Source organism: Alnus glutinosa, chromosome 2 (genome assembly GCF_958979055.1).
Source record: "Alnus glutinosa chromosome 2, dhAlnGlut1.1, whole genome shotgun sequence".
Taxonomy (NCBI): domain Eukaryota; kingdom Viridiplantae; phylum Streptophyta; class Magnoliopsida; order Fagales; family Betulaceae; genus Alnus; species Alnus glutinosa.
The window spans coordinates 18,760,930-18,905,108 of NC_084887.1; the positions used below are offsets into that span (position 1 = coordinate 18,760,930).

A 144,179-nucleotide genomic window follows, 5' to 3' on the forward strand; every position below is an offset into this window, starting at 1 on the left:
GGCATGCATCGCTCTGGACTCGTTGGGTATTGGTTTAATATTATACGAGTTAGGAGATTCAACAACATTAGGTACTCTATTAGGTACATGAACCCTAATCTTCTCTCCATGCCAAATCCATTAAGTATAATTTGGCAACATTCCCCTTCCAACGGTCAAGTGGTCATATACTTGTTCTGGCTGGAGACTCCTCTTCAATCCACACTTCTTGCACGGGCACACAATTGAATTTTTATTTCTAGAGTTCGTAACTACATACTTCACAAACGCTTCGGCCCCTTCCATATACTCTCTCGAGGCTCTAAACTTCGTCATTCAACTCTTATCTATATTTAGAGTGACTACATTATAATACATAAAATGAACACAATCTCAAATATGATACACCAGACAAGTTTAAAGGCACTTGTCAGCTATAAACTAATGTTTAACTTTGAAATCTGGAAGGTCATATGCTGCCATTCAAGGACTCTATATAGATGCAAAGTGGTACTAATAAAACCATTAAAATGGGCAAAAGACTCAGATTTCATTAAACAACAAACAAACATAACTAGCATTTTGTCTTAGTGGGAGGTGGTCTCTTTTTTAAACTCGCCACATGTCAACCACTGAGGTTGACATATGGCACTATATAAACAAAATTAAAAAAATATATATTTAAAAAATAATTAAAATATATATATATAAGAGAGAAAGAAGAGGCCTTGGCCGGTTTAGGGTGGCCAAACCACCCCATGGGGGGTGGTTCGGCCACCCCATGGCAAAAAAAAAAAAAAGGTTTTGGCCCATGGGGATAGTTCGGCCACCCATGGCCAAACACTCAATTTTTTTTTTTTAAGGGTTTTGGCCCATGTCCATTGTTCATAGCATACATTATTTTATTCTTGAAACTTAGTTGGTCTCCAGCGTTATCGAAAAGAGAAAGAGTTGGTCTCTAGCTTTAACAATCTAAATTATACTTGGACTTATTTTTTCTGAATTTTGCTTTTTTGCTAGCTATGATGATTGTGCTAGGTGCGCGAGCAAAAGCTGTGTATTTGTGATGACTAATGGAATGTACTTTCTATTAACATATTTATGAGCATAAAAACATAAGATTTTTTTTTTTCCACTTTGTTTTTCTTCGTATTAATAAGAAGCAAGTGGTTGTGTAAGGAAGAATGCACAAGAAACGGCTGCAATGATTTGGAAGGAGAATGGAAAACACGTAATTTGAGAAAAGTTAGCGATCCTGAAGGAATTAAGTACCTATAAAAGGCCATATGAAGACAGGTTTAAATGAAGGTACCTGAGGGTCCAGGATAGTTCTAGATATATCTGTATAGCATATGATATTCTTAAATTTGTCTACCATTCCTGATTCTCTCCTTGATGCATAGCATATGATATCAGGGTCTAATGCCTTGTATGTGATTAGGAACTAATTCATAATAAAGCATTAACTTGCAATATCTTCCTAGAGAGTTCCATGAATTGAATCTGAGAACCAAATTTCTCTAACAGCAGGGAAACAATCCAAGCTTCAACTTTACTAGGGAGTTTGATCTCCACAACTAACCTGATCGTCCATTTCCTTAAACCCTATAAGAATGTTGAGGCAGCAGATAGTTTTTGCACATAATATCAAGATAACCCTAAATTTTTCAATATAACAGTATCCAATTTCATGAGATAAAATGATTGAAAACAAAGTAACAAAAGTTTTAGACAATGACACAGTAAAACAATCACGATACTAAAGACATTGCATTTCCATCAAGAACTAAAAGATCATGACTTTGTGACCGTGATCCATGTTTACATAGAAAGGTAGTGAATTAACAAATGGAACCATTCATATATACAAGCAAGGCCAGTGTTTATGACAAATTCAAAGAAAATCCTTGAAGATCATTTTTTGATATGAGATTCTTACTCTGTCAAAAAAAATTACTGATTTGATATCTACTCTTAATAGCTATAGAATAATACAGGGAACAACTACGGAACCAGGACACAAGCTTTGTGAGACTTCCTTATGGGCAGGCTTGCCACAACTGCCCAACTAAAAAAGCACCACAGGATAAAATACCATTTCTTTCTCCCCAAATTTTTTAAAAATTCCCCAGCAATTGAGGGTTGCTCCCTACAGTCATCGACTGTAACCGCTGTGCCATCTTGCTTATTCCTAAATGGGTTAGCTGAAAAACATTTTGTACATGGCCAAGTCCTCAAATTTCCCAATTCAAAGGGTTACCCATGTGCCAGAAAGCTAAAATTTCTTAATATCAGAGCTCAAGCTTTAGGTCTATGGTTAATTCTTCTACATTCCATCAAACATGTGAGATGGGGTTGTTTTAATTTATCTTATAATTTTACACCTCTGTTTTGGGTCCCTTTTTCTTTTTTCTTTTCATTTTATATAGCTTTGATTTTGTATCTCCCTCTGTAACAGGTATTATTGAATAAGTTTTTTTTAGATGAATTAAATCTTTATAACCAAACACCAAAATAATAAATCTTTATTGAATAATTTTTCATTGTAAAAGAGTAGTGATATTGGGCATCATGTTTACTTATTTCACCCATTGCATTAGTTGCCTGTGTGTTGCACTCCATCTATAAAATTGTTTCCATGTTATCCAGTAATCCAATTATTTCCATGTTCAGAGTTAAGATCGAACCTTAAAAGAGGAGGGAATTAATCCATTCAAGCGCAGGAAAGAATTCCTTAAGGGCTTGCAGTTCATTACACCAAAGGCAAGTGCTAACTATTGATGCTAAAACTAAAGAAAATCATAATGCAAGGGGAAAGCAAACTAGGAAGCTAAATCTGCTACATCAAGGAAAAAATTGAGAAAGGGGAGATGAAACTGGATGACACATTACCCACACTACTTCTAGGCAAGACTCGTAGATATGCCATCAACCTATCAATTACATACCAACACAGTCATGGCAGAAAGACAAACTCCAACAAAAATCACAACCCAAGCATCAGATTTAAAAATCAACAATTTTTGAGTGTTCGTGTGTGAGAGATAGAGAGAGAGAGAGAGATAGAGAGAGAGGACGTACCGGTGGGGGTATCTGTGAGAGCAAGCGACAGAGACTGGCAGTAACGAGAGAGAGATTGTAAACAAGAAGGAACTTGCAGCTTCTATAAAGGCAAAAAAAAAAAAATGAAATTTTTGTGATTTGGCCTTTGGTCGGGGAGTGTGCGCGGGACAATTTCCAGTCCCGCGCGCATGCCTAAATCGATTACAACTGTTTTTTTGAAGAGTTGGAGTCGTTTTCTCTAAAACGGCTCCAAATGGATTCATTTTTCAAATAACGGTTACAGAATTCCAATAACTTATTTTTATTTTTTAATCAGCTTTTTTGATATATATATATATATATATATATATATATATATATATATATATATATATATATATATATATAACGAGTTGCTTTCAAATTCGGCCTTGAACTTAACAAATTTAATAACCTAGTTCAAGCTCTAGTTGAGTTGAGCTTGTCGAGTAACCTGGATCGACTCGAATGGGGCATTCTCAACGAGCTTGAACACACATTTCATAGATCGGCTCTAATTTGAGATCAATTATTCAATTAAGCTCAACTCATAAACAAATCAGTCTTGAAATCTTAAATCCTAGGGTTAGGGTTATTATAAATGGAGTTCTTTTTATTTTAAAAACGACTTCACTTTCAAAACAGCTCCAAGTGGAGTCATTTAAAAAAAAGAAGAAGACTTGAATTAGAGGTGTTTTAACAAAAACAGCTCCAATTACATGCATTTAACAATAAGGGCCTCAATTGGAGGCTTTTTAATTTGGCTCCAATTGGAGCCGGTTTAAGCCGCTGTAAATCGGCTCCAATTGAAGCTGCTTTATACAAATGACTCTAATAGGAGCCGTTTTAACAATGCAACTCCAATTGGAGTCGTTTTTAATAAAGCGGCTCAAATTTAGAGTCGTTTCTTATAAAGCGACTCTAATTGGAGCCGTTTTAAAACATCACAAATTAAAGCTGCCTTAGAAAAACGGCTCCAATTGGAGCCGTTTTATTCAATGTGGCTCCAAATTGAGTCGTCTCGTTAGAACGACTCAAATTAAATCCGTTTATCATAAAGCGGCTCAAATTGAAGCCGTTTAAAAATGGCTCTAATTCAAGACGCCTTAGACAAACAGCTTCAATTGGAGCCGTTTTAGTTAATGTGGCTCCAAATGGAGCCGTTTTGTTTAAGCGGCTCCATGTTGAGCCGTTTTAGTTAAAACGGCTTCAATTTGAGCCGTTTGTATAAAGCGGCTCCAATTAGAATCGGTTTGAACTAAATCGGCTCTAATTCGAGCCATTTTAGTTCAAGTCTACTCCAATTGGAGCCTTTTTGTTAAAATAGCTCCAACAAAAACGGCTCTAAAAGCCAGTTTTTTTTGCAGTGTAATAGTAACCTATGACAAGTCATGAGATGACAAGTGTCACAAGCCTATTGGAACTAGTAAATGTTTTTCCCCTTTTGTCACTCTTCAACCTGATATAATTTGACCATGATAACATGCTTTTATTTATTTGTTTGGGTCATGTTTTATTTTAAAATATGAATCACTGTAAGACATTGGTTTGAGCTTGTGTAAGACACAATCTTGAAGAAGATATTAGTGATTGGACTTGAGATAAAATCCAAGCCCATAAGAGCACATGGGGCACATGGGCTAGGGTTTTGCCCTAGCACTATGCGCCATATAAATGGGACCTTAGCCTCCACCCTTGGTTGTCCCCAGTAGTGTAGGACTAGGAGTAGGAAATTTGTTTCTTATTCTACTTAGTAATTCTACCTCTCCAAGTAAACCAAACTCTATAAATAAAGGAGCCTATGAGATAGTTATTTCTTTGGCCCAAAATGTAACCCGTAACAAGTTAATTGTCAAAATTGAAAATCCCATGAATAATTTTTTTTTTTGATAAGTAGTAAGCCAATCTTATTAAAAGCGTGAGGCGCCACTTAGTACACTGGGGGTATACAAAAGGAAACACATAACTAGAGAAGTGAGTAAGAAAACCAAGAAAGCTAAAAGATAAGGGGAACGCATAAGCCGTATTCCAAATATACAAAGTGTGATAAAATGAGGATAAAAGCTCCTCAGAGGTCTTCTCCATGTCCTCAAAGCTCTAGTTATTTATTTTCCTCCATAAGCACCAAAAAAGGCAAGTGGACGCCATTTCCCACACCGTAGCACTCATCGACCGGCCCGAAGACCACCAACAAGCAAGCAGATCAATAACCTATCGAGACATAACCCAAGACAACCCAAAGCGATTGAAAAGAGAATATCACATCACAATGGAGAAGAAGATGGTCCATGGACTCCTCTGTCTTTTTACTCATGTTACATCTGTTTATCACAATAACATGACACTTTTTGAGATTGTCCAAGGTGAGGATCTTTCCAAACCGACCACGAAAAGAAGGTCGCCCTTGAAGGGATCCCATGAATAAATTGAACAAAATATTAGATACTAGTTTTGTTTTGATTTTTTTTTTCTTCTTAATTTTTAAATTGGAATGAGATAAAACGTAAGAGGTTTCAGAGATATATATAAATTAATTACATCATGATGGCCCTCACAAAACCCCACGTATCCCTTAAAGTAGGAAATATGATCCTCTCTATTTCATTGTCAGGATTTAGCTTTAATTTTTGTTTGAGGAGAACAAATCCGGCGGCACTGTTTGGGTAGCCGAGTTAGGGAGTACTGCTCGTGTTTGGTGAGATGTACCCTAGTTGGCCTAGGCGGAAATTTCTCACCCTGATCTTTCTTGATACAGAGCTGGTGATGGCGATGGCGATGGCGATGGCGATTACAGGGGAGCGTACCCAGTTCTGTTTGGCTAATCGAGTTAGGGAGCACCATTCGTGCCTAGTGGGATGTAATATTGCATATGAAGATAATGCTAACACATCTTTTAAAAAAATAAAAAAATAATATAGAATCATGTACTCTTTTAAAATGTACTAACTTCAAATATTGACCGTAAAATAATTATTATTAATTTCAATTAAAATAAAGAGGATCCTTGCCCGCTAAACCAAGACCAAAAGTAAACCCTTTAGCCCAAACCCACTAGTTGAACCGAGTAGGAGTGGAAGTCCAACTTCCACTTTAACAAAGCCCAACTTCTTTTTCTAGTCACTGAAACGACCTATTAGACACTTGAGCTCTCAATTCTAATGCCGCCACTTTGAATGAAGAAAGCGAGGGATTTGGTCCAAACCTCGGGTAGACGCTTCCTCAGGCTCCCAAACTCTAGGACACCCAAGGTCTCATCTCCCTCTCTCCCCCCCCCTCTCTCTCTCTCTCTCTATATATATATATATATATACTTTTTGTACGTTAGTAGCTAAGCTTCAATATGTTACAGATGGAGGATATGTCGGAGCGATACGGGTACAAGCCGATTCTGCGATGGAACCCTCAGGTGGAGGAGTACTTCGTCAAAGCCTACGGAGCCGACCATTTCTCGCGTATTTCCAGTGCCCTAACGTACTCCCACTTTACTACATTGCTTTCTCCTTTCATATTATTACTTTTATATGTTTCTCAATTCATTTTTCTGAAAACCAGTTCTTTATGCTGCCTTCATCGTTTTCTCAAGCTGTTTGGTTACTGAGAAATAAATTCAACTTTCTGAATCTAGTATAATTACTTTGAAGATAACTTTTCTCAATGAGCCTAGTATAATATTTCAATTGTCTGAGCCGAGTGATTCACCTTTTAAATTTAAAAAATTGAACATTTACGAGTTAGTATACTGTCATCGAGAAATATTGTTGCTAAGGAAGTGTAGGGGAAGAATTATTTTTTGCATTTTTTTTTCCTGAATGAAAGAGGAAAAGATAAGTTTCAGAGGTGTTTGATTTTGTGCATTGAATAGTTTTCATGTTTATGACATCAAAGTGTTGTTCTGATCCTTGCATCAATTAATAACTTGAGTAATGCCTTACATACTAATGAACTTTACAAATGGTTCATACAAAATGATATGCCGGTGCTGCTATGCATCAAATGCATGGTGTTAAGGGCTGTGTTCCATACTGCTTTTGCTTAATCACATCGTATATTGTGCAAATTTTGTAAAGTCATTCACAATAAAATCGTTTCCGACCAGTTTTATATATTTCATATGTGAGATGAGTTTTGTGCACTGAAAGTATCTATCATGTAAACTCAGTCCTATTAGTTTGGTTTCTTGAATTTACTAATTTTTCCTGTAATTGTTATCTAATTGAGTATTTGTATGCTTCGATCAGGTGTCCGTCTTGCTACTCTTGTGTACGTGTGAATACACTCAAGTCAACAAGTGATGCCATTATTCAGAAGCTAGTGGCAATTCTGAAAGAAACAGAGCGTGGCGATGCTAATGATAACTTAAGCGAATGTGATGCCAATGTCAATGCTGATACAGGCGTGAAGCAAAAAGGCTGTTTGAAAGAAACTAGTATTTCCCTGAATTTGAGTGACTGTAGTAAGGAGACAAATGCTCTGAAAGAAAACTTCCAAACTGGTCCCATTTCTAAGTGTCAGTTCCCTGGGTTAGACTATGTGGTGTTTGTCGGGGGTTCAGGACCGCATGTGATTGATTATGGTTATATACATGACAAACCTCCTAAGGAGGTCATTGTGAGCCGGAAATGTGCTGAGGCAGTTCTTCGAGGTGCTCAGGTTAGCATACTCTTTCATTTCTAAAGTATGAAGATTATGTCTTTACTGCCAAGTTTGCATCGTCTGCTGATATAATGTTAATCTGACTACGAAACACAACAATTGTTTCCATTTTGCTTAAAATTTTCTTTTTTACCCTTCTTTCCATGCCTTTTTGCTCTCTACTTTTTTTTTTTAAATGTTTTTTCCCGATTGTATTTTAAAGTCCTAATCATTTTCCCTTGTGCTTTTTTGAAGAAATTACTATGGGTTCCTGTAAGTCTTAAATTTTCAAAATGAATTTGTAGAGCTGTTGCAGGGCAATCAAGATGAACCCTATACACTTATTATAACTTGATTGCAGTGCTGACATATTATTAAGATAATCTCATTCTAAAGTTTTTACCTTTATTTTCTCTCTCTCTCTCTCTCTCTCTCTCTCTCTCTCTCTCTCTCTCTCTCATTTTAGTTTTTTTTTTTTTTTTTTTTTTGGGGGGGGGGGGGGGGGGGGGGAGGGGAGCACATTTTAGATTAGTGATTAGTATTTTTCGTTGATCAGGGACCTAATTGTAGTTTACCTTTAGGTCTATGTTCCTGGTGTAATGGCGTGCAGTGCTCACGTTGAGAAAGGGGATAAAATTGCAGTTTCGGTTGCTGTGGAGCAGCCTGGTCTTGATGGTGGATGGGGTCTCGGTATAACACGTGGGACTGTTCTGCAGGGGTTGGAGACAGGTAAGTGCGTTCATTCCCTGCTGGACTAACATATAATTTTAGTATAGTGTTTGCCTTAGAAGTATTGATTGGATTCAGAGTTTTTGTTGAGTCAAGAGTGACTTGGTAAATGTCAGCTAAAAGTAATAATTTTTTGGTGAACTAGAAGACATGTTTTTCCCATGCTAAATGCATGTAGTTATCAGATAAACACTTATAAATTACAAGCAGGCATAATTGGTAATGGATGAATACAGAAGAAGGTGTTGAACTAGTGTATTTAATCATTTGCACAATCTACTGCATGCATTTAGTGAAGATTGTTTTTTGGGAAAAGTACACATACTCCTCTCAAATTACCACCCCATTGTCATTGTCCCTCCCAAACTATCAATTGTGTCAATGTCTCCCCTAAACTACCAAGAAATGTCGATGTCCTCTAAAGGCCAGCAAAAAGATAAAAATGACTTTAATTTTAATTTTAATTTAATTTAATTTAATTTTTTTAAAATGTGGCTTACTTTGTTTTGAAGCTGTTTCTGGCTTAAAAATTAATCTGGCCAAATATGCTTTGGTTCCTGAAGTATCTTTGTATGCCCCTAGGGCCTTCTTAGAAGGCCAAGTCTATTTGGGATGGCATTGTGGAAAAAGATGGAGTGCTGGTTGGCTAGCTGGAAAATGTTGTATTTGTTGAAAGGCGGCAGGGTCACCCTTATTAAAAGCACTCTTTCCAATCTGCCTACGCACTTCTTGTCTCTCTTCCCATTCCTGCTTGTGTGGCCAATCGTATTGTTCACCGAGACTTTTTATGGGGAGGGATAGGCGAAGAATTTAAATATCATTTGGTTAATTGGGCCAAGGTTTGTTTTTTGATCTCAGAGGGTGGGTTGGGGATAAGAAATTTGCGAATGTTTAACCGCGCTCTCCTAGGTAAATGGTTGTGACGGTATGGGATTGAAAGAGATGCATAGTGGAGAGTTGTGGTGGACTCCTAATATGGCAGTTATTGAGGTGAGTGGTGTTCTTTTGAGCTGACAGGAGCCTTTGGGGTGGGGTTGTGGAAGTTCATCAGAAAAGGTTGGGATTCCTTCTCTAGCTTTACTAGATTTGTTGTGGGGGATGGTTCCAGGATCAACTTTTGGCATGATTGGATCTACAAGCTGGTTGCATGGTTTTAATGTGGTTACAAGCTGGAAGCAGCATTGGTTAAGTTTCCTTTTGAAACCAAACCTCTTTTTCTTTTTGAAATAGGTTCGGAAACAACTTCTAGAAAATAGGAAGGAGTTGGCATACAATTAGGGCTTGTTTTAACAAAGAAAACTTTCCTTTTTTGAAAACAATAAAGCTGGCCAGATTCTGCTCGATTTTAGACTAAAAAATTATACCTTTTTGTCCTTTATAAGTCTTTTTTCAGCCCTCTAACCTAACCCACCCACCCATAATTAAACCCAAGAAATTAAAAGAGATAATTAAGCAAAAACACCTACAACACAACAAATTAAAAAATTACCCTAGGGGGTCTAGGGTGTTACAAATGGCTCTCTGCGTTGCATTTTATGAATCATTTTTTGGTAGGATGACTGTAGGTGGACGTCCTTTTATTTTTTATTTTCTTTCTAAAGGACTGGAAAAATTAGATGGAAATGGCTCTCTGCCTTACTTGCATTTTATGATGCACATCATTTATTATAAATGATCTGACATATTATCCCTTAATATAAAAAATTAAGATGTCTAGATTTTGATGGGGAACATGATTGTTATTTTTGGGCAGAGATTAGTTCAAATCAACACAAGCAGCAGATTTTTTCATCACATGTGTAACACCTGCTTCCCGTAGGAAGATGATATTACACATCGCTCGAACCAGAAACATAAGGATACAAGAATTCCATAAACTGAATGTCATAGCAAACAAACTCAATGTCTCATAACAATTAAAACTTCAATCATCGTATCACTGTTATTACAACTCATCCTTTTAAAACTTAGTAGCTAAACCTTAGTCTTAATATAAGAAAGTGTACTGAAACAAAACGAACTATTGTGCCACATGCACTTATTTAATCCTCTTCTAGGTGAAGGTTTCCGACTCTAGTTTTCCTGGGTTGTGACAGCATGTACATGCATTCATATTATACTACTTGCAAAATTTGCATAGAAGTAATGTGTATGTTCTTTTCTCTTTATTTATGTTATGGCGTGTTCACCAACTATGTATATATAATACTTATATAGTGAGTTGAACGCCCAGTGTAGGACTTCTAGTTAACCTTTTGTAAATAAAACTAACATACTGAATAGAACAAGTAAAAATGTATGTGTTGTTGAAAAAAGAAATTAGCCAGCAACTAATTTATCTTTAATGTTACCAAATGTTTTACTTTTTATTTTTATTTTGATAGGTCTCTTTAGAGAATACGTTGTAATGCATATACCATCCCCACCTTGAGCTTTAAATAACTAAATCAAGTTTGTAGTTCCAAATTTACATGTTTTTCAGATTGGTATAACCTTTTCAACCCATAAACAAAATAACTTCTACTTTTGCAGTGGATGTAATACTTGTGGTTAAAAGATATTTCCCTTCACACACACAGATATATGTTGTTGTTGAACCTAAAATAATGGGTTATTTGATATTGCTGGTTGATACATGTCACTATCATCAATATAGATCCATATTATTTTGAACGAAATGGTCTGTATATTGGCCAAGGAAGAGCGATGATGTCAAGGGCTGGGATGTTCCGTGTTTCAGAAGGAATCGCCGTGGATATGAGCAATAGAGTATTTAAACTGCCTTCCTTTCATGGTATATTTTATTTCTTGCACTAAATTGGGTACTTATTTTTCTCAAACAATAATTGATTGTTAGCTTGGATAATATGATATGGCATTCCTTTTCTTTTTTCGTAGTTGTCATATCTTCCAAGGTGTTGACTTATCAAAAAAAATATCTTCCAAGGTGTTGCCCTTGCACATTCTTTAATGGCATATTTTGAAAGTTTTACTGATTTTGTTTTTGTTTTTTTTTTGCTTTTTTCCTTGTTGGATATGATATATTATTAATAGTTCATACTGGTTTATGGTCTGTTTTTTATCACATGCTTCTATCTGTAAGCTGAAATATGCTAGTGGATTAGAAAGCTTGATTTTTGTTATTTTGTGGTCTGGATTGTTTCTCAGAATGTTTATATTGAGTTATGACTTATTTATTTATTTTTGATAAGTAACGTAAAACTTCAATGAAAAAGTGTAAAGTGCCCCTAAGTACATGTTGTATACACTTGGAGGTCCCACAAGCCCAAAACCCAAGCAATAGCAAAAACACCCACAACCCAATCAACCCATCAAGCCCACAACCCCAAAACCCACGAGACAACAAAGCTCAAAACCCGCAACTGCTAATAGCCTTCCCTTTCCCCCACCTAGATGATGCTCCTTTCGCATCATAGTTAATGGAGCATTCCAAATTAAGAACCTCCCTTCTACCCTTAGAGCATTTGTAATGAGCTCCTCAAATAAGCTTTTTCCTCAAATTCTGCTGAGTTTCCTCAAAATTACCTCCGCAGCAAACTCCTCAGTGCTACAGTAGATTTGGTGATTGTCAGATCTGCTCATCTGGTCTGGGGAGCCAAGCTTCGCTCGTCTCTTCATATTTTCTATTTCTTTATTCACTCTTCCCGCGTTCTTGATCTCCTGAACGCATCTCTTCCTTCTCCTTTTCCTCTTTATTTCCAGTTCTTCCTCCTCCTTTTCTTATTCTTCTTTCCTCTTCTTTTGTTCTTCTCGCCGAGTCTAGATACACAGAGAGAGTTGAGAGACCGAGAGTGAAAGATGAGATCGAGAGAGAGATCAGAGATGAGAAGAGAGATTGAAGAGAGAGAGATCGAGAGACTGAGGAGATCGGGAGAGAGGGAGAGTTAGAGATCGGGAGAGGGAGTTGCAGATGGAGTCGGACCCGGAACCTAGGGGACCTGATCCTCTATAGGCTGTGGCTAGAACCGAAATTCAGCGAGGCATGGAGAGGTTTGGCGAGCCGTGAAACCAAAGGAGGCCGATCCTCCATGGGTCACCAGAGGCGCGATTTTCCGGTAGTTCTAGTGGCAATTCTGGCGAACCCGTGACCCAGTGACCCGTTGACCCGAGACCCAGCAACTTTCAATGGCAAATTTCCTGTGAGCCAACAGCTGAACCTGATTCACCCGAGACCCGTTCATCACTATTTTTCGGTAGATTTTTCGTGAAAAATCCTCAAGGTGAATAACCCTATGATTTAGTTTAATTTGTCAGTTTATTATTGCTGTGGGTTACTCTTGATTGGATTATTGTGGGTTGATGTTGATGGATTTTTGGGTTGTTTGGATGTTGTTGGCTAAATGAGTGTTTGGATTATTGTTGATTTTTAGTTGATAAATTGTGTTCTTGTTCGGCCATGTACTGTGATTTGGTTTGTTGATGATTCTTGGCTGAATTGTTGTTAGAAGCCCTCCATTTCTCTGTTGAAACGATTTCCTATGTTTTGGGTTGTCCCCTGTTTTGGTGTTGGTTGTGTACCCGGTTGTGTTTCCTATTTTAGTAGTATCCCTGTTTCGGTTGTTTTGGAATTGGGTGGATTCAATTGATGGTGTGTATTGTTATGGGTAATTACCATGGATGCGGTTCAAGGATTGAAACTGCAAATTTGACATTGGCATTGGTCCATCTCACATTGAATAATGTTGGAAGGTTGGTGAGTGCCTCCATTCAATTCCATTTAAGGTGTTGGTCCATCTGATATTGAATAACGTTGGAAGGTCTTGGTTTTTACGCCTCAATGCTCATTAAGAGCAAAATGTTGTTGCAGCATCCAACTACTTCCATTAAAGGGTTGGTTTACATCTGATATTGAACAAAAATTCTGCAGTATCGGTTTTGTACGCATCAATGCCCTTATAGATGATGTTCATTAATTGGTGGCTTCCATTATCATTCATTCACAAGCTAGATGGGCGTTGGAGTTGTATGAGCATGAGATTTCTAATAAATTTTGGTTTCATGTGTAAGTTAAAAGTAGTTGAAGGTGGTTGTTTTAAAACTAATAAAAAATAGTATTTATTTGAAGTAGAGAATATTTAGGGAGTTTGATATTTGATGCCTTTAAAAAGTGGATCTCCAAAATAACAAAAGAGTATTTTTTCCCCAAAATTTGAGGAAACTTTGAGTAGCTCATTACAAATGCTCTTAACCTTCCGAGGGGTATGCTCTATTAAGTCTTCAATCCCCTCGTCCCCAAACAAAGCCCAATCTAAAATTGTGGCATGGGGAAAATCACTCAAAGGGCATGGAAACTCTCCATCCTCCTCACCCCAAAAATCTCCATCCTCCTCATTACTAACCACCATCTCTGAAGACTGACCAACCTTGCTATGTTGGCAAACAGGGGTACGACATTGCTGGCATAGTAAGTTGATGGTGAGCCAAGGCTCAACAAATAAAAGGGGTTTAAACTTTGGAAAGTGATATTTTAGGATTGAAAGATTAGAAAACAAAGTTTTTTTTTTCTTTTTTTTCTTAATGATTTGAAAGCTAGTATAGCATTCTAGGAAATAAAATTAAAGAAGATAACAATAAGAAATTTTCTAGGACTCTTACACTAGAGTCCCTTAGACATCACACTTAGGTGTTAAGGTTGCATCACAAGATGATTTAAGAGCTTGTTCAATCCTAATTTTAGGGAAATGTAATTTATGTTTTGTTATTTATCACCACCATAAAATATTGAACATTTCCCCATTGGTCATGAAGTATTATATCTTATTTATTTATTTATTTTTATTTATAGCTGAATGCCTATATGACTAGTAGGTTGCTTTTTTTAAGGTTTAATTTCCGTTTTCCTGTTTTTGTTATGTTCATAGTTTTGGACCTGCTGTATATAAATAGTTCTCATGTCATTTGGTTGGATTCCCAGATGTGCTTGAGGGTGAAATTTTTCTTCAAAACCTGCCAAGCATCGTCACTGCTCATGCCTTAGGTACCTATTACTGTTTCAGATTTATCATTGAGTTATTTGCCATTTTCTGATCCTTTGTTTAGGACTTTTTGGTCTTCATTTAATTTGTTCATATCATAAATATATGAGGTCTGTTAGCACAAAACTTCTCTTTTAATGGCATAAGTACTATGATAATTGCTCCATATATGAATCAGAAATTAGTTGCTGAAGAAACATTTTGATAACTGGCTTAGTTAGAAGAATTTAGATCTAAGATAAACTGATCTGACGTAGCAAAAAGGCACCACCTTTTTAACCAATCGACACAAAATAGAGGCGATAACAGTAATTTCCAGCAATAACACTAGAGATCATAGTAAAGAAAGAACTAGATTGCAGTGGCAACAATAAAGAAAGAATCTCTAGGTTCAAAAGATTCAATAAAAATTTCAGATCTGGATTTCCATACATTAGATAAGTGAAGGCTGCATAAAATGACTCTTAAGAGGCTATAGCAACCTAAGGCTCACTGAACATGTCACCAACTAATCTTAGCCATCCAAGCTCAGTCCATCACTATACATAAAACAAACTAATCTAAACTGTCAACTAGTGTCCCTTGCATGATTTAGCTATTGTTTACTTCTTACACTTTGGATTTAATGGACTCTTTGTCTGCATGAAAATTTTCTTTTTATGTCCTAGATCCCCGAAAGGGTGAGCGAATACTAGACATGTGTGCGGCACCAGGAGGGAAAACAACTGCAATTGCAATCCTCATGAAGGATGAAGGAGAGGTTGTTGCAGTTGATAGATCTCACAATAAGGTACAACTTCTGAACTAGAAATGTGATAGTAAAATGTCATACATTCCTTCCTTTTCATATGATTCTTGGATCATATATTCACCAAGCATGCCAAATTAAATTGCTGTAAATATGATAACTTAGCAACTGAACCTGTTTATTCGACCCCAAAGAGTTGTGATTAGGTTTTATGCTTTGTGGAGATGAGTTTAGTTGGTATGTACGGGCTAATTGTATGTGCTAAACAAAACAACCGCACTTTCCACGACTAACCAAATGAACAACAACTGTTCTATTTGCTTGTGCAACCTCTAGAAAATGGATTTTTCTACCGAGGTGCTAAGTTGTTTTTCCCCATATTTTGATATTCAAAGTTGGTTTCATAGTATCTTTGATTATTGTACCCTGTGTATGATTGTAGCATGTCATTTTTAGTTGTTAGATAAAGCTGTGGTTAAATTAAGAGCCCCACACCAGAGTCTTACTTTTTGTTTAACTTTGAATTGTATATATATTTTTTCCAATTCCCTATATTATACTACTATGTGGCTACAAATGCTTTTTCTTGAGAAATATGTTTTGGTTAAAGCTATTTGATGCATTTGTTTATTGTTTGGTAGATAGGATCTTTTCATTTGTATGAAGACTTATTTTAAATTCTATTTGTTTGCCTTTTACGCTTAGATTATCATAGAATAATTCATTTGTTAATGAAACTTTTTTTGAGTTTATTATTCATATTTCCTTTTTTGCGTTGGTTTTGTGGGTGTGATTAGTGGAGTGCGACTAAAAAACTCTCGCTTTCGCTCTCATGGGTAGCGCAAGTTTAGTGTTAGCGCGTGAGGACTGTTGTGGAGGTCTACCATCAAAATTCTGTTCGCCAAGTACTTCTTGTGGTCGAGAGATGGGGCATTTGGGATTTTTCTTTTTAATGTGAAAGCAAAATCTTTTGAGTTTCAGTCTGAGGTCAGTGGGGGTGTTCGATTGGCAGAGAGGAGCAGAGGAGTCTTCCGGGCGGTGGTCCCGGGCTGGCCGAGCATGTTCTGTTTGTTGAAATCGCTGGAAGTGTTGATCAAAGGAGACGACTTACGTGAGAATTGGAGGACCTTTTGCTTAGGGAACATAGCGTACGTGCTGCAGCGACGGGGCAATAAATGCGGCAGATTCATTGAGTTGTCAGAAATAGATGTGGAGGGCGACGAAGCTGTGTTATCATACCGGAGGGTACAGACGGAAGGGGATGGGGTGAATGCTTTGTTTAGATGCAGTGGTTGAAACTTTATTATGAGAAACGAATAGAAGGTGTGAAAAAAATAGGGGCCCAGACTGAGGAGTTATTGGTGGCGACGTAGGTGGTCCAAGGAGGGTGCTCGTATGTGGCAGCGGTTGAAGGAAAAAGGTTCGGAGAAGAAAGGAAGTCTCTGAACAGGGGCATTCTGGGTAGTTCTGGTATTCAAACGGGAAGCCGAAATGGGAAATCCACATTCATTGGTTGGAGATCACACAAAAGGTGATGGGTTTTCAAAGCTTGGTTTGGAAGGAACGAAAAATATGCAACCGTTGAAGAATTTCTTAATTTTACCGAAGACCGAAGCGGGGAGATGGTTGGGCATTTTGGAGATGGGCTTTGAGGGCAAAGAGGAGGGGAAGCTAGAAGGGCTAGTTGTTAAGATGTTAGAGAAAAGGAATGGTAAAGCAGTGGTCTCGGCCGAAGAAATAGAAGACTCAGTCAAGGGACTTAAGGCAAGAGGGCCCATTTAGACAAAAGAAGTTGGCTGGAGTCATGTTAGTTGTGGGAAGGAAATAGCTCAGGCAGGGAAGTGTCAAAAAATAGTTTGAAAGTGTTGGAGAATGACAGGATCTTGGGTTATGCTCAGAGATGGCCAACAAGCAATATAAGAGTAAATTTGAGAGTGGTGGAGTGGTGGTGCAGGGGAGGAGCTCGGGTGTGGAATTGTTAGCAAGTGTTGGAGGAGGATAGTGAGCTTGGGCCACGCTCAGAGAAGGCCGAAAAGTAGCATAAAGTGGATTTGAGAGTGATCCAACAAGTGGGAACAATTCTACCACGAGATTGGATATTATATCACACTCACAAGAGGCGGAGAAAAGATGACCTGGTTTAAGGGTGGTTCCTGTTCAGTTATAGCAGATGGGGGAGACTCAAAACATGGCTTTGGATTTGTTGCCTGTTATAGTTGAGGAGTTGATGGATATAGAACCATTGGACGTTAGTCCAGTGGCAGTTTTAGATGGACAGCCTGACACAGTTTTGTGTGATTGGGTAGTTCGAATGGTGAATTTTTTTTTTGTCATATTGTGGGCTTGTCATATGAGGGGTATGAGGAGTAGACGTGGGCTCTGTTTACAGTTACATAAACAAATCGGAATACAAGTAGTATGGCTAGCACATCTGAACTTTCCGCTAATTCCAATACCGAAGGAAAAAAGGGAATTAAAGCGATTGGCATGTTCTATCAACTATGAAGTGAAGGGAGGGCAGTCTAACAGAGATAAATGAAAGGGAGGGCAATCCGTATGATTAATGAAGCCTAAGATCTTATCTTAGAACGTGAGAGGACTGAATGAGGAGGAGAAGAAAATGAAGATTGAGGGTCTTATTAAGGAGTAGAAGGCATATATTGTTTGTCTGCAGGAATCCAAACTAAAGTTCATTAATAGGGAGGTGGTGCGAAGTTTGTGGGGTTGTGTTTATCTGGATTGGTATTAATTGGGGTCGAGGAGGGCTTCTGGACGAATTTTACTTATTTTGGGGTAGAAGGTGGTAGAAAAGGTGGAATATGTGGGGAGTTTTATTGTTGTGTGTTCTTTTAGGTGTGTTAGTGATAATTTTGAATGGGCATTTGAGGGAGTGTATGGCCCAAATAATGACTATGACAGGAAACTACTTTGGGATGAACTGGGTGGACTTATGAGTTGGTGGGAAAAGCCATGGTGCATTGGAAGAGATTTTAATGCCATCTCACTAAAGAATGCGCCATCTTCATTGTTACTGTACCCGTAGTTAAAATTAGGTTTGACTGTCTAGGACTAGATATGCGTATTAGTCCATAACGATCAAAGTCGAATCCGAGTGAGAGATCAGGAGATACCAATTATTCTTCAGCTTTGAGGGTGTTTTCAGATTTCATATTTGGACAGGTGCTCATGGACATTCCTCTTGTGGGTGGTAAGTTCACTTGGTCCAATAATAATAAATGTTGGTCAAGAATTGATAGATTTTTGTTCTCTTCTGATTGGGAGAAACAGTTTCCTCATGTAGTTCAAATGAGACTCCCTCGAGTCTTGTCGGATCATTATCCTTTATTGCTAGATTGCGGGGTCTCAAATAGAAGTGGAAGATATTTCAAATTCGAAAACATGTGGCTGAAGTCTGTGGGATTTGTGGATCAAGTGAAATCATGGTGGCTGAATTATCAGTTTGAGGGCTGTCCTAGTTATGTATTGGCATGCAAATTGAAAGCTTTGAAATGTGATTTACGAAAATCAAATGAATAAATCTTTGGGGAAGTAGGGAAGCAGAAAAAGGCGTAATTGGAGGGTATTCAAGAGCTAGATGTTGCTGGGGAAGGGAGAGCGTTGGTTGAGGAGGAGAAGATGAGGAAAGTGGAGTTTGTTAGGGAGTTGGAGAGGTTGCTTCTCTGTGAAGAAGTGATCTGGAGACAGAAATCTCGGGCTCTGTGGTTGAGAGAGGGAGATAAGAACACAATTTTTTCACAGGGTGGCGAATTCAGATACAAAAAATAAATTTGGGAACACGCATCATACTAAATAAATGGCACAAACAACACAGATATAGCGTCTTTTTTTTTTTTTTTTGCTCATAAAACAACCTTTCAATTAGGCCAACTTACCTATTGTTGGCCTTGATGCTATACAACTCGCTTTCACCCCGTGTATTAAACTGCATGTCCTTTTATGCATACTACCGCTTGTTGTTTTACTATCTAGCACATTGTCTGTTATTTTAGAATACCACATGATCAGTCGTTTAGCGCTTGACAGAGCTGTCATAACTAGCTTACCAACACTGTCACTACCGCCACTAGAACTTCAAATTTGTTCAAAACTTAAAGAAAAACCTTGGGAAAATGATGAGAATACGGAATCACATTTTTTTTTAAATAATAATTTATTAGAAGGAAAATCTCACGCACACAAAGTATAAAAGAGAAGCAACCACTCTATTGGGGTTGAAAATCTAGAAAATGAACAAGATCTACAAGATCAGAGGAAGAGAAATTAGGAACAAAAGTTACAGCCCAATCTAAGAGAGCATTCAAGAATGATGATTTTAGTTGAATCACATTAGATTCGTGGTCCTCAAAAAAAGGTCGATTTCTTTCTCTCAAAATGATCTACATTAGCAAAGTGGGGATGACTTTCTGTATGGCCTCTTTGGATTGTCCTCGCCCTTGCCTCTTCCAACATTGAAGTAACTCAATGATATTGCTAGGCATGACCCATGAGACTCCAAATAAGATAAGAATCAAATGCCATATCTTGCTAGTAAACTTACAATGGATGAGAAGGTGGTTTACGGTCTTCTCGCTCTTCTTGCAAAGACAACACTGATTGACAAGGGTAAGACCCTGCCTCCTAAGGTTGTCAATCATAATTTTTTTACCCAAAGCCGCCACCCAAGTAAAGAAAGCGATACGAGGAGAAGCCTTCACCTTCCAAATGCTCTTCCAAAGAGACAGGGAAGACTCACCAGGTTGTAAAGTAAACACACAATAACGAACTAATTTTGTGCAAAACCAAGATCAAATCTAAAAAAATATGATCAACACCTCTCTCTGTGGCTCTAGTTTGAAAGACCTACGCGGAAGAAAAACATAACATATTATCTTTGACAATCTTTGAAAACCACGGGTGAGAAGCCCATGAGGTTCTGATCGAAACTCTAGCCCTCTTCTCCTATGCTGATGCCAACATCCATACAACTGACATCAGCTGGGTCATGGATCAACACTATTGTGGGTTTTTTCTAATATTTTTCTAAGATTTGATTGCTCTGATACCAAGAAGAAGAGAGGGAAAAGAGTGGGTGGTGCTCGAAAGAGGTGTCGGGTTCTTTTGGAGTGGGTGTATGAAAACATATTAGGAGGGGGTGGGAGAAGTTTCGCAATTTTGTTCGTTTTGAAGTGGGGAATGGATCAAATATTAGTTTTTGGCATGATTGGTGGCGTGGGGATAGATCATTGAAGCAATGCTTTCCTGCTCTTTTTAGTATAGTGAGGAACAAAGATGCGATGGTGGGGGATAATTTAGCTGTTCATAATGGTGTAATTCAGTGGAATGTTCTTTTTACGTGACAAATCCAGGATTGTGAGATGGATATGGTCCTTTCTTTCTTCGATCGACTATACTCCATTTCGGCTCGACATGGAGAGGGTGACAGGTTAGTGTGGAATCCCTCTAAAAAAGGTTTATTTGAGGTGAGATTCTTCTATGAAGAGCTTATTAGGAAAGATGGCCCACCTTTCCCTTCTTTTCCTCGGAAGAATATATGGCGTGTTAAGGCTCCAACAAGGGTGGCATTCTTCGTTTGGTCAGCTGCTTTGGGAAAAATATTGACGCATGATAACTTGCGTAAGAGGAATGTTATAGTGATTGAGTGGTGTTGTTTGTGTAAGAAGAGTGGGGAGTCTATTGATCATTTGTTGCTTCACTGCGATATCGCTCGGGATCTTTGGAGCTACATTCTTATTTTATTTGGGGTACAGTGGGTTATGCCACGAACGGTGTTGGAGTTGTTGAATAGTTGGGGGACGGCGATTGGGCGTGGTCGTGCTAAAGAAGCTTGGCGGTTAGCTCCTTTGTGCTTATTGTGGTGTATTTGGAGGGAGCGGAATGCGTGGCTCTTTGAAGATGTAGAGACATCTATGGTGGAGCTACGGAAGTGGTTGTTCAATACGTTATATATTTGGATAGCGTCCCATTATAGCTTGAATGTCTTTACTTATGTAGACTTTTTAAAATTTTTCTCTGTTTGTCCCTTTTAGGGGCTCTCTTGTATATTTCCCGTGTATAAGGGTTGCGCCCCTCTGCGCTATTTTTATAAATTGCAATTACTTATTAAAAAAAAAAGGAGAGGGAAAAGAGTGGCTATCAAAAATAGAAGACCCAGAAATTAGGGTTCCTACTGTACTAGAGTATTATTTATATTGGTGTCAAATACTTATAAAAAAAATTTATATTGGCTTAAATGCACCAATCCAATAAGAACAATAATATTAAAATAAGCGTAATACATCAACAAAGATCAAATTAACTTGCCAGCAATATTACCTTAATTTCAAAAATATTAATAGTTTATGATGGGGACTGCATGGTGAAACTGATTTTGTCCTCTTACAATGAGAAATTTAAATTAACTGTAAAAATTAAATTGTCTTTCCTTATATGTAGCATAAAACAAAAAATTATTAGTAGCTATATATAGGGCTGGGACTTTTAATCTGAGGAATAGTACTGGAAAAGAGTATTGGAATCACTTTGTTTCATATCATTCCTCAAATAAGGTGAGATGCCGTCTTCTGTGAGGTGCAATAAAACCTCACACCAAGCAATGGTTTACCCTTGGATTGGGCTTTGGATGGTTCTTTTGAGGAGGAGGCCTTGGTTATTCGGGACGCCTTGGAGGAAGATTTTATGCGAGGGAAGATAATAGCACGTCAAAAGTCAAAAGGAAAGAGGGAGCTACTGAATCTGCAAAGCTCCATAAATTATGGCGACGCCTCAGTCTCCTCTAGGTGTAGTAAAGGAAAGGCTCGCATGTTGTAGGGTTGTGTGCTTTGGTGGGTTGTGGGTATTTCTCTCGGGTTTGTGGGTTTTTTCTCGTGTCTGGTTGGGCTCTTTTGTGGGTTGTTTTGGGCTTTCTTTCTTAGGTCCTGGGGTTCTTTTTTCGTTTTTTGTTAGTTGTTGCGGGTTAGCTTTTGGTGTTTCTTGTGTATACTTCCTGTGTACCAAGGGGCGCTTTTACGCTTTTTTAATAAATCTTTTCTTACCTATCAAAAAAAATTTTTGTTCTAAGTGAGGTGTGGTGCCTCAAATTTAATTTTTCCTTCTGCTTCCTACTTGTTGCTGGTACCTACTTGCTGGTTAATTGCGTGGATCCACCCTAAATTTGTGATACCCCATTACCAATCTCACGGCCTGCGGCCAGCCCTACTTGGAAGAATATAACCAGCTGCTTGCTTTGATTCCAGTCTTGGTGCTTACCACACCAAACCAATTTGAAATTCTAGGCTTTCCTAAACCTTTGTGCTTTATAAAAGGCTTAATACTGGTCCTTTGTGGTAAAATTTAATGTGACCAATATGAACCAGCAAAAGGAGTGTGTACGTTGTGTTTGCTACCATTGTGATATCATAGCAAGCTACTTCATCAGGGCACTTGCATTTGATTGTATTCAGGGTTTCATGGCTCTGGTAGAATATATAATAGAATAAATACATGGGTCCTTGAACTAGGACTAGAAACACGATTTTCATTATAACTGGGTTGCATGCTTTCCAAAAAGTAAATTGGTTTCTTTGCAATTCTTGCTGATAGATAAACTTAGCTTGCTCCTTTGTATTAGCAGTGTCAAAATGATATTCAGTCCATTTAAGGAAAGGAGTTTCACCTTTCTTTTATTTGTATCCTTTTCAGTTTCATTGTTTTATGAATTTTAATTACTTGCTTCTTTTCTGGTCAACTTAAAAGGTGCTGGATATTCAGAAATTGGCTGCTGAAATGGGTTTGAATTGTATAACCACATATAAGCTAGATGCTCTTAAAGCTGTTTGTCAAAGGAATGATTCCTGTAGTACAACCGATCTCTGTTGCAGTAAGGAGGATGATGGTGTAACTAATCTAAGTTCTGACATGCTGAGTTTACATGTGGAGAGAGAATCATCCATCACTACAGAAGGGATGAATGGCGAGAGTCACAAGGAAAATGGTAGGTAAATTTGCATATACTTTGATTTACTGAAGTTATTGACATGCAAAAAAGCATTGAAGAACATTTAGCACTAGCTTTTGTTAAATATCTGAATTGGTTATCATTTTGTTGCTTCTTTGACTTGTAAACCTTGATTTCTTGAGTTCATGTTCTTGAACCTTTTGAAGTATAGCACATAGTACTTTTGAGTTGATTTGTTACAATTAACATGATCACTATTATTATTTGCTGGATTAGGTTGTCACATATCATTTCAACTACTAATAAAGAAACAATGTCTGTGTTGTTTTCTTTTTGGTATGATACAATGAGTCTTTCTAGATGGCTATTTGTAGAATCTAAATTGTTCGAGTTTGCAATGGAAGGAGTCTTTGTTTTACTTGTTTTTGAAAGGAGTAGGGGCTGTATGCGTTTTGTTTCCTTGGGTAATGAGACTATGCATTGGTTGGTGGCAATCGTGGTGTAGTTGCTTAATGCAGAGGCGACGAAGGAGTTTTTGAAGTCCTCCAGAGTGGGCCCTAAAGCATTTGTTGCTCAAAGGCGTGTGAATAGATTTGGTCGTGGGGGAATATGGCAGTGGTGGGCGGCGCGACTCCATCATTATACTAGAGAGCCGAGAAGGTAAAAGTAGGTATTGTTGGGTGATTGAATTGCGAAAGACCGCAACTCCCTTCGGTGTATCAGACGACAGGGTGGAACAGGCAGGTCCTCCTAGCCATCATTCAACATAGGTAATGGAGTGAGCACCTCGTTAAGGGATAGCTTTTCGTGGGAACGTACTGACAAATATGGAGGCGCGTCCTTCAGCTACCAGAAAGCTTGAGCTGGGGAAAGAGGTGGCACAATGGTCGTACAAGGATCCTTGCGACAAGTATTTACGAGGCAGGGATGATGGTACGTACCACTAGTTGTCAGGGTTGTATGGGTGATGTTAGCGCCAAGAATTGCATTGATGATGTCTGTCACATTGGATTTTGCGGGTGTAGGTTCATGCTTTGATGGGGTTGAAGGCAACCCGAATGCCTCATTGGTGGGTTCTGGAGTAGATGTCGTGGAGTTATGCGATGAGGGGAAAGGGTTTTTGGAGATCGATGGTGTTAGCTCGGATGATGGCGGTGCTCTGTCTAAGGTCTCGCTGGGGGACACCTAGGCGCAGCACCATGTGCTATTTTCAAAAACAGATTTTGTCGGTGGTCATGTACAGACAATAACTCTTAGTTCTAAGCCACTGTTTGTGGATTCTGTCAATGGTTTTGCTTGTTCTAGAAGTTCATCAGATTTGGCCATGACTTTAGCACCCGTAGATGAACCACTTTCTGAGGGCAACTTATTGGGTTTGGGGGGCTTTGAGACAGATAAGGAGTTAACATGGTTGGGTAGCTCCGTTAATGATATGGGTCATTTTGAATAAAGGAAAAGAAAACGAGCTACAAGCTAGGGTGGGTCAAGCAAGCTGTGTGGGTGGCAAAGATCCTTCTAGTCTGGATGGGTTTGGTGTGTGTTGTGTAGAAAGGAATGGTCTGGTAGGTTCAGAATTGGCACTATGCGCTAAGGAGGATTCCTTTGTTTGTGAGCCTCTAAGTTGTTGTCCCTCTATGGCTTCTAGTTGGGTCTTGCAGAAGGTGGTGGACATCCGACATCTTGTTGGGCTATCTTGTGAGGGGTTTGAAGGCAATTTATTGCGTTGCTTACAGCCATTGAAGTGAGTCATAAATAGGAGGGGTGGGCTTCCAATTCCAAATCCAGCCGTTAGAAGTAATAGAGAGTTGAAACGATTATCTTGCTCGATCAATTATGACTCTATGTGTGGATGTTCAAGCTGTAGCAGAGTTCAGGGGAGGGGTATCACGGTTTATCCATGAAGCCTAAATAATGGAATGTAAGAGGATTAATAATGGGAAAGAAGTGCCTTAGAGTCAGGAATTTGTTTAGAGAGTGGAAGACATATGTTGATTCATGCCCTATAGTATTGTGTGTAGTTTATGGGGTGCAATCATGAAGATTCATTCTGATTAGACTCTAGGGGAGCTTCTGGTAGTATTTTGCTCATGTGGGATAGGAAGGTGGTGGAGAAAATCGAAGTGAGTTCTTGGTGTGAGTGAGTTCTTGGTTGTTGAGGATCAATTTGCTTGGGCGATTGTGGGTGTTTATGGTCCAAATGCTGATGGTGATAGAAGCTTTTTATGGGATTAATTGGCTAGTTTGCTAAGTTGGTGGGACTTTCAACCTAACTCGTTTTCTGAGTGAGAGATCAGGTGTAGCTCGTATTTATCTAGCTATGTTGGAATTTTCCAATTTCATTTCTGAGCAGGGGCTCATGGACATTCTTTTTGTGGGCGACTCTTTTACGTGGTCTAGCAATAGGGGGACCCTTCTTTCTGATCTAGAATTGATAGATTCATTGTTTCTCCAGAGTAGGAAACCTAGTTCCTTGATTTGCTCTAGAAGTTACCTAGATTGTGCTCGGATCATTTTCCTATTCTTCTCGATTGTGGAGGCCTTCCTAGAGCTAGAAGATATTTCAAGTTCGAGAACACGTGGCTAAAATCAGTGGGTTTTGTAGATAGGGTGAAATTGTGGTGGACCTCTTATCACTTTCATAGTTCTCCAAGTTATATCATAGCTCGCAAACTTTAGGCTCTTAAAGTTGATTTAACTCTTGGAGTGAGGTGGTGTATGACAATATAGAAAGAAATAAACAACTTCTTTTGGATGATTTACGGGTTCTTGAAGTTTGGACGAAGAGAGAGGCTTCAATGATGATGACATAATGAGGAAGGTTGTGGTGATCAATGATTTGGAGAGGAAACTCTTTTGGAGGAATGTGTTCTAGGAAAAATTGAGTGCGCTATGGTTAAGAGAGGATGGCAAGTGTACAAATTTCGTTCATCGTGTGATCAATTCGAATAGAAGGAATAATTCCATTGAACAACTGGTGGTTAATGGTGTAGTTTGTTTGGATTAGACTTGTTTATTGAGTAGTTCTATGACAACTTGTTTATTGAGCGGTATAGTTGGCAGCCCAGGTTGGAGATACGTTTCAAGGATAATGAGGTCTTTGAGGTGGTGAAAGCCCTTAACGATGACGAGGTTTCAGGCCTTGACGGTTTTATTATGGGTTTCTTCCAAGCTTGTTGGGAGGTGCTTAAAGTAGACATCATGGAATGTCTTCAAATATTTTCACTCTAGAGGTATGTTTGAAAAAAGCCTCATAGCTACCTTCATTTTCTTATTTTGAAGAAACCAAGGGCTGTTGTTATTAAGGTTTTTGACTTGTGAGCTTAATGAGTGGAGTGTGCAAATTTTTTGACAAAGTTTTAGCTAACACGTTGAAAAGGGTAGTGGAGAAGATCATTTCTAAGCCTCAAAAGACTTTCATCAAGGATAGCTAGATTCTAGACTCAATTATCATTTCCAATGATTACCTTGATAGTAGGATTAGATTTGCGGAACTTGGTGTGTTGTGCAAGTTGGATATTGAAAAGGCTTATGACTATGTCAAGTGAGACTTTCTCTTTTATATGTTAGGATATGTGGTTTTGGGGAAAGATGGCGTAAATGGATAGCATATTTTATTTCCTATGTGTGCTTTTCTGCCTTGGTGAATGGCACGCTAACGGGTTTCTTTAGTAGCTTTCGTGGCATGAGACAAGGAGATCCTTTGTCTCCCTTTTTGTTTGTTTTTGTTTTGGAGGCATTGAGTAAAATGATTTATGCTTTAGTCAATGGGGGTCTTTTATCGGGCTTCACGGTGGGGCCTAGAAGTGGTGGTGCTATCAACATTTCTCACCTTTTGTTTGTGGATGACACCTTGATATTCAGCGAGGCAAATCCAGATCATCTTTGCAACTTGCGTTGTTTGTTTTTATGTTTTGAAGCAGTTTCAGGTTTGAGGATTAATTTGGCAAAATCAGAGTTCGTCTTGGTTGGTAATGTTATCAATGTTGAAGGCCTGGCTAGTATTTTCGATTCTAGGGTGTCTTCTTTACCCATGAAGTACTTAGGTCATCCCTTGGGAGTCTTGTTTAAGGCCAAATCTATTTGGGATGGATTATTGAGAAGGTAGAGCGTCGTTTGACTCGATGAAAGAGAATGCATTTGTCAAAGGGTGGGAGAATTACACCGATTAAAAACACTATCTAATTTACATACTTTCATTCCCTTTCCCCCTTCCCAATTGGTGTGGCCAATCACATTGAGAAGTTGCAAAGGGAAAGGGAAATTTGATGTTAGATCTTTCTACAAGGTTCTTGCTTGCAAAGAGGATATTCATTTTCCATGGAAAAGTATATGGCGGACCAAGGTTCCCTTGAAAGTGGCTTTCTTCGCTTGGACGGCAGCGCAAGGGAAGATCCTCACCTTGGACAATCCCAGAAAGAAGCGTGTCATTGTGATTGATAGATGTTGCATGTGCAAAATGAATGGGGAGTATGTGGACCATCTTCTTCTCCATTGCAAGGTTGCACGTGCTCTATGGAACGCCATCTTCAGTCGCTTCAGTTTATCTTGGGTTATGCCTCTTCGGGTGGTAGATTTATTCGCTTGCTAGTGGACGGGTGGTCGCTCTCGGAGTGCGGTCGTGTGGAAGATGGTCCCTTGTTGCCTTTTGTGGTGCTTGTGGAGGGAACACAATGATAGACAGTTCGAGGACAAAGAAAGAACCATTGAGGAACTCATTTCATTTTTCTTTTATTCTTTGTACTCTTGGTCGGCTGCGTTCCTCGCACCTTTAGTGTTTAGTTTTAATGATTTCCTTGTTTTGTTTTCTTCTTCCTCTTAGATGTCTTTCTTGTATACTTCCTGTGTAAAACGCTTTTTAATGATATTTCTCTTATCAATTTTTTTTTTTTTGTTGGGTGGTGTGAGTGAAGAGTTCAAATTTCACTTGGTTTTGTAAGGCGTGTACTCCGATATCTGAAGGAAGATATAAACCTTATCTAGAGTTTGAACAGAATTCAAACTCTCTATTTTAAATATACAGAATCCTATCTAATAGTTAGGAGTCTGTTGAAGGAGTTGAACCGTGGTTAGTATTCTGCACTAGGGAGGAGTCTTCACATGAACCTGGACGGGATTCTGCGGATGCTGAGGTGGCAGCAGTGATACTGTTTACAGATTGGGGGTTTGGAATTTACTTTTGTTCAGCCAAACTCGTCTGGGGAAGTGGCTTTGGCGCATTTTTCATGAGAGAGAGGCCTTTTGGAGGGTGTTTATTGATTATAAATATGGTAATGCGTGGGGTGGGTGGTGTTCAAATGAGGTCTTTGGGTCGTATGAGATGGGGCTTTGGAAAAATATTAGGAAGGTTTGGGAGGAACTTTCTAGCCATACTAGTTTTGAGATGGGTGACGGTTGCAAAATTATATTCTTGCTTGATTTATGGCGTGAGGATCAAGTCCTCAAGATAGCTTTTTCAGACTTGTTTAGCATTATTACCCATTTAAGGAAGCTGTAGTGGCAGACCATTTGGAGCTTTCCAGTGCCTCTTGTCAGTTGAAAATTAATTTCCTCAGAGTGGCTCACGATTGAGAGGTAGATCTCTTTACCTCGTTCTTCACTTTGTTGTATTCCATTAGAGTGAGATGGGGTGGTGAAGACAGACATCGTTGGGTTCTTTTTAAGATAGGGTTGTTTGTTTGATGTTAGATCATACTACATTGTTCTTGTTCTCCATGGGAGAGTCAGCGGGTCATCTTCTACTCCATTGGGAGATTGCTAGTGCTCTTTGGAATACTATCTTCAGTAGTGAAGGGTTGACTTGGGTTATGCTTAGGCGGATGATAGACCTCTTTGCTTGTTGGAGAGCACTAGGTGGTAGGTTTTGGCTTGATGTTGTTTGGAAGATGATACTGCCCTACATTATGTGGTGTCTTTGGTGTGAAAGAAACGACTGGAGCTTTGAGGATTGTGAGAGGACTTTAGTGGATTTAAAAGCTTTATTCTTTAAAACTCTTTTTCATTGGAGGCGAGTTGCGGGTGAGCTTAGCAAGATGGTGGCGTTTCTAGAGTTAGCGTCTGGGTCAATGGTGATTGCAGTGGGTTCTTCGGATGGGAAGAAGTTGTAGATTTCTTCCGGTGGGCATTCTGTTGGGGTTAGCCCTGACGAGGGTGGGGTGAGTTCGTCTTATGCGGAGGTGGTGCCTGGGGCGGTTGGTTCTTCTGTTAAGATCTCGGCTACGCCGGTGTAGATGGTGGAGATGCACGAATTGGATTTGCTGCCAACGTTGCTGTTTTAGAGATGTAGAGGACTTGAGAGTGGTGGTGAACTGCTTTGACTTGGAGGAGAAGTCACCGTGGTTCATGGAGAAGAAGCAGAAGATTTAGAGTCATGATTGCGGCAAGTTTAGGTAGATGAAGCTGGAGTATCCTAGATTTTGGAAGAAGCTTCTCGGGCTCCTCAGGTCAGACTTGGATCGGGTTTCATTGACCGTGGACCAATTCTTTGGGCTGGGTCTGAAGCCCAAACTCTCTTTAGGTGTCAAGTGTGCTTGGGTTGGGTTTAAGCCCATTCTGAAAAAGGCTAGAGGGTCTGTTACTGCGGGGCGTGAGATCAATTCTACAGCGTTGGAGTCCGGTTTGGGTTTGGTTTGGTTTCGGATCCGGGTACGACTTCGAATCTGGGTTTAGGTCCAGACACGGTTTCGGACTGAGGTTCGGATCCGGGCACCGCTTCTCTTCCTTTTCATTTTTCGGTTACTTCTTTGGCATCCTCGGCGGCTGGTCAGGAGAAGACTCTCGCTAATCAAATGGCATTTAACCCCCAGGTTCATGGTCATGTGGATTTGGAGCGTGGGTCGGCGATGTCTAAGCATCTGAACCTCTACTTCCGCTAGTCCAAGGCTAAGAGAGTCAGTGCCGCTGCTGAAGAGTGGTTTTCAAATACTCTTGGCCTTACGGGTATGCCCCCTCCCGTAGCTCAGGAGGCTGTGACGTTGGAGAATGTTGATGCTTGGTGGTGGAAGAGGAAGGAAGCAGGGCTGGTTCTGCGTTGGGTTCTGCTGGTTTAGGGTTTTCTCTTCCTAAATCTTTGCCTGAGGTGGGTTCGCCAGAAGGTAGGGTTCTTCCAAAATTATTCTTGGAAGACTCCACGTCTAAGACTTTGATTCAGTACAAGCACAAATGCAAGGGCATGAGGAAGCCGAAGTTGGTTGTGGGTCTAGGAGAACACGATGATGTGGGCTTTCTCAGGTGGGGGTTTCTCAAGTCGAGCTTATCCTCTCCTGTCCTGGCAAATTGCGGTGATTTTGCGTCGTCCCACGTCTCTAGCTCGTTGCTTGTTTCTCCTTCGGTGGTTGAGTCTGTGGGTGGTATCCAGTCTTTCTCTCCTTTGGTGTGGTCTCTGTTATGCTCCACGATGGGGTTCAGGTCCAAGGGGCAAGAGGATAAGATTGTGACTTTTCTCTCTGCTTTGGATGAGGAGCATTTTCGTGAGGATATGCTTGTGGGTTGAGAGGTTTAGGGGTTGGTTTGTTTTGAGGGATGTTGTCTGGGGTGGGTCGGTGTTGAGGTGTTTGTCTCATATACTCCGTGTGTACTAGAGGCGCCTTACGCTGTTTTTATAAAATTTGCACTTATCAAAAAAAAATTCTCTACCTCTAGCTAGATGTGTCTCTTGTATACATCATGTGTACTTTGATTGCGTCTTTGCACTTTTTAAGAAATTCACGATTACGTCATGTGTACTATGCCCATCTCTGTCATGTATCTGTGGTCAGACTGTTGGTTGGTTACACAAGGCCATCCTTTATTCAACACCATAGTGGGGAGTAGGGCTGTGACCAGTTGGTTGGGGCAGATGTTTACTAGTTTATTCCTTTTGAGTTGTAAAAACTTGACATAATGAATTATTATGGATGGCCAAAAACATGTGGAAACATTGCAATCAAACACATAGTGCTATTTGTTGCTTTGAATTATGATGTTAGAGTTTGGATTCTGTATATTATTAGAATGCATGTCCTGTATTTGTTTTCCTTTTTTGTATTGTTGTCATGACTATTTCCTCTTTTATGTTTGTTATGAACATGTAAAGTGTAGTCAGTTACGAATTCATTTCTAATTAATTCGTATCCTAGTTAGCAATTGCACTGAAAAAGCGAATGAGAGAACTTATGTTAGCAAAGCTGACATCAGGAAGAATATACGAAGAATGCGGAATGGCCCAGGAAGAAATCAGTGCAGTGGAGGTAGGGTTCAGAATTCGAAAGGTTTTTCTCCTAACAGTTTTGATAGAGTGCTTCTCGATGCTCCATGCTCTGCCCTTGGTTTGAGACCTCGGCTGTTCTCTGGAGAGGTAGGAGAGTCCACGTCAGTCTTTGCTTTACTTATTGATTTTTTTTTTATAACTGTTCTGTATTTTGGATAATTTAGTTTAGGTTTATTTATTTATTTTTTGCCTTTTTTGATGCTGAATAATTATATCTTGTTTGCAAATCACAGGCAGATGGTATAATTAGCATTGGGGGAGTAGTTTTTATTTTTATTTTTGAGAAAGCATTGGGGGTGTAGTTGGGTCATGCATTTGGTCGGAGAGTACTTAGCCTTGGTTCAGCTGGTAAAATTGTGGGGTGGGTATGAGATAGGCATTGTGTTCAAATCTTACCAATCAAATGAAGAAAAAAAGAAGAAGGAAAAAGAGACGGAGATGTTTAAGTGTGGCAGGAACGTCTGTGAGAAATCATGCTGACATTAGGACTATTAAGCATACCTTGACTTGGCTTTCAGATAGAAACATTTCTGACCTGATCCTAATTTTCAGCTGTGAAGCATGGTGGCAGAGAAATATATTTCCCACCCTATTTTTTTTTTGTCTAAAAATTACTTACATTTTCACTTGAGAGCTATGAGATTATAGGTTCTTTTCTAGCTTTTTTCTTCTAAAATGCAATTTAGTCACACAATGTGTTCATAGCGAGATCAGAGAGGCTACTGTTCTTTATTACAAAAGGCTGGATTTGGAGTCCATCCTTCATTGCCTTTTCTGGATGATCTTTGCATACTTTTTATAAATGGAAGGCATAAGGTGACTTGAGAGGCTATCTGAAGGTGTGGGACGAGTAATTAAATAGGTATTACACTGTTTAGATTCCTTCACTATGGCAGTTTTCTAGGCATGCTGGTCTGCAATTAGAAAGGATGACTGAAATAGTTGTGGTGGCTATGAAGGGACAAGCTTTTGATATTATTGAATTCTGACTTATAAAATCTGTTCTAGGAAACTATTAGCTGAGATCTTTGAGGGTAAGGTTCTCTGGGATTCTCTCGAAGGGTGTAATTTGGGGCAGCAAGGCTGGCAGCTGAATTGGGCGAATTTGAGCCAGGGTTACAAAATAACGTAGGGTTTATTTTGGGCTATAAGCTCGTGGCAGAATTAGTTTTTTTTTTTCTTTTCCCTGAAATAGATTTGGAAACACCTAGAAAATACGAAGGAGTTGGCATACAAAAAAGAAAACTTTCCTCCTTTGCAAAAATAAAGCAGGTCAGATTCTGTTTTCTGGCTTAATATTTATGAACCTTTTAGTCCTTTGCAAGTTTTTTTCAGCCCTCTAACCTGACCCTCTAGCAAACCCACGATTTCTTTTTTTCAAATGACATCACAAAATTACCGTAGGATGGGTCTAGGGGGTTACCGACCCTCACGCCTCGTCATGCCAAAATCTAATTTTGAAGCCATTATCCACCTCAAATCTAGTGTGACTAGAAAACTCCCGCTAACACCCCATATGACCCATGAAATTTATTTGAACACCACTCATTTCACGAGCTGCCATATTTAGAATCCACTATCACCCTCCATAAGCCTCTGTCATGAACATAGCGCCAAAGCTACTTCCCCAAAAGAGTTCAGTTGAACAAAAGTAAATTTCGGACCCCCAACCTTCTTTCAAAGATCAGATAACAAACCTTAGATCAGCTAACAAGTAAAATTTGAATTCTTCACCAATGCCACACAACAAAAAGTCTGGCTGCAACTTTTCTATGTGATTGGCAACACCAACCAGGAGGGGGAAAAGAGACATGAAGTAAGTAGGTTGATTAGATAAAGTATTTTTTATCAAGTAACCCTCCAATTCTTTGCCAAATACATCCTCTTCCATTTAGCCGAACACCGCTCTATTTTCTCAACAATACCATCCACAATAGATTTGGGATTAAACAAAGCTTCGAGTGGAATGCTTAAGTATTAAATAGGCAAAGAAGAGACATCGCAATCCAAAATGCTAGCCAGAACTTCAACATTTTTAACATTGCCAATGGAGACCAACTTTGATTTAGCCAAATTAATCCTCAAGGGACCAACTCTGATTTAGGCAAATTAATCCCCAAATCCGAAACTTATTCTGGCATAAGAACATACAACACAAGTTACTAAGATGATCTGGATTTGCCCTCCAAAATACAAAAGTGTCGTCCCCAAACAAACAAAAGGTGGGAAATGTTGAAGGTACCTACATTCCTAGACCGGTGGAGCCCTCCAAGAAGCCTGATAAAAGACCCCCTTTCACTATTATAGAAATCGTTTTACTTAACGCCTTCGTAACAATAACAAACAGTAAGGGAGACAAAAAAAATCCGTTGGAGTACTGTTCATCAATATGGAAAAACGCTTTGAAGAATTACAATGTGCTATCCAATTACACCATTTCTCCTCAAAACCGCATCTCCTCGGCATGGACAACAAAAAATCCCAATTGACAGGATTGTAAGCCTTTTCAATATCCAACTTGCACAGCACACCTGGTTCCATTGATCTAATCCTGCTATCAAGGCGAGTTGGCTTTGAGAACAGAGTCTAGAATCTGCCTACCCTGATGAAAGCATTTTGAGGCTTGAAAATGATCTTCTCACTTTCATTTTCAACTTGTTAGCTAGAAATTTGGCATCAATTTTGTGAACTCCACCTACTAACCTAATAGGTCAAAAGTCCTTAATATCAACGGCCCTGATGTTTTGGAATAAGAGCAATGAAGGTGGCATTGACGCTTTTTTTAAAACATAACTCTAGGGTGAAGATCATGGAAGCTTGGAACATCTCGACAAGCTTGGAAGAATGCCATAGTAAAACCGTCAATGTCTGGGGCGTTGTCAATGTTTAGGGCTTTCACCACCTGAAATACCTATCTTCCTCAAAAGCACTCTCCATCCAAATGGACTCATCCTCCTGATCGAATCAAAAGTAAGGCTATCCAACATAGGCCGCCACCTGAACCGTTCAGTAAACAAGCAATTATAGAACTGCACAGTGTGTTCTCTAATCGAAAGAAACTGTATTATTCTTCTTAAAACTGCAAGCTCATTTTTGCAAATGGAATAAGCAGACTGATCGATTTTAACTCAAGATGAAGCAGGAAGAGTAGGACACAGTTATAACCTAGGAGTTTCAAAACAGCCAAACCATGATTTCCCAAGCTTTGGTCTTAGAGTCATGCATGTGTATGAGATGAAACGTGGTCATGATTACGTGTGACAAATCCAAGATTAGGTATACAGGGTGAATAAGAAAGGTTTACTTAAAAATTACAATGTAAATTTCGACAAATTAGAAAGGTCTAAATAATAAGAAATGGGAATACTGCTGAAGCAGTTGTTGATCAATGTTTTCATGCAAAGATCTCAAGAATGAAGTTTCGAGGGGACTTCCTAGAAAGTAGAAACGTCAACTTCAGTGAAGATCAAATATTTCTCTTGCTAGATGGTCCGGTCCGTGTAAGGCAAAATGGAACAATATTCTAATTAAAGCTACAATTATGGCTTCCAAACATCCTTTTCAAATAACACTCAAACCAATGACCACAACTCTCTTGCAATAGAAGAGTGGAGAAACAGATGATCCATTGACTCAGCACGAGGTTTGCACTTGCTGCACCACTTCAATATAGTAATGTTCCTTTTGATGAGATTATCCACATAATCTTACTCAGTGCAGCTGTTTATACAAAAAAGCAACTTTTCGTGGAAATACGCTTTCATGAAAAGTGCATACCTTTAGATCCTCTCAACGCAACATAAAGCGAGCGCACATCAAGTTTACCTTTATAGTTTGGCCACAATATCTTACTGGCACAGCAATTAATGGAAGATTAGAATATAACAAGTTAAAAAGCGATTCAACGAATTCTAATTCCCAATCATGGCCTGTGTGCACATTCGTAGGGCATAAAGAAGTTGTATAAGCATCCTCATTCTCAACTTTGAAAAATAAATTGGGAATCAAGTTTTCTTAGGCAGCCTTCCCCGTAATACATATGCCAAAAAACGAATCCTTCTACCATCTCCTATCATAAACTTCATAATGCCAACAAACAGCTGTCAACAACACCCTAGGCCTCTTATCATAGCTGTAGATGATGCAGAAATCGAAGTATTATTCAAACATTGTGTAGCTTTTTTGACTGCATGGAAATTATTGTGTTATTTATTATTTATTTTGTGTTAGTTTTGGCTTAATTGTGTAGTAGAGTTTGATTTTATTATAACTAGCTCATAACCCGCGCAATGCGCGGGATTATTAATTATAATTTATTTTTGAAACTTAAAAAAACATCTCCATTGCACATAGAACATTGCATGAATATATAAATCACGTAAAATTTTACTATTAAAAGAACCATAATTTTAGTTTTAATCCATATAAATTAAAACATATAAAATATTCCCAGATGTGTAGCTTAAAATGGAAAGAAGTGTGAAGAGAAAAAAGTAGCAAGAGAAAAATCCAAATTCTGATTATCAAAGCATTTATAGTAGGATTAATAGTAAGAATTTCTGATATTGTTAGTGTGATACGTATTACGTTTTTCAATTTTATTTTTTTTAGTGTGTACCACGTAGGACTTGTGTACAAAGTGTGTGCAAGAAACATTTCTCTAAATTAAAACATGTTAAAATCTTTGTTCTCATAGGTGTAGTTTAGAATGAAAATGAATATGAAGAAAAGTAGCAAGAAGAAAACCATGATTTTGATTACCAAAGCATAAAATAGAAAATTAGCAGGAATTTTTTATATTGTCGGTGTGATAATTCTCACCACTTAATGCTATAATGACACTTAATGTTATAATGCGAAAAATCTTTATTTTAGTCTCATGAAGATTCACACCCATGATCTTTTCATTAAAGCACAATAAATTTATTAAAATCATGACAAAACCGGTTTAACCTTTAAAATTCACCGGATTTTTACTTAAAAGACCGGTTTAATGTTTAAAAATGATGGGTTCATGACATGTTTCACAATTCTAGGCCAACTATAAGTTAGAACTCGGCTTATATATATATATATATATATATGATAAGGAAAAGTTTTTAATTTTAGATTTTTGAAAAATATTCTCACCACTTAATGCTATAATGGCACTTAATGCGAAAGAGTCTTTATTTTGGTCTCATGAAGATTTACACTCATGATCTTTTCATTAAAACATAGTAAATTTATTAAAATCATGACAAAACCGGTTCAACCTTTAAAATTCACTGGTTTTTTACTTAAAAGACCAGTTTAGTGTTTAAAAATGATAGGTTCACGCCACGTGTCACAATTCTAGGCCAACTCTAAGTTAGAACTCGGCTTTTATATATATATATATAAGGAAAAGTTTTTAATTTTATATATTTTTTTAAAATTCTCACCACTTAATGCTATAATGCGAAAGTCTTTATTTTGGTCTCATGAAGATTCACATTCATGATCTTTTCATTAAAGCACAATAAATTTATTAAAATCATGACAAAACCGGTTCAACCTTTAAAATTCACCGGTTTTTTACTTAAAAGACCGGTTCAATGTTTAAAAATGATGGGTTTACGCCACGTATCACAATTCTAGGTCAACTCTAAGTTAGAACTCGGCTTTTATATATATTAGTCTTTTAAGTAAAAAAATCCGTGAATTTTAAAGGTTGAACCAGTTCTGTCATGATTTTAATAAATTTATTGTGCTTAAATGAAAACATCATGGGTGTGAATCTTTATGAGACCAAAATAATAATTTTTTTTTTTTTTTTTTTTTCGCAATATATCATTAAGTGTCATTATAGCATTGAGTGGTGAGAATTTTTTTAAAAAATCTAAAATTAAAAACTTTTCCTTATCATCATACACACACACACACGAACATATATAAAGCCGAGTTCCAACTTAGAGTTGGCCTAAAATTGTGACACGTGGCGTGAACCCATCATTTATTTTATTTTATTTTCCGTTCATTTGTTTTTTCGAATGTTCAGAAATATAGGATTGAAATATAATAGGTATCACACCGATAATATAAAAAATTCTTGCTAATTTTCTATTTTATGCTTTGGTAATCAAAATCATGGTTTTCTTGATATTTTTCTTCATACTCATTTTTCTTCTAAACCACCTATGGGAACAAAGATTTTAACATGTTTTAATTTAGATAAATGTTTCTTGCATACACTTTAAACACAAAGTCTTACGTGGTATACACTAAAAAAAAGAAAATTAAAAAACGTAATACATATCACACTAATAATTTCAGAAATTCTTACTATTAATCTTTCTATTAATGCTCTGATAATCAGAATTCAGGTTTTTCTCTAGCTACTTTTTTCTCTTTACACTTTCCATTTTAAACTACACATTTGGGAATATTTTAAATATTTTAATTTATATGAATTAAAACTAAAATTATGGTTCTTTTGATAGTAGAATTTTATGTGATTTATATATTCATGCAATGTTCTATGTGCAATGGAAATGTTTTTTTTTTTTTTTAAAGTTTTAAAATTAAATTATAATTAATAATCTTGCGCATTGCGTGGGTTATGAGCTAGTATATATAAAAAGCTGAGTTTTTTCTTAGAATGACATAGAATGGTGACACATGGCATGAACCCATACTTTTTAGTGATTAAATTAGTCATTTAAGTATTGAACCGGTCTTTTAAATAAAATTGAACCGGTTTATTTAATATATATCTCTCTCTCTATTAATGATACAAGTAGTCTCTCTCTCTCTCTCTCCCAGTTAATGATACAAGTAGGACTCTTTTGTGGAGATAGGTGTTTCTTTAGTATTTTATATTTTTGGTTGAAATCTAAATATTTTTCCATTTTGTTTGTGAAATTTTTGGTTGAGCAATTCTTCATTTGAATTTTTTTTTTTTCCCAGAATTATATAGGATTGAAATATAATAGGTATAACATCAACAATATAAAAAATTCCTGCTAATTTTCTATTTTATGCTTCGATAATCAAAATCATGGTTTTCTTGCTATTTTTCTTCTTCATAGAAATGCTTTTTAAAAATTAAAGAGTTAATTAAGCATTAAATTTGAAATGTTTTTTTTTTTTTTTTTTTAATGTTCAGAATTATATGGATTTTATTTTTATTGAAACATAATAGGTACACAATATCATAGATTCCTGCTATATTAATGCTTTGATAATCAAAATCCAGGTTTTTTCTCTTGCTATTTTTTTTTCTTTATACTTTCCATTTTAAACTACACATATGAGAATATTTTAAATGTTTTAATTGATATGGATTAAAACTAAAATTATGGTTGTTTTGATAGTAAAATTTTATGTGATTTATATATTCATGCAATGTTCTTTATGCAATGGAAAATTATGACACGTGGTGTGAACCCATAATTTTTAAACATTGATTCGGTTTTTTAAGTAAAACAAACCGGTAAATTTTAAAGGTTGAACCGGTTTTGTCATGATTTTAATAAATTTATTGTGCTTTAATGAAAAAGATCATGGGTGTTGATCTTCATGAGACCAAAATAAAGATTTTTTCGCATTATATCATTAACTGTCATTTTAGCTTCATTAAGTTGTGAGATTTTTTTTTTTTAAAAATAAAATTAGAAACATGCATTAATTACAGAATTTAAATGCAATTTTTTTTTAAAAAATGATAGATTCACGCTACATGTCACAAGTTTAGGCCAACTCTAAGTTGGAACTCGGCTTTTTATATATTTATATATGTGTGTGTGTGAGTTGGAACTTGGCTTTTTATATATTTATATATGTGTGTGTGTGTGTGTGTGTGTGATGATAAGGAAAAGTTTTTAATTTTAGACTCTTAAAAACAATTCTCACCACTTAATGCTATAATGACATTGAATGCTATAATGCGAAAAAATCTTTATTTTGGTCTCATGAAGATTCTCACTCATGATGTTTTCATTTAAGCACAATAAATTTATTAAAATTATGACAAAATCGGTTCAACATTTAAAATTCACCGGTTTTTTACTTAAAAGACCGGTTTAGTGTTTAAAAATGATGGGTTCACGTCACGTATCACAATTCTAGGCCAACTCTAAGTTAGAACTCGGCTTTTATATATATATATATATATATAAATATTATTGATGGAGGAAATTTAATACACTATTTTGTTCTTGCCAGGAAACTATTCAATCCTTAAGAAACCATGCGAAGTATCAAAGAAGAATGTTTGACCAGGCTGTTCAATTAGCTCGCCCGGGTGGAGTAATTGTATATTCAACGTCAGTATGCATGCATTTTTTTATGGAAAAAGTTTTCCTTCAAGTTGGGACATTTTTAAAAATATTCTGACATATTTTGAACTCGTCAATTTAATAGGCTGGGTTGGAAGAAAACTGTCTTGTTTTTATTCATTGTGTTAGGGGACCATATATGTTGGCTTATTTTTAAAGTGAATTTTTGCCTTACAACGATAGTAATCACAGCTGTAATGTTCATAATTTCATAGTTGCATGTCATATTCATCTCCCTCTTTCCTCTCTTTATGCTCCTGCTTTTCTACAACCCCCCACCCCCCCAAACCCAAAAAAAGAAAAAGAAAAAAACATTTGTGGGTTGAACAGCAAGTTTGAGTCCAGATGCGGATTACAATATTAAATGTTTATATTTCAAATAAATAGCTGAGATGTAAGGGGCGAGTACTAAACATTGCTTAATTATTTTATAGTATTCCTCCATTATCAGCATGAATGTATTGGGGCAATTGTGTGCTATATCTTAGTATGGTACGTTAATACACACTGCAGTAGTGTGATGGTTAAAGACTGTACAGTTACTATGTTTATACTTGTGGTTCGCGTTTTCTGCCATAAATCCATTCTCAGTCCGCTGTTTAGGTACATGACTCTGTGCATGTGATTTACGTAGTGATTTATTAGTGTCAAATGCTTTGCTGTATGAACGACACTCAGTGTATTCTGTTATTATTGGAGTAATTATGTTTATTGTATGCATAACTCTTATCATGTCTGAAATGTTTACACTGTTTTGAATGGTTAGGTGTACGATTAATCCTGGTGAGAATGAAGCATTGGTACGATATGCTTTGGATACATATAAATTTCTCTCCTTGGTGCAACAGGTTAGATTCCAAATTCTTCTTTCTTTTGTAATGACTGGAGATGATGACTCGCATTTGAGCTGCTGGTTATAAAATTGACAAATATATTTCTGGGAGAAAGATGATACCGATTTTTCAATCCCTGGCAAAAGGGTTGGAGCTATGAGACTACACCAACATTCTTAGTACCATTGGTTTAAACTTGAAAAATATATTGCCCCCATTGCATTAGAATCTCTAGTTCAAACCATAATATTGTTGTTAGGTAGGTGAGAGGCATTTTCTAAAATTACAGCTTCTGTGTGTGATGTTTGTTTCTTGAACTTTTTCTTTTGAAATGTTGTTGTCTAGTTGTACATTGTTTTGAGTGTGATTTTGTGGTTCTTTCAGCAACCAAGCATTGGAGGACCTGGCCTTGTTGGCCATTGTGAATTTCCTGATGGATATATTGAGTAAGTACACTTGTCCACTCGTATTGCACTGTGTATGCACGGTAACAATTGGTATAACTAGTTGCAATGCTGGACTACAGGGAGTGGCTAAGACCGGGTGAGGAAAAACTCGTGCAGCGGTTTGATCCATCATCTCCGCTCGATACAATTGGGTTTTTCATTGCCAAGTTTGTTGTTGGCTCAAAAGATGTCTGACTTGGGAAAACTCTGCAACTTCATCAGATCATAAACAGTTAGGGCATGAAGTTCTCTCTCAAGTCAGACCTCATCAAATAGGTATGTGGAGGCTATATGTGGTTTATTTTATCGTAACGTGTAACATACTTTTTGGCTTGTCAGTTGTTTTCGGGACTTGTACGTGATTAAGTTGTTTTCCTATGTTTCTTTAGGACTAAATACTGTTTGAGTACAAATGAAAAACATCAAGTGCTTGCCCCAAGTATGGATTATAATTTCTAAACTTGAAAGGATCTTTAGACGACCTTCCCAGAAGTTCACGCATTTCATTTTATAGGTTTCTCCCAGTCAACTCTCCTTGCTCTGTTGAAGTTGCACAATCATATACTCATATTTACTTTTTACTGTCTCAGCTTGCTAATCTAAATGATCATTGAGCGCTAGGGATGATAATTACCCATGATTAAGGGAATAACACACATTACATAGATCCAAGCTCAACCAGAAAATGTTCATGTTGTCCACAACAACTTGAATTCTAAACCAACGTTTATGATTTGAAGAAATATACTTGGTTCAATATTCTAAGAATCCTAGGGAATCCTAATCCAACTTGATTATCACATTCCAACATCCAGTTCTATTCGTGTATTATCATTGCAATTATGTCTCATTTTGTTCCTATGTATCAAACGTGAGCCATTTCAAAGTATCCGGCTTGGTCAAATATTAAAAAACATAAACAGACCCAGAAAGAAAAAGAACAAAAAGAAAAAACAACAAACGAAACAGCAATTTTTGTTTTTTTCACTTGCATTTCAAATCTTGGAGTTCCTTTGTTAAGATATTGATATTCATGGTGCAGTTCATTTGAGTGGTCTTCTTCTTCTTCATCACAAACAGCAATTCCACTTTTCCATTAAACTTTGCATGGCTGTTCAATGTCAATACCCCGGCATTCAAGTCACTCGCAAGACTCGAAGTGCTTGGTAGTCCATTTGAGTTCACATACACTATTACACTAACTGTTTTGGTGGAACGCAGCCCAGCCTTAGCCTCGGGAATACTCACCCGTCCCACCATCAGACCCTGGTACGTGAACGTTGCATTTGTGCCATCGTACTTGTAGGGACCAAAATTTGTGTTCTTCACCCTCACCTGCATGGGCGGAACTAGAATTTTAAGAGGGGTGAGACAAAACCCAAAAAATTTTAAATTTTGCGGCGGCCGGAGACCTTATGTGCCAGGCGTGATTCCGCCCCTGCTCACCTGGGTTGTGAAGGTCATTTCAAAGAAAGGCGAAGTTAGGTTGCCGGCGTTGACATCTTGGAAGGTGATGGTGCCCAACCTGACCTTAGGTGTCCTAACGCGCATCACAGTGAGAGCAAAGACGAAGATGACTAGTGTCAGAAACACAGCAAAAGCAGCAATATATACGGTCAACTTGATCCTTTTCTTTCGCCGGAGCTCCATGGATTGCAAAGCGTCCAATTGTTCATCGCTTCGGGGGTGCCTATTCGCGGGTGCCAAGGGCTGGTTTGTCTTCTCAGCCATTCTCTTTAATTTGCTTAGAAAAGTGAAAATTTGCGTTTCCTTCTCTAGACGTGGTTTTATATTATATTATGAGGAATATGAGACGCGACTCGAGTAGAAACTGGAAACTGGAAACTGGAAACTGGAAAACGCGTCTTGGGTTGGAATTTTCGATTTCTAGAAGCGCGGTCTTCCCATGACTGACTGGTGAATGCTTTGGTTTACACGCTACAAGCCATAACTCCCTTTTGGCCCTTCAAACCATAACTCACGGAGTCATGAATTCGTATTGTAGGGGGCGAATTAAAATATAATCAGCGTGTGTTCGTTCAAACTTCAAAACTCAAGAACAAGAAGAAAATGAACGGAAAGGCAGCCTGTGACCCGTGTAGAGAGTCAAACGGCATTTAGAAATTTTTTATTTACTTTTATTAATTTAGCTAGTCACTTTTTAAAATTATTAGGTGAATATACACTTTAGCCCCGTGAACAACAACTATTTTGGGAGCTAATATGAATAAGGCAACCCCTTTTTGTTTATTTATTTTTTTCCCTTTTTGATTAATTTTTTTTTTTTAATAATTTTTTTTTTTTTCGAATACTAACTTTTTAATAACCTCAAAGGTATTTTGGGCATAAAAATAAAAAATTTACTAATTTGACACGCAGTGGTAGTTTAGGGGGTCCCGATATCACTTTTTAAAATTTGGAGTCGTAAATGAAAATGTGGTCATAGTTTAGAGCATTCTCAATGGACTCTCTACTTTAAAAATTTCACCAAATTTTGGTGAAAGTTGTCAAAACACCCCATGCATAAAACTCTTTAAAGTTTCTCTAAAATGATGAATGGCAAAAACCCTCCCTATATTTAACCCCCCAAATAATATTTAGTTAAAATAGAGAAATGTTTAGAGAGTTTGATTGAGGAAACTTTTTAAAATTGATAGTTAAACACAAAAAAGTGGATTTTTTCACTAAAATTTAGTGAAATTTTAAAGAGTTCATTGAGTGGGGGCTAAAGTATATTTTTTCCAAATTATTAAACAACATACTCTTTAAATGTTTTTCTAGTTTAATTTTTATTGGTAAAGTGAACTCCAAAGAGCATTTAATGCATTAAATTTAATTCAAGCCAAACCTTTTGAAGCATTCAATATGCAAAATAATATTATAACATTCACTTTTTTTTTTGGCTCTTTGAGTGTAAAAATGGTTATTGGCAAATGTTAAACTTAAAATTTGATAAAGAGTTTGTTAAATGATAGTTTTTGTGAATTTTGTTAAAAATTTAGAGAAAAACCAAAATATGAAGAGCTAATTGTGAGTGCTTTTACAGTTTTACGTAGTCAAATCTAGTGATTCTAATGGAGGCCAACATGGTAGTTGGTCGTCGTTAGTTGAGGAGATACAGTCAACGTTTAGAGGGAAAGAAGTGGCGTCTTCGGCGACGGTTGAGCAGCAATCAACAAGAGAATGTAAGCTGGTTTTGGTGCCCAAGGGCCATACCCTTCATAGAAGCTGAAGTTAGAAAAATGATGAAAGGGGAATGGCCATCGTCACTTAATGGGCCCAATGATATGATTCCATCTCTAAGCGAGGGGCAAAAAGTGAATATTGACGTTGAAGGCGCTGTTGTAGTGGGGTCATTGGCTATTAACGAAGCCGAGGTGATACAGGTAGGATCTTGCTCTGCTTTGGGAGCAACGGATATCGACAGCCTTGTCGATCCCTTTAAAACTTGCAGCGACAAACAAAAGGTGTTGTTGAGCACCTTTATGATAGTGAAGGGAGGCTTCAACTTAAAGACAAGGGTGGACATACTGGTGGGCTCTCTAAGTGGTCTCGGAACTGTTGGCATGAAGCAAGATGATCTTGAAGAGGCTGGTGCTGCTGGAAGCGAGTCCTTTGCATTCCTAGGTGATCCCACATTGAAGTACTTTGGGGCCTCATTCCCGCCGGGTACTCGGAGGGAGACGCGAGGGCCTCTAATGACTTAGTGTTGAAAGTGCATGACATTGTGTTTTTTTTCTTCTTCAATGCATGAGTAAATTAGTATAGAAGAGAAACAATCTGTACAAATACTCTAGCAACCAAAGTGCTAGAGCTTCCAATTACAAAATCCCCAAGGGTACCAACTATAAACCCCTACACTCAGCACAACGTATACACCTCCAAAACTATAGTGTAAATGTAACACTAAACAAAGACAACGAAGAGACTAACAAATCTCAACAGACCATAAAATTTCAAAAGCAAAACAATAAACCAGCAACATCCCACAGCACACAGCTTACGCAATAGGAGTGAGAAAACCCAACCAACCAGCTTCACAAACAGCAGCCAAAATCCAGCAATCCATAATCCCCAGGATCTTCAGACGAAGGTTGCAGATTTTCTTCTATAGGCTTGCATCTCCCTTTAGCTACCATCTTGGAACATACTTACATTTGACTTTCTTCAGTATTTGCTCCTCAGATAAAATGGTATTGCCATGTTTTAAAGCATTACGATGCATCCAAAGGTAGAACACCACTTCCCCTAGGCTCAACCGAAATAAACTAGCCTTCAAACCTTTTTCCCTTTAATTCCTGCTCACCCCAAACAACCACGTCCTTCCATAAAACCTGTGGATCACTAATGAGATTACAACTCATAACTTCTTTCCATAACCAACGACTGAAACCACAATGGAAAAATAGATGAGCTCTGCTCTCAATGCAACTTCTGCAGAATAAACACAGCACATTACTTTCATAACCCCATTTAAGCAAATTCTCTAGCAGCCAACCAAAGAATGAAAGCCTGCTGAGGAATAGCCCAAGGAAACCAAACCATCCCCCACCAAGAAACCACAGGAGACCTAAACCGACTAGCCTCTCATGTCTCAAAGCAGGAATATTTGCCTTTCTTGGAGCAATTCCAAACAAGTTGATCCTCCCGACCTATAACCACCTCATGATGTTTGCTATGAATTATCACCAACTCGTCTGATCTAGCAGGAGGCCACACCCACTTGTGATCTCTCAAAACAGAATCCATAAATATCATATAGAACACCATCTGGGTGCCACCAATCATACCACAAAGAAATGCTTTTCCCATCACCAACTTTAAATTGAACAAATCTCTTCTTTCACAATTTACGCCAACACCAATAGCACTGCCAAAAGCTAATTCCTTTTAACAAGCATTCTTTGATCCAAGCAACATGGCAGCCAAGTTCAATCAGTCAGCCCTTTTAAACCCAAGCCACCTTCCAATTTTGGCACACACACTTTTCCCACGAAACTTATGTTTTGGCTCGATTCTGATCATTCCAGACCAAAGGAAACGATTAAATTTTTTCTCTACCAGATGGATGATCCTCTAGGGGAGAATAAAAATGCTATCCCAATATGCTTGAAGACTGTACAAGACAGAGGAGAGCAGTTGGAGCCTCCCTGCAAATGTGAAATTTTTTGAAAGCCTATAGTCAATTCGAGAAGACACCCTCTCAAGGAGTACCGCACAATCATCAACAGTGAGCTTTTTGGCGGTAAGGGGCACACCAAGATATCTGACAAGTAAAAAACCCTCTTGCATTTGCAAACAATGAAGAATAGCAGCTCTCTCAGATTGATGAACTCCAGCACAAAAAACAGAGCTCTTACTAGGATTAGCTTTGAGACCAGATATGGCAGCAAATTCATTTAAAACCTGCTCGATAGTCATCTTAAAATATCAAGGCAAGTGATGAAGTTTCAGCTTAGAGCATTGATGATGAATCTCAAACATAGCCATATCCGCGGCAGCCTCATCAAGCAGCCTACTCAAAACCTCCATAGCAATGACAAATAAAGGTAGAGAGGATCTCCCTGCCTTAAAACTTATACCCTCAAAATAACCCACCAAAGATCCATTGATTGCCACCGAGAACCTGGGAGTAAAAATACACTCCCTCACCTACTAAATGAATAAATCAGAAGCACCAAAACATTTCAAACAATGCAACACAAAACTCCAACTCACTGAATCTTTGCTTTCATAAGATCAACCTTGATTGAACATCTAGGTTTCCCTTTCTCCTTATCATAATCACGCACTACCTCTTGAGCTAAGAGGATATTCTCTAAAATGCTACAGTTGGGGGTGATGGTAGCTTGGTTGGGACTAATAATAGAATCAAGCCCCGATAATAGCCAGTATCGTACATAGTACCTCACTTAAGGCTAAAAGAGGAGATAGTCCATCAATGACGTCTCACATCGCCTGGGTATGGGATGAGTATAAGCTTATATGTATATTCGCACATTTCTTGACACAACGCGTTTTAAAGCTGTAATGACCATAAACCTATCAGAACTCCACAGTTAAGCATGCTTCTCTGAGAGTAATATTAGGATGGGTGATCTCCTGAGAAGTCTAGTTCAGGAGAGCCAAAAGCGAACAATCTTGTGTCGTTAAGGGTGAGTCGTTACAAATAGGGGTGAGCATGGGGTGGGCAAAGGGGGGGGGGGGGGGGGGGGGGGGGAGGGTTTCCCCTTGTTTTGGCCCTGCCTTGCACGCCTGCAGGTTCGCAAATTCACACCCGTAGCCCGTTGAAAATCACTGGTATCCGAGCGGTGTAGGGGTGGTGCGGGGCGGATTGTGTGGGTATCCTGGATTCTGGCCAAAACATGAGAAAAATTAAAACCAAAGCCAAATTCAATACCTAGAAAGCTAGCAAAGATTCAATACCCATATTCAATAAAATCGCAACAGAGGCCAGAGAATGAGAGAAACACCAACCTATGGACGATGATGCAATCATGTAGCCACAACCGAAGGTCTTGAAGCCGATCTTCCTGGTCTTGAAACCGCATGTTCATGATGTCCTCACAGGCCACAGGATTGGCGGAGCCAGTGAGGATGTGAACAATCGATTGAGGCTGTGGCGCTGTGCGGCGTAGGGGAAGAAAATGGAAGATGAAGAACTTAGAGTTTTTTCTGGGGTATTGCGTTTTTAGTATTAGGCTAAACGCACTGTATGAGTATTTAGGCTAAACGCACCGTTTGGAGTAGGGAGTGTAATGACTAATAGCTGTATCACACTTTAAAAAAAAAAAATACAACCTGCATGCGACACATGGTCCACTGGTCTCTAAGTCTTTTCTTTTCCTTTTAGGTTTCACCGTTTCAACTTTGGCTCTTCTTTTCCTTTCTTCTTTTCGCAAATCCTCCAGGCTCCCGTCCTCCTCTAGTCCACCGTCCTCCTTCATTAGTAACGAAGATGAAGAGAAGAGGAAGATGAAGAGCTAGAAGAGGAAGAAAAGAAGAGACATGAAAAAGGGGGTGCGGCTGCGGCACACTAGGGTTAAGGAAGGGTGATAAGGTTTTTTTAATTGTATATATAAAATTCATGCGGATAGGGGCGGTGCGAGGTGGGTCCCCGGTCTTTTTCAAATGGCCCACCTGCATCCCTCACCGCACCGTGTGGAGGGCCTAAATAAAGGCCCATGGCCTGCACCAAGGGTGCGGTTTTGCTGGTAGATGGGGAAGGGCGGGGCAGGTATATGCGGGTATTGCTCACTTCTAGTTATAAATGGTATCAAAGTCATTGCCCAGCCTGAAATGAGGGAGCATGCACAAGCTCATGAGGGTTGCTAGCGAGCATTCGTTGGGATACTAAGAATGAAGGGTGATTGTGACGTTCCGCATTGCTTGGGTATGTGAATGAGTATATACTTATTTGTATATTCGCACCATTCTTGACACAACACATTTTAAAGCCCCGATGACCATGAACCTACTAGAACTCCACAGTTGAACGTGCTTTTGTGAGAGTAGTGCTAGGATGGATGACCTTCCGGGAAGTCTGGTTCGAGGAGTCAAAAGCGGACAATATTGTGTCGTTGGGGGTGAGTCGTTACACCATCCGTCCATAAAATTAACGAAAGTACAGGTCAACCAATAAGAAACTAACACGGTGCCATATTCGTTATTAAAAAAACTAAAAAAATTTAAAAACTTAAAAAAAGAAAAAAGAAAAAAAAAAGAAGGGTTTAGCCAAATGGGCGTTAGTTCGGCTACTCCTAGATTGGTCGAAAGGGGGTGGTTGAAACCACTCCCTAGTCAAATGAGGATAGTTGAGCCATCCCTAAGGTCCTTAAGAGTGTTTTCGGTCACCCCATTTGGCCATTTGGGGAGGCTCGCATTCTTCTTCTTCTTCTTCTTCTTCTTCTTTTTTTTTTTTTTTTTTTTTTTTTTTAAAAAAAAAAAAAATTTTAATAAGGAATATGGCCACATGTCAGTTGTTTTATTGGTTTGACGTGTAATTCTGTTAATTTTATGGACGAACGATGGACGGCGATACCATCTCTATTTTTAACCATAAGAGATGTATCATCTACCATACGAATTAAAATAAAGGTGAGCAAAAATAAAGTCATTAAATCACATATAATAAAAAGTAATTAACAAAAAAACAAATCTGTACACTCGGAGATCGTGATTAATGTATGACCACATAATAATGACAAAAACAACCGGACTACCAAATTCTTGTAAAACTGAAAGACTTCCAAATAATAATAAACTAATACGACTTAATTTTACATGCAATTCAAATATTGGACGGCCTTTGCTGACAAATTGATAGCTATGGTGCAATTCATTTGGGCAAAACTCTTCTTCTTAATCAAAGACATTACTGCAACTCTCCCACTGAGCATGGCCTGGCTGCTCAAGTTCAAAAACCCGGAACTCAACTCCCTTCCAAGAGCCTGTTTAAAATTGCGTCGAGAAATTAACTCACTCGAATTCGCATTCACCGTCACGTTAACCCTTTTGGTGGAAAGCCACCCGGCCGTGCCGTTAGGAATAAGTGCTTGCCCCACCGTTACGCCCTCGTACATGAACGTGGCATTGGTGCTATTGAAACTGTATGATCCAAAATTTGTGTTCTTGATTCTTACTTGGGCTGTGAAGCTCATGTCAAAGTAGGGTAAATCTTGAGACCCCGTGACCAAATTTTGGACCGTGACTGTTCCCAACTTGACCTTGGGAGTCCTAACACGCATCACGAGGAAATAAAAGATCAAATTGTGTACGATCTGAAGCACAATAAAATTGAAAATACACTTTATCCTTCTCTTCCGGCGTAGAGCGTTGGATTCCGGAGTGTTCATCTGTTCTTCATCGCTCCCCAGGTGCTTATTGGCTGCCTGCTGGTCTATTTTCTCAATTTTCTCAGCCATTTTTCTTCTCTTGGAACAACGAAAAGAAAGTGTTTATGTTTTTATTTTAATTTTTTATTTCCTCGATAGAATTTAGGAAGTAAAGGAGTTGTTTGTGGACATTTTTTAACACCTCAATTCTGTTAGGGTTAGGATTGTCAACAGCTACCCTAAAGGCGCAAAAAGAATTTATAAGGTTTACGAGTGCAATTCGGACCCCACATTCCGGCGTCTTATTCCTTGCTCTTATAACCTGAAAAACAAAACAAAGAAAAGGGTGAGCGAAAAATAAGGCTAAGTAAGAAAATTCTTACCCATTAAATGAAAATTCTTTAAAATCACATGAAATCATATTTATTACATCTCAACATTTATATATAGAAACAATTTTTTTTAGGGATAAATGCAAAATCGGTCTATATGGTTGGCCTAAATTACAAATCGCTCCTTACAATACAAGAAATAATTCAGATGTTCTCGGAGTAGGCCGAAATAACAATTTAGTCTCTGCAGTCAAATTTTATCAAAACAGTTCACGGATTTTGTTAGTGTGTCACACCAGCACTAATAGAATGATGACATGTGTCACTCGTAATAAAAAGAAAATTAATACATTAAAAAAATATAAATATTTAAAAATTAAAAAATTAAAAAATTATTTATTTTTTGTTAAAAGAAAAGAAAGAAAAAAAGAAATTTCTGGACATGCTTAAAAACTATTTTGCTATAGTACTTAACCAACTATTTCTAACATGCTTAATAAATAATTAGGACTTAGCGCCTAGTGAAATTGGTTCAAATATCCCTAGAAATGAAATGATTTATGATTCTAGTGTACATATATATGTCATGTGATTCAACCATCCTAACATGTTTGTATGATTTTATAAAATCATGTGAATCATAAAGGTAATTCAGATCTGATATTTGAAAACTCTTAACAAATCGGTTGTGAAATAAGTTAGCATGTGATCGAATGAACATACAGAAAACATGACTACATGCATGTACTGGCATGGACCCTTAATGACAAAATCCTAATTATTTATTTATATCAGATTGATGAACAACACACATATCAAATAATTTATGAACTTTTGAAAGAGAAAAGGAGAGGTGTTGTCGATCTTCTTACTATTTTCTTTTGTTTTTCCAGGTTAATTTTGAGAGAGGGAGAGAGAGGGAGAGAATTCCTGAGAATTGAATGCTGAAATTAATGATGAGTTTTTGTTGTTGTTGTTGTTGTTGGTGAGTGGAGGAGCAATTGGACGTACGTATGGTATATAAAGGGGGTGCATTGGACTTGGTCAAATGAATTCAAACTAGCTTCATCTTTGGGGGTTTAAACTTATAATTTCAGCAAAACTGACCAGATGGCTGGTTAAGAATTTTCTCCAAATGAGTTTCCAAAAAAAAATGTTGTCCTTTAATTAAGAAGTGGGTGTGCGTACGTGATGGGTATTTGCATGAGTTTAGGAAGTGGCTTAAAAGTAGGGATGTGAACTTTTGGTGTTTTTGTTTTTATTTATTTATTTTTATTTAAGTCTATGGCTATTCCGTTATGTGGCTTGAAAGCAGAGCTACGAAACTAAAAGGAGAATTTTTTTTTAGTCCATGGCTATAAATTAGGGTCTTTGATCCATTCTACTAAGTTATCTTACATGCTAATTTAGGGTTTAAGGGAGGGCACATGGTAGGAGAATAATGCACTATATTAGAACAGTTTCCAATACAGTATGAATGACACATTATTCGATGTTATTTACGCTCAGGGACGGAGAGAGAGAGAGGGTCGAGAGGGGTCAAATGCCTCCCTCACCTCCCAAAAACTTCTTTTACTCCTGATTTTTTTTTTTTCTTCAGAAATCCTAATTGCCCACCCTCAAAAACTCATCTAGGGGCAAATATTAATTACTAAATAATTAAATTTGAGGGGTGAAATGCACCTTGAAGATGAGTCAAAGTGTCAGACCAATGGATCACAATACACATTTTTCTTGAAATAAAAAATGCATCGTTTAACTTAAACAAAGGACAAAGCTTTATATCACATTTATTCAGGAAAAAGAAAGAAGAAATTGGGGAGTGATTCCTACACAACCCCTTCCACATAATTCTCACACAATCCCTCTCACATTGTGTGGGTCCCATGCATATGAGTCCCCCATGTGAAACCCACACAATGTGAGAGGAGGTTGTATGAGAGTTGTGTGGGGTTGTAATTTTATCATTTTTCGACTTCTTTATATATATTGGTCGAAGGATGGGACTTGAGTTAGACAATCACGAGGACATGAGGACATTCTCCAAAAGTACTAGACATCTCTCGGGAATCGTCATCTAAGTAACTAGCTGTAAAACAACATATGTTTTATAGGTGAAAAAGATACAAGCATAAGTCAACGACTATGTTTTCTATAAAAGGAGACAAAGCTCTTGGCCCGGATGGGTTTTCAGATAACTTCTTCCGTAAGTCTTGGTCCATTGCGGGTAAGGATGTGATTCAGGCAATGCTGGATTTCTTCAGAACTGGCAGGCTGCTTAGGGAGGTCAATGCTACCATATTTACTTTAGTGCCGAAAAAGAAAAATCCCTCAGCTATGGGTGATTATCAGCATCACAAAAATCGTTGCAAACATGTTATTATCGGGGCTTGATTCTATTATTACTCCCTACCAAGCTGCCTTCATCCACAACCGTAGCATTTCAGAGAATATCCTCTTAGCTCAAGAGGTAGTGCCTGATTATCATAAGGAGACAAAGGGAAATCTAGATGTACAATCAAGGTTGATCTTATGAAAGCATATGATTCAGTGAGTTGGAGTTTTGTGTTGCATTGTTTGAAGTGTTTTGGTGCTTCTGATTTATTCATTTAGTGGGTGAGGGAGTGTATTTCTACTCCCAGGTTCTCGGTGGCCATCAATGGATCTTTGGTGGATTATTTTGAGGGTATGAAAGTTTTAAGGCAGGGACATCCTCTATACCCTTTCTTATTTGTCATTGCTATCGAGGTTTTGAGTAGGCTGCTTGATGAGGCTGCCGCGGATATGGCTATGTTTGAGATTCATCATCGATGCTCTAAGCTGAATCTTCATCACTTGCCTTGATATTTTAAGATGACTATCAATGATTCCATTACATAAGTTCAAGTACATAGTTCAATTATATAGTCAAAGTACAACATTACAAAAGAGTCATTTAGTAAGTGCAATACTACCAATCAACAACATGCATTAGCAACCATCACAACAACAAACCAAACATATATACTTTCTCTCTTGCCCTAGAAGATGTTATTTCCCTTCTCTAAGTATTAATTCTTTCCATATGTCTATCATCTTCCTCCTCCAAGTGTTTCACCATTGCCATATAGCTGTCATTTTAATTCTCTAGGTCTTTAACCCTTACCATATAGCTGTCATTTTCATTTTATCTGTCTTTAACCTGCTACAACAGCTCAGGTAATACTACCTTCATACCCTTTTCACATGTTGGTTTGACCAACTATTTGAAAAATTGGCAAGCCTTTTTTTTTTTTTTTTTTTTTTCAGCATGTTGGATAATAGCATACCAGTCAACTCAGGTAACAACTCATTCAGGGATTAACACTTCAAATTGGTTGGATGGAAATATAAAAAATCCAACCATCAAACTACTTACGTTCAAATCATAGGTGGTGCAACCCAAAATCGTCTGTCAGAGTTATCCTTAGTCCAAGATGTCTTAATAGAACGGGTAAATTGCAATAACACACCCAGGACATCTCATAATGGATTTATGTTCAAATCATAGGTAGTGCAACCCAAAATCGTTTGTCGGAGTTATCCTTAGTCCAGGATATCTTCAACAGAACAGGTAAATCGCAATAACACACTTAAGACATCTCACAACGGCACACTAAAGAAGACCCAGATGATGACTTTGTCTGGTCCCAAGAAAAAAGAAAAAAAATCCACCTTATCTCCCTAAACATAATCAAGAAATTTGTTTTGATTTGGAGTACATACCTTACATACGCCCCAAGAAGCTTCCTTGCGTTTGGAATCTCGTACGCAACTTGATGTCATTTCTTCCTTTGCGCCTTCTATCGTATGAGTTTTGGGAAGATAAACACTAGACGAAGGTACTCGACTTTGTCTGCGTCAAATTCTTTGTGCGATTTGGGGAGAAAGACGACAAAATTTGAGGTTAACGTTCATACGATTTTGGGATAAATGGGAAAATCGAGAAGGAAGATGAAGATGAGTTATTGATGTGGCAGAGTAAGATAAATTACGTAGCATCCGGGACATGTGTCATTTTTTTAAAGGAGCTTAGTGACTATGATGTAAAAATTCGTTAGTTTTATTGACAAAAGATGGACGAAAGTACTATCTCCATATTTACTCAAAAGCGATGCAATATGAAACCTAAGCAAGAAAAAATAAAATTGTTAAACCCGAAGCACTGATAAAGGCATTTAACCCTTTATTGAATACCGAGTTTCCTCCATGCTTTAGTCATCTGTAATACGTATATTAGGCTTTTATAATCTTTGCATGGCGGAGCCACGTGAGGACCGGTGGGGACCATGGCCCCCACAAAGTATGGAAAAAAAAAATTAGATGTATATGTTAGTAGGGCAGAGCTGCATATGTATATGTTTGTCACCGCGGCCTTCACCAAAAACTTCCACCCTTTGAATTATTTATTGTTTTGCTGCCATGTTTTTTACTCGATTTCAGCAATTGGACTAATTACCCCTGCCGAAGAAGAAGGCCATAATGAGTAATTATTCAACCTACTTGCAAAAGATTAAAAAAATAAAAAAAATAGAACCAAAATCTATAAATAAAAAAATAAAATAAAATAAAAGGCATACCATCTTATTAATAGATTAATTTGTCTTATTATAACTTTTTTATAGTCATTACTATTCAGGCATTTTTTAATAATGAAATTTTTTAAAACAAGACTTGACAAAAACAAACCGAGTAAGAATTTCTTGCAAATTTAAATTTAGTTGTTTATATTAAAAAATTTGCTATCAACTTCAATTCAAACTCCATACTTGATGATTTTAGTTTTCTAAAAGAACGTAAGTAGTTTACAATTTTAAACACTTTATTTTTGTATTTTTGCTTTAATTTTTTTTTTTAACTAGTGCCTACATGACACATGTCACGTGTTACCTTATTGATATATTAATTTTGACACATATTTATGAAATTTGATAAATATACTATTTGTGAAGACAAACTTGCTCCCATGCAACCTTCGCCCCACTGAGCTAAGTGTGCATGCACTACAAAAAACCTTACATTTGAACTCGTGTCTACAGTATCGGTTACTGTAGACACGCGTCCAATTAGCCACGTGTCCTTTTGACATCGTGGCTAACTGTATAATCTCCCCAATTGGACACGTGTCACGTGTATTATTACACGTGTCCAGATTGATAGACGCGTGTAATAATACACGTGTCCAATTGGACGCGTGTAATAATACACGCGTCCAATTGGACACGTGTATTATTACACGTGTCCAACTGTTATTTTTTTCAAAAAATATATTAAAAAAAAAAAAAACTCATTGTCTTATTAACCATATAAATCTGTGAAATTACGGTGTACCTAGCATATACACATAAAGTTAGGTTTTAAAGCTATATGCTATATGTAAATTCTATACTTGGAGTTTATGCTTTTTAGGTTCCTTATTTATATATATATGGTATACTAATAAGTACGTAAACCCTAACCTAATTTACATATTGTACTATATGCATAATTAAACCAAATTTGGTGCTATATATATATATAATTAAACCAAATAGTTTAAATTAGGGTTTAGTTTTGTACACCATCTACGTTTAGAAAAAAAAAAAAAATTTAAAACATAAAAAAGTTAAAAAAACCTATAATTAATACTATATATATATAGATATGCATGCATGTAAACGGTTTAGAAACTATATACAGTAACGTTGCTATTTATGGCTGTATATAGTAAATGCAATTATTTTGAGGGTTCCGCACTACATAATAAATTAAATACTTATGGTTTAGTCCCTTATATAGTACATACACTTACGGTTTATGGCTATATATAGTACATACACTTAGGGTTAGGGTTAGGGTTCATATCTATATATATTATATACACTTAGGGCTAGGGTTTATAGCTATATATAGTATATATACTTAGAATTATGGTTTATCGATATATATATAGTATATACACTTTGGATTAAGGTTTATAGCTATATGTAATATTTACACTTAGGGTTTATAGCTATATATAGTATATAGCTATAAATTAGGTCAATGGCTATATATAGTACATACACTTAGGGTTAGGGTTTATGGCTATATATAGTATTTACACTTAGGGTTATGATTTGTAGCTATATAGATATATAATATATATACTTAGGGTTAGAGTTTATCGATATATATAGTATATACACTTAGGGTTATGGTTTATAACTATATATAATATATATACTTATGGTTAGGGTTTATTGCTATATATAGTATATACACTTATGGTTAGGGGTTTTAGGGTTTATAGGTATATATAATATATACACTTAGGGCTATGGGTTATAATTTAATTGATTTTACATTTTATGAATAATAATGTCAATATATTTTTTACGTGTCATTATTGTACACTTTTAAATATAACATTAAATCGTAGATTGAATATAATTAGATTGTTCCGATATTATATATATATAGCCATATACACTTAGGATTAGAGTTTATGGCTATATCAAGTATATGCATTTAGGGTTAGGGTTTATGACTATATATAGTACATACACTTATGGTTAGGGTTTATAGATATATATAATACATACAGTTTGGGTTAGGGTTTATAACTATATATAGTACATACACTTAGGGTTAGGGTTTATAGTTATATATAGTACATACACTTAGGGTTTATGTACATATATAATACATACACCTAGGGTTAGGGTTTATGTACATATATATTAAATACACTTACGGTAGGGTTTATAGCTATATATAGTACATACGTACACTTAGGGTTAGGGTTTATAGTTATATATAGTACATACACTTAGGGTTTATGTACATATATAATACATACACCTAGGGTTAGGGTTTATGTACATATATATTAAATACACTTACGGTTAGGGTTTATAGCTATATATAGTACATACGTACACTTAGGGTTAGGGTTTATAGTTATATATAGTACATACACTTAGGGTTTATGTACATATATAATACATACACCTAGGGTTAGGGTTTATGTACATATATAGTACATACACTTACGGTTAGGGTTTATAGCTATATATAGTACATACACTTAGGCTTAGAGTTTATGTACATATATAGTATATACACTTACGGTTAGAGTTTATAGTTATATATAATACATACACTTAAGGTTTATGTACATATATAATACATACACATAGGGTTAGGATTTATATACATATATAGTACATACACTTACGGTTAGGGTTTATATCTATATATAGTACATACACTTAGGCTTAGGGTTTATGTACATATATATTAAATATACCTAGTGTTAGGGTTTATGTACATATATAGTACATACATTTACGGTTAGAGTTTATAGTTATATATAGTACATACACTTAGGGTTTATGTACATATATAATACATACACCTAGGGTTAGGGTTTATGTACATAAACCCTCGGTTAGGGTTTATATCTATATATAGTACATACACTTAGGTTTAGGGTTTATGTACATATATATTAGGGGTAATTACCTTTTCCCCCATCAACTACCAGTCATTGTCAACATGCCCCCATGAACTGACACCTCAACCAAAAGAGAGCATCCAACTACCAACTTTACACACTTTGCCCCATTCTGTCAAGGAATTCCGTTAACTTGGACAGAATATTCCATTTTTGGGCGTTAATTTTGGTTTAAAGACGAAAATGCCTTCCAACAGTAATTAATAAAAAAAATATTAAAATTAATATGTTTAAAAAAGTTGAGGGCATTTATGTCTTTTTACGAATTAAACTGACGGAAGGGGGTAAAGTGTATAAAGTTGGTAGTTGGATGCTCTCTTTTGGTCGAGGTATCAGTTCATGGGGGCATGTTGACAATGGCTGGTAGTTGATGGGGGAAAAAGGTAATTACCCCTATATATTAAATATACCTAGGGTTAGGGTTTATGTACATAAATAGTATAGTATATACGTACACTTAGGGTCGGGTTAGGGTTTATATATTTATATGTATAATTTTGACTTTTTGTTAAAAAATTAAAAAACATTTTTTTTTTGGAGACGTGTAATAAAATTACACGTCTCTCATTAGGAACGTGTATATTAGTACACGTTCCTAATTGGCCACGTGGCAACCTGCCTCGTGGCCAACATTTGGCCAGGTGCACAGTGTGGGACAATTCCCGCGCGCTACCTGGCCATTTCTTGAAAATATATATATTTTTTTTAAAAAAACAAAAAATAAATAAATTTAAATGGGTAGCTTCCAGAGGAAGCTACCCATCGACTACATCTCTCTCACACTCACTCTTATTGTCTCTCTCTCACCCTCACTCTCTCTCTCCCTCTCTGTCGACGTCACCGGCCACAGATTCCGACCTCCGCGCGTCCTGCCGTTCCTCCGGCCAGCTCCCTCTCCGTCAAATCACCTCCGGCCAGCTCACTCACTCTCTCTCTCTCTCTCTCTCTCTCTCTCTCTCTCTCTCTCTCTCTAACCCAAATAGTTCCGGCCCTTAACTCTGACCGGCGATTTCATCACTCCGGTCGTGACCTCTCTCCATACATTATAACAAAGTCTCCCTCTCTCTCCCTCTCTCTCTCTCTCTGTCTCTATCTCTCTCTATATCTGTCGCTCTCTCTCTCTCTCTCTCTACATCTCTCTCTCTCTCTTTCTGAACTCCGGCCGGCTCCAAACACTCCGGTGAGCTTCAGGTCCGGACCTCTCTCTCTCTCTCTAAATATCTCTCTGTCTCTCTGTCTCTCTGACTTGTGTTTTTTTTTTTTGTTTAATTAATTTTTTTTTTCTCCACAATGCAGGTACAAAATCCACAACAAATACATACTGCATAAATTGTGATTAATTTCCCCTTATTTTTGTCATTTATTTTTTCGCTATAATAAATGTGGTACATTTAAATGTATTTGTTTAAAATATGTTCCTAATTGTTTTAATATTTTCGGACAATAAACGTGGATTTAGCAATTAATAATGGACAGTTTTTTTTCCCCATACAATGCTACTGATTTTGTTGGGTTTGTATATATATTGTTATGTTGTTTTTTTTAGTTTTTTTTTTTTTTTTTGGTGGTTTTGCATGTGAAATATGCGTACATTTTTGTAGTCTTTTTTTTGATATATTTTACTGTACTACGAATATGGTTTTGCATGGGAAACCAACGATTACAAATTGACCGTCCACTTTTTACTTCATTATTTGTATTATAAAATTTACAATATCATTTTGTCACTTTAAACGTTGGTGTGAGGAGAAGACATATTTTTCCTAAGCATTCAGTACAATTCGCCTTAACAACAAAATTTAAAAAAGCATCATAAAATTAATATATGCATTTTACATATGGTCGACATATACAAATTCATAAAACATCCAAATATGAGAAAATGAATTCTAAAAATGGTTCACATATACAAAATCACCTTAAAATAAATTGTGGAATTGTTTAAAATCAAATTTCAACAACCATGCTGTACACTCTATTTCAACATTTTTTTCTACAAAAATAATAACATAGTTTAATTATACGTTTGTGTTGATATTATCCTTTTTGACAAATTTTTACAAAAATGATTTTCAAACAAACTGGCCCTCATTTAATAATAAAATGATCTTACACAACGATTTCAACAAAAATGAACCTCAATAATTATAATCAATAAAACAAAAACAAATTTGAATCAAATTTGCCACCGTCTACCATTTACAATAATATATGTTATTGAGCAATTCATAACAAAGGTCTAAGCCCTAAACCCTAAGGAAAAAAATTAAAAATCCTAAACCCGTAAGAAAAAACAGAAACCCTAACCCTAAACCCTAAAAAAATACAAAAACCCTAAATCTATAAGAAAACAAAAAAACCCCTAAACCCTTAAGAAAAACCAAAAACCGTAATCCTAAACCCATATTTAAAAATACAAAAACCCTAAACCCTTCAAAAAATATAAATAACAAAATTAACCCTAAACCCTAAAAAAATACAAACACCCTAAACCTATAACTTAAGAAAAAAACAAAAACCCTAACCCTAAATCCTTAAGAAAAAAACCTAAACCCTAACCCTAAACCCTTAAAAAAAAAACCCTAAACCTATAAGGGAAAAAAAAAAAAAAAAAAAACACCCTAACCCTAAACCCTAAACACCCAAAAAAAAACCAAAAAATCCTAAACCCTAAACCCTAAACCCTACAAAAAAAACCCAAAAACTATAAACCCTAAAAAAAAAATACAAAAACCCTAAATCCTTAAAAAACAACAATCAAACACGTAAACCCTTAAGAAAAAACTAAACCCTAACCCTAAACCCTTAAGAAAAAAAAACCCTAAATCCTAATTGACGACATAAAAATAATAATAAATGCGAAACCCCTAAACCCGTAAGAGAAAACAACAATCCTAAACCCTAACCCTAACCCTAAACCCTTAAAGAAAGAAAGAAAAAAAAAATCCTTACCATAAACCCTTAAAAAAAAAAAAAAAAAAACCTAAATGGGGTTGAGAACATATAAGTTAAAAAATAACACATAAACCCTTAAAAAAAAAAAAAAAAAAAAAAATCCTAACCCTAAACCCTTAAAGAAAGAAACACGTAAACCCTAACCCTAAACCCTTAAAAAAAAAATAACCCTAAATCCTTCAAAACATATAAGTAAAAAAATAACACATAAACCCTTAAGAAAAAAATAAACCCTAACCATAAACCTTAAACCCTAAACCCTTAAATTTTTTTTTTTTTTCAAAAACCATAACCCTAAACCGTAAACCATAAAACCATAACCGCAAAATTGTAACCCAGGTTCTTTATTCTTTTACAAGTTTATACTATAAGAAGTATGATTTTTCTCAGTCTCTTAACCCTATACAGAGAAATATAGACAAGTCTTGGATGTCAGCACATAGGGGTACGACACAGTATAACGACGGGTGTAGGGCGTTTGTGGCATTTGCCGTTAGTAACTGTACGGCTGTCGATGGCAAAATTCACTGCCCATGCTAGTATTGTCGAAATAACCAGGGTCACACTCCAGATTACGTTCTTGCCCACCTGACAGGAGATAGGGGGATGAATCCGGGATACAATTTGTGGTATATGCACGGTGAGACAACGACTGGGTCCACTGTTCGTGGTCAGTGTTTGAGTCATCACAGTGGCACAGAGGACGCTGCCTGTAGCACTGAACATGGTGAATTCACAGAACATGGGGGTGTGGCCGTGGAACAGGATGATGACATGCACGCCATGTTGCGTGACGCCTTCGGCATGCACGATGTTGCTGAAGCCGTCAGTACGGATCCGCAACAAGTTGACGAAGGAACCTCTTGCGGGGACGCATTGAAGTACCAAGAGTTGTTAAAGATTGCCGAGAAGCCCCTTCACCTTGGTACCAAGCATAGTAAATTGAGTGCTACTGTACACATGTACAATTTGAAGTGCGTTGGAGGTATTAGTAACAAGATTTTTTCAGACATTTTCGAGTTTATCAATCAGCTGTTGCCTCCTTGCGATGAGACATTGCCAGATAATACGTATGAGGCGAAGAAGTTCCTAAGTGTCATGGGTCTGGGGTATGAGAAGATTCCGGCGTGCCGTAATGACTGTATGTTATTCTGGAAAGACAATAAAAAATTAGATTCATGTACCGTATGTGGAGAATCTAAGTGGAGGGCTGATACACATATAGATGAGGATGGTGAGGTCATATCAGCGAGAAAAAAAATGTCCGGTGAAGATGTTGAGGTGGTTTCCACTCATCCCACGGTTACAGAGATTATTCATGTCTGAGCATACTGCACCCCATATGAGATGGCATGCAGAAGGCCGCACTAGGGATGGCGTATTGAGGCATCCGGCCGACGGTGAGGCATGGAGTTCGTTTGACATTTTACATCTAGATTTTATGGCAGAGAGTAGGAAAGTCCGGCTTGGTTTGACAGCAGATGGATTTAATCCTTTTGGGAACATGAGTACATCCCACAGCACATGGCCCGTAATGCTTGTGCCGTACAATTTGCCAACTTGGATGTGCATGAAACAGACGTCGTTCATCCTGTCACTGATTATCCCTGGTCCGAGCTCACCAGGTATGGATATTGATGTTTACCTTCAGCCATTGATTGATGAGTTGCTGGAACTGTGGAATGTAGGTGTACGAACATTCGATGCTTCAAAGAAGGAAAATTTTAATATGCGATCCCAGTTGATGTGGACAATAAACGACTTGCCAGCGTATGCAGATTTATCTGGTTGGCCTAACAGGGGTGTGAAGGCATGTCCTTGCTGAATGCAATCGACACGTTCTAAACACTTAGAGAACGGATGTAAATTTTGCTATATGGGGCACAGGAAATACTTGCCAACTGAACATCTGTGGCGGCTGAACAGAAGAACATTTGACGGTACTGAAGAATTAAATAGCGCGCCGATTGTGCCATGCGGAGACGAGATCCTCCAACAGTTGGACGGAGTTGCGTTTGGGGATGAGATCGCGGGTAAGAAGAAGAAACGGAAGAAGCGGAAGAAGGGTGCAGGGAGTTCCGATGTTATATGGAAGAAGAAAAGTATTTTTTTCAGATTGCCGTATTGGAAAGATAATTTGCTTCAGCACAATCTTGATGTTATGCAAATATAGAAAAATGTCATGGACAATATACTTGGCACTATTTTGGATATCAAAGGGAAAACAAAGGACAACTTGGCAGCTCGGCTAGACTTGCAGGAAATGGGGTTGAGACCTAAGTTGCATCCGTTCACGGCCGCAAATGGTAAGACGTATATTCCCGCTGCCTGTCACATGATGTCTAGGGAGGACAAAGAAATTTTTTTGAAGGTTCTTCGAAATGTGAGGGTCCCGGACGGATACGCCTCGAACATTTCATGATGTGTTCGGCTCAAGGACCGTACAATTTCCGGGTTGAAGAGCCATGGTAGCCACATACTGATGCAACAGCTTCTCCCAATTGCATTGCGTAAGTCATTGCCAGAAAAAGTTGTTAGACCTCTTGTGGAGATTTCAGCATTTTTTAGAGGCATATGCTCAACCAAGCTATCACAAGAGGATATGGACCGACTGCAGGGTGACGTCTGTATCACTTTGTGCAAGCTAGAACAGGTATTTCCTCCAGGGTTTTTTACCAGCATGGTCCACTTGGTCGTGCATCTTGTGCGCGAGTGTAGACTCGGCGAACCTGTGCAGTATAGGTGGATGTACCCGGCAGAGAGATAAAATTTGGCGTAATATGTACATATATATTTTGATTTAATTGTAACCCTAATTGACGACAATTCAAATGTCGTGTATGTGTGTACACCAGGAGTCTTGAGGGTTTCAAGTCTAATGTGCGCAATAAAGCGGCTCCTGAGAGGTGCATTGCAGAGGGGTACATAGCGACCGAGCTGGTAACGTTCTGTTCAAGGTATCTGAATAACGCACCAACATTTCACAACAGACCTCAGAGAAATCCTGATGGATCCAAGGGGCCAGGCACACGAGTTACCCTGAACCGGTTGACAATGCACCAGATCATCGTTATATTGTGTTCAACTCTGAAGAGTTTCACAATTTGCGGATGTAAATAGTGTTTATATATTTAATAGAATTCGAATAAAATTATTAATAACAATTATTACATAATTGTATACGCTGAATGTAGGATGCACAAAGATGCGCTTAGGCGATCATGCACTAGGTCTCACATTACGGATGCTCTTATTGAAGCACAACATCATGAGCAGTTCTGCGAATGGTACCGTGCATATGTAAGGAAATAGTGGTAATTTTGAAATTGAAAAAATTTATGTGGGTTCAATGTAATTAACCAATGTGATGTTTAATATTTGTAATTATAATATAGGTTGATGGTGTGGACGATCAACGTAAGGAGGAATTGGGCCACAACTTGGTTATGCATTGTAGAGGGCTAAAGGAGACAGCGGTCAAGTACAATAGGAGGACTCAGAACAATGGCGTATGTGTTCCAACCGTTGAAGGCGAAACGTACTACGGGCAGTTAACTAATATAGTTGAGGTCGAGTACTATGACAAGACTACGTACGTCCTATTTAAGTGCAATTGGGCAGACCTCACGATGGACAGAGGATTCACAATAGACGAGTATGGCCAAGTGTTTGTCAACTTCAATCACCTCGTCCACATGGGAGAACTGATGAAGGACGAGCCGTACGTGCTTACATCTCAAGTAGATCAAGTATTCTACGTCGAAGATGGAAGAACCCAAATTGGGTTTGTGCAGTTAGGACCAAACCGCGCAACATGTACGATGTTGGTCAGGGGGAAGGGAGTAATGAGGCAGGTACAACCTACTATGAGTACGTACCGCTCGTACTAGCCACTGATGACCTACCCGATACGAATGACGAATTCGAGTACGACCGACCTGACATTGATCCGATCGAAGCTCCCGTGATACAATGACTGATATATTTATTGTTCGTACAATTCGCTTGAACTCAATACAAATTTTTTTTATTTGCATAAATTTCATTGTATAATTTTCATACTCATTAAAAATATATAAAATACAAATTTTAATTTATTTGTCTACATTTGTTCGCAGGTATCGATGCACCAGAGACCCCCTCATGCATATCGGGCACCCCGCCCACCCGTGCCCCCCATGACCACGCCCACAGATTCGACGGCATTATATACTGCGGCGTGGCCACACCACCCAGGTGCCGCTTATAGACCATTGTTGCTGGGTACGGTGGCCGTGCCCACGTCAGATCATGGGTAGACTAGCACAACTGGATGTTGCAGTTCTCCATTGTCGGAGCTCCCGACATTATCTCAGATAGGGTTCACCCCACCGGGTAACGTGGCTCAACGGTGGGTGCGAGAGGGGATGGGGCCACAGGGTTATGCACCGTACTTTCCGTATACATATACTGGACCTATGACATGTAACCTTGATAGTGAGACGCAGGATGATAGATTTCCTCTGTCACAGACCGGGGAGATGCAGATGCCAGCTGTGGGGTTGGGACATTTGCCAGCACAGGCAGCGATGCAGGGCCAGATTATGGGGTTGAGACAGATATCAGCATCGACAGCAAGTCAGGTCCCGGGGCCTGGAGAGAGCCAGATGCCTTTATCTGGTGAGAGCCAGTTGCCACTTTCCGGTGAGAGTCAGATGCCAGATCTAGGGGGGAGCCAGAGTACCCATGAGGAGGACGTTGCGATGTTGGGTACCGATCAGTTGGCCCCCGATAGCCCCCAGGATATGCTTTCAGATGATGATCAGCAGCCTCCACCAGTGGGAAGGGTTGGCAAGGAGGTCGCAGGCGACCCAGCACCCCAGCACATAGAGATTGAGCAGATTCGGTTGATGGGTAAGTACATATTTAGACATCCTTAAAACTCATATTATGTTACCAAAAATAAATATTAAGTTTGAATGAAAAATAAATTTTATGCACAATTTGTTGATATAATTATGTTTTTTAGTGTTAACCAATTAAATGTTGTATATTTTTTTCATTAGGGTACAATCTAGACGAAACCATATATTATGAGGTAATTAGGGACCCAGAGAGAAACTGGGTGCTCTCGAGGGGGAAGAAGGTTGTGTTGCAGTACAATGCTGCTCTACAACCTGTTGGACGAGCCTGCAACCGTTTTAGGCGGGCTGAGGGAAGGCTTATCAGGAGCGGGTCCTACATACATATGCGGGACAAATGGGCGAGGGTAGATAAGCAGATTAAGCAGGCAATGTGGGACGCGCTGATGGTATGTTTTAAAAATCTAATTTATTTATTTATTTGAATTAAACTTAAAATTAAGTTTTTCTTGAAGTATTTAAACCTATAATGCTTAAATTGAATGTGCATGAGGAGTTCTATCTACCTGTATCAATAGACAAGCGCAAGGCTCAATAGGAAGCGTGGAATGATATAGGTCGGAAGCACCGCTCGTGGAAGTCGAGGTTCAAAACCAAGCTACATATCCAAGACGGTGACACGCCCAAGATTATCCGTGCGAGAGTGCCGGACAATTTTTTTGCGAAGTATGACGCAACAGATGTAGAGTTCCTACTGAGCGATTGGTGCACTGAGCATAAAATGGTATGTAGGCTTTTAATTGTATGACAAAAAAATATTGTGGTTTTTTAATAATAGTTCATTTAATTTTATTACTACTTTAAGTGTGTCAATGCAAACATTTTTATTTCCATGTTCAATGCGTAGGCGACCTCTGAACGGATGAAGAGGCTGTAGGAGCAGAATGACCTTCCCCATTGTACGGGATCTAAAAGTTATGCCAGATTTAATCACGAGGAGGTGTGTAAAAATATATGTTTATATTTTTAATATTTGTTGGTAATTGTATTTCTTTTTCTTTACACTATTTTATCGCTCTCTGTTTGTTATATATTTCAACTGGATGATGACAGACATGTACATCTGCCACGCCCCCCACTCGCGCCGCGTCGTTCGTGAAGACCCATACAAGGAAGGACGGCACTTACTTGAATGAACGTACACGGGTCTTATGCGTATGCTACTGATCTATTTTACTAATATTTTTAAATTATGTGTGATATGTCATTATTCAGTATATGAGTTTTTCATGTTGACGACATACAGGAGAGGATGACGCAGAGTTCATCTAGTGATCCAGCCGCCACGCAGAGTGTCTCATCAGACACGGTGCGTTGGGCACCGAACGACACGTACGAACGGGCGGTTGGGAGGCCTGAGTACGCGGGGAGGGTTCGGCAAGTTGGGCCGAACGTTACACCTGTTCGGGGGACATGTTTCTCATACAGGCCTCGCTCACAGGGAGGACCATCTGAGGGCACGTCTCGGGATTGGGCCGAACACGCCCGGAAGATGGAAGAAATCCAAGCGGAGTTACGGGCTGAGCGAGAGAGGAATGACGCTATGGAGCAGCGCATGCAACAATTCGACGCTATGGAGCAGCGCATGCGACAGTTCGAGGTCTTCATGTCCTCCATGGGAGTATCACAACCATGTCTTGGTGCTCAGTCTTCACCTGCACACGTAGGTAGTACGTCGTCTGTTAGTAGTGCATCTGTAGGTATGATTTATATTGTGTATAGGACAAAATTAATTTCAATTTGTTTTTATTACTCCTTTAATTTTGCAAGTAATATTATATATTTTAATTGTCTATATTATTTGCAGGTAATTCGACAACAGTTGGTACGTTGTTGCCTGTTGGATGACGGCTGAGCTAGTACTCCCCTGTCGCTACACCTTCGCCCACTACACCATCCCTTGCGCAGCAATCGCCAGTTGGCGATAACACGCCTGGGACGGTACCTCGTGCTTCGCAGGGACGCCCTTCGGATTTGTAGATATTTTTTGTAATTATGTTGTGTAATTATTTTTTGTTTGTAAAGATTTGCATATTTAACAAATACGTTATTAATTATTGGTTTGTGTAATTTGCATTTTTTTATTTTTAAACGCAATATTTTTTTAAATAGTGCGTTTTAAAAAAAAAAATTAATTAACCCAAACAAATTTAAAAAGACAATAATCAAAACTAAATTAAAAAAAAAAAATTCAAATTGTATTTTTTTATTTAATTATTTAATTGTATTTTTAATTTAAATTAAAAATTTAATTAAAGAATTAAATAAAAAATTAAATTAAATTAAAAAATACAATTTGAAATTTTTTTTTAAAAAAAACATAAAATAGACACGTGTATTGACATACACGTGTCCAACTGTTTGACACGTGTATTCCAACTGTTTGACACGTGTATTTAATACACGTGTTTAACTGTCAGACACGTGTATTTCAATACACGTGTCGAATCAGACACGTGTATTTCAAAACACGTGTCAAAATGCACAGTTAGTGACAACCACATTTGACACGCGTCGCACGTGTGGTAACCTGTTTGACATGTGTACAGTATCCGTATATGTGTCAAAATGCACGTGGCAAATTTCAAGTATTTTTGTAGTGGTACGAACTACTTTGTTTCTATTTTGACTTGTATTTATCTTTTTATTTTATATGGTAAAAATATAGTATATACAGAGAGAAAAATCATCTTATCGTTAAATTTTGATTTGCCCCCTGAAATATGAGTTTTTGGCTCCGGCCGCCACTGATTCTTTGGTTGCAGATAAAAGGAAGAAAGTGCTGCACGAGGAGAGAAACCTGAAAAGAAAGGAAAGAGTCAAACTCCCAAATGGGAAAGAAAGCTTGAAGAACAGTAATGAGTAGGCGAACAAATGGAAATATATGTTATATGTCACATTTTTAAGAGGCCATTCTATAAAATTTTATTTTTTCAAGGAGCCGGGCCACCGTATGAATTTTTTTTTTTTTTTTTTTTTTTTTTTCTTCATTTGGTGGCTAGCCTAAGAGCTTTTGGTTTTGGTCTTCAAAAATCCATAAACGTTTTTATTTCATAAATTATATTGTGAGACCTTTTCTACGTAACATTTTTAAGGGACCCAATCACCGTGTAGATTTTTTTTGAGTTATTATTATTATTATTTTTTCATAAATTAAGAAGGTCAGTCCATGGTAATTTTTTTTTGGGGAAAGTACATTTACCCACATTTCCAACGGTAAACCTTTTCTCTTTTCTATGTTTCAAATGCTTGTACAATTTAAAGCATAATATACCGATCTATATATAAAGAGCATAATATATCGATATCAGATTTTATTTTTTTATTTTTTTTTAAAAAAACATTACTATGATTCATGTGTGCTTTACTGCTTTATTTTTATTAAAAAAATATATTATTCATGTGTGTTTTATTTAATTATGTAATGTTTCACTGTACCTGCGAAAGTTAGGTTATTGCTTTTGAAATATATTACTGTGTTTGACTTTTTTTTCACAAATTCTTTGTTTGAAAAAAAAAAATAATAATAAAATAAAGCATTAGAGTCCGTGAGTTGGTTTCTAATTAGAGCTGGTAATCATTAGAAACCAACTCACGGACTCTAATGCTCTTTTTTTTTTTCTAATAAAAAAAAGTCAAACACAGTAATATATTTCAAAAGGAATAACCTAACTTTTACTGGAAACACGCTTTTGGGTGGTAAAAGACACAGTAATATTTTTCCAAAAGTAATAAACCTAACTTTCGCAGGTTGCTCATTAGACCCATAATGGTCTTTTACCACCCAAAAGCGTGTTTCCAGTAAAAAAAAAAAAAGGCGTTCACGTAGAATTAACAATTATTTATCGAAGAGCAAAGAGAGCATCGGAAAAAATTATCTGGCTTCAATGCTAATGCTACTAGTTTCAACGGATTAGTATTCTATATGATTATTTGTTTGAATTTAAAAAAATTTGAGCTGGTGATTATAAAGACCACTTATAAGATTCACTTGACCAGATAAATGGTTCTCATATGTAGTCTCTCACAATCACCTGCTTAAATTCTCTTAAATTCGAATAAATAATTATAAAATATCTTGATCTAGTTTAAACTACAGCATATTTGCTGTAGAAAAAAAAATGGATTAAATTTAAATAAAAAATAAAAAAATGGCATTAATCAAAATGGCATGGACACCATTACCATTTACCGAGGACCAAAATGAGAAAATAGGACAAGTCGAGGGTAAAATCGAGAAAACGGTTTAAGGGCGAGGGACGAATCCGGCCCATCATCTTTAAGACATCAATGTAACGGTAACTTTCTGCCTCTTGTTCTTCTCTTCTCTTTGCTGGTTAAAAACATGACCAAAAACCACGACAAAAGTCAGCTTTCAATCATCAAAGAAAAGAAAGCAAAAAAAAAAAAAAACCCCAAATAAAATAAAACGGCAAGTACTCGATCGAAGAAGGACCAAAATAAGAAAACAGGATAAGTCGAGGGTAAAATCGAGAAAACGGTTCAAAGGCAAGGGACGAATCCTGCCCAATCCCATCATCCATTTTAAGACTACAATGTAACGGTAACTTTCTGTGTCTTGTTCTTCTCGTGTTTCCTCTTTGCTGCTTAAAAAGAATTATCCTTCAATCATCCGAAAAAGAAAGCAAGAAACCAACCCACTGAAAAAGAGATCACTGTACGCTATGAATATCATGAACAGAGCAGAAGAGAAAAAGGAAGAGAAGGAGAGGCTTGTTGTGCCCACTACCAAAACCGTGGAGTACTTGCTGCCATTGATGTCCAAAGAGCTTCTCTACAAGTTTCCCGACAACTCTGCCTTCGACTTCGACTACACGCAGAGTTCAATTTGGTCGCCTTTGGTCACTCGGGCTTACAGTCCCATGGACTTGGATTTTGATTTGGATTTCATAACACCAAGAAAGCTCTCATTTGGGATGGATTTGGACAAAAAAAACAAGCTCAGGAAAGTCAGTTCCAACATTAAGAAGAACATCAGCACCACTGCCTTCAAAGTCAATCTTAATCTTTTGAAAATGAAGAGCAAGAAGAAAATGATGGCATCAGAATTCTCTCCAACTCCTATGAAGAGCACTTGTTATCCAGCCACCACCAAGGTACTTCGACTTTGTTCTGGGCTCTTGATTCATATCTTCCTTTTAGATTTTCTTTTTTATTTCTCTTTTATTTCTTTTTTCAAGCTGAAAGACTAGATTAGCCAACTGAAATAAGCCCATTTGAGATGAAAAGCTTTAGGAAAATGTGTTTGATTAACTCATTCATTGAAAAGTTCTGATCTTTGGGGCAAATTAGAATATTCAGAACCACTCTTCTAGATTTTAGCATGTGATTCACTGCTAGCTGCTCTATTTTTCTTTTCATTTCTGATCTCTTCTTTCTAATAGAAATTAAATTATTCCACTAATTGAAATCCTACTGTTTTGTTCACTTGCTCATCCACTAGTTCATTCATTCCTTAGATTTGAAGTCTGTTGAGTGTAATCGTCTATTACTTGTGAGTGTAATGGATATTGTATACTGAATACAGGCATGGACTAAGATGCTGAAAGCTGCGTCAAAACATTTCAAAAGAAAGAAGAAAGATTCCACGGCCTATGTGAAGCCCTCCAACTATTTGAAAGATGGAAATATTTCAAGATAATTATTAGATTTGCAACTTCTCTTGTTCGTTATTTAGCTTGATTTCGTTTTATATAATCGGTATTTCTTCTAGCAGGCTGCCAGGCACTATCTTCCACTCGCAATAGATAATTTTCCTCTTTTGTATTTTGAAGTCATAGAAAATAAATGTGTTTATTTTATTTATTTTTATATATTCTTTTAATTTGAACCTACTTTTTCTTTTATTATTTTATTATTTTTTTTATCAACTTGAAAATTGTTTATAAATTTTACCTCCTGTCTTGGTAAAGAGTGTGTTAGGTACGGTTAAACTTAAGATTAATTTTATCACTTGTAAACTTTTTATCTATTATTAGATGGAAGAAATAGTTGTGACAAAATTTCTTCAAAGGCATGCCATTCCAGTGAAAACATCAATAGCACTCTGTATCAAGCTGAGCCACCGGGGGTAGAAAAAGGGAAATAAATAAATCAGGCTTTTTCCGCTTAAATAATCTAAGAAGGTTCACTAATTTGCCGAGAGATATGCAAATCCACAATTGAATATGTGATACCACATTTGGAGTTCCACAGATTTAATTGTGGATTTGCAAAAGAGAAGTGCAAGAGATGGGTAAGAGAATAATACCAAACACATCTTCAAAATTTTTGGCTGCCTACCTTCTGAGGCCGTGAAGTAGATACTGTTAGTATAGATAATAAGAATAGAAATTTTTATCATAAATGAGGATTAGATTTACTTTAAGTGGAGGAATTTTATTAGGATTAAATTACATTTGAATAAGTTCAAATAATTTGTAAGCTCTATAAATAGAACTGTGTACACAATCATATTAAGTAAATAAGAGTATACAATGTAGCCCAATTGGGCTATATCCTAGGGATGCATGCAAATGTATCTAACACCGAACAACCCGTAAATTATTTTATCTTTCTTCCACTTTTCTATTAAAGTTTCTTTGTGGTATCAAAGCCATCGACTGACATCAGTTTTCAATCCCTAAAGACCATGTGGATTCTTGTTTTATACCTTTTTTGGGCAATTCTCTCTCTCTCGAGATTCCTCACTGACATTCAATCACCCTCCGCCTTAGACCCTTGTCTTTCGAAAACTCTATCAAGCTTTTGACAACGTCAATCAATAAGCTTATTGGCCGATCTACACAATGCCACAAAAATAACAAAAGCAGACATCACACGCACCTTTAGAAACTTATTCCAACCATGTAATACCCCAAGCATTTATTAGGGTTAAGAAAGCCTTAACCAATGTTGATAAGCGATGGGTTGGATGAAAAAGGTAATTTTGATTATTTGTCTTGGCCGAATGTTCCACCAGGGACCACCAAACGTTTGATATCACAGTACACTGAATGTCACGAACATTCGAGGATCTGACGCATGTCATTGTTCAGGCAACAACTTTGTGTTAAAGGGTACATTGAACGTTTGACCAGGGACCACCAAACGTTCAACCGTTTGTCGAGAAAGTACATGACAAGAGTGCAGGCATATGTCCAAACAGTAAATCCAATGTTCGATATAAAGGAAGAACGTTCAACTAAAGTACACCAAACGTTTGATGAGGGTCTTGAAAACTTTTATTTTTGCCACCTCAACCCTTTTGGAAATGCATAGTAACTAAAGGAAAATTATTAACATAATGATTATGAGATCAATTATGATACAAAGGTTAAGATAGGATTCTTAAAAGCAAGAAAGCATTGAAAACATTGTCTAAAGAGGGGAAATATTGGATTTTTGAATCCCAAGAAGACACTCAAAAATCTTGGAATGGTTACCATGACGCGTGTCTTGAAAAGAGCTTTCTGGAATGGGGTCGCACGCAAAATTTTGAGACCCGAAGCAAAAGTTATGCCTGTTTTACAAAATAGTGCACGAAGCGGTCAAACTTCAGAAAAGTTAACTGCAAACATTCGACCCTCGACCTTGAACGTTCAAACCTATATTAGACACACAGATATGTGATTTTTTAGCTATAACAGGGTGTTTTGGGGCTAGGGTTCCATTATGTGCGTCCCCCAACCCCAATAACGACCCAACAGCCTTTAGAGAGAGAAAGAGAAATGGAAGGGAATATGAGATTTTTTATAGGAGATTAAGAGAAGGAAGTGTGCTTGGAACATGAAGACTTAGAGCAAGCTTCAAGAGTAAGATCCTAACACTCTTCTCTTATATTTTCTTGAAGTTTCTATTGATTATTAGCTCATAGATATACTATTTCGAAATTTGGGTAATATGGGTTTGTATTTAGGTAATGGGTTTGTTGATTAAGTTTTCTAGGATGAATCTTAGAGGATTGATGTTGATTAATGTCTGGGTAGTCTATGTTTATGAATTAGCATGTGTCATCTTGATAGTCTTGCATGATTAACCTAATGTTTAGAGAGATGATGGTAGATCCATGTGTTTTAGAGATGTATTATGGTAGATTTGTTGTTGGGTTAGTAGATCTAAGCTTACAAGTTGGATATTATGAGTTTGATGTTGCTTTGTGAAAATATTAATGATGGGTAAGAGATTAGATGTTATGGACGGACATGTATATGTATGAAAGCTATATTTGGGCTTACAATCGTATTAAGAAGTGAAATCAAGCCTTGGATCATGTTAGGATGGGTTAAGCTAAGACCTTTTTGGAAATGGGGGAGTTTGCCAGACTAACCGAACGTTTGATGGAAGTACTGAATGTTCAATGTCGATCATTCGACATAAATACTGAACTTCAATGCCGATCGTTCAACGCAAGTATCGAATGTTCGATGGTCATCCACAATGACCATTTTTCCCTTAGAATAGTGTTTAGAACATTTTAGCTTAGATAAAGATTAATGATACAACCTTTCATAGATTTGGACGTTGTTTACTATCAAGGGATTTACCCGGTGGAAAATCACGACTAAAGTGAGTAAAAACTCATATAGATACTTGTTATTATATTTCCCGCATAGCATGATTATTTTGTGTACCAAAACATGTTACAACTCACATGAAATATACTTTTAACTATTGTGAACTCTATTTTTATGAAAATGAGTGATTAATGACAAAATAATGAAAAAATGCTAAGTTTATGAAAAACATGTATGTAAAAGATGGTGAATATTAAATTTAATCATATGACATGGTACATCAGTACATGCAGGATAACAGTCATTGGGCTTACTATTATACATGTTTTTTATGGTTAAAGGTTTGTTGTTATAGTTGACATTGAATCCAATGGTTCTTGTGACCAGTGCCACCATACGTGAGTGGTGTTCACTATAGATATATGCCATTAGCATCGTGGGCCACCTGAGGTTGGACTCGGTCGAGCCGTTAGTGATGGACGGTAGCGTACTATATCTGGGGCATTAGTTTTGTATTACAGGTCTCTTGAGACAGAGCCAACCCTGACGGGAAGGGGTTAAAATCCTTAGTAGACCATATGGAATTTAACTATGATATGATTATCTTGTTACAGTATATATTATATTTATATTGCATACATGATCATTTTGTCAAATAAGGAACTATAAATTTATATTGCTACTTGTGATTTATATCTTAAATCGAGTTCACCATATGATAATGTGTGTATCATGCGTATTATTACTTACTAAGTCGTAGAATTACGCTTGTATCTTTTCCACCTATAAAACATGTGTTATTTTATAGTGGACTACCTTTAGATGTTGGATTCGAGATAGACCTCAAAGTAGATCTGATCATTCAGCGTAGTGATATCAATCCGGTTATGCTTAAAGACTAATTGCATGATTTTGAAGGCCGCTCGTGGTAATTAGAACTTTTGGTTGACGTTGTAGACTTAACATTTGATGCTCAATTGTGTATTAAGATTTAGTTTGGATATTTTATATCGATGATTTTGTATAGTGTGATTTTAGTTAATGAGATGACTCTTGGTAGATGCTCTGATTGTAATTAATGTTGATAGAATATTTTATGTGTTTCCGTTGCGTAGTATTATTTTTTTAAGTAGAGATCCCTGAGTCTTATTCCTTGTGGAATGAGACTGGAGGCGAACCGTAAAGTTAATTACCAATTAATTAATTTTTTGGGGCGTTAAAAGTCATGTTATGCACCTCCACACGCCAGTACCTTCATCATTCTCTTTTCTAAACAAGTCATTTAGCTCCTGTAAAAAGTAAATAAATCCTCTTCCTCTTCTTCTTCTTCTCTATTATAAACGAAAAGTCTTTTAAGCGGTTCAACAGATTTGAAACTTAAAAAACATGTCATTTATCTACGGCCCCCCAAAAAAATATATATAAAAAAAATTGGTTGGAAAATAAAATAATTTTTTTTTTAATTTTTTTAAAAAAGTGACTTATATATATAGCCCTTTTATTGGCCTTATTTGATGACCCAAACCCATTGTCAGCTCATTTATCGGCCTAAGTCTACAAAATTGAACTCACGATCAGATTCTGATGCACATTACACTTGATTATTTCCCTAATCAAGCTCACATCCAACCTTTTGCTGCTACAACATAGCATGATTACCACTTTCATCATTACATTAGTATTTCAGCTATGGATCTGAAGGCCAAGCTCACGTTCAGAATTTGGTTCTTATTGCACTAGATCAGTTTCTGCATTAAAAAAAAAAAAAAAAAGTTTGTTAGAGGATGTTATAGTATATGATAAGGAATCTTTATCATAAATGAGGATTAGATTACCCTAAGTGAAGGGATTTGATTAGGATAGATTACATTAGAATAAATTCAAATCATTTGAACATAGGTGTCTAGTACCAAACCACTCATAAATTATTTTCTTTTTCTTTTGCTTTTCTATTTAATTATAATTTTATTCACATACATGAGTTTTTTCGATGGAAAAGATATGCCACTTTCATGTTGTCCCTTGTTGCTAGAGATCCATACAATGACATTCTCCCAGAAAGTTGAACTTTAATCAACTCCAATATAGAATTAAAATATTTTTTAAACTGTTACGTGAACGATCAACAAATCGTGTAACTCATCTGTCAACTAGAAAAGAAGCAGCATATTGCATAACAGATTGTGAATGCTTGTAGTTCGGGTTGTTTCTGTTGGGTGGTCCCTCCTACGTGGGGGACCAACCCAGGCCAAAGAAACAGGGGAGACAGCCTCTGTTTCTGTTGTCAGCAAGTTGGCAGCAAGTCACGCACAGTGCGTGACTTGCGACCAAAGAAGAAGAAAAATGAAAAAGAAAAAGAAAGGGAGGCAAGCTGATTTTCAGTTTTGAGACACAGACATAGAGGGAAGTTCTGTTTTTTTGAAACAGAGTCTCGAGCAAACAGTGAGGGAAGAGAGAAAGAAATGGTGTTTTACACACAGCCATTTTCATCAGAGATTGGAGGGTCATCTATGGTCCGATCTTGATGAAATTTCAGTATGTTGTTCCTAACGACGAGGGCTACGCATTGACTGGTGTCGATCGTTGGATTTCCTCTCCAGTTGCTCAATTATTCATCCCCACTTGGTGAGATCTTTCTTTGTTATTGTTGGAATCCACTTATATAGTGATGAATTTATGTTTTAATCCAAGAATGTGTGTATTCTTGATGTAGTGATAACCTCTAGATATTGTTCTAGAGAAGACAATTTGTAAGCCCATTATTGTTGATAGTGGAAGTTTTAACTGGACTAGGTCCCGTGGTTTTTCCCTTCACACTGGAGGGTTTTCCATGTACAAATTTTTCGTGTCTTGCTTGTGGTGGTTGCTGGATTTATTTTTCTGCATTGTTTTTGGATGAGTTGATATTTTGGTGCTAGCTAGATTGACTATTTAATTTGCACAAGAAGGGGTAGATAATTTCCGCTGTGCATTTTGTTATTGGCATTCACCCCAACAAAGTGGTATCAGAGCTTTCGTTGTGAAATTGCTGTGTAAATTAAATGGAGGAGTCATCTAATAGCATGGTTAAACTCACGGCTTCCAATTATTCAATTTGGAAGATTAGGATGGAAGATATTTTGTACTGTAAAGAATTGTTTGAGCCTATTGAGTTAAATGGGATTAAACCGGATGCCAAAACCGATGATGAATGGAAGAAATTAAATAGGAAAGCCGTCGGACATATTAGGCAATGGGTTGATCAAAGTGTCTTCCATCATGTAGCCAAAGAAGTTGATGCTTACTTACTTTGGTTGAAGTTAGAGAGTCTTTATAAGCGAAAGATTGCTCAGAACAAAGCATTTATGATAAGAAGGCTTGTGAATTTGAAGTACAAAGATGGGCAAAGTGTTACGGAGCATTTGAGTAATTTTCAAGGATTATTGAATGAGTTGTCTACCATGAAACTTGTACTAGATGATGAGGTGCAAGCATTACTTATGTTGAGTTCTTTGTCGAACAGTTGGGAAACCTTGGTAGTGTCACTCAGCAATTTGGCTCCCAACGGTGTAATGACTATGGGTATGGTAAAAGATAGCATGTTCAATGAAGAGGCAAGAAGAAAAGAGCATGGTATTTCTTCTCATACAGAGGCACTTGTTACAGAAAAGCGAGGGAGAAGTAAAAGCAGAAAACCTCATGGTGATGACAGTCGTGACAAGTCAAGGGGAATATCCAAGACAAGAAAAGAGATAAAATGTTTTCACTGTGGCAAGCTTGGGCATATGAAGAGACAGTGCAGAAAATTTAAAAAGGAACAGTTGAAAGAAAAAGGTGAAGAATCAAAAGAAGAAAAAGACACTGCAACAGTTGCATCTGATGGTGATGATTTAGTTGTTTGTGAAGATGCTTATGTTAATCTCGCATGTCATGAGTCTATGTGGGTAGTTGATACGGCAGCTTCCTTTCATATTACACCACATAGAGATTTCTTCTCTTCCTACACCAATGGCAACTTTGGTTGGGTCAGGATGGGAAATGAAGCAAAATGTGAAATTGTGGGCATGGGAGATATACAGTTAGAAACCAGCATTGGATGCAAATTGCTTCTCAAAGATGTCAGATATGTTCCTGAGATGCGCTTCAGCTTGATTTCCATTGGGAAGCTTGATGATGAAGGCTACCATAATTACCTTGGAGGTGGACAATGGAAACTTTGCAAGGGTTCTCTTATTTTAGCCAGGGGAAAGAAGATTAACACTCTCTACAAGACTGAAGCAAGATTAGTCAAGGGAAATGTGAATGTTGTTGATAATGAAACTTCCACTGAGCTATGGCACAAGAGGCTTGGTCACATAAGTGAGAAGGGACTTCAAGTTCTTGCCAAGAAGCAGCTCCTACCTAATATCAAATGTGTGTCACTAATGCCCTGTACTCATTGTCTTGTTGGAAAACAAAGAAGAGTTTCATTTCATAAATCCCCACAATCAAGAAAGACTAATATTCTTGATTTAGTTCACACTGATGTCTGCACTATGAACACTAAAACTCTTGGTGGTGCACTTTATTATGTGACATTTATTGATGATCACTCTAGAAAAGTGTGGGTTTTTACTTTGAAAACTAAAGATCAGGTGCTGGATGTGTTCAAAGCCTTTCACATGAAGGTTGAAAGAAAAACTTGGAGGCAGCTGAAATGTGTTTGAGCAGATAATGGTGGTGAATACAAAGGTCCGTTTGAAGAGTACTGCAGAAGCCATGGTATTAGGCTTGAGAAAACTGTGCCCAAGACTCCACAGCATAATGGCGTAGCAGAGAGAATGAACAGAACTATTTGTGAAAGAATCAGGTGTATGCTATCTCATGCAAAATTGCATTAATCCTTTTGGGGTGAGGCAATAAAGACCGCAGTTGACTTGATCAATCTTTCTCCATCAGTTCCTTTGAATTGTGACTTTCCTCAAAGGGTGTGGACAGGGAAAGATGTTTCTTTTGAGCACTTGAGAGTGTTTGGCTGCAAGGCATTTGTTCATGTTCCTAGAGATGAGAGGTCCAAGCTTGATAGCAAGGTTAAACAGTGTATCTTCCTGGGTTATGGACATGAAGAGTTTGGTTACAGACTTTGGGATCCAGTTTCTAAGAAAATCATACGGAGCAGAGATGTTGTTTTCTTTGAAGATCAAACCATTGAAGACATGGAACAGACTAAAAAGCCAGAGTCTCTTTGTGAAGAACGTGTTGATTTGGGTCCAGTTGTTCCTCCTTGTGTGACACATGATGAACACATGAGAGATGTACAAGAAGAACATGTTGACACAGTTGGTAGAGATGGTGAATCTGCAGTTGATAATGTGGAGTTAGAAGAGCACCTAGAGCAAGCTTCCTTAGAGCCATCTACTGAGATTTAGTTGAGGAGATCTACCAGAGAACGTCAACCTTCCAGAAGATATTCAGTTGATAAGTATGTGTTACTTTCTGATGGGGGAGAGCCAGAAAGTTATTAGGAGGCTATGTTACATGACCAGAAAAATGAGTGGCAAAAAGCATTGCAAGAAGAGATGAAATCCTTGCATGAGAACCACACATATGATTTGGTGGAATTGCCTAAGGGAAAAAGAGCACTCAAGGATAAATGGGTGTTCAGATGCAAGATTGAACCAAACAGATCGCAACCAAGGTACAAGGCAAGACTGGTTGTGAAGGGGTTTAGTCAGAAGAAGGGTATTGACTTTGAAGAAATTTTTTCACCTGTGGTGAAGATGTCTTCTATCAGAGTTGTTCTAGGTCTGGCTGCCAATATGAATTTGGAGATTGAACAGCTTGATGTGAAGACTGCTTTCCTTCATGGTGACTTGGAGGAGGAAATATATATGGAGCAACCAGAGGGGTTTAAAACTAGAGGCAAGGAACATCTAGTGTGTCAGTTGAAAAAGAGCTTGTACTGACTCAAGCAGGCACCGAGGCAGTGGTACAAGAAATTTGATTCCTTCATGGTTGAGCACAGGTATGACAAAACTACTTTTGATCACTGTGTATTTGTGAAGAAGTTCTCAGATGGAGAATTTATTATTCTCTTGCTATACGTGGACGACATGTTGATAGTTGGTCGTGACACTAGCAAAATTGACAGATTGAAGGAGGATTTGAGGAAGTCCTTTGCTATGAAGGACTTGGGACCCGCAAGACAGATTCTTGGTATGAAGATCGCTCGTGACAGAAAAAATGGAAGATTGTGGCTATCACAAGATAGTTATATTGAGAAGGTATTGGACAGGTTCAACATGAGCAAGGCAAAACCAGTGAGCTCTCCACTTGCAGGTCATTTGAAACTAAGTTCAAAGCAAAGTCCTACAAGTGAGAAAGAAAATGAAGAAATGAAGAAAATGCCTTATGCTTCAGCCGTAGGTAGCTTGATGTATGCCATGGTGTGCACGAGGCCTGATATCGCTCATGCTGTTGGAGTTGTCAGTTGGTTCCTTTCTAATCCTGGCAAAGAACATTGGGCAGCTGTGAAATGGATTCTTAGGTATCTCAGAGGTACTTCGAGGGTATATTTGTGCTTCGGTAACGGTAAGCAGGTGCTTGATGGGTTTACAGATGCAGATATGGCATGTGATATTGACTCTAGAAAGTCTACTTCAGGGTACCTGATTACTTATTCAGGGGGAGCAGTGTCATGGCAATCCAGATTGCAGAAATGTGTTGCTTTGTCTACTACAGAGGCAGAGTACATTGCTATCACAGAAGCTGCCAAAGAATTGTTATGGATGAAAAAGTTCTTACAAGAACTGGGTCTACAACAAGAGAGTTATTTGCTTTATTGTGACAGTCAGAGTGCCATCCATCTCAGTAAGAATTCAACTTTCCACTCAAGATCTAAACATATTGATGTTAGGTATCATTGGATTCGTGATGTACTGGATGAGAAACTGTAGCAAATTGAGAAAATTCATACTAATGATAATGGTTCAGATATGATGACAAAAACGTTGCCTATGCAAAAGCTTGAAATTTGCAGAAGGAAAGCGGGCTTGGTGGAGCCCCCCGCGTAGTCGGGAGGGGGAGATTTGTTGGGTGGTCCCTCCTACGTGGGGGACCAACCCAGGCCAAAGAAACAGGGGAGACAGCCTCTGTTTCTGTTGGCAGCAAGTTGGCAGCAAGCAAGTCACGCACAGTGCGTGACTTGCGACCAAAGAAGAAGAAAAATGAAAAAGAAAAAGAAAGGGAGGCAAGCTGATTTTCAGTTTTGAGACACAGACATAAAGGGAAGTTCTGTTTTTTTGAAACAGAGTCTCGAGCAAACAGTGAGGGAAGAGAGAAAGAAATGGTGTTTTACACATAGCCATTTTCATCAGAGATTGGAGGGTCATTTATGGTCCGATCTTGATGAAATTTCAGTATGTTGTTCGTAACGACGAGGGCTACGCATTGACTGGTGTCGATCGTTGGATTTCCTCTCCAGTTGCTCGATTATTCATCCCCACTTGGTGAGACCTTTCTTTGTTGTTGTTGGAATCCACTTATATAGTGATGAATTTATGTTTTAATCCAAGAATGTGTGTATTCTTGATGTGGTGATAACCTCTAGATATTGTTCTAGAGAAGACAATTTGTAAGCCCATTATTGTTGATAGTGGAAGTTTTAACTAGACTAGGTCTCGTGGTTTTTCCTTTCACACTGGAGGGTTTTCCACGTACAAATTTTTGGTGTCTTGCTTGTGGTGGTTGCTGGATTTATTTTTCTGCATTGTTTTTGGATGAGTTGATATTTTGGTGCTAGTTAGATTGACTATTTAATTTGCACAAGGAGGGGTAGATAATTTCCGCTGTGCATTTTGTTATTGGCATTCACCCCAACAGTTTCTTTATCGCCTCCCCATTTGGGTTATTCCATCGGCCTTTTTTTGGTTGCCCCCTATTCCCATGCAGACAAGGCAAGAGGGAAGGGGTTGACAGGGGTCAAACTCTCCCTAAAAATTTCTCTAGTTGAATCTTTCCGCGTACCTTAGTTGTCTACCCTCAGCCATTCATCAAGGAGTATCACCAACAAAGCTTTACTAGGAAGACCAGGATTCAGTCTTTCATTGCTCTTTTTTTTTCTATTTTTTTTTTCTTTCTCTCTTTCAAAGATTTAGATTAACGATGTGAAAGACAATACAAATTTCAAAACATTGCATACTAATGTTTAGTATATGTTGAAAAAATGTACCGTTGAAATAATAGATGCTTGATGTTGAAAAAACGCTCTACTTCAATGTTTGGGAGTTGCGATTTGTAAGTTGAGTTGCAATTTTGAAGTTACCAAAACGCTGAGCTAACCTAACAAAACAAGTGTTTTATATTACGTTGAAATTGAATCATGATTCATGCCAACGAATGGTTTTCTATTACGCCCCATATTCCCATGGGGACAAGGCAAGAGGGAGGGGGTTGAGAGGGGTCAAATGCCCCCTCTAGACTCCAAAAATTTTCTTTGCTAGAATTTTTCTGCATACCCTAGTTGCCTACCTTCAGCCACTCATAAAGGGGTATCACCGGCAAAGCTTTTCCAGGATTAGGAGGACTGGGATTCTGTCTTTCACTTTTTTTTTTTTTTTTTTTTTTTTTTTTTTTTTTTTTTTTCTTTCCGTCATTCAGAGATTTAGGTTAACGATGAGAAAGACATTAGAAATTTCAAAAAGTTTCATACTAATCTTTAGTATATGTTGAAAAAACGCACTAATTAAACGTATTTGTTTGTTTGTTTGTTTGTTTGTTTTTTTTTTTTTTTTTTTTTTTTTTTTTTTTTTAATTTTTTTGGATCACATTTTCTACTAGAGTGTTTGGGAGTTGCGATTTCTAAATTGATTTGCAATTTTGAAGTTGGCAAAACACTAAGCTAACTTGACAAAACAAGCGTTTTATATTACGTTTAAATTGAATCACGATTCACGCCAATGAATTGTTTTATATTATGCCCCACTAACCCATAGGGACAAGGCAAGAGGGAGGGGGTTGAGAGGGGTCAAATGCCCCCTCTCGACACCAAAAATTATCTTCGATAGAATTTTTTTGCATACTCTAATTTCCTACCCTCAGCCACTCATCAAGGGGTATCACCGACAAGCTTTTCCTGAACAAGGAGGACTGGGATTCAGTCTTCTTTTTTTTTTTTTTTTTTTTTTTTTTTCTTCAGAGATTTAGAATAACGATGAGAAAGACAATAGAAATTTCAAAACGTTGCATACTAATCGTTAGTATATGTTGAAAAATGCACCGTTTAAATAAAAGAAGCTTGAGGTTGAAAAAATGCACTTTTTTTTTTTGGATCGCCTTTTCTACTTCAATGGTTGGGAGTTCTGATTTCTAAATTGAGTTGCAAATTGGAAGTTGGCAAAACGTTGAGTTAACCTGACAAAACAAGCATTTTATATTATGCTGAAATTGAATCACGATTCACGCTAATAAATCGTTTTATATTACGCCCCATATTCCAATGGGAACAAGGCAAGAGGGAGGGAGTTGAGAGGGGTCAAACGCCCCTCTCGACCGAAAAAAATTTATTCGATAGAATTTTTCCGCATACCCTAGTTGCATACCCTCAGCTTCTCATCAAAGGGGTATCACGGACAAAGCTTTTCTAGGACTAGGAGGATCAGGATTTAGCTTCCTAAACTCCCACCCTTTCTTCGGATGGCCCCCAAAACTACCAAGGCTTGTACTCTAGCTACCGAAACTACCAAAACCTTTGAAAAATGCCATTTTTGTTGAAATATTCCTATAATACCCTTGCCACGTGTCTTTTTCAATTAAAAAAATTATAAAATAAAAAAAATTCAAAAAAATAAATAAACTAAAATTTTATTTCTTATTTTTACTTTTTTTTTTTTTTTTTAAAAAAAAGATGAGTATTTGGGGTGGCGTTATTTCCCAACATTGACTTGATATTCTCGACACTCCTCCTGTCATCGTCTGTTTGCTATGTCGTAATGACCGATTTTATAGCCTGACTCGGCGAGTTCCGATTCGCAATCATCAGGTCGCTGATCTCGACCGAGTTCAAGCTCGCCCCACTTGGGAAAATATCCTCCACCTGAGAGAAAAGATTGTAATCCTTGAACCCTAGGTAGTTATTGGCCAATGTTTTGAATGCCAAAAAATTATAGAGAGGAAAATGGATATGAACATCAACGAACAAGCTCACGATCGTTGACTTCTCTCTCAAAAATTGATCGAGGTTTTCCACAACGATAATAGATTTGCTTGTCGTTTGTAACAAAACAAAATTCAGATTGAAATCATTCATAACCTTTAAAAGATTAATATCATAGACATCGAAGGATAAAAAATTTGTAATGTCTGCGTTCGGAGAGGAGGGAACGTGTTCGCTGAGCTGCAGGCGTGCATCGTGCCCAACGACGATGCTGGAAAGAAGCAATACGTTCTTCAGTCGATCGTAATATTTTTTTAAAAATAAAAAAATAAAAAATAAAATTTTTGTTTTTTTTAGTTTTTAATTTTTTTTATTGTTTTAATTGAAAAATGACATGTGGCAGGGGTATTATGGGAATATTTTGTCAAAATGGGCATTTTTTAAAAGTTTTGATAGTTTGGGAGGCCAAAGTGTAAGCCTTGGTAGTTTGGGAGGCCATCCAAATAAAGTGTGGTAATTTGAGAGGCTACATTGTATTTTATGAATTGACATAATATATGTGAAAATTAAAAAAGAAGGGAGAGGGAGAGAACAAAAGGAAAAGGGCAAGTTATATTGAGATGCATCATTTTTGGCCGTTGCTAAAAATTACGTTAAGAATCCAATGAAAAGGAAATTAAGTAAAATTATGCTATAATTACCAAAACTATGGGGCAATAAATTAAACAACGCCAGAAGATAAGTAGTTTCTTTCAAAATGAGTTTCCATGAAAGCACTCTCTGTCTATGGTTGGCATTATCAACAGTATCTTTCTTTTTCTTAATTTTAAGGTGTCTCAATTGATAATTAAAAAAAAAAAAAAAAAAAATCATTTTTGTGGCAAAGCAATAAATTAAGACTGAGGGGTGTGGTCCACAAGGCTTGGGTTGTGATAAGGCGATGGCAACACTTGTGAAGTGGATGCTCTACATTGGCTGAAGAAAACGAATTACAAGACACTTGATTAGATCTATTTTTATTTTTCAAACTTACTTAGTAATTGTTGACTTTTAAATAATATATTGGTATCAAAATGAATTTAAAGGTCTTTTAGATATGCCAAAAAAATAATTTACTCCTTATAATCAAATTCCGTCCATTAAATTAATATATTCCGATAGTGTAATACGTCAAAGCCAAAAAAAATTATAATACGTGTTCTATTAACATCAGTGTCACAAAACTTGAAAGCCTAGCATCTTGGAAAATGAAGAAAATATGGACAAAATAAAAAATCCAACACCAAGGACCTTCATCCATGGCAACCATTAAAGCGTTAAAGGTAAAATATCTGATGTGTACCAACTAATAGAAACCACATGAAAATGATAAATAGATGAGCAATATTAATTGGTTACAAAAATAACTAGTAATTAAAATAAGAATCTTAAACTATCTAACTGACTAACTAGGATTAATACGGACTCCATTAACTCTAGACTAAGACTAACTCTACTAAGAATAATTGAAATCTTACTCTTTATTGTAGATTATTTGTTATTGGACACTAACATAAATACTAAATAATATGATCACATCGTTCCTTTCCTTTAACAATTTCCTTGTCCCCAATGAAAATTTTCTAAAAACTTCTCGTAAAACCCTTTTAAAAATATTATTTAACAATTATAAAAATAACATTAATTATTAAAAACTCAACCAAGGCATGCTTTCTCTTTCATAGCCCACACGAAGTTGCTTGTTTCCTTTTGCACATCTTTTTTTTTTTTTTTTCCTTTTTTTTTATTTAAAAAAAATAAATAAGGAGTTTGATATGTTGACTGAACTTCATACTTTTTCTTTGGGATTTCGCATCTTGTTAAGCAACCTAGCTGCCGCCTCTATCTCTTGTTTTCTTTTCCATATTTTTTTTTACCCTTTTTTCTAAGCCACACAAAGGCTCGTTGTTGATATAACTTAATTGCACCACAATAAAGAATAAACCCATGGATTGAACAGTGTAGATTTGTGTTTGAGTGAGATGGTTACATGGGCTTATAGCGTTGCTTTCTAAGCCGTTGGCAGTGTGGGCTAAGGATATTATTGCAATGTGGGCCCTAGCAGTGTTGCCGACGATGGTGGCTCTAGTGATGTCTGGGATTGTAGCTGGGACGGGCGGATTTGTGGTTTGGTGCGACGTCGGGACAGATGGATTTTTGTTGCTTCAGCAGCTCTTCGTTACGACAATGGCAGCTGGTGGGGTAGGTGTTTTGGACAATGATTAGCTTGTTGGAAATGAGCATGATGGAAAAAAAAAAATTTCAATTTTTCTTTTATGCTCCTCCATCTACTTGGTAATGCTAGGAAATCTGATAGACTCTATTCTAGCCTTGTTAATCAGCACTAAAAAAGAATTGGAAAGACATGGTGATGGACATGGATCGATGATTGTTGCAGAAAACAATCAACCTAGCTCTTATACCAACTGATGCGTACTAACTAATAATAATAGATGAGTTCATTCGAGGGAGCCGTGACCTCCAATATTTAATTATCATGCATCTTCTTCATTGATACTCCCCTCTTTAAATAGAAGAGCAATACCAATCGGTTACAAAGATAACTAGTAATCAAAATAGGACTCTTAAACTATCTAACTAACCAACTAGGATTAACTCTACTAAGAATAATTAGAATCAAACTCTTTATCGGAAATTATTTGTTATTGGACACTAACACAAATACTAAATAATATGATCACATCAATATCCATCAATTATCATCATCCTAAACTTATGGTACCATCTTTAACACCACTAATTACGACACAGGTAAAGTACTTTAAAACTCACAAACATTACAACTCTAAGAAATTTTATTTAATAAATTCATGTACAATTTTTACCATAAAGTTCAAAAGCTTATTTTTATCATCCTGTCATTCAGTTATATTGTAGTTGGATTGGAATTTGCCAGATAGAATTATTCTAAAATACCTTACAACTCACAAACATTAAAGTTTTGCCCAAATGGAAGAAAAAAAAAATTACATTAACCTCTAAGTGCTTACTTTCAAGTTCATGCTTATTTTTTAACATGGCAGTAAAACAATTAATCTAAAATGTATAAATTAATCTGTTCAAAATCCAAACCTAATGATAATTTTTACTCATACATAAAAGAGTAAGCACTTAAAATTAAACACTAAAAAACACATGCATATATGTAAGATTTCTCTACTGAAAATGTACGGGCATCAATTTTCAATACTACTCCATTGGGGCAACATCGTTTCCTAGCATAGTCTCAATCAACAGTCCAAGCGAAGCAAATGAAGATCCACCGTTCCCCAGAGCCTTCCTACTCTTTCCACTCATCTCTTTGACCCTCTTCCTCACCTCACTCTCATCGTCCATCAAACACTTGATCGCCTTTTCAATATCGTCAGCCACCAAAAGCTCACTGCCGCACCTATAATCCAATTTCAGCTCCACTGCTAAACACAGATCTCTCACCATCTGGAAGGCATTGATTTGCTGCTCCGCGTATATCGGCCACGCAGCAATAGGTACACCGTGCCACAAGCTCTCCAAGATCGAGTTCCACCCACAATGCGATACAAACCCTCCGATCGCTTTGTGGGCCAGGACCTCCACTTGCGGGGCCCACCCGCATATCATTCCGATTTCTCTCGTCCTTTCCAAGAATCCTGCCGGCAAGACCTCCTCAAGTTTCTGGCAATCGGACGGTGTGGGAATCGTATCATCAAGACCCGGGGGTGATGCCAATCGTACGGACCAGAGGAACCGGTGCCCACTCCGCTCCAGCGCAAGTGCGGTCTCTTTCAATTGCGGCGCAACGAAGCTCCCCCCGCTCCCAAAGCATAAGAACACCACGGATGATGGAGGCTGATCGTCGAGCCACTTCGTGATCTTATCATGCTCCCCCTGATTTGCCTCTGAATTTGTATGACCCTTGAGGTTAATCAACGGCCCAACTGCGTAAACGGGAGGTATTCCATCATCCAAAAACGTGCTGAATGCATGGGATTCCAGCTCATGGAACGTATTGACGATAATACCTTTGGCCTCTTTCAACTTTCTATCATGGTCTACCGTGGAGATGTACCCTTCTTTGTGGAACACAACTGAAGGCAAAACACTAGAAGGAACTGGGTTGACGTAACTCGGTATGACCAACTCGGGATCCGACTCACTAAACTCGATACCGACCTGGTCATGCCGGGTCAGAAGGTAGAGCGAGAAGCCAAGACAGGCTGCATTACAAGGGAAGTACACACAAGATGGGACACCGAGCTCATGTCCCACATCAATCATGGCGGTGCAAAGCAGATCCACCACCAACCCGGCAAGCAGAATCGAATGGGATAACACGCTGCTGACGATAGCTTCTTTGACATGAGCTTTGTGGCTGTCAATGAAATCGGTGAACCATTTTTCAACAGAGCTACGGAAAAGCTCTTGTGGAGGAGGGTCTACTTGAGGAAGATGAATACATTTGATGCGGGTGTGGGAGGCAGCAATTGATTGAATGTACGCATCGAGGGCGGCTGGTGCAAATGGTGGGTTTATGACGAGAACAGTGATTGAGAAACGATCATCCCGATCAAGTAAAAGCTTTGCAAACTCGATTATTGGTACGAGGTGACCCACTGCAGGGGTAGGGATGAACACAATCTCTGCCCTCCTCATCTTCCAGTACTCTTAATTACTGGTTTCTGATCTCTTCAATATATTTTTCATACATATATATATATATAGAGCTGGAATAATAAAAAAGGTAAATATATAATAAATTTCTACGAGCGATTTGAAATTATTCTCTTCCTTTTAAAAATTAATTTTTATTTCTTCAGTTTGTCACAGATTTGAAATCAGTCATTCTGTGATTTTGCAGTCCAATTTTTTTTACTTTTTTTAGTGTCACGTTAGCATTTTTGCCGTATCATAAAAGAAATTCATTTTTTTTTATTATATTACAAATTTCAAAACCCAAAATATTATTTTTTTATTTAAAAAAAAAAAAAAAATTGGGGGGTTTAAGGGTGGCTGCCCTTGGGGAGATGGGTGATGCCGGTCACCGCCGACCTATGCTGGAGGCCACACGGCACCCCCCCTCCCTCCACCCCATGGATCCCCCTTGAGACCTATGGGGGAGGTCGCGAGCCACCCCATAGGCCAAGGGTGGCGCGCTAGCCACCCCAGAGGTGGCCGATGCCACCATTGATATAGCCGCGCAATTGCCCTCCAAACCCCTCATTTTTCATTTTTTTAAATAAAAATCTTATGATGATGTGGCGAAAATATTGACGTGGCATTAACGGAAATAACAAAAAAAAAAAAAAGAAAAAAAAAAAGGACGAAAAAAGCTGAATGACTTATTTCAAATATGCGATAAACTAAATGAGTAAAAATTGATTTTTAGAAAGTAAGAGACTAATTTCAAATCGCCTATTGACTCAAAATTTGTCATACATTTACCCTAATAAAAATGTTTCTCAATAACCTCTAAAACAGGAAATAAAAAAATTGGTAGATCATAAAAAATAAAAAAAGAAAAAGAAAAAGAAAAAGAAAAATTAAAAAAAAAAAAAAAAAAAAAAAAAAGAAAAAGAAAAATGTTCCTTATAGTAATAAGAATGACAATTTTCAATAACCTGTAAATGGTCACACACACACACACATAAAAAAAAAAAAAAAAAAAAAAAAAAAAAAAAAAGAAAAAAGAAAATAAAAAAAAAAAGAAAAAAAAAAAATGTGTTCGTTATAATTTGTGAGAAAATATTTGGAATGACAATTTATAAGTTGTTTAACAATTAAAATTTTATGGTTTGACAAATTAGTTATTAAATAAGTAAATTGGTAAGTCATATTTTTTGTTCAATTATTTTTTTCTACACAATACGATTATAAAGAACTTTATTCTAAAAATTGTGCCAAAAACAACAATAAATTTATAATATATGAAGTTCAAAAAAATAAATTATAATATATGAAATTGAACTATTCCTAATACCACTCAATTTATGATATATCGTAATTCAAAAAAAAAAAAAAAAAAAAAAAATTGTAATATATGGTAAGTCTTTTGGAAAGGTCACCGATGACGCAACCGGTGCGTGCAATTATTGTTCGACCCACAGTGTTTAAAAGGGATGATGAATCAATCAGGTAAGCGAATGAAAAACCTTAGAAAAATGCTAAACATCCCAAAATTTTTTTCCAAAAGTTGGTTCCCAAATGATGTGTCACAATCCCATGAGATTGTGGCACATTTTTCAAAATGATAGATTGCATAAGGTGTTGACACATCATTTGGGAACAAATTTTTGGGAAAAAAATTTGGGAGGCCTAGCATTCCCCAAAACCTTAATGGTACCCACTCCTTTTTTGCTTTTCCTTTTTTTTTTTTTTTTTTTTTTATCACTTTCCTCACACTAAAGTTTAAATTTCATTTCATATTATATCACATCAATCACCTTTTATTAATATTCAAAAAAAAAAAAAAAAAAAAAACTCCCAACAAAACTTTTTCTCAAATGGAGCATTCAATTCTATCATGGGTTGGTTTTACATTTCAAGTTTTACATTAATTTTGAATCACTTTATCTTATTGTCTTTTAGCTGGCTGATCTTCAAGCTGAGCATGTGCAATTTAGCGCATTGAAGGTTGAGAATTAGAGTTTAAAAGTGAGATCAAGATTTCCTCAAATTTCTTTTAAATTTGAGATTTTCAAATTATTAAATCTTCGCCATACATTGCATCTAACAATCCAAAATGTGACAGCTGTCATACAAAATAAATACGAAATTTGTTGATGTAGTTTCCGGTTTGATGACATAGCAGCCTCAGATTCGCTCTTTCTCCTGTGAACTACAGCACAGTAAAGACCCGCTGGGGGTTGGTCGGCAGAGCCTCATTCAACACCCAAATCAGTAAGGAGAGGAAGAGAGAGAATGATCATAGTAAATGATATATGTTACCTCTTTAACCATTATATGTGTATATATAGGTTTCTTCCCAATTGTTGTGCGTGTAGAAGAAGTTAAACCTATTTCCTGGTTGGCGTGTAGAGGTGGTCCTGTGATTGTCTAATATGAATAAAGACCAGTCATGATATTCTAACGCCCGGTAAGGTGTGCTGATGTTAGGTGTGAAGCTTTGTACTGACACCTGATATGATTTCTGACTTGATTTGACTAAGTAATACATGCTGGATATCTTTATAAATGTTGAGGATCTTGGTTATGCCCAACCTGCGCACGATTCAAGGGTACAATTCGAGTGTCATACGACCCGTGCATATTGCAAGTGTCGTACATAGTCCGAATGAGGATAACAATTCTCCAACAGCTACCTCCCAATTCTCTTATTTTATACTTGAGATGAAGAGAATTTAAGCAAGGGAATTATGTAAGGTGATGCTCCAAAATTCTAGAATCTTGAATTTCCTCCTTTCTGGAATTCCTTGTGATAAAGTGACTTTTCTTGAGCTTTGATTGGGTTTCAAAGATTTTGTGACTTCCCGAGACCTCTCATAATAATTCCATGGATTCATGGATGCCGAACTCATAGAGCTTGTTGTAGTCTTCGTGAAAACTCAAAAAACTTATATTAACTATCTCCCCTTAGATAAGGGGGGTGTCTTGGGCTTTGAGAGTGTTCCCCGACTGGCAACCCCTTCGACCACTCTCAACCCTTTCTATAACCTCGAGAAAGGAGGAAATCTCGGGAATCGGTTTAGCTTCCTGGCTGACAAACTGCTTGCCGTTCTCAACCCAAATAGAAATGATAGCTTTAAAAGACAACTAATTAAAGGTTAAATTCAGAGTCTTAAGACAAAATCTATATTTTGGAATTCAAATTCTCTGGTCGTTTGTTTCGTGAAATAATGATGGAAGCCAATGCTTTGAGCTTCGAATCGCCAGGCTTGAGGGGTCACGTTAATGGCTATTTTATTATTGATACACTCAAGCCCATATCAGCTGACTTAACTAAAATACATATGCGTTTAATATTGTGAGTAAACCACGACATAAAAGCAATGCGTATTTATTCTTTAAACATGATAATTATCTGTTATGTTAGAAATCATGGCCTAACACTATTATATGGTTGAGTGACGGTACACATACTCCCACTTCCACACTTTTGACATATCTTTGAAAATTAAATTCATGATGGATTATTATTGAATTTTGATTAATTAGTGATTTTAAAAGTTATGTCAATAAATGTGAGAGTGAGGTGTAGAAGTAAGAGTGTGTGTAACATTTCTCTTATGTAGTTTCATTACGCAAAAGCTTAAGAGTGGACACATGGAGATTCATTAATAAATGATAATCCAAATAAAGCTACACTTCGTTATTGTTCACGACCAAAAAAGAAAATGAATTGACATATAATATATGTGAAAATTAAAAAGATCGAAGGGAGAGGGAGAGAACAAAAGGAAAAGGGCAAGTTATATTGAGATACATCATATTTGGCAGTTGCTAAAAATTACGTTAAGAATCCAATGAAAAGGAAATTAAGTAAAATTATGCTATAATTACCAAAACTATGGGGCAATAAATTAAACAACGCCTGAAGATAAGTAGTCCCTTTCAAAATGAGTTTCCATGAAAGCGCTCTCTGTCAAATTATCAACACCTTTCTTTTTCTTAATTTTAAGGTGCATGTCTCAATCGATAAAATAAAATAATAATAAAAAAAAAGTCCTTTTTTTTTTTTTTTTTTTTTTGTGCAAAAGCAATAAATTAAGACCGAGCGGTGTGGTCCACAAGGCTTGGGTTGTGATAAGGTGATGGCTAGCTACTTCTCAAGTGGATGCTCTACAGTGGCCCAACAAAAAAACGAATTACAAGACACTTGATTAGCTCTTTTTTTTTTTCTTCTTTCAAACTTACTTAGTAATTGTTGACTTTTAAACAATTTACTCCTACCAATGCCAAAATGAATCCAAAGGTGCTTTAAGTATGCCAAAAAGATAATTTAACTTTTATAATCAAATTATGTTCATTGAATTAACATATTTCAATAATATGACATGTGAGAGCCAATAAAATTATGATATATATATATTCTACTAAATTCAGTATCACAAAACTTGAAAGCCTAGCGTCCGTGGAAACACTCGAGGATCACGTGTAAGGATAATGAAGAAAGTATAGACAAAATAAAAAATCCAACATGGGGGACCTTCATCCACGGCAACCATTGAAATGATAAAGATAAAATATCCATCAATTATCATCCTAAACTTATGGTACCATCTTTAACACCACCACTAATTACGATACAGGCCCTGTTTGTTTCCTCCCTCTCCCTACCCTCTCCTCATTTTCCCCCCCGACAAATTGTACTGTCCGTGTCCCTCCCCCAGCCTTTTGGCAGAAGACCGATTTGAATGTTGAAACATGAAGTTGATTGAATTTTCTACTTTACCCCCAGAAGCTTCATCGTGAAATTATTCAGTTATATTTAATAAATTCATGTACAATTACCATAAAGTTTAAAAGCTTATTTTTATAGTCAAGTTATTCAGTTATATTGTAGTTGGATAGGAATTTACTAGATAGAATTATTCTAAAATCCCTTACAACTCACAAACATTAAAGCTTTGCACGTACACAGATAGAAGCAAAAAAAAAAAAAAAAATTTACATTTACTTCTAAGTACTTACTTTCAAGTGCTTATTTTTTTATATGACGGTGAAACTATTAATGTAAAATGTATAAATTAATCTGATCAAAATTCAAATATAATGATAATTTTTACTCATTCATAAAATAGTAAGCACTAAAAAATGCATGTAAGATTTCTCTACTGAAAATGTGCATCAATTTTCACTACTCCGTTTGGGCAAAATCGTTTCCCAGCATAGTCTCAATCAACAGTCCAAGGGAAGCAAATGAAGATCCACCGTTCACCACAGCCTTCCTACTCTTTCCACTCATCTCTTTGACCCTCTTCCTCACATCACTCTCACCATCCATCAAACACTTGACCGCCTTTTCAATCTCCTCAGCCACCACAAGCTCATCGCTGCGCCTACAATCCAATTTCAGCTCCACTGCTAAACCCAAATCCCTAACCATCTGGAAGGTGTTGATCTTCTGCTCTGCGTAAATCGGCCACGCAGCAATAGGTACACCGTGCCACAAGCTCTCCAAGATCGAGTTCCACCCACAATGCGATACGAACCCTCCGATCGCTTTGTGGGCTAGGACCTCCACTTGCGGGGCCCACCCACATATCAATCCGATTTCTCTAGTCCTTTCCAAGAATCCTGCCGGCAAGACCTCCTCGAGATTCTGGCAATCGGACGGTGTGGCAATCTTATCATTACCTGGGGGTGATGCCAATCGTACGGACCAGAGGAACCGGTGCCCACTCCGCTCGAGTGCAAGTGCGGTCTCTTTCAACTGCGGCGCACCAAAGCTCCCCATGCTCCCAAAGCATAAGAACACCACAGATGATGGAGGCTGATCGTCGAGCCACTTCCTGATCTTATCATGTTCCGCCTGATTTGCCTCTGAATTTGTCTGACCCTTGAGGTTAATCAACGGCCCAACTGCATAAACGGGAGGTATTCCATCATCCAAAAACGATCTGAACGCATGGGATTCCAGCTCATGGAACGTATTGACGATAATACCTTTGGCCTCTTTCAACTTTCTACCTTGGTTTACCATGGAGATGTACCCTTGTTTGTGGAACACAAATGAAGGCAAAACACTAGAAGGAACCGGGTTGATGTAACTCGGTATGACCGACTCGGGATGCGACTCACTAAACTCGATACCGACCTGGTCGTGCCGGGTCAGAAGGTAGAGCGAGAAGCCAAGACAGGCTGCATTATTAGTGAAGAACACATAAGATGGGACACCGAGCTCATGCCCCACATCAATCATGGCGGTGCAAAACATATCCACCACCAACCCGGCAAGCGGAATCGAATCGGATAACACGCTGCTGGTGATAGCTTCTTTGACATGAGCTTTGTGGCTGTCAATGAAATCGGCGACATATTTTTCAACGGAGCTACGGAAAAGCTCTTGTGGAGGAGGGTCTACTAGAGGAAGATGAATACATTTTATGCGGGTGTGGGAGGCAGCAATTGATTGAATGTACGCATCGAAGGTGGCTGCTGCAAATGGTGGGTTTATGACGAGAAGAGTGATTGAGAAACGATCATCCCGACCAAGTAAAAGATTTGCAAACTCGATAATGGATACGAGGTGACCCACTGCAGGGGTAGGGATGAACACAAGCTCTGCCCTCCTCATCTTCCAGTACCATTAATGACTGGTTTCGGATCTCTTCAATATATTTTTCATGTATATACTGAAATAATGAAAAATAAAAAACCTGAAAATGGTCACACAAAAAAAAAAAAAAAAAAATGTGGTCCTTATAATTTGTTAGAAAATGTTTGGAATGAGAATTTATAAGTAGTGAAATAGTTAAAATTTTATTGTTTGACAAATTAGTTATTAAATAAGTAAATTGATAAGTCATATTTTTTGTTCAATTATTTTTTTGTATGCAATACAATTATAAAGAACTTTATACTAAAAATTGTGCCAATAACAACCATAAATTTATAATATATGAAGTTTAAAAAAGAATTATAATATATGAAAATTATACTATTCCTATTACCACTCAATTTGTGATATATGGTAATTTCCGAAAAAACAAAAAATGTAATATACGGTAAGTCTTTTGGATAGGTCACTGATGACGCAACCAGTGCAATTATTGTTGGACCCACAGTGTTTAAAAGAGATGATTAATTAGGTAAGCGAATGGAAAGCCTTAATAGTACATTCTCTTTTTTTTCAAATCAATTTTTTCTTTAAAAAAATAAGTTAAAAAACTTATTTTTACACTCCCTGACCTACTCTAACCTCGAGTGGCTATGCTACTACAGAAGTCATAACCGTGACTTTCATTTCTACATGGTGCGCCAATTACAAAACAATTATTGGATCTAAAGTCCATCATAACATAATCATAAATCTCTTTGACTATAGGGTTAACTTGTATAATATTAAGTTCATAGCCATTATCCTGCATGTACAGTTGTATCATGTCATATGATACAATTAAATATTCACATTCTTTTACATGCATGTTTTTATAATCTCATCATTTTCATTGTCTTGTTATTCATCACTTATTGTTATAAAATAGAGTTCACAATAATCAAAAGTGCATTTCATGTGAATTTTAAGCATACATGTTTGGTACACAAAATAATAATGATATGCAAGAAAAAATAATAAATTAATAATAAGTATTCATGTGAAATTTACTCACTTGCGTTGTAGGGTTCTTCCACAAAAACCACATTAGGCTCTACAACCTCGAAATCTGAAAAAGACCAATAATTATTTCTAAACCCGAGCTAAACAAGTCTTAAATCTTAAATAAGCTCAAAATAGCCTTATTGCCCGACTGTCGAACATTCGGACAGAAGGTTGAGCATTCGGCCTCTACATTAAACGTTCATCCAATGAAGGGTTGAACACTTGGTGCTAGGCGAAATCCCATTTTCAAACCTAAAAGTGATAAAACTACTTCTAGGCAAGTCCTAAGGTCTTAATATGATCTATAACAAAATCCTAAGCTACAATAACACCTCCATGCAAAATTTGATACGTTATACCTCATCAAATCAATAATCCATCTTTAAGCTAGCATTAAAGCAAAAAGTAAGTAAAACGGTAAAACTAGATAGAGCTATTATCAAAACAGTTCCATCGTTAAGCTAGCATTAAAGCAAAAAGTAAGTAAAGCGGTAAAACTAGATAGAGCTATTATCAAAACAGTAAGTAAGCAACATAATAACTCTACTAAAATGAACTAGGCTAAGAAAGTTACCTCATTGGTGTGAAAAGAGCTTGTTCCTCTTTTAAAGCACTCTCACACACTCACAGGGGATATACTAAGAAATAGAGGACGAAAATAGGCTGAAGGGGCATAAGGGGTGGAGTATTTATAGGCTTGGGAGTCTGAAAATAAGGATGAATTGTTCTTACACATTTTTGCCAAACATCAATGTTCGGTCTACTTTAATCGAATGTTCGGTATACCTTTTGACACAAAGCGTGTTGCCTAAACAATGGCATACGTCATAAGAACGAACATTCGTGACGTAAGCCTCCAACATTCGGTGTACTATTTTATCCAACGTTTGGCATCCTTTATTGAACGTTCAATTAGGACATAATATATATATAAAAAAAAATTAATTAAAAAAAAAAAACTTCCTTGACTAGCTCTAATACTTAATGATCATTAATTAAGGCTTTCTTAACCCTAATTATTAGTCGAGGTACTACATTCCTCACCTCTTATAAAAATTTCATCCTCGAAATTTAAGAATAAAAGAAAAGACTTAAAAGGAATGGTAATATTACCTTATCTCTGTAACCTAGCACAACTCATGCTCAGTAAATTCTTGGGTGATCTCCTCTTATCCATTTTTTGGCACGAAAGCTTATTCATGTTCAAAAAGGTGCATAAAGTCAATCTGCAGATCAACTAATGTATCATAGTCAATCTTGCCTATGCTAAACCAATCGTCATCGATCTCTACTCCCAAATCTATCCATTTGCAAAAGGAATAGTTCCACATGCAATATGGATCCATTGGTATCTTTGCCATGATCCTAAGCTTCCTGAACAGGAAAACAAGCCATTCTTAGTAGAATCACGCAACTATCTTTAGTGCAAGATAATCCAATGCAAGGAACCATACACATAGGATCTTCGAATAGATGTTGAAATCGGTTCTTCACATCCGGTTCCACTTCCCATGATGATTCCTCAGCTCCATGGTTATGCCATAATACCTTGACAATTGGAATTGTCTTGGTGCTCAACACATGCTCCTTGTGATCCAAGATTCCCACAGGCATCTCCTCATATGTCAGTCCTTCTTCGTTCCAAAGGTTCATACTCCACTACCAAATCTGGGTTAGGGATGTACTTCCTTAGCATTGAAATATGGAAGATATCGTGCATCCCTGCCAAATATGGCGGTAGGGCAATTCGATAGGCTAGTTTTCATACTCTTTGAGTAACCTTTAATGGCCCGACAAATCGAAGGCTCAACTTCCCCTTTTTTCCAAACCTCATCAAATCTTTCATTGGGGATATCTTTAAAAATATATGGTCCCCAACCTCAAATTTGAGTATCCATCTTCGATTATCAACATAATTATTTTGTGGACTCAGGGCTACTGTCATCCTTTGTCTGATAAGAATTATTTTTTCTCAAGTGTCTTGAATCATTTTCGCCCTAGTTGTTGTTCCTCAACATTGCTCTAATATAGGGGTGATTGACACTTTCGCCCATAGAGCGCTTCGTAGGGTGGCATTCCAATAGTTGCTTGATAACTATTGTTGTAAGAAAACTCAATAAAAGTTAGAGACTAAATTCAACTTCCTTGGAAATCCAAAACACAGGCTTACAACATATCTTCTAAGATTTGATTGGTTCACTCTAATTGGCCATCAATTTGTGGGTGAAAGGTGGTAGTAAACTTTAATTTCGTCCACATTTCTTGATGTAAGCTTTGCCAAAATCTTGAAGTGAAATGTGAATCCTTGTTTGAAACGATTGCCGAAGTTACTTCGTGAGGTCGTACCACATTTTGAATGTACAACCTTGTCAATTTGTCCATTGGATCTTTCACCTTTATGGGAAGAAAATGAGTACTTTTCGTTAAACAACCCATAACCACCCAAAATGGCCTCTTCCTCCGTCGACGTTCATGGTAGGCTCAGTATAAAGTCCATTGTGATTTCGTCCTATTTCCACTTAGGCACAAGTAATGGCTTGAGCATTCATGCCGGTCTTTGGTGTTATGCCTTAACTTGCTGACAAGTGGGGCATTGCTTGACATACTTGGCAATACCTCGTTTCATGTTGTTCCACCAAAATTTTTCCTTCAAATCCTTGTACATCTTGGTACTCCCATGATGTATAGTGTATAAGGAATGGTGAGCCTCATTCATAATCTCTCTTCTCAACTCGCTTCCTGGCACACATTCCTAATTGAAACCGGCGGGCATCCCATCATCCCTTAGATGAAACTCTTGTGCCTTCCTTTCTTCAAATTGCTTCTTGATCCTCTGACACTCCTGATCATTACTTTGAGCGATCTTGATCCTTTCTAACAATTCTATCACATAAACCATGCTGGATAGAAGTGCAGGTGTGTCCTTGTTAACGACTTCCAATTTCAACCCCTCGAGCTCCATTATCAACTAAGGTCGAGTAATTTCAATACTTGCAAGCTCAATAGTTGACTTGAGATTGGCTCGACTGAACTCGACTTGTACTTGACTCGATTATTAAATGAGCCGTTCGTGAACACGATACTAGGCTCGATTATTAAACAATAAAATTTCTATAAATTCGGCTCGACTCGGTTAATGTTTGTGAGGCCACTTGTATAAGGATGGACTCGCTTATTAGGGCTCGACTTGTATATATATATATGTGTGTGTGTGTGGCATAACTTAAGTAACAAATAACAATGGTCAATATATATTAAGTGCCAATAATTAATTGTTTATATGTATATTGAAAAGTAAATTTAAATGATATCAATACTTAATCATATTATTCATATAATATAATAGAACCGTATAATTATATAATAATCTAACATTGTACTACATGATCTCATATAATCTTTATATCATATGAATATGATCATATAATCTAATTATTACCCTTAGATACTTATGAATCGTTAGACCATATGATCCGAGATTTATGATCAAATGATAATACTCATATCATATGATTAATTATGATTTAAGATTCTAAGTAATTGAAATTCTTAATCATACTTAGATGCTGTGATTAGACATATAGATTAGATACGTAAGTATGAATTCACATTAATCATATGATATAATATCAATTCTGAAATTTAATCATATTATTCGTATACATTGACAATGTGATTCATATAATCCCAAATTATATGATAAGAATTGAAATAACCAATGAGTTAATTATAATAACAAATTAAGCATTATCATTAGAATTTAGATCATATGATTATATCTTATCATTAGAATTTAAATCACATGATCTTGTGATCTAACATTGTGCCATAAAATCATTAGATAATATGATCTAAGTATTATCGTTAGACTAAAAAAATGTATTATCATTAAATACATAGAATCATATGATTATATAATAATTATTATTTTTAATGTTATTAACTTAATAATAACTATTGACTATTGTTACTATTTTCTATCATTAGAAACATAGGAATTGATAATACTATTTTATTCGAGATCACATGATACAAGCATTGATCTATATTAAGTACGTAAGTATATTTTTTTCCGGTCCAATAATTTAATTTTTTTTTAAGTCAGTAAGTTCATTATTATTATTATTATACCTTAATTATAATTTACAGCTAAAATCATATTTTATAGGCTATGAAACAAACTATGATTTTTCATATTATTATTATTATCTAATTATATAACTAAGTAGATTTTTTTTTTTATTATTATTTTTTTTATACATGATTAAGTATAATAATATGAAATGTTGTGTTTTTAGTAACTAATTAGTGGTTATTATTATTTATTTTTTTTTTATTTTTTTTTAAAAAATCTTTAAGGTTCAAACGTACTCTTCCAATCATAGAAAAAAGAAACATTATTCCTCTTTCACCATTAAACACACTCGAAAAGGTGGAATAGCTTTAATGCTTTTCTTTATTCCAAAAAATTATTTAAGGTTCAAATACGCTCTTCAAAAACATTAAACGCACTGCAATTTGCAAAGGGTGGAATAGCTTTAATGCTTGTCTTTATTTCACTAGATTCTCTTTACTGTATAGGTTGTATAGCTCACTAAAACGCAGGCTTGCAAAACATTAAACGCATACTCCCTTTGTAATGGACGACAGCTACGTTCCACCATTTTCTCCAACCATTCCTTGTCTCACACATAGCCTTAGACTATGGACTTGGTCTTCATGCACGCCTAATTCTTCACTTTTACAATTCAACAACTTGCTTATCAAATAATCTTTCCCATCTTCTGTCTTTCTTCTGAAAATCACCCTAAATCAGACATTTTCATTGGCCATTTTCTTATTCTTCACTTCTTTTTTCTTTTCTCATGTATGGGCTTTCTTCTTTTTAATGTTCTTTTCTTAGTCATTCAAAGGTGCCTTTTCTAAGTCATTTTCTTCTTCTTCTTCTTCTTCTTCATATCACGCACGTTCTCAGTTGTTCTGTGGACTGTCGTCTTTGGCTTTGCGATGATTCGACGTGGGGGTTTAACATGTTAGAAAGAGATATTTCAGGCCTTTAAGAGGCGACTCTAGGACTTTCCAGACTTTTCAACTTACACGAGCCGAGCTCAAGCTCGGCCAATGTGATCGAGCTTAAGCTCGCACAAGGTTCACCCCTTGGCGAGCCGAGCTTAAGCATAGAAATGGGGCTCATCACGAGCTCGAGCTTGAGCTCGAGCTTGAGGAAAAATCAAAAGAGCCAGGCACAAGCAATCACTACTCGCTCAAGCTCGGATCATTTACACTCCTATCTGCCTCATGTTTAATTCTTTGTGAGTTAAGAAATACGTTAAGCTCTTGTTATCAATGTAGATCTCACACTGTTCGCCATAAAATAGTGCCTCCAAATCTTAATAGCAAAAGCAATGGCTGCCAACTCTATGTTGTGTGTCAAATAGTTTTGTTCGTAGCTTTTCAATTGGTGTGAGACGTATGCAATTACCTTGTCATTTTGTATAACTACGCTCTTCAGTCCTTTCTTTAAAGGTGTCACTGTAAACCACAAAATTTCCTGATTTTGTAGTTAACGTTAGTATAGGTGCTGACACTATCCATTTCTTCAATTCTTGAAATCTTTCCTTGCAAACGTCTAACCATAAGTAGCGAACGTTCTTCCTTGTGTGGGCGGTCAAAAGCCCTGACAATTTGGAAAATCTGTCGATAAAGTGGTGATAGTAATCAGCCAGTCCTAGGAAACTCTGAATCTCTTGTATGCTATTCGGCCTTCCCCATTTAACTACTGCCTTGACCTTCTCTGAGTCTATAGATAACCCTTCTCCAGAGATCATGTTTCCAAGGAAGGACATGCTATCCAACCAAAATTCACACTTCTCGAGTTTGGCGTTTGCTCTTGTCGAAGCCTCTCCAATGCTTTTCGCAAGTGCATTTCGTACTTGTTATGTTTCTTGGAATAGATCAGGATATCGTCAATGAAGACCACTATAAATTGATCTAGGTAGTCATGGAAAACTTTATTCGTAGTGTCCATAAATATTGTTGGGGCATTAGTCAACCCAAATGACATCACCAGAAACATTTAATGTCCGTTACAAGTTCAAAATGCTGTCTTGGGAACATCCTCCTTCACTCTGACTTAGTGGTAACCCGATTGCAAGTCGATTTTTAAAAATATGCTAGCTCCTTGCAATTGATCTAGCAAATCGTCAATCCTTGGCAAAGGATACTTGTTCTTGATCGTGACCTTGTTCAGCTCCAAATAATCGATGCACATCCTCATCGTCCAGTCCTTTTTAATAAACAACACGGGCGGATCCCATTTTGATGAACTTGGGCGCATAAAACCCTTGTCTAGTAACTCCTGTAGCTGGGTCTTCAACTCCTTTAGATCTGTTGGCGCCATCCTATATGGTTCCTTAAATATAGGACCAGTACTGAAAATACATTCTATTATGAATTCGACCTAAAAAATAAAGAGACTTCTAATTTAACTATGTGTGTGTGCAACGTGTAACAAAATATCAAATGGGCAAAATTAAATAAAATAGATATTTTGTTAACGAAGTGGAAACTCAATGAAGAAAAACCACGTTAGGGCAGCCAAATCTAGGAAATCCATTATCAGAAGACAAAGCTAGTACAAAGACAGTAACACTAACATACCCATATGCAGTAATCGTATCTTGCATCCTGACACGTAACCCAATATGAATGCCTCCCAACCAATTCCCTTACTTGAAGGGGTCTTCTATGGATTCCTTTATCTTAAGGCTCCTTCATAAGATAGACTTCAAACACGAGCACATCATCAACACAATGGCAACGGCTTGAAAGCTAGCGGATCTTCACAATTTCTCCCTATAATATATTCTCTAAGTTATAAAGAATTCATTACAGAATTCGGTAAAGAATACATGCCTATAGGCCTATATTTATAGGCTTAGCAGACCTAAAACAAGTCTGAAATGGATTTCTCTAGGCGGCATCCAGATGCAAGCTGAGACCGTCCGGATGGACAATTGTGCAACCGGCTTTCTATAACGCGCTCCAATCGATTCCATATTAAGGATGGGTCCGGATGGTGTTGCCCTAACGTTCAGACGATTGCAAAATTCCTCCACGTCTTGCCTTATCAAGGATTGCGTCTAGACGGTGTAGCCCTAACATCCGGACGGATGCAGCTGTCTTCCCATATACGTGTCTGTGAAGGAAATATGATTACTTGTCGAACACTGATATATGTCCGGACGTGTTGCCATGATGTTCGGATGAATGCAACCTTGAATTGTTCGAATCTTCTAGACACTGATGGGTGTTCAGACAAAAGTTGCTGACTGATGAGCATCCGGACGCTTTACAGGGCCGTTCAGATGAAAACAAAGGATCTGACTTTTCTGAGTTTGGAATCTACACAGAATCTTCCTTGAACACTGAAATAGCATTCTTGCAGCTTCTGACACTGAAACTTGTCATAATAAGGCTCTTTCCATCTTAGAGGAATAAACTCTAAATACTTTGAAGATTCTAGAATATACTGCATCCCTGTGAAAGCAGCAATATTACATGATAGTGATTTTGTAAACAGAATGCAGCCAATCAAAAACTAATAAACTCCCCTTTTGGCCATTCTCGGACAAAACTCACTTGACCGGTTAAAATTATATTTCCAATCCAAAACTAAAAATACTCAATCTTTTTGTCTCAAAAGGATGAAGGATAAATAGAGTATAGAAAAACTACAGTTACAAAATACTCTCCCTAGATGTCTCAACAGGACAGGGGTAAACAGAGTATATCATATTCTAAAATTACTGTCCCAAAGTCCAAACACAGGGAAAAGAAAATTGTAAAAAGCCCAAATAATCAGATTTGTAAAACAACTGATAGAGGGAGGAACAAAAATTCTCAAAGCACCAAATCCTGCTGATCCACTGAACCAAGTGACAGAGAAAAATCTATTCATTAATCTGGATTTGTGCTACTTCGGCTTCTAGCTCCTGAAGCCGGGTACCATAGACAGAAAAACTTCAGTTACTTGAGTTTGCGATGCCTGAACCTGATTATCCATAGATTCAAGTCCTCTAGTCAACTGGTCTGCAAGATAAATGAGAAGATCCGATGAAAGAAGCTACGGAAAGCTCTGCATGAGCTGGGGGAAAAGCTCATTTAAATCCTGAGACCTTTGGAAATTGAAACATATAACTTCAACAACAGTCTGTTTTTCAAAGAATCCATCTGTCGGATATTATGCTGGGGGCTGCTGGACGACATATTCTTGAAAAGATTTACAACATTAAAAAAAAAAAAAAAAAGTAAAAAAAAAATTGGGGAGAAGATGCAGAATTTTTTTTTTTTTTTTTTTTTCTCTTTTGATAGCTTTCCAGATATTGTATGTGTTTTTGCCTGATATCTCAGTTCATTATGCACTAATTGAATATGCTCGTTTATGATTAAGAGTTTATGTGTAATATCTGCTAAGTTTTCCTGTTGTATCTTAATAATAGACAGTTGTTTTTTTCATGCGATAAAATTTTGCACCATCTAAAGCTCTCCTAAGGTACATTTTTTTTTTTCTCTTTGACTTTTAGCTTTTGGAAATTCTGATGTGAGAGAATTTTTTTGCTAAGATGGTCAAATTGATCAACTTGCTAGTTGAACCTAGAGCCTAAAAATTTTAACATTCTTTCTAGGTTACTGCACAAATGATAAAAAGCATTAAAAAATGAATAAATATGGATAAATAAAAAGATTCACAGCTTTTATGCTATAAATCTGTTCTTAAACTTGTCCCTATAAAAACAGTCTGTGATCAAATCATTGCGGAAATAGACGGTCACTAAAGGACTAGGTAAAAGAAAGTGCTGCATCTTAGAGGGAGTGTATCAGATGAGGGTGGCTAGGCCCTAAAACAATAAGGTTTGACTTTTGATTGACCTGTTATCGATTTTCTCTCTTGTTTAGAAAATCTGGTTGCTTTAAGTCATATCAGTGAACTTCATACTTTATTGAGAAAGCTTTCACACACACACGCATTGCTTGAGTTGAGTAATCTATTTAAAATTTCTATGTATATGGAAATTTGTGCTTATTGAATACTTAACTCTTATTTATATCTTTGCATATTTTTGCAATGCTATTTGACTGCTTTATTAGTTGATTATATATGCATGTTCTGAAGCTAACTTTAGGGAAAAATATTTTTTTACAAATTTTTCCTTCAATTTTAGATTTTTAGTGTGAAGCATCCGGATGGATCTATTCTTACGTCTGGACGAGAGCAGTCTTGTCGTATGCTGACCTAGCAGTAGCCGTCTGGACGGACAAGTGATACATTCGAACGGGATCTCTAAAGGTTTAAGACTTGCGTCTCTTTCTCTGCCATACACACATCTCTGCATTTTTATTGATTTATCATGTTATTTTGTGTGTTTTTCTTGCGGATTTCTCTTGAGATTTTGGCATTCTCTACACATTTCTTCTTATTCCATAATCTTCTTTGTGTCTTCCTTTGTTATTTTAAGTTTTGTGCTTTTAGAATATTGAAATATTTGTTGATTAGGATATTTTCTTGAGATATTGTGCATGAAAAACCTATTTTGTCTATGTATTGGGTTGATGTTGATATATTTATGCCTTATGCATTGCTGCATTGCTAACAAGATCTGATTTTTCTTGGTAATGGTCTATTTTGGAGATATTTCTGTTTAATGTTGATTTAGGAATATGTCATCCAGCGGCTCCCAGCACAATGTCTGACATATGGATCTTTTGGAAAAGATTGTTGAAGTCATATGTTCATATTTCCAAAGGTCTCAGGTTTTAGACGAGCTCTTCCCCCCCGCTCATGCAGAGCCTTCTGTAGCATCTCCCTCAGATTTGTATCAGTTAGAGGTTTAGTGGTGAATCTCCTCTTTTATTTTGCAAACTAGTTGCTTAGAGGATGTCAATATGCAGATAACCAGGTTTAGGCTTTGCAAAATCAAGCGACTAAAGATTTTTTTTCAGTCTGTGGTTCCCAGCTTCCAGAGCTAAAAGCCAGAGTAGAACAAATCCAGCCTTTTCTACGGCTTTCTCTCCGTTACTTGATTTTAGTGGATCAGTAGGATTTGGTACTTGGAGAATTTTTGTTCCTCTCTTTTGGGCCACTTGCAGACTCTTTTCTATTTTCCTATTGTTTTGGATTTTAGAACGTTTTTGTTTATGAATTTTATATACTCTATTTACCCATGTCCTGTTGTGACATCAAGGGGGAGTATTTTATGGCTATGGTTTTCATACTCTGCTTTACCCTTTGTCCTTTTGAGATAAAAAGGGGGAGTATATGTTAGTTTTTTGAACTGGGAATGCATTTTTAACCGGTCAAGTGATTTTCGTCCCAGAATGGCCAAAGTGAGAGTTTGTTAGTTTTGATTGACTGCATTCTGTTTGACAAAATCACTTCTATGTAATGTTGCTGTTTTCACAGAGATGCCGTAGATTTCAGAGTCCTCAAATATTCAAAGTTTATTTCTCTGATATAGAAAGAGCTTTATCATGACAAGTTCTAGTGTCACAAGCTGAAAAAAGGCTATTTCAGTGTTCCAGAAAGATTCGGTCTAGACTCCAAGTCAGAAAATTTGGATCCTTTGTTTCCGTCCAAATGACTTGGTATTTCCTTTCGGGCCCTCATCATTCAGCAACATTCATTTGGATGATGTCGCAATACCGTCCGGACTCCCATCAGTGTCGAGAAGCTTCGAACAGCTCAAGCTTGCATTTGTCCAGACATATGGCAACACGCCCGGACGCTATTTAGAATTCGAGAAGATTTCAGCGTTCCAGTGCATCCGTCCAAACGACGTGGTTATACCATCAGGACGACAATCAGAGCTCAAGGAGAATTAGGTTTTCCTTCACAAACATAAATATGGGAAGACAGCTGCAGCCGTCCGGACGATATAATTATTCCGTCCGAACGCTATCCTTGATAAGGTAAGACGTGCAGAAGATTTACAACCATTTAGACATTAGTCTACACTGCGCGAACACTTAGTCCTTATTATGGAAATTGTGTGCAGCAAAAGTGCATCTGTCCGGACCGTAGGGCAACACCGTCCGGACGCGGCCTTATTCAGGAAACAAAATCAGCGCTTCATGGAAAGCAGATTGCATAGTTGTCCGTCCTGACGCCCTCAACTATCGTCCGGACGCTGTCTAGAGAAAATCGAATCAAAGTCAATTTAGGTCTTCTGTAGCCTATAAATAGAAGCCTCTAGGCATGTATTATTTATAGAATTCGGTATTGAATTCTCTATAGCTTAGAGAGGGTGTTTAGGGAGATATTGAAGATTTGCTAGCTTTCTAGTAGTTGTCAGTTTTTGATTTGATCAACTGTGAAGTCTATCTTAGGGAGGAGCCCTAAGGTAAAGGATTCCATTGAAAACTCCTTTAGGTAAGAGACCTGGTTGGGAGGCGTTCGTGTTGGGTTACACTTCAGAGTTCAAGGTACGACCACTACCATCAGGCGTATGTGAGTGCTACTGCTTTGTAACTAGCTTTGTCTTCTGAATAGAGGATATCTTTGGTTTGGCTGCCCCGAAGTGGTTTTTCTCTTAATTGAGTTTTCACTTCGTCAACAAAATATTTGTCCCTTTAAATTCTGCATTTAATATTTTGTTGCACATTGTTCACACACACAGAGTTAATTAGAAGTCATCTATTTTTCAGAGTCCTACACCGGTTGGTGTGGGCAAAGAAACCCGATTTGGTTTTCCTTATGGAAACCAAACTTACGAGACAGAGGATGGAACTCTTCAAAACCAAACTCGGTTTTGATGGGTTATTTGTGGTGGATTGTATTGGCAAAAGTGGTGGGCTGGCTTTGTTGTGGGAGACAGAGGTGCAGGCCAATATTCAAAATTATAGCAGGCGACACATTAATGTTGTTCTTCAGTTTGGATGTTCGGAGATAGAGGGGAAATTCACAAGTTTCTATGGACATCCTGATGGGCTAAACAACCGGAAGCCTGGTCCTTTCTTAGGCATCTATCGAAGCTTTACCCAGACGCTTGGCTTTGTTTAGGAGACTGTAATGAAATTATCAATGCGGATGAAAAAATCGAGTATGACAATTAGGCCCCAACGACAAATGTCTGCTTTTTTACAGGCTTTGGATGAAAGTGACCTTGCTGACTTGGGTTTCTCCAGGCCTCGATTTACTTGGTGCAATGGAAGAAGCGAGGGACATCATATGAGAGAGAGACTAGACAGAGCTGTGGCGAATGGAAGTTGGAGCTCTCTGTTTAATGTTGTGCAGGTGACGATTCTCACTCCCAATATTTTGGACCATCATCCCTTTCTAGTGGCATTTCCCAATACTAAGGACATCCAGTGGACTAAAAGTCGCAGATTTAGATATGAAGCTAGTTGGACTAAACATTGTGACCTCCAGGAGGTTGTCAAGAAGGTGTGGAAAGCAAAACAATCAGTGTCGGATCCCTGGAAGGTCTATAACAATCTTACTAGATGTAGACGAACGTTGAAGCAGTGGGTGAGAAAAAAAGTACATCCGGTTGAGGAGCAAATTCAGAATAAAGAGGAGGAACTTCTGGCCCTGCAATTACAAGACCATCCTGATCTGCCCAAGTTGGAAGCCCCAATTTACTGCTGAATTGCATGATTTAGTGACAAAAACTCTAAATTCTTCCACGCCTGTGCCAAACAAAAGCATAACCGCGGCAGGATCTAGAACATACAGGACAACGATGGGAGAAGATGCTCAACAAAAGAAGACATAGAAGAGGCTTTTGTAGGATACTTCAAGGACCTGCTTACAGCTGAGGAGAATCTGGAAGTAGAAGCTTGCATGGATGCTTTGGATTAGAAGGTAACTCCTGCGATGAACCAGAAGCTACAAGCAGAGTATACAGTGGAGGAGATTGCCTTAGCTCTAAATCAAATGTCCCTTTTGAAGTCCCTCGAGCCAGATGGCTTTTCAGCTTGCTTCTATCAACACAATTGGGGCACAGTGCACCTTGAGGTATGCTCTGCAATCTTACATTTTCTTAAATCGGGTAGCATGGATGCTCACATTAATACTACACATACAACCCTCATTCTGAAAGTCCTTTCTCCTAGTCTAGTGACAGAATTATGGCCAATTTCCCTTTTTAATGTCATTTATAAGTTGCTCTCTAAAGTTCTTGCCAACAGACTGAAGACAGTTTTGCTCGAAGTTATATCTTGTTATCAAAGCGCATTCCTGCAGGGTCGCCTAATAACAGATAACATCCAGCTGCATATGAGACCTTACACTCTATACAGATGAGGATGTGGAGCAAAGTTGGTTTTATGAGTATAAAGCTCGATATGAGCAAGGCTTATGATAGAGTAGAGTGGGATTTTCTGGAGGCAGTTATGGTGAAATTGGGTTTTGTGAATAGATGGATCAACCTGGTAATGACTTGCATTAGAACAATGACCTACAAGGTGGTTGTGAATGGTAATCTAGTGGGTAACATCAAGTCGTCTAGGGGAATTAGACAGGGAGATCCAATCTCTCCTTATCTATTTCTTCTATGCACAAAGGCACTTAGCAACCTATTTCTTAAGGCAGAAATGAGAGGTGTCATTATGGGGGTTCCTACTTCCCCTAGGGCCCCCTGCCTAAGTCATCTCTTTTTTGCAGATGATAGCTTACACTTTTGTAAAGCTAACTCTGTAGAATGGAGGCGGTTATTGAGAATTCTTGGGATATATGAAGCTGGTTCAGGGCAGAAGCTTAACTTGCATAAGACTTTAATCTTCTTTAGCAAGAATACTAATTTGGGTTGAAGACAAGAGATCCTACAACAATCAGGGCTACAGGAGACTCACCGGTTGGATACTTATTTGGGGTTGCCCTCATTTGTTGGAAAATCGAGGAAGCAAGTATTATTGAGCGGGTATCTCAAAGACTTGGCAACTGGAAAGTAAAATTTTTGTCCCAAGCTGGACAGGAGGTGTTGCTGAAGGCGGTTGTACAAGCCCTTCCCACTTATAGCATGGGAGTCTTCTAAATGCCGGTTTCTTTGTGTAAGGAACTCAATAAACTGATGCAAAATTTCTAGTGGCAGCACATGTCAAAAGGATCCAAAATCCACTGGATGAGTTGGGAGAGAATGGGAAGATCCAAATCGGAGGGAGGGTTAGGATTTAGAGATCTTGTTATTTTCCACAAAGCTTTGCTTGCTAAGCAAGGTTGGAGGTTACTACAGGATCCATCCTCCTTGATATCAACCATTTTTAAGGCCAAATACTACCCAAACTCGTCTTTTTTGGACGCTAAGTTGGGGTCCAGACCTTCGTTTGCGTGGAAGAGTGTATTTTATGCCCGAGATTTACTTTTGCAGGGTGTCATATGGAGGGTTGGAGATGGTCGATCAATCAAAATGTGGGGGGACAAGTGGCTGCCGAGCCCCACCACCTTTGCAGTTCAATCTCCTCCAAAGATCCTAGCCGAGACTACTCTGGTTGCTGACTCAATTGACCATGGAACTAAGGGTTGGAATATAGAGCTTATTCAGGATGTGTTTTCGGAAGATGAAGCCAGAGTCATTGTTGGTATTCCTTTAAGCTTGAGTTTGCCTCCAAATAGGATGGTATGGAGGGGTACTACGAATGGGAGCTTCACAGTCAAAAGTGCATATCATCTCGGTAAGGAGATCTAAGCTTTGGAAGGGGGGTAGTGTTCTCATGTGGAGGAAGAGGTGGATGTGTGGAAAGCCATTTGGGCATTACAAGTACTTAATTCAGTAAAGTTATTTATGTGGGAGCTCGTCACAATCTACTACCAACTAAAATGAATTTAGTCCAGAAGAATGTAGTGGACGATTCCTCATGTCCTTGTTGTGGTGTGCCTGAAGAGACCCTTTGTCATGCTCTATGGGAGTGCCTGACAGCACAGGATGTATGGGGGGGCAACTCTTTTTGCTTCCAAAAATGTCACTGGGTAGGGAATGATTTCAACTCCTGTTTGCTTATTGTTTGGAAAGAGTACGCAGGGAGGAGTTAGATTTATTAGCAGTGGTGTCCAGGCGCATATGGCTGAGAAGGACTTCATTGATTTTTTAGGGCACGTTTTCTCACCCCAATGTGGTATTCGCTGAAGTGGAAAAATCTCTAGTAGAGTTCAAGAGATGCCAGCAAAAGGAGCCTTGTTGTTTGTAGGCTGGGGAGACAACACCATGTAATAGACATATTAAATGGCAACCACCTCCTTACGGTTTGATAAAGATTAATTGGGATGCCTCTGTTAACAAAAATAAGGGGTGGATAGGGTTGGGGATGATTGCTAGGGATAATAATGGTGCTTGCTTGGGAGCTAGAAGTGAGACAAAAGAACTGGCCATGGATCCAGCGATGGCGGCACTAAGTGCTATGCATTTTTGCAAGGAGGCCGGTTTTTTTGATGTGATTATGGAGGGAGATGCTGCACAAGTTCTTAAGGCCATCAACTCAAGTCCCCCTTTCCTATCTAAGTTTGGTCACTTCGTTGAGTCAATACATAATGAAAAGAGGTGCTTCAGGTCAATGAGCTTTTCTTTTACTCCTCGAGAAGGAAATTATGTAGCACATGCTCTTGCAGCGGAGGCATCGAAACAGAGGGTTAATAACATTTGGATGGAGGATTTACCTAGCCTTCTTGTTTTAGTAGTATTGTAACTAGGGAACAAATTGGTCCCTAGATCCTCTTGTAGGATCTTTTTTTTTTCAACTGAGTAATGATATGAGTTACTTTCTTGTTAAAAAAAAAAAAAAGAAGAAGAAAAAAGAATAATTCTATCTAGTAAATTCCTATACAACTACAACATAACGGAATGACTTGAGAATAAAAATAAGCTTTTGAACTTTATGATAGTTGTACATGAATATATTAAATAGAATTTCTCATAGTAGTAATGTTTGAGTTATAAGGTGCTTTATCTATGTGTTGTAATTAGTGGTGGTGTTAAAGATGGTACCATAAATTTAAGATGATAATTGATGGATATTTTATCTTTAACGTTTCAATGGTTGCCATGGATGAAGGTCCCCCATGTTGGATTTTTTTATTTTGCCATATTTGCTTCATTATCCTTACACGTGATCCTTTAGTGTTTCCACAACTCTAGGTTTTCAAGTTTTGTGACACTGATTTTAGTAGAACACGTATCATAATTTTATTGGCTATGACGTGTCATACTATCGGAATATGTTAATTCAATGAACGAAATTTAATTATAAAGAATAAATTATTTTTTTGACATACCTAAGAGACCTTTTGAGTTCATTTTGATACCATTACATTGTTTAAAAGTCAACAATTACTAAGTAAGTTTAAAAATATATATAAAGAGCTAATCAAGTGTCTTGTAATTCAATTTTTTCAGCCAATGTACAACATCCCCTTCTCAAGTAGCCATCACCTTAACACGCCGCTCAGTCTTAATTTATTGCTTTTGCACCCAAAAAAAAAAAAAAAAAAAAAAAGATTTTTTTTTATTATTATTATTTTTTTTTTATCGATTGAGACATGCACCTTAAAATTAAGAAAAAGAAAGGTGTTGATAATGCCAACCATTGACAGAGAGTGCTTTCATGGAAGGAAACTCATTTTGAAAGGGACAACTTATCTTCGGGCGTTGTTTAATTTATTGCCCCATATATAGTTTTGGTAATTATAGCATAATTTTACTTAATTTCCTTTTCATTGGATTCTTAACGTAATTTTTAGCAACTGCCAAAAATGATGTATCTCAATGTAACTTGCCCTTTTCCTTCTGTTCTCTCCCTCTCCCTTTTTAATTTTCACATATATTATGGCGTTGTTTGGTAACGCTATGTACAAGTTAGATTAGTGCTCGATCTTGCACTGTTTATACATTTTTTTTTTTCTCACATTTTCATATTTTTCAATTACAATCAACATTAAAGCATTCTCACTTTTTTCACTTTGTATATCACGTCAATAATTTTTTTATTTTACTAGTCAAATAAAAAATTCACTACAATACAATTTTTTTTTCTTCACTTTTTTATAAAAACACTTTTTACTTTATATCATATGTATCACTTTTTATAATTTTAAAATTAACAATCTACTAACAACCCACTACTCTGTAAAGGCACATGTCAATTACCAAACAATGCCTATATGTCAATTCATTTTCCTTTATGGTCGTGAACAACATCGAAGGGTAGCTTTATTTGGATTATCGTTTATGAATGAATCTACACGTTTCCACTCGTAAGCTTCTAATGAAACTATATATAATTAAAAAAAAAAATGAAAAAAACTCCACTTTAAAATAGCGCTAATAGCATTGCTCAAAATAATATCCGGCTTATGTGCTTAAAACTACAGCACGTCTGCTGGCAAAAAAAAAAAAAAAAATGAGGGGTTGAGCCACAAAATATATTTTTACTGCTGCTTGACCAAGATCTTCTTGTATATGGCAGAAAATGAGCTTATGGTAGAAAAGGAGTTGGTTGTGCCACAAACTGTATTTTTACTGCTGCCTGATCAAGGTCTTCTTGTATATCTGCTATATTTTGATTTGTTTCTAAATATGCTCTCAATTTATTCAATTCCATAATTAATTTAGGTCTACTTTAGGTTTACTCGTTCATCACTCATAGTCTTTATAAATTAATAAACAAATTTACAATCAAACCTAAATGAGAAATATTCTTATAAGAAAATAAACTATCGTAATAAGAAATATATATTCTAGCACCCGCAAAATAAGAGGAGACTAATAGAATTAATGTTGCCAGCCTTCCGAGCCAGCGGAAGAGTTTCCAATGATCAAGTCATGTAGTGTTTTAGAGAGAGGCTCAATAAAATTAATGCCATGCCTTATTTGGTGGATTTGTGACTCTTTTTGTGCGAGGTTCCTAGTGGGTGTTGTCTGATTATTTGCCACTCGGTAGACTTGTAGCCATGCTATAACTGTTTGTGGGAATGAGGCTCTAGGTTTTTTCAGCACTTTAATTTGTTTGGAGAGGGCCTTGGTCTTCAAGTGCCTAGCAGAAGCATATGCTTTTGGTGCCTTGCCGGAGCTAGGTCTTTGAGCCCGTTCCTCTTGTTTTGTGCTGTATTGCTCCCAAATTATTTAATTATAAATAATCTAGAGTATTACTTTTAACACCTCATTATCAAATAAGAGTTGCCAAGAGTATTCACATGTACAATTTTTTTTTTTTTTTTTTTTTTTATTTAAAAAAAAAAAAATCTTTAAAATACATAACTAGAGCACTAAGTACCATTCAAAATTATAAGTCCCCACCATACACAATAATTTTCCCGAAGACGCCTAGGTCCGCCACTATACCTTTGCCCTTCCTGTCCCGAATCTAGCGCCATCTAATTCAGAAAATAAAATTATTTTACAGCAATTGTTGTACATAGTTTGATCAGCTTTGATGCTTTCTTGCGTGACACAGGATAAAGAAAAATAAAAATAGTGTGAACTTAATATATTTTCAAAATATTTTGGCTTAAATAAATTAAAATAAGTCTAAAATGCTAAAATTTAACTTCAATTACTTTTAAAATCGTTTAAAATAAGCCTTAATAGAGATTTAAAAAATGTCCAAAAATACTCGTTATCTAATATGCAGATAGTAGATAATAACTGTATTTAGTAAGAACATGATATGTATGAAGATGCATATATTTATAAGTGTAAATATTACAAATAACCGCATTCGCATCCATTTCTGCTATTAAGGTGCACCAATTTTCACAACTCTGTTGGTACAACATTGTTTCCCAGCATAATTTCAATCAACTGTCCAAGGGAAGCATATGAAGATCCACCGTTCACAACAGCGTTCCTACTCTTTCCACTCATCTCTTTGACCTTCTTCCTCACCTCACTCTCACCGTCTATCAAACACTTGACCGCCTTTTCAATATCCTCAGCCACCACAAGCTCACCGCCACGCCTATAATCCAATTTCAGTTCCACTGCTAAACCCAGATCTCTCACCATCTGGAAGGCATTGATTTGCTGCTCCGCGTACATCGGCCACACAGCAATAGGTACACCGTGCCACAAGCTCTCCACGATCGAGTTCCACCCACAATGCGATACGAACCCTCCGATCGCTTTGTGGGCCAGCACCTCCACTTGCGGGGCCCACCCGCATATCATTCCGATTTCTCTCGTCCTTTCCAAGAATCCTGTCGGCAAGACCTCCTCGAGATTCTGGCTATCGGACGGTGTGGCAATCTCATTAGCACCTAGGGGTGATGCCAATCGTACGGACCAGAGGAACCGGTGCCCGCTCCGCTCAAGCGCAAGTGCGGTCTCTTTCAACTGCAGCGCACCGAAGCTCCCCATGCTCCCAAAGCATAAGAACACCACGGATGATGGAGGCTGAACGTCGAGCCACTTCCTGATCTTATCATGTTCCGCCTGATTTGCCTCTGAATTTGTCTGACCCTTGAGGTTAATCAACGGCCCTGCTGCGTAAACGGGAGGGATTCCATCATCCAAAAACGAGCTGAACGCATGGGATTCCAGCTCAGGGAACGTATTGACGATAATACCCTTGGCCTCTTTGCACTTTCTACCATGGTTTACCATGGAGATGTACCCACCTTCTTTGTGGAACGCAAATCCAGGCAAAACACTAGAAGGAACCGGGTTGACATAACTAGGTACGACCGACTCGGGATCCGACTCAGTGAACTCGACACCGAGCTGGTCATGCCGGGTCGGAAGGTAGAGCATGAAGCCAAGAAAGGCTGCATTACAAGTGAAGAAGACATACGATGGGACACCGAGTTCATGAGCCACGTCAATCATGCCGGTGCAAAACATATCCACCACCAACCCGGCAAGCGGAATCGAATTGGATACGACGCTGCTGAGGATAGCTTCTTTGACATGAGCTTTGTGGCTGTCAATGATGTCGGTGACAAGTTTTTCAACAGAGCCAAGGAGAAGCTCTTCTGGAGGGGGGTCTACTTGAGGAAGATGAATACATTTGATGCGGGTGTGGGAGGCAGCAATTGATTGAAAGAGGGAATCTAAGTTGTGCGCAAATGGCGGCTTTATGACGAGAACAGTGATTGAGAGACGATCGTCCCGATCAAGTAAAGTCTTTGCAAACTCGATTATAGATACGAGGTGGCCGACTCCAGGGGTAGGGATGAACACAAGCTCTGATCTCCTCATCTTCCACTCTTGATTACTGCCCCTTTGGGATCTCCTCTTCTATATATTTTTCATCTATATAGAGCCGGAATAACAATTAAGAATTCAAGAGCGCAAAATCCAATAACAATATTTCTCAATAACCTGTAAATGGTAGTGAAATAATTAAAATTTTTTAGTTTCACAAATTAGTTATTAAATAAGTCATATTTTTTCTTTAATTATTTTCTTTCTACGCAATACAATTATAAAGAAGCTTACAGCAAAAATTTTCCCACTAAATAACAATAAATTTATAATATATGAAGTTGAAAAAAAATTATGATATATGAAAGTTGAAAATTGAAAATTTTGGATATATAGGTCACTGATGACGCAAGCAGTGCATTTATTTTTCGAGCCACGTGGAGGTCAGGGCAATGGAAAGGAAAAGTTTCCTAGAATATGAAAAAAAAAAAAAAAAAAAAAAAAGGAGAGAAGATATTTTATCCTCTTAACTTTTATATCTGTGGTTTAAAAGCCCTAACGAGCCACCCTTATCTGACCGCAATGAAGATGGCAAGCCCTAACGTAATCTTATAAGAATGGACGTATGGGTAGAGTTAAGATTTGAGATTTGGAGGGGTTAAATAAAATAAATAAATAAATAAGGGTCTAAAATTAAAAAATAAATAAATAAATAAATAATTAAGATAAAATTTAACTTTTTTATAAAAGAATTTTTTTTTTTTTGAAATTACCTTGGCCCTTGGGGACCAGGCCCCCAAGACACAAGGTAGCTCCACCCTTAATGTCCAAACAGTACACAAGTCAATTTTCGTAGAAAAAGACAAAAATAACTAAAGGATAGATTACGTTAAAAATTTTAAAAACTTTGATGGGAACATTACCCTATTAAAAATTGGAGAAAAAAAAATTGTCACACTTTTGAGGGCAAAATATATTTTTCCCATGAAAAAAAAAAAATTGGTCTTTATATTTTGTCTTACGTGGTAGGCGTCTTTGAATGGGTCACTGACGTTTTGTAATTGACCCTAAAAGAGAGTTTAGGTCTTGGTTTGAGCATTTGAATGCCTCCAAGTGGTTTATGGTGCGTTTGGGAATTGAATATTTTGAATATGAATAATATTCTGAATCTGTTTGTGAATTTCGAGGTAATGAAAATTTGTTTGGACGTTGAATAAAATTCAGATTCTTTTTGAATATGTGTTTGGATGTTGAATTTTTGAGATTGAAAAAAAGTGTTTTTTAATGATAGAAAGTGATTGGAAATGATTGGATTGTATGAAAAGTTGTGTATAATGATTATTGTTATGAAAATAAGTGTTAAATTTTTGAGATTGAAAAAAATATTTTATTATAGTAGGAAATGATTGGATTGTATAAAAAGTTGTGCATAATGATTGGTATGATAAAAAATAGTTAAACTAATAATAAAAAAAAATAACAAAAAAAAAATTACATAATTACAAACCACAAACCAAAAAAATGAAAATTTTAATTTTATTTATATTTATTCTTATTCTTATTCTGTTGTAAAAACAGAAAAAAAATAAAAATAAAAAACAAAGAAAAAGAAAGATAAAATAGTGTTTTCGGCTGGACTAATGATTTAATTTATTTTGCTTTATTAAATTTAAAGCTAAACACGTATTTTTGTTTTAATTTTATGATTAATTTTAGTTAATTTTATTTAGTAACGAATATTTTCCCGAGTTTAATATAAATTATTTCCTTCTCATTCTCGTGAAAAATGAATTAAAAGCAAACAAAAATTATAAACCGTAATTATCGACATATTCGTTAACCACAAATTAATTTGAGCAAGATATATCTAACATAAAATAAAGAAACTAAAAGCAAACATAAAATCTATGGGAAGGGAAAAGAAACAGATAGGTAAATTACGTAGAAAGGCTGGCATCCAGTCAAATCCATAGCTCCATTACCGTTTATGAGCGGTACTAAAAATAAAAACGGTTCAAGTAGCGATCCCTAGTAGTATCCGACATATACTACACAATAAACTGATACTAGTGGAAGCAAAATATATGATATGATAACCACCTGCATTACAAACCAAACCACTTCAGGCAAAGATGAGAACCAACAAAAACAGTAACCCTAACAAACACAGGACGCAAATCCATGTAATACCACAGCATCGCACAATGCCCACGACAATCCACGGCATGCCCGATGTGTTGCCCTGCGCTTGTATGTGCACAGCAGGGTCCTCGTGTACCGGTTCAGCAAAATTTTGCATCAATTCATCTTCCCAGTAGAAATCCCCGAGATGATTCTACAATAATACATTAAAATGGGATGAGACTACCACTGCTACATACCCTTAAACATAAAATCATTAACATATAAATGCTGGTTCAATTTGAGGCTAGCGTTTTCTTACGAGTTCATACCATGCCTAGGGGACACTTGTAAAAACGCCTCATGTAGTTCCTTTCTGTTCTTGAAACAAGGAGTCTCATGGGTCCAGCACCACATGTACAATTTACCTCAACGTCCATGTCTAATTGGTAATGCGTTAAAAAAAAACAAAAAAAAAAACTTGTAAAACAAAATTAATACGGGTACAAAATCTGACATAAGAGTATATTTTTTTTCGAAATTAACCAAATACATGCGTAAAACCACAACCATACGTAATGCAGTTCCAAAACAAAATACACTACTTGTACAATATAATTGCAATTTTTTAAATTTTCCGCATTCTAGTGTCCATGACGGGTATTCCACATTGCTTGTGCAATGCCTTCTCTAAATTGGGCCATTTCAACGGATGCTGCTTGGGAGAAGTCATAATGTCTTGAATTTGATGGGCCTGCCTCATCATTGTTGCCATATTCATCTAGCTGCTCACTCATGTCTGCCTGATCGACGTCCATTTCCGGTTCTGCTGCATCATTGCCGCTGAAGATTTCATCATTCGGATTGTGTACCCCGACGAAGTTGTGTAGCGTGCAACATGCCAATATAATGCTAGGTTGACGCACCAATAAGTACCCAGGGATGCCATTTAATATACGCCATCTCCTCTTCAATGTGGCGAAGCAGTTCTCGATGATCATTCGCAACGATGAGTGCCTAAAGTTAAATAGTTCCCTGTACCCACGTGGCAACGGCCTATTGCGATAAGTGTTGAGATGGTACCTCTCCCCTTTATATGGAGGCAAAAAACCCCGCGTGCATGGATATGCTGAATCAGCCACGTAATAGTGCCCTTCATAAATAATGCAATAAAAATGTCAATATAGAAACGGACAGAAGAAAAATGTTTGATGTATACTTAAAGGCATTTTGACTACAAGGTACACACCATCTGTGGGCCACTCAAAACCGTTGCCACCTATAACAGCATCCTTAAATACGCAACCATCGTTAGCTGTTCCCTCCCAGCCAACGTACACGAACGTGAATAACATATCGAAATCGCATATTGCCATCACGTTGTGTGTGCACTCATTTTTTCGGCCACGAAAGAGGCGTCGGTGCTCGACTGGGACTTCCACCTTTATGTGTGTGCCATCGATCGCACCAATACAATCCTATCAAAATATAGAAATAACAAAAATAATAAATCATAAAACCGGGGCATTGTGTATAGTATTTGAAATGTGGCATGAATATAATATTGTTGTGTTACAGAAGGACATGAACTCACCTTGAACCAAGGATAATATTTGGGATCACCGCTTACATGTGAGTGCACCCCAGTCCTGTGACGAACTCTAATGTAAATCCTCGCTAGATGACCCACTGCACCAAGCACCGTCTTGATATGGCGGTTTATTGTCTCAGTGGAATGTTGAAAGCGATCTGACGTGACCCGCTGCCCTTGGCTGTGGCCGATAACCACAAGAAATATAGCCACACTTTCCTCAACCTCAACGTTCCTTGTACTCCTCATGAGTTGGCGCTCCCTCAACTCAGTACACAACGTTATAAACTGGGGTTGCTCCATACGGAACATTTCCTTAAACGGCGTTGGGTTACCATTCAGCATGCACATTATATACATGGCCCTTCGTAATAGCAAATTGCGTGCCGGCATTTTGCAGTTTTCATCGTCATCGTCATCGTCATCTGATATGTCTAGCACAGCCAATATCAAATTTATTTCGTCATCAAATTCCTGTTCACTGTCCTCATCCATGGCGTCGAAAGGGATGTTAGATCCATCCATCCTACCAACGGACACATTTGAGTTTAATACAGCTTCAAATAATTTGTACAGCATACCAGCAAACATAGATTCAATTCAATTATTGTCACATATGCACACAGTAAAACACATATCATCAATCATACCACAATGCAATAACTAATACCGAAGTTACATTAAACTAACATAATTGGTCCTCAAAGTTAAGTGAAAATAGAAGAACACATTGCATCCGAATATAATTGTCTCATACTTAATACCTAAAATACAAAACAAACATAAATTACCCTCAAAGTTAAGTACAAATACAAGTAGCTATTTGCAATCTTATCCTGCCTGTCAATCATCAAGGGGCTTCTGCTTTTTTAGCCAGATCAATCTACGTGCTCTTGTCATGCGGATCCACGCGGCTTGAAGTTGTTCATCCATCAGGGCAACTGTTGCATCTACATAAACCTCGTCACTAACCTCATGCTGCAACTCGTCCAAGAAGTCGAGAGCCCGATCCATCGGGAGTGCGGATTTGGCAGTGCTGTGCTGTTGTGTGGAACTCATATCCAACTGACTCCGCCGAAGCAAGATGTCTTTCCTTGCCTTCGCCATCTCCCTTAACTCGTCGTACAAAGCTTGCTTCGAAGCCACCATCGCGCTTTTCGTTTGCTTGGAGGCATTTTTGCCTGAGGATCCTTTTCGTGTAGATCCCATATTGACGCCCAGTCCAATATCCCGCGCTAGGTCAGATGGTGTATCCTCCACCATCAGCTCTTTCCCCCTGCGCCTACCTCCACCAGATGAAGGTCCACTGGCCTCATCATCATAAGGACTGTCGAGGTCAACAAATGCCTGTGACGGATAACCTTTTGCTCGACTCGTACGACCAGCCCCACCACTATGCACGTGCATACCCTCCGTCTGCATACGGTGCATGAGACGTTCTTCCTCATCGGCGTTAGGCGGGGAATGTGCGGAGGATCGGCGGAGAATGCCCGTTGCAGTGGACAGATCGAAAAGGATCCCCAGCTGCTCATAGTTACGGCACCCCTTTGACTTGAAGCGTGTGATTCTATCATCGACCTACCAAAACCCGAAAAAGGCACTCAATTTACATTTAGATGTTTTCCATGATTTCTATAAAAGATTGATCACACTGAGGTAATTTGGGATAGAGCATACCATCTTGGCACGCTCCCATTGCGTCGGGGTCCCACTGACGGTGTTTAATATAGGGTCCTAGCCGAAACCGGTTTCATGATTTAACAGGCCTGAGAAGTCTGTGTGGTCTATACGAAACTTGTTGTACTTCGTCGATAGTTGGGTAGGAGTAAAAACCCTAGTGGCCCTCGCATTCATTTTATCGGTCAGTTCCAGCCATGTATTTTTGGTCACGGTCCCTCTGACAATGGTACCGTTATGCACACATTCTAGAAGAAGTTCGAGCAACATGTCAGCTTCCTCAGGAGTCCACTCAATTCCCTTTCCTTTTGGCATGGCACCTCGTTTTCTCTAGTATGGAGTGAAAAAGTAGGGCCATTAATTTGCTATAGTTATGACGTAAGGAAAAATACCCAACCAAAAGCACATGAAGTTGACATATTTGTACATAGCCCCTCACACTACCACCTCATTCTCCATATCCCCTCTAATGACAGCGATGCATTGTATGAAAGTATATTTTTTTTATAGACACAATTGGTATTTACGAGGGACATTGACTATAGAATTTAAATTAATTACAGTCTAAGATTCCAATATATGCCTATAGTAAAAAAGTTATAAAATGCATTATTTGTACAGCATACATTAAGAAACAGGTTGTGAGGTACCTTTCGAATATGAGATGCTTTTAACGCGTGAAGAAAACACTGCTTCTTGCTTCTCGTCGAATATGGTTGTACAAAATGTAGCATGAATTTAAGTCAACATTCAATTTGTGCTATGAGCATGATAAATCTACCACAAAGTTATAATTTGTGGTTAGTTTTTTTAATTTGTGCCGGTTTTGTTTTAAAGTTAAGAGTGGTTCGAACACAATTTATTTTTAAAGATATGAGTGTGTTTTAAATTAATTTGCTTTTCATAAATTTTTGATTACTTTGTGGTTTGTTTTTTTAATTTGTGCCAATTTTGTTATGAAGTTAAGAGTGTTTTAAAGATATATTTTTTTTTCAACATATTTGTTACAAATATGAGTGTCTTGTTTATAAATTTGTTTTTGATAATATTTTGATTAGGGGGTATTATTGTGCCCATTTTCATTTTTTTTTTCAATTTTTTAAAGATATGAGTGTGTTTTAAATTAATTTGCTTTTCATAAATTTTTGATTACTTTGTGGTTTGTTTTTTTAATTTGTGCCAATTTTGTTATGAAGTTAAGAGTGTTTTAAAGATAATTTTTTTTTCAACATATTTGTTACAAATATGAGTGTTTTGTTTATAAATTTGTTTTTGATAATATTTTGATTATGGGGTATTATTGTGCCCATTTTCAATTTTTTTAAAAAAATTTTTTTAAAGATATGAGTGTCTTTTAAATTAATTTGCTTTCATAAATTTTTGATTACTTTGTGGTTTGTTTTTTTTAATTTGTGCCAATTTTGTTATGAAGTAAAGAGTGTTTTAAAGATAAATTTATTTTTTTTCAACATATTTGTTACAAATATGAGTGTCTTGTTTATAAATTTGTTTTTGATAATGTTTTGATTAGGGGGTATTATTGTGCCCATTTTCATTTTTTGTTCAATTTTTTTTTTCAATTTTTTAAAGATATGAGTGTGTTTTAAATTAATTTGCTTTTCATAAATTTTTGATTACTTTGTGGTTTTTTTTTTTTAATTTGTGCCAATTTTGTTCTGAAGTTAAGAGTGTTTTAAAGATAAATTTATTTTTTTTCAACATATTTGTTACAAATATGAGTGTCTTGTTTATAAATTTGTTTTTGATAATGTTTTGATTAGGGGGTATTATTGTGCCCATTTTCATTTTTTTTTTCAATTTTTTAAAGATATGAGTGTGTTTTAAATTAATTTGCTTTTCATAAATTTTTGATTACTTTGTGGTTGTTTTTTTAATTTGTGCCAATTTTGTTATGAAGTTAAGAGTGTTTTAAAGATAATTTTTTTTTTCAACATATTTGTTACAAATATGAGTGTTTTGTTTATAAATTTGTTTTTGATAATGTTTTGATTATGGGGTATTATTGTGCCCATTTTCAATTTTTTTTTTAAAATTTTTTTTTAAAGATATGAGTGTCTTTTAAATTAATTTGCTTTCATAAATTTTGGATTACTTTGTGGTTTGTTTTTTTAATTTGTGCCAATTTTGTTATGAAGTTAAGAGTGTTTTAAACATAAATTTATTTTTTTCAACATATTTGTTACAAATATGAGTATCTTGTTTAAAAATTTGTTTTTGATAATGTTTTGATTAGTTTTAGAGGGGTATTATTGGCCATAAATATATATATATATATATATATATATATATATATATATATATATATATATATATATATATATATATATATATATATATATATATATATATATATATTTATATTTGTGTATTGCCAAAAAAAAAAAAAACAAACAAACAAACAAAAAGCCATATAAACAGCATCTATAGTTGTGCTCAGTAAAAACAATTAGTTTTGTATATTGATCAATGGATCATATTATGCTATTTTTTTTTTCCTTTTTTTTTTTTTTTTTTTTTTTCAGTGTTTAGATAGTAATTAGTTTTTGGTAATGGTTTGATAAGTTTAAAAAAAAAAAAAATTACATCAGAGTGTGTTGTGATTTTATTTTCAAAGGTTTGAGTGTTGTGTACTAAAAATGTGTTTTTGACTAAATTCTGATTAATTTGCTTTAATTTTTTTGGGTTAATCTGTTTTCTTCTTGTCTACACATACTTTTAATAAACCTTTGTTAAGTAAAAAAAGAGGACAGATTGTCAAATTGGCACCAAGTCTATTGTAATTTGGCATATTGTTGTTATCCTAAGTCCTAATCAAAAAACAATTTGCACTTTTTCTACAAATTCATTCAGAAAATCTACTTGATGTTATGAAGTCGAGAAAATAGAAAAAGGGACATTGACAATTATTTTGTAAACACACGAGATGGATGTGACCAAGAGAAGAACACACTAAAACAAAAATCACCTCCACGGAAATTATTTGGTCTAGAATTCTACTAGTATGAGATATTTTTTTGTTAAAAAATAAAGGATGTCCAATAAAAAAATTACAACAGATCAGTTGTCATGTCAGTCCATTAGATATGATTCAAAAAAATAATTATACTTGCAACAAAAAAAAAAATAATAATAATAATTATACTTAGAAGGAAAAAAAAAAAAAAAAAAAAAAAAAAAAAAAAAAAAAAACACAGATCAACGAAAATTATGATCTTGAAAATCCAAACAAACAAACAGGAACAACATTTGAACATTAAAAATGGAATACCTATTTTAAAAAATAATAACAACATAATAAATCTCCATAACAGTCTCTTAAACACAAAAAAGTTCTTGTACAAATTACATAGAAAAAATGAAACCATAATCAACAACAACAAAGACGAAATTGAAACTAACCCTCCAAGACCGTGTTCTTGGACCGTCCACGTGCACTGTCCACGTGCACTATCTTAAATGGAGGAGCTGAGTATTGTTTGGTGTTGGAACCAGTTGAGGAGGAATGCTCATCCAAGGAAGAAGGCTTCTCTACAGACATTTGAGGTTTTACCTTTTGATGCACGATCTTATAGCCAATTTCTGTTCACTATGCAAGGCCGTCACGCACAACACAAAGCCCAAAAATGGTTAGTTCAGGTATAATAAATAGAATAAAAGCAAATAATCAAAAAATAACCTCCCTATCTGATGGGTGAAAGACCCCAATCTTCTTTGCCAACGAATATTGCTGCAACGGGCAGAAGGAGGTGATGGAAGCCTGAAAAGCACCCTGACATGCTGCTTTTCAAGCAATAGTAACAAGCAGCATCTTCTACCTCAGGTTTCTTGTTCGCCAGGAAGAAGAAAATGAGGGAAGCTACGGTTTACACCCACGAGAGTTCACACGTGTAGAGTCTGAGCATGTGATAAGACAAAAGCTTCAATTACTATTCCAAGAAAAAACAAATTTTTTTAGATTATTTGATCTCGATGACCCAATAGAAAAAATTAAAAAAAAAATAAATAAAAAAATAACAAGGCCTTAGATGTGTTCACGTATAGCAGCAAATTTCTGAGTTTGCACACAATAAATTCCCTTCCTCTCCTACTGCCCCCCCCCCCCCCCCCCCCCCCGGTACACGTACAGCAGCAGCTCTTGTGCACCTGGTCTTACCCGATGAATGCTGCAGTGACTGCAACTCCCCCCTCTTCGGTCATCGACGACAACAATGAAAGGAACTCCTTGTCTTCCATCTCTGCAACTTTCTTGTCTTCCATCTCTGGGACAAAGAATGGATTTTATTTTTTTCAGAATAAACCAAAAAAAAAGGTATGGGTGAATTTTAAAAAATATTACAATAAGACAAATATGAGAAGTTTCAGTTACTTTTTGACTTTCTCATCCTTATATGCTGGAACTTGATGGAAAAAGAAGGCATTTGGTGCATCACTGAGGAGAGGGCTGAAACGTGTTGATCTCGAAAAAGGCTACCTGCAACTCTGCCAGACTAGTTTCTAGGTAATTGAATACTCTATAGCTACTTTGCTGTTCGAGTTGTAGTCCCCAGGAAGTCTGATTTCTGCCAGCTCTGAATTAACGCATCAACTCACCTTGAAATTCAAACTTCATTCAATCTTCATTCAAACTTCATTCAAGTGCCAACCGGGTATTATTCAACTTGGATCCGGATTTCGGGTTTTTGAATAAAACCTGGTTTGAATATTGAATAAACATCCAAACCAAACACACCATTAGTTGCCAACCTGTGAGGGTCACTCTCTAATCTTTTCTTCTTTTTGTCATTTTGGTCAAAAGAGGATTCTCTAATTCGGCTTTTTTTTTTAGTTTTTTTTTTTAGATATACATGAGAACCGATTACAACAGTAAGTAAAATACAGAGGAGAGCCTAGGCAACTCAAAAATAAAACTTAGAATGAAATTACACGGGGACAATGCTTCCAAAGATGCGGGCCCATTAGCTCAAGGTACGGATGCCACAAAACTGGAGTCATCAATAAAAATAATTTGGCAAGTGTATTGAGTTACGAGAACCCAAACACAAATACAAGAGTAAACAAGGGGAGAGAGGTACAACAATAAAGCCCAAAAATACATAAAAAGAACAACACAAACAACAACTACGAATGAATGGTGGGAGCCGTTCCTGGAGGCGCGTGAGAACCACGCGCCGCCCAAAGACGACCTCTCAACAACAGGGTGAGCCAGAATCTTGTGAAGCTGCCGGGGGCGGTACCAGAAGGTGGAGAAGGAGGCAAGAGTGAGCTCCATGCGCCGGTTGTTAATAAGAGCGTTTGGCCGCGTGGGAAGCACATGCCAACCTCCGGGGGACGATGGAGGTAGAGAAGACCACCGGCGGACTCCTGAAACTCCGGTGAACCCGTTGCTGAGGAGCATGTTTTGAGAAAGAGGACGGAGGTGAGAAGATCCAAGTCTAAAAAACCAAAACCGAACACCAAACATAAATTTCCTAAAAACATGGTGGGTGATGGTGGATAGGTTGAATAAACACTATTGGTCAGAGGAAAGCAAGAAAAAAACTGAAAAAGGGAGAGATAAAACCGGTGCAAAGCCGGCTCGGGGATGAATCAAACGATGCATGGCCGACTTTGATTTCTGAGAGAAAACTCTCAGATTTATTTGTTTATGGGGAAGAATGGTGGGTGGGTGGATGGGAAGAAGGAGATGAGGGTGAGGGGGCAAAGGGGAGGGAAGCTTGATTTTAAAAAATAATAATAAAAAAAAGCTGGATATTTTAATGCAAGGTTCCTTTCTTGCACTGCCTGGATTGTCTAATTTGAATACATTTGTGGTATGTTGACATGTCACTCTTTCATTTATTTATGGGAAAAGTACGCATAATTCCCTCAAACTATCACTTAATTGTTAATTTACCCCATAAACTATCAATTTGTGTCAATGTCCCCCTCCTCCCCCCTAAACTACAAAAAAATGTCAATGTCCCCCCTAAGACCAACAAAAAGACAAAAATGGCCCTAATTTTTTTTATAAGACAAAATCGTCCTCATAAATTCAAAAAAATAAAACTAAAACTACAAAACTGAAAAAAAAAAAAAAAAAAAAAAAAAAGAAAAAGAAAAAGGAAAAAACTAAAAAAAAAAAAATTAAAAAAATTAAATAAAAAACGAAAAAAAATTTAAAAAACAAAAAAAAAAAAAGAACAATTCTTTTTTTTTTTTTTTTTTTAAAAAAAGCAAACAAAAAATAACTGAAATTTATTTATTTATTTTTTAAATAAAACAAATAAAAAAACCAGTTTTTATTAAATTAAAAAACAATGAAGAACAATTTTTTTTTTTTTAAAAAAAAAAAACTGAAAATTATTTTTTAAAAAAATAAATAAATAAACAGTTTTAATTTTTTATTATTTTTTGGAATGAATTTTTGTTATTTTATATTTTTTAATATATATATTTTTTTTTTTATGTTTTTATTTTATTTTAATAATTTTATGAATGACATTTTTGTCATTAGGAGGACATTGACATTTTTTGGTAGTTTAAGGGAGGACATTGACACAATCGGTAGTTTGGGGGATACATTGATAATGATGTGGTAATTTGAGGGGATTACGTGTACTTTTTCCTTTATTTATTTTTAACAATAAGTTCAGTGCTTCTTGCATTAATAACTAACAGGTCCGAGGGTAGATTACAGTAAGTAAAAATACAAACGCACGCTACCCACTAAGCCAAAAAATCTAACTTGGGTGCTCTCTACAAATAAACAAATATTACAAGATCAGGCATTTGAGCCATTCTTTACAATTAAGCACCATTCCTAAATATGTGAAGGCTGATCTGGGCAGATCAAGCCTTAAAACAGACCAGTAATATCTGAAAACCCATAGACAGACTTAAAGAAGATAAAAACAATACAATGAACACTACAACAAACAAATACACAACAGAAACATCAAACAAACTGTCGTCTGAAAATCCTTCCCAATGTCGGTTCTGGCGTGTGAACAACACGCACCGTACACAAACACCACCCCAGTGATAGTCGATCGTTGGAAACCATTCCCAACACCAACCAAGACCAAGAAAAGAAGCTCGTGACCCACATGCGCAGAAACAAAGAAGGAGAACCTTGGTGCGTGCAGGTCACACGCCAACCACTGGAGATCCACATGGTCGTGGCTGAAGGCGGTAGGACTGGAGAGCGACGACAAACTCCTTGGAAAGGTGCGTGCCCCAAAAAGCCCGACGGATGGGCATAGATCTAGCGACGAAAATGAAGAAAACAATGAAGCACGACCAGAAAATCTCTCCCCAAACGAACTTCTCTTACTTGCCATTCCTGTCAGAAAAAAAAAAAAAAAAAAAGAAAAAAAAAAGAAGAAGAAAAACACAACCAAAACACAAAACAAAAACATTGAGATACTGGTTCTACAAACCAGAGAGGACAACCACTCCATAACCCTAACGGTTAGGAAACAAAACACCTGGATCGAACCATGAGGAAAAACAAAAGACCTTTTAGAAGGTCACAAAAAACACTATGGGGAGAAGAGAGGCGTGAAACCTCATTCCCCCATGCCACTAAGACTCTCTCTACACTCTCTCTTTGTGGAAACTATAGGGAGTTTCTCTCTCTAGAGAAGAGAACAACCTTGTAGTTCCTTAAAAAGTTCTTTCATGGATTTTATTAAGCATCGGATCATGAACGTTCCATTCATTTGCTGACTTTCACGGGAAGCTAGGTTCTTGTACACGTGATTATAGCTTCCCATTCTACCATTATTCATATGAGATAATTGCACCATTAGTTTTTGTGATTGACTTAAATTACAAATCGTTCCCTTTGATATCAAAATTAATTCAAAAATTCTTATGGTTGACTTAATTTACAAATCATTCTATGAAGTCAAATTCAATTAAAAATTTTAACATATTTCTTTAGGCGAGAACATATAAAGAAAATAGAGAACACAAAAATAGGGCTACATCTTTAACGTAGAGAATTGTATTACAATGTGTTGTATTTATAGAAAAATTTAGGTATGGTAAAGAAAAAAATGTTGACCAAATAAGATAGGGATTGATGATAGACCTAGAAGGCCAGGGGATTAAATCATAGCTAATCGTAGAAATTATTATAACATACTCATAAAACTCAATGGGAAAGATTGAGTTGAGAAAGAGAGGGGATTGATTTTTATTATTATTATTATTATTATTTTATTAACTAGATTTGGTGCGACAAGCATTAAAATATGAGTGTGAGCTTGGCCTTCAGAACTGTTGATGAAGCAAATGGAGATCATGTGCGGTAGGAACAAAAAACTTGATGTGAGCTCATATGGGTCAATATCTAGCGAGATGCCAAGAAAAATCTGATCGTGAGCTCATGCAGGTGGAGCAAATCTGGCAATGGTGAAGAGACATCGTACACGGTGGGGTAGACAATTAACCAGGTGGATGACTACTGGTGAGGGCAGCTTTAAAGACGTTGGTGAGAAAGGCTAGAAGACGGCAACCTGAGGTTGCCGGAGCTGGAGCTGGGAGGTGGTCTACTATAACACCTGGAAACAATGGCTGATGAAAGCCCCATCATTAATACAATTAGCTGCAAGACGTTAGAACTTTGTTCAGGGAAACATAATATATATATATACCTTTTTATCTTACTAAAAATATATATATATATACATTTATAAAACTAAATAAAAAAAGAAATTAAAATTTTTAAAAAAATAAAAATAAAAATGGTAGCCACCCCTTTGGGTGTGGCCAGTGAGCCACCCTCGACCACCTCTAGGGTGGTCGTGGACCACCCCTTGATATGAGTTGAGATGGCTAACTGATGAGCGTTCGAACTGATGTTGCTAACTAATGAGCGTTCGGATGGGAACACTACATTGTCCGGACAGTTGCTTGGGATCCAACTTCCCTGAGTTGGAATCTGCACAGAATTTTCTTTGAACAATGAAATAGCTTTCATGAAGCTTGTGATACTTGCAACTTGTCAAATACAGCTCTTTACACATCAGAGAAATAAGCTCTAAATATCTGAAAATTCTGAAATATACGGCATCTCTGTGAAAGTAGCAACATTACATAATAGTGATTTTGTCAACAGAATGCTGGCAATAAAAAACTAACAACCTATAATGCAACATTAATGCCCTGCATATTATATGCTACCGTCAATCATTAGTAGCCCGACCGAGTCTGACCTCGGATGGCCCACGCCACTAATGACGTCCGTCTATAATGATCACCACTCAAGCATGGTTGCGCGGGTCATAAAAACTATTGGATCCAAGGTCAAACATAAAAATAAACCTTTGACCATAGGGTTAACCTGTATAGTAAGAGAGTGGCTGTTATCTCGCACATAGCAGTGTACTATGTCATACGATGCAATTTAATTTTCACTGTCTTCTACATGCATGCTTTAAGAAACTCATTGTTTTCATTATCTTCTCATTAATTACTCATTTCCACAAAATAAAGTCCACAATAATCAAAAGTATATTTCATATGAGTTGTAAACATGCAAGTTTGATACATAAAATACTCATGCTATGCGGGAAGAATATAATAACAAGTATTCATATGAGTTTTTACTCATTTGTATCGTAAAGTCCTTTTGAAGCTTCACAATTTCGAAATTTGTAAAAAGATCTATTATTAGTTCTAATCCCAAGGTAAACAAGACCTAAATCCTAAATAAGCTCAAAATAGGCTTTTTGCCCGTTGGTCCAACATTCGGACAAAAGAGTCGAATGATCGGATTCGACATTGAAAATTCACCTAGTGCAGGTTCAAACGTTCAATGCTGGGGAAAAGTCGTATTTTTGAACTTAAAAGCCACAAAACCACTTTTAAGCTAGTTCTAAGGTCTTAACATGATACGTAATAGAGTCATAAGCATTAATAACACCTTCATGCAGAACTCGGTACATCAAACCTCATCAAAGTACTAATCAAACATGCACTAATAAAATATTAAAATAAAAAACCAACTAGAGATACAAAGCCATAAGCTAGAGCAAGAAAATTAACTAAACAATATAACAAAAACTTAAGAAACGAGTTAGGCTAGGAATGTTATCTCCTTGAACACCAAGAACCATGAGAGCTCATTTTCTCTTTCCAAAACACTCTCTCACTCTTGCTCTACGAGCACACTAAAGAAAGGGACGAAATGAGGTGAAAGGGGCGAGAGTGGGTGGTATTTATAAGCCTAGGGTGTCTGAAGATAATGATGAACGGTTCTTACACAAAACTGCAAAACATCAAACAAACAATCACTTTTGTCGAACGTTCAGTGTACTATTTTATCCAAAGATTTTAGGTCAGATTGTACGTTCAGTGGTATCCGGTCAAACGTTCGGTGTACCTTCTGACACAAAGTTCATGTGTGAAGAGTGACATATGTCAAATCCTCAAATGTTCGTGACGCAAGCTTCGAAAGTACGGTGCACTCTGATATCGAACATTCAGTAACCCTGGCCGAACGTTCGGCAAGAACAAAATATAAAAAGAAAATCACTCTTTATCCAACCCTAACCCCTTATTAACACTGATTAAGGTTTACTTAATCTTAATTAATGTTTGGGGTATTATACCATGGATTTGAAGCAAGAATCATACCCGGCATGTGACGATTACACAATCCTTCCCTTACTTGCTTTGCTCTTCCCATCTGTTCGATTTTTCAACGAGAGGCTCATTTTTTAGGTAGTCTCCGAGGAAGATGATGAGATCTTGAAGTCTTGTGGGTTGATGAGGGACTAGAGGTTGGAGCAAATGCTTTGGAGCTTGTTGATGTAGCTATGGATGTCGCCTATGCAGCACATGAATCTGGGCTTGGTGGTGCAGGGCTCTGATGGGTCTGGCATTTCTCTCTAAACCACAAAAGTAAGTTTGTAAGCTCAACAACTAGAAGATCTTGCAAAAAATAATAATTACAAAATAATGTTTAAATAAAATAGATAGTACAACAGAGGATCAGTTGGAGTGTTTATTTATTATTTTTTTTTTTTTTAAAAAAAAAAATTATATTTTTTCACTAGCTTTTTTAACTAGTATTGATGAAAAAAAAATATTTTTACCTCCCTGGCTAGGTTGATGTCAATTTCAATCTGACACATTTGTTCCCTAGCAATGACTTCTAACAATTCAATCCCTTTGTAGTTAAAAAAAACTAATAAATAAAAAAATCCCTTTAAAATAGTGCTAATGGCGCTGCTCAAAATATAGCCAGTCAGGTCACTCTATTTTAAGCGTGCCGCTCTATTCCACCAGTTTCTTATTTTGTTGTTAAAGTGGATGTCACATACACGCGCTTGTCCCTTTGGTTTTCTTTTGTATTTGTTATTTCTTATTTACAAGAGCTTATGGGCCATGGCAGAAAAGGAGGAGTTGGTTGTGCCACAAAATGTATTTTTACTGCTGCCTGATCAAGATCTTCTTGTATATCTGCTATATTTTGATTTGTTTCTAAATATGCTCTTAATTTATTCGGTCAACTTTAGGTTTACTTGTTCGTTACTCATAGTCTCTTTATAAATTGGTAATCAAATCTACAATCAAACCCAAATGAAAAATATTCTTATAAGAAAATAAACAAACATAATAAGAAATATATATTCTAGCATCCGCAAAATAAGAGGAGACCGCCAATAGAATGATACCAGCCTTCCGAGCCGCTGAGAGAGTTTCTGAAGATCAAGTCATTTAGTGTTTTAGAGAGAGGCTCAATAAAATTAATGCCATGCCTTATTTGGGGGATTTGTGACTTTTTTGTGCAAGGTCCCCTAGTGGGTTGTCTGTTTATTTGCCACATGGTAGATTTGTAGCTGTGCTATGACAGTTAGTGGGAATGAGGCTCTAGGCTTTTTTAGCACTTTGTTTGGAGAGGGCCTTGGTCTTCAAGTGCCTAGCGGAAGCATTATATATTTTCAAAACATTATGACTTAAACAAATTAAAATAGGCCCAAATTACTAAAAATTTGTTTAAATTATTTTTAAAATCGTTTAAAATATGTCCTAATAAAAATTCAAAGAAAGCTCAAAAAGCTCGTTGCCTAATATGCAGATAGCTGATAAAAACTATATTTAGTAAGAACATGATACATATGTAAATGCATATATCTAAAAGTGATATTCGTATTTTACAAATAATCATGCGAATATTAGAAATAACTGCAACCATATCTACGTCCTGATGGCATATTAAAGTGCACCAATTGTCACTACTCCGTTGGTACAACATTGTTTCCCAGCATAGTTTCAATCAACTTTCCAATGGAAGCAAATGAAGGTTCACCGTTCGCCACAGCCTTCCTACTCTTTTCACTCATCTCTTTGACCCTCTTCCTCACCTCACTCTCACCGTCCATCAAACACTTGACCGCCTTTTCAATATCCTCAGTCACCACAAGCTCACCGCCGCGCCTATAATCCAATTTCAGCTCCACTGCTAAACCCAGATCTCTCACCATCTGGAAGGCATTGATTTGCTGCTCCGCATACATCGGCCACGCAGCAATAGGTACACCGTGCCACAAGCTCTCCACGATCGAGTTCCACCCACAATGCGATACGAACCCTCCGATCGCTTTGTGGGCCAGCACCTCCACTTGCGGGGCCCACCCGCATATCATTCCGATTTCTCTCGTCCTTTCCAAGAATCCTGCTGGCAAGACCTCCTCGAGATTCTGACTATCGGACGGCGTGGCAATGTTATCATCACCTGAGGGTGATGCCAATCGTACGGACCAAAGGAACCGGTGCCCACTCCGCTCGAGCGCAAGTGCGGTCTCTTTCAACTGCGGCGCACCGAAGCTCCCCCAGCTCCCAAAGCATAAGAACACCACGGATGATGGAGGCTGATCGTCGAGCCACTTCTTGATCTTATCATGTTCCGCCTGAATTGCCTCTGAATTTGTCTGACCCTTGAGGTTAATCAACGGCCCTGCTGCGTAAACGGGAGGGATTCCATCAACCAAAAACGAGCTGAACGCATGGGATTCTAGCTCATGGAACGTGTTGACGATAATAGCCTTGGCCTCTCTGAACTTTCTACCATGGTTTACCATGGAGATGTACCCACCTTCGTTGTCGAAGGCAAATCCAGGCAAAACACTAGAAGGAACCGGGTTGACATAACTGGGTACGACCGACTCGGGATCCAACTCACTAAACTCGACACCGAGCTGTTCATGCCGGGTCGGAAGGTAGAGCATGAAGCCAAGAAAGGCTGCATTACAAGTGAAGAAGACATACGATGGGACACCGAGTTCATGAGCCACGTCAATCATGCCGGTGCAAAACATATCCACCACCAACCCGGCAAGCGGAATCGAATTGGATACGACGCTGCTGAGGATAGCTTCTTTGACATGAGCTTTGTGGCTGTCAATGATGTCGGTGACAAGTTTTTCAACAGAGCCAAGGAGAAGCTCTTCTGGAGGGGGGTCTACTTGAGGAAGATGAATACATTTGATGCGGGTGTGGGAGGCAGCAATTGATTGAAAGAGGGAATCTAAGTTGTGCGCAAATGGCGGCTTTATGACGAGAACAGTGATTGAGAGACGATCGTCCCGATCAAGTAAAGTCTTTGCAAACTCGATTATAGATACGAGGTGGCCGACTCCAGGGGTAGGGATGAACACAAGCTCTGCTCTCCTCATCTTCCACTCCGATCCTAATTACACTGCCTTTACGAATTTATGCCCTTTGGGATCTCGTCTTCTAGTTGCACATAGAGCTGGAATAACAACAGGGGAAAGGAGCAGTGATTGGCTCCCCTACCCGGCGTTTTTCATTAAAATATGAGGAGTTTCTTTCTGATTAAAAAAAAAAAAAACATTTTTTAATGAAAAACGCCGGATAAGAGATGGTAAAACGTCCCTGCCGATTACTGCTCAAACAACAGAGTGCAAGATGCAATAACAATATTTCTCAATAACCTGAAAATTGGTAGTAAAAAAAAAAAAAAAAACTATATAATATATGGCAAGTCGTTTTGGACATATAGGTCACTGATGACGCAGGCAGTGCAATTATTTTTGGACCTACGTGCAGGTGTGCAATGGAAAGGAATAGATTATTATAAAAATACTTTTTAGAGAAATATTTAAAGTACTTAGGTGCGGTTTGGTAACTCATCCAAACAATTTTCATTTTCATTTTACTTCTCCCAAAAATATCAAATCAAAAACATTCTTACTTTTTTACACTTTTTATATCACATCAATAATTTTTTATTATTATTCAACCAAAAAAACCCACTACAAAACAAAACTTTTTTACTTTCCTATAAAACATTCTCAAATTTTATATCACATCAATCATTTTTTATTACTATTCAAATAAATATTCCAATTCACAATCACTTACCAAACACACTCTTAAACTTTTACAAAAAGAACATTACAAGTTGATGTGACATCATACTTAAAGACGAAAATGTCCTTTTTACAAAACCCATAATTTTAAGACCACTTTGTGGTCGGACAACTCGCCAAACGGAAGATCACCTTGATTTGTAGTCGAACAACTCGCCGGACGGAAGACCACCTTGCTCCATGGTCGGACGTCTCGCCAGACGGCTAGTTCGGAGTTTCCGACTTGCTCCGTGATTTCTCCAATCACGGGCTGTGGCGCTGGGCGTCATCCAGCCACACCCGGATCCCGGCCAGATGGCCAGGATCTGGCCCACCTTGGCCAGAACGACCGGATCTAGCTCTTCTCTGACCAGAAGCGTGGTCGGGGGTCGTGGTCGTGGTCAAGTCCGAGATTGTCTGGGGTGCTGTGTTTTTTTCGGTGGGTCTGGGATGCTGGATTTCTGGTGGGTCGGGGTGCTAGGTTTCCGGTGGTTGGGGTCGGAGTCATGGTGGCCGGCGTACTAAGTTTCCAACAGTCTAATGGTTTCCAACTGGTGGGTTCAACAGGTTTGTAAGCTTCCCTTTATAAAAGTTTAAGTACACTTAACATTTCTCAACTTTTTACGATCCACATATAAAATTGACATATATTTTTATATATTTTTTTAATAGCATTAATAAAAAAATATTTACTTTTCGCATGTTTAAAGAATACATGTCAATTTTCTATCCTTCCTAAAATATGAAATATATTGGAAAAAAAAGGAAAAAAGACATTTCATCCTCTAACTTTTATGTGCAAGGTTTAAAAGCTATAACGACCCACCCAAATTTGGTCGCAATGAAGATGGCATGGCCACTGAGTGGTTTGGTTATAAGAATGCATGCAGGGGTAGAATTAAGATTTGAGATTTGGAGGGGTCAAATTAAAAAAAAAAAAATAAAAATTGAAAAGACCTAAATTAAAAAAGAAAACAATTCGGATAAAATTTAATTTTTTTTTAAGAAATTATTATTTTTTGGATCATCTTAAGCTTGCCCTGGGCCAAGCCTCGCAAGACACAAGGTAACTCCTCCCCTGAATGCACATTCAATACACGAGTCATTTTCCGTGAAAAAAAGACAAGACACAAGGTAACTCCTCCCCTGAATGCACATTCAATACACGGGTCATTTTCGGTGAAAAAAAGACAAAGACAAATTTAAAAAAACTTTGATGGGAACATTGCCCCTATTAAAAATTGGAGACAAAAAAAAAAAAAAAAAAAAAATTTGTCACACTTTTAAAGGCAAAATATATTTTCCCCATGAAAAAAAGAAAAAGAAATGGTCTATATATTTTGTCTGACATGGTAGGCGTCTTTGAATGGGTCACAGACGTTTCGTAATTGACCCTAAAAGCTAGTGTATAGGTCGTTGGTTTGAACTTTTCAATGCCGTCGAGTGGTTAGCTGCCAGCCTGTGAGGGTCGCTCTCTAATTTTTTCTTCTTTTTGTGTTTTTGGTCAAAAGACGATTATCCAATTCAGATATTTTACTCTCCTAATAAAAAAAATAAAAAGCATTATTCAGGGCTCCTTTCTTGCACCACCTAGATTGTTTAATTTGAATACATTTGTGGAAGCATCGGATCATGAACGTTCCATTCATTTGCTGACTATCATAGGACGCTAGGTACTTGTATACGTGATTATAGCTTCCCACTTTACCATTATTTATATGAGACAATTGCATCGTTAATTTTTGTGGTTGACCTAAATTATAAATTGTTCTCTTTAATATTAAAATTAATTAAAGATTCATGCAATTGACTTTGTTTACAAATCACTTAATAGAATCAAATTCAGTTAAATTTTTTTGACATACTTCTTCAGGCAAGAACATATAAAGAAAATAGAGAACACAAGAATAGAGCTACATCTTTAACGTAGAGAATTGTATTACAATGTGTTATATTTATAGAGAAATTTAGGCACGGTAAACAAGAAAATGTAGACCAAATAAGGTTGGGGATTGATGATAGACCTAGAAGGGAATTAAATCATAGCTAATCATAGAAATTATTATAACATTTTCATCAAACTCAGTGGGAAAGATTGAGTTGAGAAAGAGAAGGGATTGATTTTTATTTTTATTACTATTTTTTATTAACTAGATTTGGTGCGACAAGCATTAAAATATGAATGTTAGTTTGGCCTTGAGAACCGTCGATGAAGCAAATGGAGATCCAGCGCGGTAGGAACAAAAAACTTGATGTGAGCTCATGTGGGTCAAGATCTAGCGAGATGCCAAGAAAATCTGATCATGAGCTCAGGTGGCCGGAGCAAATCTGGCAGTGTTGAAGAGACATCGTACACGGTGGGGTAGACAACCAGGAGACAACGGTGGATGACGATTGGTGATGGCAGCTTTAAAGACGCTGGTGAGAAAGGCTGGAAGACGGCAACAGGAGGTTGCTGGAGCTGGAGTTGAGAGGTGGTCAGCTATAACACCTAGAAACGACAGTTGATGAAAGCCAGAGACAATGGCAAAAGGCGGCGGTTACGACAACCGGAGGCAGTGACAACATGAATTCACTAGAGTCGGAGTCAACGGTGGCCAACGATGATTGATGAGGAACAAAAGCAATAAAATCATGGCTTCATACTAATAATTATCATAGCATGTGAAATTAAAAAATTAGTATAATTGAAATACCATAAATATCATGTCATAAATCATGGCTTTATAATCTACTTAAAAATAAAACAAAACATTATTCAAAACATTTAACGAATTCTGTTAGTGTCACTGTCAATAAAATAATGACATATGTCATTCTTACTAAAAAAATAGAAATATATTAGAAAATATATATACATTTATAAAACTAAATAAAAATATAAATTAAAACAAAAAAGAAAGAGAAAAAAACTAGCAACCATCCCTTTGAGTGTGGCCAGCGAGCCACCCCCAACCTCCTCTAGGCTCTAGGGTGGCTCGTGGACCACCCCTTGATATGGGTTGGGATGGCTTGCGGGCCACACCCAAAAGAGGCCGGAGGTGGTGCTCAGGCACCCCCATGGGCCGGAGGTGGCCTGCGAGCCACCCCCTACAACCTCTAAGGGTGGTTGCCCAACTAGCTGCCACCCTTATCCTTTTTTTTTTTTTTCTTTCTTTTTTTAAAAAAAAAATTATAAATGTATATTTTTAATATATTTAAATTTTTTGTTTAGAGTTACATGTATTGTCATTTTATTAGTACTAATGTGTCACCTAACAGAATTACTTAAATATTTTAACAAAATTTAACTACATGGACTAAATTGTGTTTTTGCCATGCCCCAACCCTAGGGACCTCTTAATTCTTTTTTTTTTTTTTTTTGAACAGAAACTATGAATCTTCTCTCATTCCAACCAAACAAAAACAATCCCAAAATTAGGATCTAGGGACACGTTCCCTAGTTACAATATGAGCGATACTCTGAGGAGTATCTCTAACCAAGTATTGTTTACATTATTAAAAGCTGCCTTTTGTGAGAGAGTATGAGCAGCAGAACTAAAATTTCTCGATACGTATTGAAACCTTGAAAAACTGCAGCCACACACTTCATGGATGATGCTCTCAGTAAAATGACCAATTCGGGACAAAAAAGGGGGATTTGAATTAATCTCTTTCACAACTTCCTTTGCATCTCCTTCAAAAATAACAGCAAAAAAACCAACCTCCTTGCAAAAATAAACCGCATACAGAGCCACCATTACTTCCACCATATTAGGTTCCACCCGAACAGTTTGAACCATACACCTTGCTCCCAAAATCTCTCCTTGACAGTCCCTTGCAACAAAACCCATCCCCATTGTACCCTCCTTTGAATTTATAGAGGCATCCCAATTCAATATTATGATACCCGGGGGAGGGGGCTGCCAAGAGCTATGGGACGTTATCTGGACAGTGGATGGCGACGACACTGGAATACAAGGATCAATGTTGAGAGCCCTACAATCTTCCAAAGATGACATCGCTGCTTTGAAAGCTTCATTTGGACGTTTGAAAATACCCTCATGTAGCCATTTATTTCTTCTGAATCAAATACCACGGGCCACCACTGCCATGAGCTCTAATCGGTCCTTTTCAAAACGTTGAAAAAAATATTGGAATAACTGCATAAAATTGTGGCCCTCCCATAACATTTCTAAAAACAGGAAGAAGAACCTCCGTATACATCCTTTGCAGCTGTACAACTCACTACAAAAAACAGGACATTTAATGGCGTGTCTACAGTAAATTATTTTTTGACACTTCACTAATTAGTGGCATGTTGAATTATAACACCTCACTAAAATTATTAGTGGCGTGTTGGATTCAGCACGCCAGTAAAATACTGGCGTGTCTAACTGACACCCCACAAAATTGTGGCGTGTCATAATGATGACACGCCAGTAAAATATTGGCGTGTCATTTATGACACGCCACTAAGATTCCTAGAACCACGCGGGCCTGCGCGGTTCTTCCCTTTCCCTCTCCTTCCGACGTCATCCATCCGTAAGGTAAAATCACAACAACACTCACATGAGGCCTACTTCTTTGTTTTTTCCACAAGTGAAGGCCGAAACATTTTCACCAGCATCAACAAGTCCTATTTTTTTATTTTCTTTCCAAAGAAGTAATCGCCATTAGTAAATTATCTAGTATGCACCCAACATCATATGCTCTCATATTAAATAAAATTGAATAAAATCAGTCACTCAAAATAATGAAAAGTAAAAATGGAAATGAGCAAAAGCTGTTGGACAAATTAGTCTTCTTTGTATTGAGCTTTATTGACTTCAATGCTGCACATGCAAATTTAATATAAGTAAATGTTATTTAATAGCTTATATAATTGTTATAGTATCTCTAATTATTATTTTATTGGATCATCTAATGCTACCTTGGTTTTTTTGATAGGCCAAAAGTGGAATTTGGCTTTTTAATTATTTTGATTAATTTGTCTTGTGTTAGGATTTTATTTCTGGTTAACAAAACAAAAAGTGCATTAAAACGTAGGGTGACTGTCGTAAAAAAATATTGTATTATAGTGAAACTGTACATTTGTTTGGATATAATATCTAAAAGAGTAAAAGTACAATTCATACAATGACGGAACGACATTAAAACTAAGGAGTATCCGAATTAAAATTTTCATAGATCTCGTAGTAATGTTTAGGCACTATGAATCTTTAATAGATAAAAAGACTTATCCTTATTGTCTTCCTTATTATTATGTTAAATATAAGTTCTCTCATGTTCATTTAAATGGGAAGTGTGAACTTGGGTTATTTATTATTAATATATAAATAATAGGGAAGAAAGAGTATGGTGCACATATATTATCAAAATATATAAACATTTATTGAATTGAGTTGAGCTACCTTCACTTTCGGTTTATTTGGTGTTTGTTTAATTTTTTTATTTTTACTTTAATTATATATACATTATATAGGAGAATATATTTGGTTAAAGCCCTAGATCGATTCTATTACTTTGGCTCATCTAATCTCTAGACACATGATTTTCAATCAACATATATATTAGTATTATACTATTATTAACAAAAAAACAGACATTTCAATTAAATAAAGAGGGCTTTCTCATTCACACTAAATAGTTTGAGAATGAGGCACAGAGAGTGTTTTTGGTTTCTTTAGGAGTGGTTGCCCCTCTTTGGAGCCAGTATTTTCATGCTTTTGGATGGGTTAAAAACTATGTCAAGGATTATGATCACATGAAATTAATCAACTGGTAGGTAGTGATGTAGGGATATTGGGAAACTAAACGGCCGGGCTGGATGAAATTAAAACGGTCATGCTTGTCAAAGCAAAGGAAAAATATATCGATCCTACTATATATATAATTATAATATATGAAAATTAATTATATTTGTTAATTACCAAGTAGTCATAAAATAGAAGCTAAACGTTTACTATCTAATCCTCCTCGCTTTGGTTGGATGATGACCAAAGTTTCCATTATCTTCCATCATAATTTAAAATCTAAAAGCTGCCTGCAGTTGATCGTGTTTAATATTAATGATGAAAAAAAATAATGACATTCCTAATATGTTGTTTACTTTATTTTGTTACTATTTTGTATTGTACGTAGAGAAGAAGATGGACAAGACTTGGATGACAAAGTCTAGGGTTACGAGGGAATATAGAGATGGGTGTAGATTGTTTGTTGACTTCGCAGTTAGTAACTGTAGAATCCCCAATGGAAATACACACTGCCCTTGTAAGTCGTGTCAAAATAACCAGTGTCACCCGCCCGATGTCGTACTTGCTCACTTGACAGGGGGTAAGGGAATAATGACTACATACACTACATGGTTTTGGCATGGTGAGAAGCATGTTCGGTGTCCTGTTGCAGGTTCTTACTCAAATCGCTCAACCGCATATGTGGCTAGTGGAAGCACAGAACAGGGTGACGACATGCACTCAATGTTGCGTGATGCATTCGGCATGCATGAAGTTAGAGAAGAAAATTGTGAGCCTGAGGTCGTGGCTCAGGGAGGTGAAGAAATTGGGTGGAATGGAGAATCAGTTGAAGGGAACGCTCAGAAGTACTACGACATGCTCAAAAGTCGGAGAAGCCACTTCATGGGGGTACTAAACATAGCAAGCTGAGTGCTACTGTACATTTGTACAACTTGAAATGCGTTGGCGGACTTAGCAACAAGATTTTCTCAGATTTCCTTGAGTTCATCATCCAGTTGCTGCCTGCATGTGATGACACTTTTCCACCTAATACACATGAGGCGAAAAAGTTTCTTAGTGACATAGGGCTTGGTTATGAGAAGATTCCTACATGTCGTAATGATTGTATGTTATTCTGGAAGAACAATCAAGAATTAGAATCATGCATCATCTATGGAGAATCTAAGTGGAAGGATGAAATTCATTTGGACGAGGATGGTCAACCCATATCGTCGAGAAAGAAACGTCCGGTGAAAGTATTGCAGTGGTTTCCACTCATCCCCCGGTTACAGAGGCTTTTTATGTCGGAACATACAGCGCCCCACATGAGATGGCATGTAAAAGGCCGCACTAAAGACGGCGTGCTGAGGCATCCGGCTGACGGTGAAGCATGGAAATCATTCGATCTCTTACATCCAGAATTTTTCGGCCGACAGCAGGAACATCAGACTTGGTCTAACCTCAGATGGATTTAATCCATTTGGGAACATGAGCACTTCCCATAGCACTTGGCCAGTACTGCTTGTTCCATACAACTTGCCTCCTTGGATGTGCATGAAACAAACATCATTCATATTATCTTTGATTATCCCGGGCCCAAGTTCACCTGGAATGGATATAGATGTCTACCTTCAGCCATTGATTGAAGAGTTACAAGAACTATGGAATGTAGGGGTACGCACATTTGATGTCTCGAAGAAAAATAATTTTGTGATGCGAGCGCAGTTGATGTGGACAATAAATGACTTCCCGGCGTAAGCAGATTTGTCCGGATGGCCTAACAAGGGTGAGTATGCATGTCCTTGCTGTATGCATTCAATACGGTCTAAACGGTTAAAACACGATAAAAACATTGTTATATGGGACATAGACGATACTTGCCCATGGATCATCCGTGGAGGCGAAACAAAAAAACATTTGACGGAACCCAAGAATTAGAATGTGCCCCCCATGTGCAAAGTGGAGAAGAAATTTTGGGACAATTAGAGGGTATGGTATTTGGGGATGAGAGCGCGGGCATGGCAAACAAGAAAAAAAAGAAAAAAAGGAAGAAGCGGAAGAAGGGAGAAACATCGACTGAAAATGTAATTTGGAAGAAGAAAATTATTTTTTTTAGGTTACCGTACTGGAAAGATAATTTATTGCGGCACAACCTTGATG

At 37.2% G+C, this 144,179-nt stretch overlaps 10 protein-coding genes across 12 annotated transcripts; 3 read left to right on the forward strand and 7 right to left on the reverse strand.

Annotated features, from left to right (window-relative positions):
* The first annotated feature begins 6,160 nt into the window (after nucleotides 1-6,160).
* Nucleotides 6,161-42,388, forward strand: LOC133861469 (rRNA (cytosine-C(5))-methyltransferase NOP2C). 3 transcript variants are annotated; one of them, XR_009899018.1, is made up of 14 exons: nucleotides 6,161-6,308; nucleotides 6,410-6,531; nucleotides 7,299-7,710; nucleotides 8,274-8,421; nucleotides 11,078-11,215; nucleotides 14,357-14,419; nucleotides 15,086-15,207; nucleotides 22,918-23,155; nucleotides 31,234-31,451; nucleotides 39,549-39,649; nucleotides 40,428-40,509; nucleotides 40,879-40,940; nucleotides 41,021-41,216; nucleotides 42,162-42,388. XR_009899018.1 is itself a non-coding variant. In XM_062297264.1 (13 exons), the coding sequence occupies exons 1-13, from the start codon at nucleotides 6,234-6,236 to the stop codon at nucleotides 41,133-41,135; spliced, it is 1,896 nt and encodes a 631-aa protein (XP_062153248.1). In that variant the 5' UTR covers nucleotides 6,161-6,233; the 3' UTR covers nucleotides 41,136-41,441. The 3 variants fall into 3 exon arrangements, 1 of the variants encoding a protein (XP_062153248.1); XR_009899019.1 differs by lacking the exon at nucleotides 42,162-42,388 and adding an exon at nucleotides 41,983-42,072; XM_062297264.1 differs by lacking the exon at nucleotides 42,162-42,388 and having other exon boundaries at nucleotides 41,021-41,441.
* LOC133861470 (late embryogenesis abundant protein At1g64065-like) lies at nucleotides 41,735-42,671 on the reverse strand. The gene is made up of 2 exons (XM_062297265.1): nucleotides 42,387-42,671; nucleotides 41,735-42,275 (listed from the first exon to the last, which is right to left on the reverse strand). Exons 1-2 carry the CDS (start codon nucleotides 42,669-42,671, stop codon nucleotides 41,925-41,927), a joined length of 636 nt encoding a protein of 211 aa, XP_062153249.1. The 3' UTR covers nucleotides 41,735-41,924.
* Nucleotides 42,672-49,183: 6,512 nt separating this feature from the next.
* On the reverse strand, nucleotides 49,184-50,081 carry LOC133859322 (late embryogenesis abundant protein At1g64065-like). Its single transcript, XM_062294694.1, has one exon. The coding sequence runs from the start codon at nucleotides 49,862-49,864 to the stop codon at nucleotides 49,220-49,222; it is 645 nt and encodes a 214-aa protein (XP_062150678.1). The 5' UTR covers nucleotides 49,865-50,081; the 3' UTR covers nucleotides 49,184-49,219.
* A 19,969-nt stretch (nucleotides 50,082-70,050) lies between these two features.
* Nucleotides 70,051-71,289, forward strand: LOC133861593 (uncharacterized). The gene is made up of 2 exons (XM_062297382.1): nucleotides 70,051-70,574; nucleotides 71,006-71,289. Exons 1-2 carry the CDS (start codon nucleotides 70,143-70,145, stop codon nucleotides 71,117-71,119), a joined length of 546 nt encoding a protein of 181 aa, XP_062153366.1. The 5' UTR covers nucleotides 70,051-70,142; the 3' UTR covers nucleotides 71,120-71,289.
* Nucleotides 71,290-87,255: 15,966 nt separating this feature from the next.
* Nucleotides 87,256-88,817, reverse strand: LOC133859296 (UDP-glycosyltransferase 71K1-like). The gene has a single exon (XM_062294644.1). The coding sequence runs from the start codon at nucleotides 88,774-88,776 to the stop codon at nucleotides 87,334-87,336; it is 1,443 nt and encodes a 480-aa protein (XP_062150628.1). The 5' UTR covers nucleotides 88,777-88,817; the 3' UTR covers nucleotides 87,256-87,333.
* A 5,022-nt stretch (nucleotides 88,818-93,839) lies between these two features.
* On the reverse strand, nucleotides 93,840-95,487 carry LOC133861480 (anthocyanidin 3-O-glucosyltransferase 2-like). The gene has a single exon (XM_062297273.1). It carries the CDS (start codon nucleotides 95,375-95,377, stop codon nucleotides 93,938-93,940), a length of 1,440 nt encoding a protein of 479 aa, XP_062153257.1. The 5' UTR covers nucleotides 95,378-95,487; the 3' UTR covers nucleotides 93,840-93,937.
* A 13,016-nt stretch (nucleotides 95,488-108,503) lies between these two features.
* On the forward strand, nucleotides 108,504-109,049 carry LOC133860333 (uncharacterized). The gene has a single exon (XM_062295960.1). The coding sequence runs from the start codon at nucleotides 108,504-108,506 to the stop codon at nucleotides 109,047-109,049; it is 546 nt and encodes a 181-aa protein (XP_062151944.1).
* A 6,009-nt stretch (nucleotides 109,050-115,058) lies between these two features.
* LOC133861481 (UDP-glycosyltransferase 71K1-like) lies at nucleotides 115,059-116,650 on the reverse strand. The gene has a single exon (XM_062297274.1). It carries the CDS (start codon nucleotides 116,584-116,586, stop codon nucleotides 115,144-115,146), a length of 1,443 nt encoding a protein of 480 aa, XP_062153258.1. The 5' UTR covers nucleotides 116,587-116,650; the 3' UTR covers nucleotides 115,059-115,143.
* Nucleotides 116,651-119,297: 2,647 nt separating this feature from the next.
* Nucleotides 119,298-120,835, reverse strand: LOC133860334 (protein ALP1-like). Its single transcript, XM_062295961.1, has 3 exons — nucleotides 120,248-120,835; nucleotides 119,903-120,131; nucleotides 119,298-119,806 (listed from the first exon to the last, which is right to left on the reverse strand). Exons 1-3 carry the CDS (start codon nucleotides 120,833-120,835, stop codon nucleotides 119,298-119,300), a joined length of 1,326 nt encoding a protein of 441 aa, XP_062151945.1.
* Nucleotides 120,836-134,017: 13,182 nt separating this feature from the next.
* On the reverse strand, nucleotides 134,018-135,732 carry LOC133861484 (UDP-glycosyltransferase 71K1-like). Its single transcript, XM_062297276.1, has one exon. It carries the CDS (start codon nucleotides 135,607-135,609, stop codon nucleotides 134,170-134,172), a length of 1,440 nt encoding a protein of 479 aa, XP_062153260.1. The 5' UTR covers nucleotides 135,610-135,732; the 3' UTR covers nucleotides 134,018-134,169.
* Between the last annotated feature and the right edge of the window lie 8,447 nt (nucleotides 135,733-144,179).

Excerpts from the sequence above, each read along its gene's own strand:
- LOC133861469 (XM_062297264.1), top strand. The coding sequence starts at position 6,234 with ATGAAGAAAGCGAGGGATTTGGTCCAAACCTCGGGTAGACGCTTCCTC. Across the intron at positions 39,650-40,427 it reads GGAGTAATTGTATATTCAAC|GTGTACGATTAATCCTGGTG; the intron begins GTCAGTATGCAT and ends TTGAATGGTTAG. Across the intron at positions 40,941-41,020 it reads TTTCCTGATGGATATATTGA|GGAGTGGCTAAGACCGGGTG; the intron begins GTAAGTACACTT and ends GCTGGACTACAG.
- LOC133861470 (XM_062297265.1), bottom strand. The coding sequence starts at position 42,671 with ATGGCTGAGAAGACAAACCAGCCCTTGGCACCCGCGAATAGGCACCCC. Across the intron at positions 42,276-42,386 it reads AAATGACCTTCACAACCCAG|GTGAGGGTGAAGAACACAAA; the intron begins GTGAGCAGGGGC and ends CCGCCCATGCAG.
- LOC133859322 (XM_062294694.1), bottom strand. The coding sequence starts at position 49,864 with ATGGCTGAGAAAATTGAGAAAATAGACCAGCAGGCAGCCAATAAGCAC.
- LOC133861593 (XM_062297382.1), top strand. The coding sequence starts at position 70,143 with ATGAATATCATGAACAGAGCAGAAGAGAAAAAGGAAGAGAAGGAGAGG. Across the intron at positions 70,575-71,005 it reads GTTATCCAGCCACCACCAAG|GCATGGACTAAGATGCTGAA; the intron begins GTACTTCGACTT and ends TACTGAATACAG.
- LOC133859296 (XM_062294644.1), bottom strand. The coding sequence starts at position 88,776 with ATGAGGAGGGCAGAGATTGTGTTCATCCCTACCCCTGCAGTGGGTCAC.
- LOC133861480 (XM_062297273.1), bottom strand. The coding sequence starts at position 95,377 with ATGAGGAGGGCAGAGCTTGTGTTCATCCCTACCCCTGCAGTGGGTCAC.
- LOC133860333 (XM_062295960.1), top strand. The coding sequence starts at position 108,504 with ATGACAATTAGGCCCCAACGACAAATGTCTGCTTTTTTACAGGCTTTG.
- LOC133861481 (XM_062297274.1), bottom strand. The coding sequence starts at position 116,586 with ATGAGGAGATCAGAGCTTGTGTTCATCCCTACCCCTGGAGTCGGCCAC.
- LOC133860334 (XM_062295961.1), bottom strand. The coding sequence starts at position 120,835 with ATGTTTGCTGGTATGCTGTACAAATTATTTGAAGCTGTATTAAACTCA. Across the intron at positions 120,132-120,247 it reads AATATTATCCTTGGTTCAAG|GATTGTATTGGTGCGATCGA; the intron begins GTGAGTTCATGT and ends ATATTTTGATAG. Across the intron at positions 119,807-119,902 it reads TTTTGAGTGGCCCACAGATG|GGCACTATTACGTGGCTGAT; the intron begins GTGTGTACCTTG and ends TTATTTATGAAG.
- LOC133861484 (XM_062297276.1), bottom strand. The coding sequence starts at position 135,609 with ATGAGGAGAGCAGAGCTTGTGTTCATCCCTACCCCTGGAGTCGGCCAC.